At 40.2% G+C, this 133,887-nt stretch overlaps 6 protein-coding genes and 3 pseudogenes across 7 annotated transcripts in view; 7 read left to right on the top strand and 2 right to left on the bottom strand.

Annotated features, from left to right (window-relative positions):
* Window positions 1-1,409: 1,409 nt before the first annotated feature.
* On the bottom strand, window positions 1,410-5,537 carry LOC104452430 (endoglucanase 25). The gene is made up of 6 exons (XM_039304306.1): window positions 4,763-5,537; window positions 4,264-4,574; window positions 3,350-3,811; window positions 2,588-2,721; window positions 2,307-2,481; window positions 1,410-2,179 (listed from the first exon to the last, which is right to left on the bottom strand). Exons 1-6 carry the CDS (start codon window positions 5,148-5,150, stop codon window positions 1,778-1,780), a joined length of 1,872 nt encoding a protein of 623 aa, XP_039160240.1. The 5' UTR covers window positions 5,151-5,537; the 3' UTR covers window positions 1,410-1,777.
* Window positions 5,538-10,985: 5,448 nt separating this feature from the next.
* LOC104452431 lies at window positions 10,986-13,728 on the bottom strand. Of its 2 annotated transcripts, XM_039304155.1 has the most exons (5): window positions 13,205-13,728; window positions 12,939-13,123; window positions 11,713-12,484; window positions 11,555-11,646; window positions 10,986-11,448 (listed from the first exon to the last, which is right to left on the bottom strand). In XM_039304155.1, exons 2-5 carry the CDS (start codon window positions 13,106-13,108, stop codon window positions 11,310-11,312), a joined length of 1,173 nt encoding a protein of 390 aa, XP_039160089.1. In that variant the 5' UTR covers window positions 13,109-13,123; window positions 13,205-13,728; the 3' UTR covers window positions 10,986-11,309. The 2 variants fall into 2 exon arrangements, with proteins under 2 accessions (XP_039160089.1, XP_039160090.1); XM_039304156.1 differs by lacking the exon at window positions 13,205-13,728 and having other exon boundaries at window positions 12,939-13,198.
* Window positions 13,729-23,541: 9,813 nt separating this feature from the next.
* Window positions 23,542-29,204, top strand: LOC120289721 (annotated as a pseudogene).
* A 20,235-nt stretch (window positions 29,205-49,439) lies between these two features.
* On the top strand, window positions 49,440-55,640 carry LOC120285925 (probable leucine-rich repeat receptor-like protein kinase At5g49770). Its single transcript, XM_010066900.3, is given in 21 exon segments — window positions 49,440-49,548; window positions 49,645-49,716; window positions 50,135-50,209; window positions 50,306-50,377; window positions 50,526-50,687; window positions 50,783-50,857; window positions 51,109-51,180; window positions 51,277-51,348; window positions 51,438-51,506; window positions 51,707-51,735; window positions 51,738-51,780; window positions 51,973-52,044; window positions 52,197-52,334; window positions 52,467-52,828; window positions 52,831-52,950; window positions 53,057-53,221; window positions 53,317-53,413; window positions 53,415-53,451; window positions 54,069-54,288; window positions 54,404-54,639; window positions 55,030-55,640. Coding segments are annotated over 21 exon segments (2,757 nt in total). The 5' UTR covers window positions 49,440-49,447; the 3' UTR covers window positions 55,498-55,640.
* Window positions 55,641-73,403: 17,763 nt separating this feature from the next.
* Window positions 73,404-80,900, top strand: LOC104452438 (probable leucine-rich repeat receptor-like protein kinase At5g49770). Its single transcript, XM_018877831.2, has 19 exons — window positions 73,404-73,785; window positions 74,688-74,808; window positions 74,905-74,976; window positions 75,355-75,429; window positions 75,525-75,596; window positions 75,843-76,004; window positions 76,097-76,171; window positions 76,307-76,378; window positions 76,468-76,539; window positions 76,633-76,701; window positions 76,905-76,979; window positions 77,186-77,257; window positions 77,412-77,549; window positions 77,666-78,150; window positions 78,261-78,425; window positions 78,521-78,657; window positions 79,279-79,498; window positions 79,615-79,850; window positions 80,248-80,900. Exons 1-19 carry the CDS (start codon window positions 73,704-73,706, stop codon window positions 80,722-80,724), a joined length of 2,877 nt encoding a protein of 958 aa, XP_018733376.2. The 5' UTR covers window positions 73,404-73,703; the 3' UTR covers window positions 80,725-80,900.
* A 2,317-nt stretch (window positions 80,901-83,217) lies between these two features.
* Window positions 83,218-91,768, top strand: LOC120289651 (annotated as a pseudogene).
* A 2,198-nt stretch (window positions 91,769-93,966) lies between these two features.
* Window positions 93,967-101,200, top strand: LOC120289650 (annotated as a pseudogene).
* Window positions 101,201-103,183: 1,983 nt separating this feature from the next.
* On the top strand, window positions 103,184-126,889 carry LOC104454730 (probable leucine-rich repeat receptor-like protein kinase At5g49770). The gene is made up of 5 exons (XM_039305046.1): window positions 103,184-103,333; window positions 124,764-124,997; window positions 125,101-125,116; window positions 125,206-125,336; window positions 126,413-126,889. Exons 1-5 carry the CDS (start codon window positions 103,184-103,186, stop codon window positions 126,887-126,889), a joined length of 1,008 nt encoding a protein of 335 aa, XP_039160980.1.
* Window positions 126,890-129,453: 2,564 nt separating this feature from the next.
* Window positions 129,454-133,887, top strand: part of LOC104452436 (probable leucine-rich repeat receptor-like protein kinase At5g49770) — an 8,090-nt gene continuing 3,656 nt past the window's right edge. The window contains 12 exon segments of the mRNA XM_039304931.1: window positions 129,454-129,575; window positions 130,390-130,510; window positions 130,608-130,679; window positions 131,057-131,131; window positions 131,227-131,298; window positions 132,320-132,481; window positions 132,572-132,646; window positions 132,901-132,972; window positions 133,069-133,140; window positions 133,233-133,301; window positions 133,506-133,580; window positions 133,779-133,850. Coding sequence (XP_039160865.1) covers window positions 129,494-129,575; window positions 130,390-130,510; window positions 130,608-130,679; window positions 131,057-131,131; window positions 131,227-131,298; window positions 132,320-132,481; window positions 132,572-132,646; window positions 132,901-132,972; window positions 133,069-133,140; window positions 133,233-133,301; window positions 133,506-133,580; window positions 133,779-133,850 — 1,019 coding nt within the window. The 5' untranslated portion in view covers window positions 129,454-129,493.

Here is a 133,887-nt window from a genome sequence, read left to right as displayed (position 1 = left end):
TGTTGTATGTTGTATCTACTGAATTGTATTTGCTAAATTGATTTAGTGATATCATGTAGAATGGCATGAAACCTTCGTATACGAAGTTACATAATTAAAAATTGGGATCCACTTATTTTACGAAAAAATGAATAATTTCAAAATTATTTTCCTAAAATCAATAACTTATATCGTTTGATATAATTAGTTAATGGAAAATATTTTATTTATATTGAACATTTTTATGAATAATGAAAATATTTTTCGTTCATTTATTTTTATTTTTTGTAAATGATACAAATTGTCGATTTTTGAATTATGTTTTTCTAAATTATTTTGTTGTCCGTGAAATAAACTCCCACGCCCGAAAAGGCGGAGACAAAAATCTAATAACGAGAGTTATAGTAAAAATAGAATAGGACCGACAAAAAAAAAAAAAATGAGAGTGGTTACTCATATCATGCCTTTGGAAAATGGAAAATGGCATTTAAAAAAGGTGGATGGTTACTCGAAAAATGAGCATTATGTAAGGGCGATTTTGAAAAGTAAAGTGTGAGACAAATTTATACTTTTGGCTAAAATATATAGACATAAATAGATAAGGCGAATTAGTCATATAAATGGTCCCTAAATTTTTAATATACAATGTTGTCCCTAAATTTATAGTTTGTTCAACGTGGTCAAATTTTAGGCTAATATACAAAATCATTCACGAACTTTTAGTTGAATTTTAGTTTAATATATAATGTCAATCCTTGAATTTTTAATTTGTTATATATGGTCTTTAACTTTTTGTAAACATTCAAGTCAATAAAAATTGTTGATTTGGCTTCCAATCTAATAATTTAAATAATGGATAAAAACAAATTTCATCCACAAACGATTAAATTAGGATATACTAATCAAAGCCGTCAAATAACAGGAATGGTCATTTTTTTTTTTTTCAGATTGGGTTAAATATCTTATAAGAATAATCCACATATAATGTTATTTTATTCATTGTTCAGTCATACGGAATTAGAAGCCAAAGCAGCAAATTTCATTAGCTTAAATTAGTGAAAGGATAATATCAAACATATTCACATAGTTCAAGAACTAAATTGAATATGTATTAAAAATATAGTAAGCACACTGAATCTATAAAAAATTTATGAGCTAAATTCAAGAGAACATATTGTACAAATTAAAAATTTACGAACAACCTTGCACGTTAGATCAAAGATCAAAGGTAAAAGACCATTGTGTCATCTCCCTTATCATATACTTTACACCCTCCTTTTGTAATTTCTCATTTCTTTCCTGTGTAATATGAACCTTTTCAAGTAAGGTAAGCTATTTCAATAAATCCGAACTGAGAAAACTGTGATCACTTCATCAGCGCATAGTCAAATTCACCTTATAAAACAGAATAGTTGAAAGAAAGGAAGAAAGAAAGGAAGAAAGCACACGATCCTATTTGACTGTTTTATCATATGTTGCGCAAGTCACCAAAGTTTCAAAGAATACATGATTGATGTCTTCATACACTATATACCACCGTATTTCACAAAGATTGAAAGAACAAAAAGAGAGTCATCGCCGAGGTTCAACTGTTTTTCCAGAGTAATTTTTTTTTTTTTTATGCCAATGCAAATGTCAAGAAGGTCCCCTCTTCCCTTTCCCTTCGCTTCCCAGCTCTGGATTGTGTCACACGCAATCCCTGCCTCATCCTGCATCACCTTCCTCTTCCCCCAAGTGGTAACTTATGAAAAATCTACACCAACTCAGCTGCTGCAATAAAAACCCACACCAGCCAAACTCATGGTTTCCATGGAGCTGGAGGTGGCGGCGGAGTGGGAAACATGGGAGGAACCGCAGAGAATATCGTGTTCTTGTCGATCTTAGCGGTCCCGTCGCCTGATAAGGCCACGAGCGCAGCAACCAGTCCTGCATTCCCTGCGAGAGTGGGTTCTGTGTAGTTGTAGTTAGTACGGACGTCATGGAAGCCGTCATGCTTATCGGGACCTGCAACCATTGCTCCCACCAACGTGTTCGGGTTTGGCTTCGATGTGTCCCTCCATTTCCATCCTCCTTTGCAGTTGTACTTGACCTTATTCTTTGGGATGGAGGCACCCCTGTGATGCACATGTTTCGGGTAATGATTGCCAAAGCCGACGATGTAGCTCATTTTCCGAGGATTTTTCCCAAGGATGTAATCGATCTACAGATCCCATAAGAGAATCACAGGTGGAGTTATCATCCATTGTTTTTCAGCATCTTAGCTAAAAAAAAAAAAGAGGCAATACCAAAATGTTTTTAGAAAAATTGAGAGGCGTGAAATGACATACCTGCCTCTTGGCAAAATCACGCAAGACATCAGTAGAATAGAAAGTGGGTCCGCAGTACCATCCAGGAGTATCCGCAGCATCAAGGTAGTCACTGAATACAGTGGCCAGGAAGGCTGCATTGACAACATATTGAAGAGGCTGGGGTCTTCCATGGTTTAACTGGATCAAGCCACCTGTAAGCAAGGCAAAAACGGAACATGAGACTGAGCTGCCAACTAGTTTCATCACTACATGCATTTGTTGTCCCCTCCACCCCATGCCATGTCTGAAGAGACATTACCTTTGTTCTATTGAAGCTTGTGAAGACAGGCAGGTACGAGCACATGATTATGCTGGTCTGATTGTGAAATGTCCTGAGCATTTCCTCGTATGGATACCCAGGGCTGAGGAACAGCCTCAGACGGCTTAGGAGCACCTACAAGTTTGCGACAGGTATATCAAGGTCATTGCATTGTTCAGAGTTTATGCTTCAAAATGACAAACTTAATACCTACTAAACCCATCTCTCTCAACAAAAGACAAATCAATAGAGCATCTGCTGCTGGATGCATATGGACCAAACAAATCCAGTCACATCTCATGCATTAGAGTTAAGGGTTGGGTACAATGAAGACAGATGAATCGGTTTCTGAAGCTACCACAGCATCCAGGCAAGGTAAAAACTCAAAAGAGTTTCACAGAGAGATGGATCAACAGTTTTCACTTTGAGTGCATGGAGTGCTCTCATTTTTTTTCTCATTCCTTCCTACAAGATATGAATTCAAATACAAATATCTTTGCGTCGTAATGGAGAAGTTGCCTTATTTAACTCCTCGTGAACAAGAACAGTTGGCATTTAAGGATAATTGAAAGTCTCAACGGCCAAACTTGCTACAGATACTTTTAGATCTGAAAGAGTGGCAAATTATACACCTTTTGGATTTTCAAACATGAACATAGTATGTCAGCCTTTAACATATCAACAACTGAATGATAAGTAGCATGTTAAGCATATATCTCAATAACAACGGGGGGGAAAGACCTCTAGGAGACACTAAACTTACCTGAGCACCAGCAAGCTTGTTGTCCCAGCTAAGTACACCATAATCTGGTCCACCCCAGAAAGCACCAGCATGCTTTGCGAGACCAGGAGTGGTAGCAAGTTGCAAATAAGAGTTATTGCCAGTTGCATAGTACAACCAAGCACTGCCCCAGACAAACTCATCCCAATAACTAGTGGAGTTATAGAAAGTTGCAGCTTCTGCTGAACCAGCACTGTATCTCCCTCGCTGTTGCCTCGAAAAATGGAAGAGCGTTTTGGCACCGTGAACTAGCTTCTGAGAGTAGGCCTTGTTGTCTTTGAAAACAATGGATGCAGCAGCTAAAGCAGCGGCCATCTCGGCAGCAAGATCTGAGCAGCTGTGACAGTCAAAGACAGGCCGTTTATAATCAATGTCTTCGGGACGCATCCAGCAGTAATGATCATTTTCGGCAGTGCTTCCTCCAGAAGTATCCCCAGAACCGACCTGATGAAAAAAGGGGAAAACAGGTGCAAATCGATCAAATGGGGCAATCAATTAAAATAGAATTTGATGAAAATGCAATAGGGATCTCTACGAGAAGCATTTCAATCTGAAGAAATCAGACAGGATATCTCGGAAAATGCACACCCAGGGGAGTCCAGAAGTCTCTCCCCAAACACTCAGGCTAGAAAGTTAATGAAAGCTGCACATCCTAAGCATCTTGATCTGACATCATGTTCTTACACAGCCTCTTGGCATCAGTGAACTAGGTGACTAACAATTCAGATCAATGCTTGCCCGATCTAGTACATCACACCTAACTCTACTCAAGTGCATATATAAGCAAATTAGAGGCGACATTTTTCTTCCTTTTTAGCTAGGCAATCAGAAGTGACCCAGAAATGGTAATTCTCCGCAAGCGATGTCATACCACATCACTCTATCCACTTCAGTACCTGAGAGGCGACACGATCGATGGTGTCGGCGGAGGAATTGAAGGTCTTGAGGAAGTAATCGGTGCCCCACTTGATGATCTCCTTGACGTGGGCGAGCTCCCCGGCGGCCTCGTACTTGGCGCTGTACTCGATGACGCTCCAGCTGAGCATGGTCATGGCGAAAGACTTCGGGAAGTTGAACTTGATGGCGTCCCCGGCGTCGTAGTACCCTCCCACCAGATCCTTCAGCGTCCAGGACGTATCGGACTTGCCGTCTTGAAGGCCGGAGTTGCCCCTCCACGACACATTGTTATGCTTGGGGAGCTTCCCAGCTGCAAACGTTAAAAAAAAAAAAAAAAAAAAACCGAAATTTTTGCTTAAAATAGCAAGTAGACAGTCTCTACACCATCCAAGATCACTCATTTAATCCACAACACAACAAATTAGGAAAAACCCAGATGGGAAATGTACGAATCCTGAAGTGGGATGGCCAGATCTGCGAGGGTGGGAAGAGGCTTACAGCGCTGGGCGTTGAAGAACATGAGAGACTTGTGGAGGGCGAGGGTGTAGTTGTCGGGGGGACCGTGCTTGCCGTGGTGGCGGGGGACGGTCTTGACGATGAGGGTGATGAGGCCGGCGAGGAGGCCGCAGACGAGGATGGAGCCGACGGTCCAGACGAAGATCTTGCGGCTGACGATGATGCAGCCCAGGTCGACGTACTTCTTCTTCTTCTTCTGCTCCCCCTGGCCGAGGAGCCAGCTCTGCTGGGTCTCGTCGAGCGGGCGGGAGTTGGAGAGGGCGGCGCGGTCGTAGTCGTTGAGGTTGCGGCTGCGCTCGTCCTCGGTGGCGGAGTCGGCGGCGTTGATCTCCAGGGGTCCCCCCCAGGGGTCCCGTCCGTACATGCTCATCCTCGCTCGGACGCGAACTGGGTCACTCCCCTTTTCCCTCACTCGACCACTCCACCACAGTGGATGCAGAACGAAAGAGAGAGCAACTGCTGGGTCTGCTTCAGCTCCCAGCAATAGTAATATCAAGAAAATCAAGAACAGGGAAAGTGAGGAGGAGGAAGAGGAAGAAGAAGAAAGAAGAAGAAGAAGAAGAAGAAGCAGCACCGACAGTGGGTGAGAGAGAGAGAGGGAGATAGATCTGCGTCAAAGATTGGTCAGGGAGGAAAGCATAGAAAAATGGAGGGGTGGGGTGGGTGGCGTTTCTCCCTCACCAATAATGGAGTTTGGAGGTGGCTGCTCTGTGTTTCTTGATGGAGGAAGAAGATGCTGATGCTGATGCTGATGGTGATGATGGATGGTTGGATGGAATGGATGGATCGTTTGGAAGATGCTTTGCTTCGCCGAGTCAAGAAGATGATTGATGATCATGTGGAGGTTACCAGAGTTTTTAATCACATATAGTTTTTTTATTGTTAAGATGAAGGAATTAGAATAGTATTATATCATGGATGGTTGGACTGATGTTTGGAGCGTCGGGTGGATGACAGTGCCCAGTCCACTAACCGACAGCGACCCTCTGTCCGCAATGTCCTCCACTTTTCCACACCGATTTACCAAGTCTCCCTCCAACTCGACGCGTAATAATCCACGCCGTAAGAGCAACGTTTCACTAGCCGTTTGAGCAAACAAGATCAGGTTGTACTCAGTAGGGGTGATCGGTTCCCGGTTTGGTCTGGTTCCACCTTGGGAACCGGACCAAGGAGCACCGATTCAAAATTGCCCGAACAGTGGGCCAGGACCAGTTTGGTCACAGGGCCAGAACCGGACCCCACCATGGTTGCTCGGTTCGGTCCAAAAAAATCAACTATACTTTTCGCACTAAAGAATAAAGAGCCGACCGCGCTTGACTCGATCAATTCACCGATTCTAAGGGCGATTTAACAAAACTAGTCACACGTGTTCCACGTGCAAAATATTCAAACTTGACTTGTGTGATTCGTGGGATCTCTTGAAGTCTTAGTCCCTGTCGAAACTATCAAGGAGATTTTTTCTATAAATAAAAGAGTAATAAAAAATTTTAATGGTCTCTTGGCCATAAGAGAGTTCTTTACCTCAAATTGCAATTTTGGTTGCAATAAGTTATCATGTTTATATGTTTTATTAATTATGTATATAAATTATATATAAAAAGTTTGGTTCGGTCCAGGTTAGTCAGGTTCGGTCCAGTTCACCTTGAAACCGGAACCTGGACGGCCGCCACCGGTTCCAAGATTAGGAACAACCGGCCGACCGTGGGAAAAGAACCGCCCAAAACCGACCGGTTCGGTTCGGTCCCGGCCGGTTCCTTGCCGGGCTGTTCCTGTTGCACACCTCTAGTACTCAGCATTTATCTATCGATATTGCACATGGGATGTAAGCTCGTGAATCGTAGATGCCATTTCTGATGAACTGGTAATAACGGGAAAGAACAACCGCCACTCGACATCTTAGGTATATATCACATGATACGATACCTTGGTTATGGACACTTGAACAATGTCTAAAACCCACGTGGTTTGGCCATTGTTTTCAATTCAAGATTTTTTAGGGAGGGGGGGCAAAAGAAACAAGCAGCACAGCAAGCTGTGAGCTGTAAAGCGTCCCCACCGCACATCCCCTTTTTCCCCCGCCCCACCAGCTTGAGGGAGACGCCTCCGTCCCGTCCGTCACGTGGTACGACGTCGCCTTCGTTTAACAGAAAAGGGCCCTTTGCCGACACTCCAAGATTTCCCCACGACTCACCCTCCTTCCTCCTTCCTCCTTCCTCCTCCAGCCGATTTTTTAAGCTTTGCGTTTTTGCGCAGGCTTTGTTTTAACACTTCCTCCGTCCTCCACCGACACTCGCTCCGTTATTTTGATTAGTTTTTTTATGGACGGCGGGTGGCCCACGTCATTACTATGGCTGCATTGACGATGGTTCAGTCCTCACATGGTTTTTCTTCGAGGCATCTTTTCTTCTCGGTAGCTCCCGCACAATCTTATATGAGATGATTATCATAAAGTGCATGATTACAAAAAACGATCCTTAACCTATTATATAACTATTGCATCCACGCCAATTCAATTTTAAACTTTTAATTTATCTAATTTGATCATAAACATTTTAACAATTCATTTTGGTCGTTTTAATTAATTATGGCCGAAAATCACTAACTTATATACTCGTCGTCATATAGCATGGCTGATATAAGCAATTTTTAACAATTTTATTGAATTTCTTTCTTTTTTTTTCAATTTGTATTTTATTTTCTTACTTTCTTTTTTATTATGAGCTGATGACCCTCGCCTAGATTTGGCTAGATATGTAAGGTATGTTCTCAATTCTCAAAACTTGGAATAAATTTTTGTATTTTTCTTATTCTATGTCTTCATGGAATCTTGCAATATTTCATTATATCCAATTTATCTATAATTGAGACTTTTATTTTTTAATGTATCATATCTTTCGTGTATGTAAATATGAGTTGTGATCAATGAATTGTACAACAAATAATTGTTATTAAAGATAATGATTCATTATCATAATTTAATTAAAATATATGCATAACTTAAGTAGACCTTGGAACCTGTGGACGCATAGGCTCTAGATGAAGCCTAAGTGATCCTAAAATTGCTCACCCTTAGATTTGGCAAGGACCGACATTTTAATTATAATACTTATGACTAAAATGACCAAATTGAAAGGATTAAAAATTTTGTTCACAAAATATTTTTCAGAGTTTAGTTGAAGTGTGAAAATGAATTGGAAAACATTTTGCATCATTTGATATGAAAAATCTGATTTAATTTTCTTAAATAGATATACACTTTTCCAATGCCGGTAACTTGCACATAAGCAACCAGAGTATCTAGTATGGGTACTAGAGTCTTGGGTCCAATCTCAATGGACCCGAACTCAAGCACTAGGATTAGGGTATAGGCACAGCCTTGTGCACTTGGGCATGGCCTTTGTGGCTCTAGACACAACCTTTGTTACCCTAGTGTTGGGGATCCAAGCTTGGGTACTAGGATCCCGTGCTTGCCCTTTGTTGACTCGAGCTTGGCTAATGAGGCATGGGCACAAGCATTGGGGTTAAAGGTCCTACCTCGATGGACCCAAGAGTGAGCACTAGGGATCCGAGCATGGGCACTAACATCCGAGTCTAATAAAAAGTAGGTCTTGGATGCCAATGACCAATGTTGGGGTTTTTATATGCAAATGTAAAGTTTTGGGTGATATTTAGTCATATTTTAGAAAAGAAATTCCGATTTTTTAAAGGAAATTATTTTTATAAAAATATTTTCCATTGACTCATTTTCTTATGCAAATCAAGTATTCAAAATGAGGAAAATATTTTTCACAAAACAAACGGAGCTTAATACTATCGACATTTATATAACATGTTTAGGCCTTTTTTGGGGGGGAAAGGGAGTGGGTTGGGAATTTGATTGAGAGGCTACAGGGCCAAGTTTTGGTACTACTATTTTCATCGAATTAGGTAAGGCGTTAACTCAGACAGATTCCGCTGGTCCATCGGCAGCAACCCATTACATCATCTTTGAAATTTCCACCACCCTACAACTTGTCAAAACCATGTCCTAATACATTATAACGATAAATTTCATGCATCCTTTTATGGGTGATTATCTCCTTTCTTAAGCTAAAGATCAACATGAGCATCTTTATGCCCAGATCTCCGGACAAGTGCTGTTTAGCTCGCTTTTGGAAAATGATCTTTCAATCGCTCCAGCTTCCACACATTTGTTGCTCTTATGATTTCGTTGGAAACTTCACACGAACCCGTCATGTAAAGTCTTATTAGTACGAACGAACAACGGTATTTTATCAAGAGATCGCAACTCGGGATTGAGTCATGTGCGATATACAAGGTAGGTTTCAAATTCCAAAAATAGCAAATTGTAGATACAACTTGGAACAAGTCTTTATGTTTTCTTGTTCTATATCTTCATGCAATCCTGTAGTATTCTATGACATCTGATGATGTATATGTAATATGAAACCATTAATCTGAGTTTCTATTTCCGGCATATCCTGACTAAGACATTTACTTTGTTAATGTTTAATTAATGGATTGTAACAACATATAATGGTCATTAAATGCGATAATTCACCACAATTGTTCAATTAAAAATACATGTAGAACTTGGTAAACCCTGAAACCTATAACATGGTAGGTTTTAGAGTATGTAAGGTAGATTTTAGGTTGCCAAATAAAATTTGAATTGACCTTGGATTCATTTACACTAGATAATAGCGAGGGTTAGAGTTATAATCAAAAGGTTGAGATTAAATCGAAAGGTTTAAACCTTCATTTGTTTTACGAAAAGTGTAACAATATGATTTTTTTTCCAATAAGTCATTTTTCTAAGACAATGAAATATTTGTTGGTGTTCAGTTGAAATCTGAAATGAATTAAAAAATATTTTCCGTCGATTGGTGTGGAAAATCTGATTTGATTTTCTTAAATAGATATACATTATTTAGGCACTAGTAACTTATCATGGGCAACCAAAGAATTAGATACAACCACCAAAGTCCTAGTTCTAGCATTGATGGACCTTGACCTAGGTACTAGGGATTGGGGCATTGGCAATTGGGCCCTAGGCATGACCTTTGTGGACCTGGACATGGCCGTTGTTAACCTGGACCTTGTTGGAGATTTGAGCTCGGCTACCGAGATCTCGCACTCAGCCTTTGTTGACTTAGGCTTGAGTAATGGGGCATCAGGCACACGCACCGAAGCTTGGGGCCCGGCCTTAGATACAAGCACTAGGGATCCAAGCATGGGTACCAAGATCTTGAGCATGAGGAAGACTTGATATTGGATGTTGGGAATCAACATTGGAATTTCTATACCTCAAGGTAGATTTTAGATTCAAACATTGATATTTAGTCATATTTTAGAGAATAATTTCTGATTTTTTAAAGAGGAATCATTTTTCTAATTATAAGTTTTTCGTTGATTAGGAAAACATCTTATATTGACTAATATTCTTAAGTGAATCGAATACGGAAAAATGAGGAAATCTTTATTCTTAAAAATATTTTCTCCAAAATAAACAGAGCCTAAAATTAAATTGACATTCATATAAAATGTTTAGGACTTTTCCTTTGTACTTTTCCCATTAAGGATAAAAATAGAAATTCCATTGAGAGGCTATTGGGCCAAGTCTTGGTTCGGCCCATCCTATTTACATCGAATTAGGTAATGTGTTAACTCCAGACAGATTCCGCTGGTCCATCGGCAGCAACCGATTACATGATTTATGAAATTTCCATCAAGAGGTCTCGTCTCGGGATCGAGTCATTTGTGGTTGCTGTAGTACTCGTGGAGCAACCGTGGAAAGGAACCGACTTCCCCAGAACTGGAAGGGCTGCAAAAGCATTACAAATGAAGACTCGGTATGCTCCTCATAGCACCTGAACTATCTTACTTCTTTTTCTTCATTCCGAATGAGAATTATCATCGGGGACACCAAAAGGAGGGATCCAGTGGCGCGAACAAGCAATTTGTGCTAGCCCAAATGACTGCAGATATCTCTGTCTTCGACAGATAATTTAGATGCGCAGGAGTATCACTTGCACCTACTGAGATGAACTGTGTATCCTACGGTTGCACGAGATATGCATAAACAGGCAATTACAAACAGATACAAAGAGACTTGAATTGCATGCTGAAAAGTATCTCGACAAGAGAAAAAAGAAGACAAGAACGAAGAGGAGATAATTTCAATGCCGGTAAAGAAGCCATGGGATAAGCAAAGAGAGATGGCCAATTCATTGAAGCTAAGAATGTGTCAATTCTGTCAGTACCTTTCAACATCTAGACAAGACAGTCCAATCTCCATACATTCGAAGAAACTGATCAGCAGGCTATCATGCCCGACATTTTTCTTGATACGTTAAGAACATGAATTTGCTAGCAAAAGTAGACCATGTCGGACTAAAAATGCTAGACATGAAGGATATAAATACATATTCTAAGCTAAGAAGCATGAGAAGAACTACCGGTCACGCTCCTAGAGATGAAGAACAGCTCGCTCAGTCCCATTAATGGAACAAAGATAGGGAGCGCATGTTTATGAGGATCGCTTCGTCCTCTTTTTTCCGCGACTTCCCTTCTCTTTCATATTGGTGGCAGTAATCAGCTTGTAGTTTGACAAAGGCATTGCACTTAAGTTCCCAAATCTTTCCCCATAAAAGTTCCATAATTCCGCCCTGCTCATCACCAAATAGATACAATCACGTTTCGTCAATGTGGAAGGTGGGAATAACAAAGAAGGAAAGGGCGCATAATAGAATTCCATAGCCTCTCATGGCTTACCAGTATGCAAGGAACTGAAATGGAGCATACCGTCCATAGATATCCTCCACATCACTTTGAGCAGTTTGAATGGTAGAATTTTTTCCATGGACCTACAGTTCCAAATCTCCATTTAGATCATAAGCAAATAATACTAAAGGTGAAGCCACAGAGCATACCTGCTTCAAATGCCTGATTGTTTCAGAATCAGTTGGAATGGCATGGTAGAATCCCATGCACATCAGCACATTGGCACATGTAAAAGGACCGAAACCATCTATTTGCCTCAGCCTCTCTGTTAGATCTGCATAACTGGACAAGCACTGCGTATCACAAATCTCTTCCAGTTGACTCAGGTTTATTCTGCCTTCAACAATACCCTGAGAAAGCTTTACAATCCGACCAGCTCTATAACCAAGATTACAACGTTTCGCTAGAAAGCCTTCATCTAGGCTTGCTAGTTCTCTCGGGCTAGGAAAGTTTCCCACCACATCCCACCAGCATTCTTCTTCATGAGCGATTTGCACAATAGGCTCTTGACATGCACCTCGCTCGCGAGCTTCCTCAGAAGTCTCACAAGTTTCATCAGAAGCCAGACGAGATTGGCGGTCACAATGCAAGCTACAGCCATCTGAAGAAGATAAGCCTGAGGTCAATTGGCCATTCTCATGGATGCCAATACCTAGTGTGACGGTCTCCATCCTTGTGCTTGTAGCTACTTCTGCTTCAGGCGTAACATCTGTAAACTTGGTCATTAAATTAGTTCGAGTCTTGCATCCTCCCCGTTTTCTCTTCGCCTCCTTTGGAGCAGGTGTTGTCGGAGCCAGATGTGAAGCCACGCCTTTGTTGATGTTGCGAATACCATCCTTATCTTCCATGCAAGATGAGTTACGCTGCAGCTCAAGCTGCAGCTCGCAAAGTGCTTGAGCCATGCTCAAAGTCCTCGACCACCTAATCAAAAAGCTGATCAGTCACCCTACCAATTGAATCGAAATGCAAACGAGTGGAATTTGCGCAGCCTGATCAGTCAAAGCACGAGTAAGGCATCAAGCCCTATTGACATTAAAAAAAGAGTACTCTTTTCATGGATCATTTCGCCTTAGGAAATACAGGTTGGACCCCGCTCAATGAAGAGTTTCAACCAAGCATTCGTTTCTCTTCTTTTCTTTTATCTCTATTCAAAACCGAGAGAGCCCGACATTCTAATCAATTTGAGCAGTCCTGGTTCATACTGTCTGCAAATGGTTGCGTGCATCAAGTCTGGATTTTGAAGAGACGGGAGCGAAGATGGCCACTCCAAAAATGGAGGGCACAGTGCAGATTTTCCAGAAAACAGAAACTCAAAAGAGCTAACAACGGGTAAGGGGCGAAAGGCGAGAAGGAAGAGGAGAAGAAGAAGACGAACTGGCAGTTGCAGAGGAGGATGCACTTGACCATGTCCTCGAACAGCATGGGGGACCTGAAGACCCTCCCCCCGAACTCCCTCACGCAATCCGGGACGTCTTCCCCCACCGCGCCGCACACCCTCTCGAACTCCCTCGCGTTCCGCTCGTCCTCCTCCGACAGCCGCAGCATCCGCCTCACCTGCCTCTGTTGTTCACAACACCAAAAAAAACAAGATCAGCCCCATCAAAGGGAAAGGCGCGGGGATGGGGTGAATGACGGACGGACCAGGAGGGAGCGGTGCTGGGAGGGGAGAGGGCGGAGACGCCGCGGACGAGGAGGCGGAGGGAGGCGGAGCGGGGAGGGGTGGGAGATGCGGACGGCGACGGGGACGGGGCGGCGTCGTCGGCGTCGTCGTCGGAGGGCAGGCGGAGGGGGCGGGAGAGGGAGAGGGAGAGGGGTCCCAGCGGTTGGGGGACATCATGAACAGCCCGTGGCTGCACACCGCCTTCTCCAGCCGGAACGTCGCCGCCGCCGCCTCCCCCAGCCCCACCACCACCTCCACCGCCGCCTCCATCGCCATCTCCGTTTCTCTTTCGCTTCCTGTTCCGCTTCCCACTTTGTCAGAGCTCGATCTGGTGGGCGTTGGGGCCGACCCCAACGGTAGAGTGGAGATAAAAAGTAGGGACTTCGAACTGCCCAAAAGTAATGCACGCTCGACTTTCTGTCTCGGCCTTGGTGACATCCATGGCGGCCTTGTGCAATCTCTCTCCCTAAAGCCACTAAAGAAAATGTGACCAGATCAAAGGGGAGAAAGAAGCCCAAAAAAAAGAAGAAAAAAAAAAACCAGTTTATATGCCTATTGAGGAAGAAATATTGGATCCTTGGTTTCAAAAACTTGTGTCTGTTCCGATTTTAGATTAAGAATTGACCTCTTTCAGAACCGACCACCCTTGATTTCTCTATGGTATGATTGTGAAAATGTCCTTGTCCCTTTCTTAAGATTTAGTGGTAAAAATTAAATCCTCAAATTGAGTCCGTGTCTTACAAACATTATTTTTGTATACTTATAAACAACATATTTCAAGTTTAAACTCGTTACGATCTCTTGTTTTTATCGCTCGAATTATATGTTTTCACACTTCAAACTTTAATTAAAATCCATTCTATATGTGAATGAGAGTTGGAGGATATTAAAAAATTTAAATTACACATTCATGTGAGGACTTCAACTTTTAGGATAATCAGGTTATAACTTTGTGGCACCGTTGATTATTGATATTGTTTGTTTCTTCGATCTGTCACAGTAGACCTATCATAATAGGTTTAGAATTGTTATATAATTTATTCATATTTAGTAAATGGATAAAAAATGGTTTTATAATGATAATACCCAAAATAATATGTGTATTATATAAGTTTACAGCTTACTTAGATTAAACATACCTCTACAACTCTTTCTTCATTTTCTCATATCCTCACTCAATCTCGTACTTGCTTACTTCATATTCTCATCACAAATTGCGTATGAGTTTTTCTAAATTTTGCTAAATATTAAAATATTTTAGCAATATGGACCAAGTTAGATTTATGTTAACAGTTGTATGAAAATGAATAAAAAAAATGGGAAAAAGTCACGAAAGACTCTAAACTTTGCCCAAAGTGACACATTTACCTTTAATTTTTTTTTTTTGTGACGTGAAAAACCTTAACACATTTATCCTAAACTTTTTTTGCAATACAAAAACCCGAACTTTTGTTACGTGACACATTTACCCCAAAATTATAAGGCATTTTGGTCTTTTCATTTTTAATTTTTTTTTTTTTTTTTCTTCTCTCTTCCCTTCGCCGGCCTCGCGAGGGCCGTCCTCACTCGACGTTGGTGAGGGTGGCCCTCGCCTGCGTTTGGTGAGGGAGGCCCTTGTCCGACGCCGGCAAGGCCGCCCTCGCCCGATGCCGGCGAGGGCGACCCTCGCCGGACGCCAGCTTCCCTCCACCATGGCGGTGGAGGGAAGAAGAAGAAAAAAAGAAAAGGAAAAAACAGAATAAAAAGACAAAAATGCCCTTGATGGGAGGTAAATGTGTCACGGTTTGAAAAGTTTGGGGTTTTTATGTTCTGAAAAAAGTTTGGAGTAAATGTGTCACTTTGGTAAAGTTAAAGATTTTTTCGTGGCTTTTTTTCCAAAAAATTGGTTAAATATGTCATTTCGAGTTGGACCATTTCTAGCCTGATCTATGCGTTTGACGGGTCCACCTCATGGCACGGGCCGGAACGTGGGTAGTGCACCGAGTTCCGGCGCACGGAAGTCGTGGGCCATTTTGGGCTTACACCTCACCTATCGCTCGATGGGTCGGTTTCGGATTCTCCGTTTTTCCATCGCCTGCGCGTGTTGCGGTGCTTGGGATTTCCTGGAGTCTCTGTATGATTTGCTGCACGTTGCATCCGAACTCGGCGTATTTGTCCTGACATTGCATTCCTGTCGAAAGATGTATTGGCTTCTCGGAATGGAGAGGGGCGGCGTGTCGAATTATGGGGGTCGACCCGGGAACCCCCTTGGCTTCGCCATGCTCGAATTGGGGTGATTTGGAAAGAAGAGAAATGATTCAGTCAATCACTAGGGAAAAAGGAAAGAAGAGAAAAGGATGGGTTAAGTAACATGTTGTGTTTGGTAGGTGTGATCGAGACAGAGAATTGGAAGGGAATCTCTCGTGCATTCGAATCATCCCGTTTTCGGAGGGAATTCCAAACTTACAAATAATGAACTTCAGAGAGGTTTGGAGGGATTCGGATGGAAACATTTATTCCTTTCTTTTCTCTTCACTAAAATTAACCCGACAGAATGCCTTCCTCTAAATAGCGGTGCAGAGGAAATTTCCCAAAAATAAGGGCTGCCAATGAGATATTTCACTGAAGTTTCTACAAATTATCCAATTAGATCATCCATTATATTTACTGAATGTTCCGCACAAGCTAATGATAAACGCGATGGATTAGATCTCACTGGGAAGTGTTTGCAGTTATTTGAACATTTGGTCTTCCTTAGCTAGCTAAATTTTTTGACAGGGCTGATGTTTAAGTGGATGGGATGCTTCTTCACTTCCTCCTTGGTTAAGACTTCCAGTGCACGGTTAATATGGACTGTACTTCTTTCTGCCTATAGGTCAGGGCTTAAGGAATTATAGTGAGTCTGTTGAATTTTTTATTTATCTGTATGCTTAATACAGATCAACCCTGCAGTGATGAGTTCCTGCCAAAACTTAATCACTATGCCCTTTCTAGACTGCTGTAGGCTCTACTATGCTGACTTATGGTTACATTGCGCATGTTTTGTGATCCAAAAGCATTTTGTATTATGAAATAAAATCAGCCTCCTAGATGTTTGTTCAGTAAATTATTTGCGAACCAAGAAATGAGCGATGCAGACTCATTTTCTGCCCCTCTTTATATGGTTCACTGGTTATATTTTAGCCAAAGAAGAAAGATGCATGTTTGCTCGTGAGTCTTTATGAATATTTTTGTCCTAATTTATCATCTACGAACTGGCTAATTTTGTTGTGGAATTCTTTTTGCTTTGCATCTCTTTCTTGTTTGTTTATTGACTGGTCCATGGTTTGGTTATTTTTTCTTGAAAGGTATTGGTTGCATATTATAGATGTCGACCCATCATCTGCAACCTCTGGTGGCTGGTTAGAAGATACTTCATTGGTGGAAAAATATCAAATTTCAGATGAAGCTTATGATAAACGCGATGGTGTGTTCTTACCATGAAGTTGACCCATCCATCCGTTGAAGTATATTTAACATAAAGATCATTTAGTCATTTTGCATTTACTTTACCCGTGTCATACTTTTAATTATGGAACAAGAAAAATATAAGTAAGCAACTTCTTATGTTCAAAAGTCATCAGAACAGGTTGGTGCAACTCCATAATGAAGAGATGTACTTGTTTTGGAATTGCCTGAACTTTTATTGCTATATGAAAATGGATATTTCTCATGGCCTGTACTGTCCTGCCAGATAGAACGGATGATAAGATTAACAGTAATATATAATGAAGCTGATCATGACTGATGTTGGAGGATTTAATCCTAGTGTTGCTCGTTTGGGGACATATTAATCCTACCATGCGTACCTTATTGCGCACATTTGTGTTTTCTGATTTTACTGCTTTATCTTGTCTCGAATGGATTTGAACATGTATTTCGTCTTTTCCAGGAACTTTCAGAAAATTTAAGGAAAAAATCTCATCCCAAAATTTATCAGCTTTTGAGCCGAAGGTAATGTCTTGAGTTTGACTAGCTGAAAGGTACTACCACTAGTGGAGTCATATGGCTTTAAAGTCATGTTTCTGTAGAGCATTCTGTCCCCTCTTCAAATGTACTTTGTATGCCAGTCATCGGAGGTGTTTTTTTTTTTCCTGTTTTCCTATCATTCCTATTCAATTAGCGATCCCATGTCCTTATTAAAAAAAATTTCTGGATGAAGCATTTGAAATTGTCTTACCATTGTTATCTACAGATAACATACAACTACGTGGAAGATTTATGCACGAATTTCAAGGTCAGTAGGTTGGTCAGTTTTTCCTCTGGTGATAAACGATCTCTTACGTGATGCAATTCATTTTTTTGAAACAATCTGGCTATGGGTAGGGGAAGCATTCTGGATGGAAAGGAGGTTGAGGGTGAATAAAAAATAAATGACAGAGCAGTTACCACTTCGAGTGCTCTGACAATAGTTTATCAAAAGTCATCCTTGCATCTCTGAAGAGATCAATGTATCTGGGTTCCTTTGTGAAGGATTCTGTCTTCATACTAAAAATTGCATACAATATTTATCATCTGCTTTGGTTGGGGTGATTCCGTATCCAAGAGAATGAAAACTAGGCGAAGTTTTTGGCTTTCTTATTAATTTCAAGAGTTGCTAACCACTTTTCTTTTTGTGAGCATGTTTGATGTGGAATTAATTTAATCTGATTGATAGCTTTAGGAGTTTTTGAGTTTAAGATCTGTATTTCACCTGTTACGTGAAAGAGGAAGTTGAACGCATACATTTGTGCTGAAGTTTTTTGATCTGAGGTACAGAGGCATTTCTTGGCTTGTTCTATTTTTCTTCCTTCTGTTGTTTCTTGCTATCCTTTTGTCATATTTTGTGCTGTTTCTATGCCTTGCTAATAGGATAGACATGATTTGTGGTTTCTGTATTCTTCGATTGTTAAGGGGGGAGATAGGTGTGAAGTTGAGCCGGGGGCTAAAAAAGGAGTCCTGAAATTTGTGGGTAAAGCAGAATCTCTTGCACCTGGTTTCTGGGTTGGAGTTTAATGTGATGAACCATTGGGAAAGCATGATGGCATGTATGTCCCTCTTTACAAATCTTTCTTTTGGAGTTAACTTCAGTTGCTTGATATACTCAATTCATCACTGTTAATGATCCATTGTCAGCTTGTATCTCCGGATTAATTTTAGTGTTCATTGGTGCAAAGAAAGAGTTATTATAGTAATGACAAGGCTAAGAAAGATAAAACTGTGCTTGGATTGATTGATAGATGAAATGATCAGCGAATATTAGTGGAAAAACCTATTTATTTTGAAGCTTGTTCTATTATTCCATAATCTCCATCCCAAGTTGAAAATGCACGATATACTTCTTTCCTTGTCCTCTGCTTTCCACCAAAAAAAGCCTTCGTGAAGAGCAATGCCTAGCTCAATTACCAGGCCATGCACATATGGCCTGTTGCTTGCTTCTGAATAATGGTTGGAAGCTGCAATAAGCTGCACAAACTTGTTAAAAACATGAGGAAGGAAAAAGGCTCAAAGGTATAATTCACCTTGAGGTGTGTTAACTCCTCTTTTTTTAGATCTCTAAAACTCTGTTCTCAGGACACGATGATTGTTAGGCTGAAAGGCATTTAACAATTCATTACTGTGAAGATTCTCAATAAATAACATGATATTCAACTCTTTTTGTGAATGTCTGCGATCATCTGCTTCTGCTAACACGAGTGAGTTCTTTTCCCCATGGCGGGCCCTGCACAGTTATGTACTTACTGGACCTTTTGTAGCAGGTAAAAGGGACACAGTACTTCAGGTGTCCTCCACTGCATGGTGCGGTGGTCAGACCAGACAAATTAAAGGTAAGGTGACAACTTTAGTTTGATGTTTATCTTAGCTAATACTTGAAACATAGTCCTGCTGCTACCACTAGATGTTTGAATTATAAGCCAATTGTTGAACTGGAAAAATCGTTAAAAGTGAGGTAATCATTTTGTGCACATCTCTCTTGAAACATATTTGTTGAATTCAAATGTATTGTTGATGCTTTGACACATGTATCTGAAGTGTGAGATGCAACAACTTCCAAGTGTCGAATTTTCTTCATTTAGCTTTGATAGAAATGCCTGTGAAAATTCCTAAGGGAAGTGTCCTTGTTAACCAGAGTTGGGTTCTGTTGCCTTAGCATGTTGAAACTACCACTGTCCTTAACTTGAATTATCTCATCATCATGTGGTTTCCAGGTTGAGGACTACCCTGAACGAGATATTTGTGAGGCAGACGAGATATAAGCAATGCAACGGGTTTTTCTGTTTCAACATAGTACTTGGCAGTTTGCATTTTGCAAGTTTTCTTTCAGTTTTGCTGGCGCTGATTCTTTGACTTAGTTTCTCTGTCTGGACTTAAGTACACGACTATATAAAATACCCTAACCATGTATACAGAGTGAACTTAGAGTAGCTTTGTTATTCGCAATTACTCTTTTGTATCCATTGCTTAAGCAATCGTGCTCGCATGTTGCGGTCCGTGGAGTATCTGCAAACATGGGGCGAACGTTATATGCTGATCTGCGCAGTACAATTTCGAAAGAAGAGAGAAAGTTGTGATTTATCACTAAGGTGATCAATTTAAAAATAGGATCCATTAGGCATTTTAAATAGTTGCATGAATGACAAGCCAGCAGTGTAAAACTTAGTTCTTGATGTGATGCACTTTGAAAGATGCCAGATTCGTAGCTTGAATTAGATTCATACTGATTTTAGTGTGATTTGATATAAGTATCATGTCTCTGGAAACATGGACTGAAGACTGTAGGTTCCGGACTTAATACTGTAGGTGTTCACCGCCGATGGGAGGGAGAGAGGGTGGAGATGCTGTGGGTGAGGAGACGGAGGTGGAGGGAGGTGGTGTGACGAGAGGGTGAGCAATGCCAGCCGTCACATGGAAATGGCAGGGGAGACGGAGGGCACAAGAGAGGGAGGGGAGTCTTCCAATGGTTGGGACACATCATGAATAGTCCGTGGCGGCACGCTGCATTCTCCAACCTTAATTTTCGGTCTTATTAGTGACGTATCCCTACTACAGCCAAGTGAGACAGAACTGTTGGTAGCTACAAGAATATTCCTAGTGAGTTGACTTTCGATGCGTCTATCGTTAATCAAGCTCAACTCAAACTACGAAAAACACGTTGCCCTCCAGGACAACCCCAATGGAGCCGACAGTGGTTTGGACTCACTTGGTGGTCTTGGTTGTTGTGGGAAACAGGTCTTGGGGCACACCTTTCGACTTCTCCTCTTCACTAACTTTGGGTTTTATTCTTGGATCTGTGTTGCTGATTTTAATGACTAGGCATTGTAACCCAAGAGTGGGGCCAGCAATGTGAAAGCTTCCAGATACATTGACAAATTTAACGATATGGCTTTTTGATACAGAGCCGACTGACCTTGCCTACAGGGGAAGGCTGGAGGACAAATAGGGAGGGAGTAGAAAGAGGTGTTATTTTGTTCGATTTCATCTATGGTCATCTCTAGCTTATTGCACGAGGCGATAAATTTTTTATAATGACACGGGTGGAAAATGAGCTATTCATAGCCGACTGACCTTGCCTACGCATGCGAAGTTGTATGCGTTGTGTTTGAGAAATTTCGAAAACTAAATACTTGATTAGGCTCATGAGCTGCTCGTCTCGAGTTTTCTTTGAACTTGGACTCAGAATAGTTAGTCAAGATCAACTCGGACTAAGCAAAAGGATGTTTTTAAGTAGATTATACGTCGGGCCGAAAAATTTGTGAGAAAGCTCGACTTGATTGCACATTAGGACAACCGATGGAACCCGAAAATGGCGGCGTCAATCAGTCAAAAGGTGATCAAAGAGGAAATTCGGCGCTCTTGGTCGTCAGGGTAAAGCACACGTATCGGGATACGACGCCAGACTTCTTGGCCTTCGTCTTCTTTTGAATTCCCGAATCAAGGGCACGGAACGTGGGGGCGTTCAAACCTCAATAACCGCCATTCCCACATGGAAACGGAATCTGGGAATGTGGGGCGGTCAAAATTCCCCTCCACTGGGGTTAGGAGGGGTTTATGGGTTTCCCAAGTGGGCCCAATAGGGGCCTGCCCTTAGCTCCTCAAAAGAGGAGCTTCATGGACAAAAAAGAATTTATCTATCTTAATTACACCTTAAATTTACCAAGTTCGATTGCAACTAAGTAATTCATTAACTTTTCACTGATTAAATTACCGACTGGTAATGGATTACCAATTCTTACGTCCCTATGCTTTGCATGTCTTCGAATGTTTTTCCGGAAACGACCAGATGGTCGTTCACTCTGCTATTACGTCACTAACGTCTGCATGTACTGCGTAGGGTATTTCCCTCGTTTAACTTGACGTTCCCTACAATTTCTCCTTCGCCTTCAACCCATGTTTCGGTTCTCATAATTCTCTGTTCTTGATTATTTGGACTTTGCCACCTGGTATTGACTGAGTAAACTCTTCCCCTTCAGGAGAAATCAAGCACTTAGAGAAAAGAAATGCATGTCTTAGAGAAAAGAAATGCATGTGAATATGGTTCTGGCGTGCTGATGATTACATTGCACGTCAATTGGAACAACGAGACTGCAATAAAAAAGTATTCACGGACAATTGCTTTTTCTTTTCCCTGATAAGAAAAGGGAAAAGAAAAAACAGAAACTGAGTTGACTAGGAAAGAAAGATATGCTATAAGTTGGCAACCCGCCTTTACATTTTGCCATCATATCAACCGAGTTGAAGTATCTCTTGATGAAGAATTCGATGTGATGCAACTGCTGAAGCTGAAAGAACAACTTTGAGTTCTCCACGTTTCGAGATTCCGGGTCATGGGTGGGCCAGTTCTGGCGATTCTGCTACTTGCTCTCCTTGGAGATTCCACTGGAGATGCAGCTACAAATCCTTATGATCGTAAGCTTGGTTCAACCACTTTCGTGACTTTTATTTCCCAGAATGTATTATGTCATATAGGTGAATTTGCGATGATGCAGTTCTGGACTTTCTGCATATTGTCGAGCCCTTGCTTACTTAGACGAACTAAGGTTCCCACAGTCAGAGGATGTCACAACATCTGCAGGAATCAGAGTTGACCATTTGTCCACAACCAAATATAAGAACCCCAGCGCACTCAACTCTCTTGAGATATCGATGTTTTCCTGTGTTCCTATCAACGATGCTAACGTCATTTTGAAGTGATCTAAATCTGGTTTCACCCCCTTTTGCCTGCCTCTTTCATCCAAGGAGGCTTTATTACCTGCCATTTTGCCTGAGAAAGTTTCAGAAGAAAAGCGAGGGCTGACATTTCGCAATGCGTCGAATGAGTAAATCTAACTGTTTGTAGTTTCTAGAGCGGGTTCACAACAATTAATATTAAGCATGTTCTGGACTTGGAAGTCATTATCTTACATTCAGGTCATTCTGCACAGATTTTGTTTTGGTACAAAGATCATGCTACTTTCGTTAGATAAGAGAGTCGGTTACAAAGATTTTACAGGGTGTTAGTTTCTCTGGAACAAAGATCATGCTGTTGGTTGGCTATTCAAGCAACCAAAGTTCTAGACATCTCTAGAGCAGCTACTGTCGGATAATTTATCTACCTTTTCCATTTTCCTGCTTGCGCACTCCGGGAGGACAGAGGAACGATGACTTTGAAGCAACTTGCTTCAGAAACTTATGCAATCCTCAGATTTACACAGAAGATGTTGGATAATTGCTATTCAATATACACACAACGCATATCTATTTATTAAATTCTTATTTTTCAATTGGGTGTATTCCAATGCAGTCAGTGCGCTTACGGGGCTAATGACTGATTGGCAAAATGCACCACCCAACTGGGTGGGGACTGATCCTTGTGGCGATAATTGGGTTGGGATTCGCTGCAATAATTCTCGCGTTACTTCCATGTAAGGTTTTGAGCATCCTTTTTGACTTTATGTTTGAGAATCTGGCTTTAAGAATTCTATCTCTACAAATAATTGGAATCTTAATTTCAGAATTCTGTCGAGCGCGGTTTGACAGGTTCGCTCTCGGGAGACATTGGACAATTATCTGAATTACAGATTCTGTAAGTTCACCGTCTCTTTCACTTCCCGGTTAATGTTCAGAGCAAGGACTAAATTACCATTTATGTAGTCTTTTTCTCCCAAAAGATAATTTAGATATATATTACAAAAATTTCTATCTAAAAAGTGGATGTAGTAACCATAATTGGAGGCAACTATTGGGAAAAAGGGCTCCAGTTTTTATTTTGCTGGTGTCATGTATGTAGTCCTCTTATGTTGATTTTTGTGTTTTCTTCTCTCCCATGTGTCCTAAATTGCATATGGAGCTGTCAATGTTGTGCAAGTAGCGTGATTCATGTCTACGATTTGGTCTATTATCTGTTTAAGCTGCTTGAAAAGGCCTTCAATTGTTGCTGACTTTTGAGCCTTTTCATGAAGAGACCTATCTTATAACAAGGGCCTGACTGGATCTCTTCCTGAACAAATTGGAAACTTGATTAAGCTCACACGCTTGTAAGCTATATATCATCAGCATTTCTAGTGTATTTTGTGTCCCACGTCTTTCAGAGTCACAAATGACCAACCTACCTTTTCATCTCAAATTGCAAGGATTCTGGTTGGTTGCGGGTTTTTTGGCCAAATACCAGATTCCATCGGATATCTCCAGAACCTGGTGTATTTGTAAGTCCTCTACCCCATACACTTGATTTGGACCTTACATGTGCATGATCGGTTTCGGACAAGCTAGAACATGTTCGCTCAATTCTGTCATACATTATTCTTCTGGTCATCACAAGTATCTGAACTCTTCCTTCCAATATATTGCAGAGCTCTAAATTCAAATAGATTCAGTGGGCCGATTCCTGCTATCATTGGTAACCTTTCTACACTTTACTGGTTGGATCTAGCCGACAATCAGCTAACTGGATCTATTCCCATATCGAATGGAAGCAATCCTGGCCTTGATATGCTACTTCGCGCAATTCACTTGTACGTGCATGTCTTCTAGCTTATCATATAGCTGTATCTGTGAACTGATTTGCCTTTGTTGTGTTATCTGACTAATATTCTGCCTTCATGCACAGTCATTTTGGACAGAACCAACTCTCTGGCACAATTCCTCCCCAACTATTCAGTTCCAGGATGCATCTCGTACATGTGTAAGTTCTGAGAATCCACTAGGGTGCTGCATTTAGTCTATTCATTGTTTCCTCGAGGCTTCTCAAGCCTTATCTAAAGAAAGTTTGATCTTCTCTCCCCCCCCAACTGCACGGCTTTGTTGTCCTCTTAACTTCTTTAATGGAGCAGGCTTTTCGACAACAATCATCTCACAGGTAGCATCCCTTCCACTCTTGGACTGGTGCGGAGTTTGGAAGTTGTGTAAGTATTTATGGTTCTACACAATTGTCGTGAGGATTACTTCCCTTGTGCTTATTGCACTTCAGGTCAATGTTTGACCTATTTCAATGGTCAGTCGTTTTGATAGGAACGCTCTAGATGGTGCAGTCCCTGGAAATCTCAACAATCTTACATCTGTTCAAGAACTGTAAGCAATACATAATTCTGGTCGTTTTCACTGTTATCTAGTGCATATCACTATCATCAATCTCCTAAATTTACTGGTCTACTCTTTAGTCTTCTTTCCAACAATAGGCTAACTGGTCCGTTGCCCAACCTTGCTGGCATGAACGCCCTCTACTACCTGTAAGTAATAATTGTCGTATATTATCTAATGGCACACTGTGTAATCGCTGATTATGTATGAGCTCTATGAGGGAAACAGAGCACACGGTGAAATGTAAAAGATAATCTTAGACTCTTTTCTTAATTTTGAATCCGCCATTGCTTATTGTCCCACTACAACTGTATAAAACATGGACTTCAACTGACAGAGGTGGATTTGCAGGGACTTAAGCAATAATAGTTTTGATTCGACAGATTTCCCTTCATGGATTCCAACGTTACAGTCTTTGACAACATTGTACGTTTCCCAATCTGTGTCCGTTGCATCCATCAATTCCCTTCAACTGTCCCCTGCCCCTGGAAATGAAACATGACATTTAATTGTTTTCTGGATGTGGGTTTCGGACTAGCCATCTCTGTTCCCTTTTTTCTTAAGATAAAATAGAAGAGTTTTAAGTAAATAACAGGGTTATTCCTTTTATGAATTTCAGAATGCTGGAACGCACGCAAGTTCGAGGAGTGCTACCTGTTATCCTTTTCAGCATTTTCAGTTTGCAAAGTGTGTAAGTATTATCTCGATCTCAATATTTACCTCAATGTAATGGATTTATACTTCTTCAAATCTCAACCTGCTTCATTCCATCGACTTCCTGGTTCGTTTCAACTTGGACATTAGGGATGATGGTTGAACGTGTGAGTTTTCCTGTGATGTTAGGGTCTTAAGAAACAACCAGCTGAATGGAACCTTGGATATAGGCACCAGCCATGACAATCAATTGCAACTCATCGATCTCCAGACCAATTTTATCGATAACTTCAAGCAGAGTACTGGAGGTTACAGTGTTGAGGTGATGTAAGTCATATAAAACTCTTTGGCCCTTTCACTCACTTTGTCACAAGATGAATCGAGAATGCTTTTTGTTTTCACAGTTTTTTTGCTAATGTTGTGCCCGTATATTGTATTTCTGCAGACTTGTCGGTAACCCGGTTTGTCAAGAAACAGGAGCAGCTGGGCAAAGTTACTGTACCATTCCACAATCCAACTCCTCATACTCGACACCGTATGACAAATGCATCCCAGCCGTTTGCAATTCAAATCAGACTTCCAGCCCCAACTGTAAATGCAGCTATCCTTACACAGGAACTTTAGTCTTCACAGCTCCTTCTTTCTCAGGTTTAGGAAACTCGACTTATTTCGAAAACCTCGCAAGCTCCATGATGATCTTTTTTCAGTCCTATCAACTTCCTGTAGCTTCCGTCTCACTGAGTGATCCGCGCAAGGATTCATCTGATTACCTTAAACTGAATCTTGCGGTCTTCCCATCTGAGGGGGTTAGTTTCAATCGGACTAGCATAAACAGTATTGGCTTTGTGCTCAGTAATCAGACGTACAGGCCTCCAAAATTATATGGGCCTTCCTATTTCATCGCTGATCAGTACATGTACTTTGCTGGTAATATCTCCAATTAACAGAGACAAACATTCTGTTGCCTTCTCTGTCTAGATTATCTTTATTTCTATCATACTAACAACAATCTCTCTCCCTCTTTCTCACTTGCAGAAGTACAAGTACCAACTACATCAAAAAATTTGTCAAACATCAGTGTCATCATTGGTGCAGCAGCCGGTGGTTTTGTTCTCTTCTTGCTATTGCTATTGGCTCTTGTAGGGCTTTATGCTTTTCATCAAAAGAAAAGGGCAGAAAAGGCTGCAGAGCAAAGCAACCCTTTTGGTATGGGCAGATTCACTGCATTCTTGCCACTTAGCTTGTCTCTGATTCTGGAAGTAAGTCTCAGTCAATGTTCGTTGTTATTCATGGAAATGCAGTAAACTGGGACCCGAATAAGAGCAGCGGCGAATTTCCCCAACTCAAAGGAGCGAGATGGTTTTCTCTAGAAGAGCTTAAGAAATACACCAACAAATTCGCAGAAGCCAATGAAATTGGATCCGGTGGCTATGGAAAGGTTTCCTCTTTTGGCTCTCGGTTCTGCTAAGAGAAACCTCAGTTAGCATTCTCTTGCTCCTGTACTCTTTATAATAAACCCAGAGACTTTCGTTGCAGTCCTCACGTTAACAAGAAAGAACTTTTTATAAGTTCCATTTATTCACCACCTTGTTTGAAGCGTAGGTTCACTGTATGACAGTTACTGAGTTTGAAATCTCCTGGTAGAATTTTACATGAACAAATAAGGGCTTCATAGACTTGACCAAACCAGATGTGAGTTTGCTCATACAGAGAAAATGTAAAGCTGAGAGATGGGAAGTCGTACATGTTGCTGCACATTAGTTTCTACTTAGTTTTATTCGCTTTCAAAGAGAATCTTATATGCTCACATGGCTTTAAATTTTTCAACTGCTTTTCTTATCTGAATGTTTCCATTTAAGTTGATCCCCTGATTCCATTATATTCCTGAACAGTAGATGATTCTAAAATTTTGTCTTGCTTTAATTTCCTTCTTATTTCTCTTTAATCTAAGAACTGTATTGATACTGCACCAGCATTGTGAAATTTTTTTATTTGACTTCAAAATCATCAGCTGCCCTGGAAACTGGCGGAGTTATAAATTTTGTTGTTGCTGTGGCAGGTCTACAGGGTACTTTTCCCACTGGAACTCTAGTTGCCATAAAACGAGCACAGCAGGGATCTATGCAGGGTTGGGTCGAGTTCAAAAATGAGATTGAGCTTCTATCAAGAGTCCATCACAAGAATCTTGTCAGTCTTGTCGGTTTTTGTTCTGAGCACGGTGAACAATTGCTAGTGTACGAGTTCCTTCCAAATGGTACCATCAAAGAGAGTCTCTCAGGTATCTCCTCTCAAGATTCTTATGTTGAGAAAGCATTCATGCGGAATTTAGATTTTTTAAGAAAAAATTCCTCCCTCATATTATATGTGTTCACAACTACAAGTTTCGACTTGCAGGAAAGTCAGGAATCAGGTTGGGTTGGGCAAGGAGACTCAAAGTAGCCATTGATGCAGCCCGAGGTCTGGCTTATCATCATGAGCTTGCTAATCCTCCGATCATACATAGGGACATAAAATCAACCAACATCCTATTGGATGATCACTTGAATGCGAAAGTTGCCGATTTTGGTCTCTCCAAGCCCGTGACAGAAGGTGAAAGGGGTTATGTCACCACTCAAGTCAAAGGAACAATGGTAAGTAATGAGCTTTAGTCTAACGGTAGATGGTCAAACTTTTCTCAGCAACACACAAACTTTGAATGAGTTTTTGGATTCCTAAGACGGCCCATGTTCTCGAGAACCAAAAACGAGGACAATAATTGTCCTGAGAAGAAGTGCGCTTTACAGGCTTTGATCAAGAGTCTTCTCTAGACAAAACAATTTATGATAATCGTTCTTTTCAGTTTCGATGATAATCATGATTATTTCTGCAGTCATATGAGAGAGGATGCTAGTTTGTCTCAGAACAAGAGACAATCAGTTCACCTGAGTTGATGAAAAAAGGGTGATAGAGTTGAAGGCATTATTGTTAGTCTAGCTTTTCTGGATGAGTTTTACAAACCAATCATGCTATATTCTTGTGAAGGGCTACTTGGATCCTGAATACTACATGACGCAATAGCTAACTGAGAAGAGCGATGTGTATAGCTTTGGAGTAGTGATGCTGGAACTCCTTACAGCCAGAAGGCCGATAGAGCGGGGCAGATATATTGTGAGAGAAGTGAGTGTGGCCTTGGATAAGGACAAAGATTTGTACAATCTGCAGGGGATTCTCGACCCTGCCATCGGTTTGGGCACGTCTTTGAAGGGACTCGAGAGGTTTGTGGAGTTAGCAATGAGATGTGTGGAAGAATCAGGAGCAGACAGGCCAACCATGGGAGAGGTGGTGAAGGAAATCGAGAACATCATGGTTTTCGCGGGTTTGAATCCAAAGGCCAAATCTCCGAAGGCCGAATCAGCGACCACTTCAGCCAGTTATGAGGAGGCGAGTAAGGAGTATGCCACACATCTCTACAGCAACGAGGACTTCACAGAGGATAGTGGGGGCTTCCCACCTTCAAGGATCGAACCCCAGTAGGCAAATTACAGTCACGATCAGCTTTAGTGTACATTAAGAAAATCAAACTAGCATATGTATTCACGACCAACTCTTTCCAGATGTTCAGGTCTAGTGACGTTTGTATTCTGTTGAGAATTTAATCATGTAAAATTACCGGCCTCTATGTGTGAGTAGAATTCTGAAGGAAGTGATCATTCATCTTCCACTTGTACAACCAGTTGGTCTTCTCGCGGAGAAGACAGTGTATGGACTCGTTTTATGAGTGATTGGGAGGATATGAGGGCCACCACGAACACCTTGTAACTTCCTGGACTGCCGGTTCTGGCTTGCCTGCTTCTTCGCATAGTCTTCATGGCTCCCCATGTCTCGTGAATCTTGCCTGTGAGCGAGGGCTGCTTCTGCTTCTGACGAGACAGGAAGAAGAGAGTTGGGTCAGGAGGAGCCAAGAAAGAGAGGGGTTGCAAGGGGACAACGACCACGACATTGGCTACTGTTAGTTGAGATTCAGATGCCATCACCCCTGCATGGTGGTGCTTCTCGGCCAGTTGGTGTAGAGGGAGGAGAAGGGTAAAAAGGAAAAGAAGAAAAACGGGAAAAGAAGAAGAAGGATCAGAATTCAGGCCGTTCAAAATGCAAGTAGAGGAAGGAAGAAAAACGCATAACTGTGCTGCTGCGTTAACGTTTGAACCAGATAATAAGATGAGTATGTCAGAAATAAAAGAAGTTGGTTATTTACAGAAAATCAAATAAATGTTAGTAATGAACTCAAAGAGTTAATAACGCTAAAGTGACCAGTCATAGAATTGTATAAAATGATTAATAAGTAAGGCAAATAAAAATAGTAATTTAAAATGAAAATAAATATTAGGGTGTGTTTGGTAACGATTCTATTCCTGAAGTAGATTCTGATCAGAAATGATTTTTTTTTATTCTGTTTCCAGGAACTGATTCTAAGCATTTTAAGCCGTTTGGTAACTGTCCAAAATTTCTGATTCTGGAATAGAATTGCGTTTGGTACCGTATTCATTGATTATGTTCCAAATTAATTTCTTTTAATTTTTAAATAATTTTTATACTTTTTTTCTTTTCTTTTTTCTTTTTTCTCCTATTCTTCTTCTTCAAGCCGTCGCCGGTTTGGGGGCGGCCGACGAGGCCGACAACCTCACCGGAGCGTTGCGGCCCGGCCAGCCGGCCTTGCTGTGGCCGGGTGAGCCTCATCGGGGCCGAGCGAGGCCCATTTGGCCACCGGTGGGGCTGGGCATTGGGAGGCTTGCCCAGCCCTGGCGGGGCCGAGCCTCGCTGGTGGCCACGTGGGCCTCACTGGGGCTGGGCGAGCCTCATCGATGGCCATGCGGGCCTCGCCGGGGCTGGGCGGGCCTCGCCAGTGGCCACGCTTGCCTCCGGCGAGCTCGCTGGACCTCGCCCTGGCTTGGTGAGCCTCCGGCGAGCTTGTCGACTAGTTGCCAGTGACCGGCGGACGGTGGCGGACGGTGGTGGATGGGGGCGGATGGTGGCGCGCAATTGAAGAAGAAGAAGAAAAGAGAAGAATAGTTAAGTTTGATTTTTTTTTTTTCTGATTTTGGAACAAGAATCATATATATATACTTATTCTTGATTCTACTCCCAATCTGTTATTGGGAACAAAATTTTTATCAAACGCAATTCTGTTCCCAAATTGATTTCGGAAACAAAGAATTAGAATTTGGCCCTGTTTGGATGGTTACCAAACAAGGCCTTAGTAAGTAGTAAGTAAATGTGATAACTTAATCGGGGAAAAGGCAGTAAGTTATATTAAAAAAATGGTCTTTTTATATAATGGTTCGTAAACATGAGGTGTTGCCAATATAGGTAAATAAATGTGGTTAACAATGGAAGAAACATTTTTGTTGTCGGATCTAAGAACAGTTTGTAATTGAATAGCACAATAATCCAAATAAATATTAGTGAATAATCAAATAAGTGTTGGTAATGTAAAGCTAGTTGGAATCAGAGAAAATTCAATCACTCAAATTGATAATTTTTAAAATGAGTTGGTAAAAAAGTTTGTTAGTAGAGCAAATAAAAGTGATAACTAGATAGAAAATGTCAGTAAATATAAGAGCAACAAATAAATACTAATAAGCAACTCTATTGATAATCGTAAGCTAGTTAACAATTTAAGAAAAGTAAGTCAAGTTAACAATTTAAGAAAAGTAAGTCACACAAATAAAGATCGATAAATTATTTATAGTTGACAAATTTAAGCTGTTTTGTAGAAAGGTATATAAAAATTGGTAAAGGATGAGAGAAGCTCTTTTTTTTAGGGGGTCAAAGTAGGGAGGTTGGTATTTAAAAAAAGAAAACGCCAATTAAATATTAGTAATTAACTCCTACAGGAGCCGGTAAAACATTGTTCGTTAGTATGTGAAAAGTTGATAATTACTTCAATTTGGATTTGTGATTATAAAAAGAGTTGGTAGTGAGATTAAAAAATGTGGTAATTCATAGAGAAGTTGATAAATAAAGAGAACAAATGAATGTTAGTAATATGCAAGTGAAATGAGAGTTGGTAACAAAAAATTGTCGGTAAGAAACTCTTTTTAACAAGTCTTTTGATTCTTACTAAATCTTAAAGAAGTCCACCGGCACGAAATAGAATCTATTTTTTTTAATGGAACAGTAGAATCGCCTATAGTTTGAAAAAGCCCGCAAGCAACCAAATCAATCTCATCAATAAACACAAATCCGAGCTGCAATTACATCGAATTCACCTATCGATACCCTGACTCTTTCATTCACTATGTTCTTATTGACTTCATAATCATTCATTGTGAATTTCTATTCGTCGCATTGCATTGAACGTTATTATGCTTGGAGATGAGGACATCTCCAAAGTCACCTCTTAAATAAATTTTTTGCTCCTTCAACTTCACCAAACGAAGACATCATTATATTTTGTTATGACTTGATTGTAGTTGGTGGGAGTAAAATGGGAACTTGATCTTCCTCCTCCCCCATCCAGTCTTTTTGCATCCCCATCTTTGCATGTCTCAAGCAACTTATTGATGCAGCCCGCATTGAAGACCAACTCTCTCGACTAAGAAGATCGGCCCGCATTCAAGCTCGACGAAACCGAGAAGCCGTATCGATATCTTGAGTCCATTCCGGAAGCTTGAAAGATACCTTGGGAGCTTACATGACGCTTTTACTAGCTTATAGTTTCCATGCTCTTTACTATTTCTCCTATTTTCAATGCTCTGTTTTTATTTTTCCTAGTTTCAACGCTCTGTCTTTATTTCTTTGACGATATAAGCCATCCAATCCCTTGTTCAAGATAGACGACTTTTGATAAATGAAAAACTTTGCTTGAAGCAAGTATCGTGAACCTTGTAGAGTTTATCTCATTGAAAACTTAGAAGAGTTTTCACTCCATCCTTGAAGAGTCGGAGCTTTTCGCAACCTGCATCCTTGAAGAGCTGCAGTCATCGATCTAGAAGAATCAGTGCCCCCTCAACTTCCTTGGAGGCCTAGAAGTGCAACCAATGAAGTTTCTATATTTTCCTATTCTGTTCGTTATTTCCAACCCAAATTTGACCATCCTACAATGCTTATTTCAGAAAACCCAAAACAGAGAAATTGTAGATCCAGAAGCCTTTGTTCATTTGGCTTTGGAATCAAGTCGATCCGATCTGTATCGACAAAGATACACTGTTCTCCTGGGCTCGTGCAGTGCTGAAATTTCTGTTCGTCCCATTTCTTGTGTGCAAGTCACTCTCCCGATCCTACTACTTGAGAAAGCCTACCTAGGCTTGCATCACTTATGCATCCAGTTTTTTATTCTAGTCCACTTCGGTTGAATGATTCTTCGAAAACAACTGGTCGTTGACTCTGCTACCATTGTCATGGACGCCGCCAGTGTCTGCACGTACAGGTCACTTCATCCGGCATCTTGTCGTTTTCTACCTTTTCTCCATCATCTTCAACCCATTTTTCGGTGCTCATCTTCTTTCTTCTTGATTATTAGGACTTTTGTGACTTGGTATTGACTGAGTAAACTCCCCCCCATTAAAATAAATGCAGCAATTGGAGAAAAGAAATGCAGACGAATATGGTTCCGGCGTGCTGATGTTAACATTTCTCGTCAATTGAATCAATGAGACTACAATTCATAGTGACACTACAATTCATAGTTGTCACGAACAAGACTTTTTCTTTTTCCTGATAAAAAAAGAATAGATTGCTAGGAAAGAAAGATTTGCTGGGAGTTGGCTGCCAGCCTTTTCATTTTGCCATCATGTCAACCGAGTTGAAGTGTCTCTTGAGGAAGAATCAATGTGATGCAACTGCCGAAGCTGAAAGAACAGTTCTCCAAGTTTCGAGATTCTAAGTCATGGGTGTGCGAGTTCTAGCGATTTCGCTGGTTTTTCTCCTTGGAGGTTCCAATGGAGATGCAGCTACAAATCCTTATGATTGTAAGCTTAATTCAACCAAATTCTTGACATTTATTTCCCAAAATGTGTTATTCATATTGTTGAATTTGCGAATTCCACAACCCTGCTCGCCTGGACTTTTTGCATGTTTCCTAGCCATTGCCACTTAGATCAGCTAAGCTTCCTCCTAGTCAGAGGATGCCACAACATTTACGGGAATCAGAGTAGACCATTAGTCCACAACCAATTATAAGAACCCTGGTGCACTGAACTTTTTCAAGATATTGATGCTTCCTATATTCCTATCAACAATGCTAAGGTCATTTTTTGGCTGATCTAAGTCTGTTTTCTCCCCCTTTTGCCCGCCTCTTTGATCAATGGTGGTTTATTGCCTGCCATTTTGCCTGAGAACGTTTCAGAAAATAAGTAGCTGGAGATTTCAAATTTCACAGTGCATCGAAGGAGTTAATCTAATTGTTTGTAGTCTTTAGAGTTGGTCAAAATAGTGAAATTTGTTACAGATCTATTGGTGGTATGATTTTTGTTTAGGCATGTTCTGGCCTTGAAGTCATTATTTTACATACAGGTCATTCTCATAGATTTGGTTTTGGTACAACGATCATGCTACTTTCGTTTGATAAGGGAATCAGTTACAAAGATTTTTTAGGGTCTTAGCCCCTCTGGTACAAAGATTCTTGGTTGCAATTCAAGCAACCAAAGTTCTGGACATTATTAGAGAAGCTACTATTGCTTTTGCGATTCACAGATTCAAACAGAACTGTTGGATTATTGCTATTCAATACACACACAAGACATGTATATATCATTTTCTCATTGTTCAATTGGTCATATTCAAATGCAGTCGGTGCAATTACGGGGCTAATGAGTGATTAGCAAGATACACCACCCAATTGGGTGGGGACTGATCCTTGTGGCAATGATTGGGATAAGATTGGCTGCACCGTTTCTTGCATTACTTCCATGTAAGTTTTTGAGCATCCTTTTGGACTTTATATTTGAGAGTCTGCATTTCATAATTATGTGTGCAGTTAATTGGACTCTCTTAATTTCAGAACATTGTGGAGTATTGGTTTGACAGGTTCGCTTCCAGGAGACATTGGGCAATTATATTAATTACAGGTTCTGTAAATTCACTATCTCTTTCCCTTCCGAGATTATGTTCAATGCAAGGACTTAATTACCACATTTGTTTCCCATGTCTTTTTCTGGCGAAAGATAATATAGGACACAAATTTCTATAAAATTGGATGTATTGACCATAACTGGAGGCAATTATTGAGAAGAAGGGCTTAATTTTTTATTTTGCTGTTGTCATGTATGTAGTCCTCCCATCTAGATTCTTATACTTTCTTCTCTCCCATGCATCCTGTAATGCATGTGAAGCTATCAATGATGTGCAAGTAGTGGGATTCATGTCTAGAATTTGGTCTTTTTTATTTGTTTTAGTTGCTTGAAATGGTCTTTTGTAAGTTGTTATTGAGTATAATAAGCCTTTTGTGTAGAGACCTATCTTATAACTATTAGGGAAATCCCTTATGATGTTTTGAAGATGATAAAATAAATCAAAGGCTACTAACGTGTTTAATTGTTAAATAATAGACTATGTAGATGATAAATGTGTAAGTGATATTATCAAGCTTTATATTTGGAAGAACCAGAAGACGACTCTATGCTGAAGCTAACTTATCCAGACCTTAAGGCTAAATATGTTCGAAGCAGAATATATTCAGACTTACATCCAAACTAGAAAGTCTACTTCAGACGAAAGACACTCAGACTTCAGACAGAATATTCTCAAACTTTACATATAGAACGAGACACAAGTCCAGAAAGTGACAAGGTCCAGAATGAGACACAAGTTCAAAACGTAGCAGATTCAGAACGAAGCATATTCAGAACGAGATAACTTGACTGAACGTAACACAAGCTCCAAACATATAACAGCTAGTGATTTGGTTTAGATTCTACATCAAGATAGATTTGATTGACTCAATCTAATTGATTGGCAATTGGATATTGAAGACAATAACTTCCTATACGAAGAAGCTTTACTTATGGAAACCAAGATTCTGTTTGTATGGGCGATCATAATCAATTTGGGATTCCACTTCTATTACTCAACGGCTACTAAATCTTCTAAATACAGATCTGTCCAATGGGTAGATTGAAAGACGATTCTCTAGATACTGTCCAACGGTTAGTTTGGAAGTTGAGGAGTATTTAAGGAGAGCAAGGATCGAAGAGCAAGTAAGAGACAGAGTGTAGAATTTATAATTCCAAAGTTCGAGCGAACTTTGATCATACACTTATCTTTGGTGAGCTTAAATGTTTGTGATGAGTACATAGCAGATCTGAAACATCAGTAGAAAATAAAGACAAGACATGATACTACAATGGACTGGGGTCTTTGACATAATTATAATGGACAGACGTTCGTGATTATAGGGGTCCCCTCATTAGTCCCGAGAGGATTATGCGGGATCGTTTGTGTCTATCATTCAATGGATCCAACACAATCAACAAATAACTTGTAAATACGAGCTTTTGGAAGATGTGGCTGAGGTTTGTAAGTTGTAGTACCTACTCGGCTGGAGCACTAGAGATGGTGCCATTATTATGTACAAAGGTCCATGGACGATGGAGAAACACAATGGCGTGTGTTTCATGTGTTGCTTACGTAGTTCTCGGTTCTTACGGGAAGAAGAGTTTCCGGTAGATAGGAGAATAAAACCATTTAAGCACAGTTAACAGATTTTTGTCATTCTCATTTTCATTATTGTAACTGAGTGCAATCATCTTGGTTAATTTGACAAGGAATTTTTTGGTGGGAAACTCAATAGCTATTAAATACTTATTGATTAAGTACCATAACAACTATTGATTTTTTTTTTCAAGGAAATATTCTTCCTTCCAGATTAATGGATATAAAATGGATACCTGGGGCTTAATCCAAAAGAATAAATGATTAATCCTCCATGCAATCTAAAGAGAGTTGTGTGGCATTGCCACATAAGGCTGTCGAGATTTTCAATGACACTATCATTCTGGATTTGCTCAATGATCTCCTAGGGGTGTTCTAGACTTGGCCATTCTCGCATTCTTTCGATTTTATACTTCTCGATGGGGAAAAGAATGCCTTAGAGTGTATATGTTGATATTTGTTGGTGCCTTTGGCTTGGGGAGAAAATTAGCAAGTGCATTTTTTTTTTTTTTTTTACTTGTAATGTGTTTGGTTTCGAAAGAATAATTCGAGAACCATTTAGTCCATCGAAGTAGCTGGGAATGAGGAATCTGCTTATGCTTGAATTTGGTCATATAGGAAAAGATACCATATGCAATTCTACTAGGAATTGATGACCAATAAGATGGAACTCAAACTTTTATATTCCATTATTTACTGTCAATATCTCCTTGAAAGTAGAATGATAACGCGTTTTAGCTTGGGAAAGTTTTCTATTTTTGTAAGCACAAATGTATCGCTTACCATTAATTTCTTCAAACAGTATGGCTGCCTAGTATTCATCACAAGCATCGATTTGTAGAATTCTTTTCCCAATAGTTGCAACAAGGGAAGAGTCTACATGATCTCCTTTAGTTCTGCAACTGCTCTGGTTTGAGCCTTTCCCCAAGGTGGATGATTTTCTTCAACATCAACTATGATAGGATTAGTAGGTTTGCAATGTTTGGAATAAAATCCCTAAGATAATTAATTATTTCAAGAAATTGCTAAACTTTCTTTGTCGTGAAATCATTTTCTAGGAATTTCAATAATTCTTTAACAATGTGTGGCCTTGGATAATATGTATATTTGTTAAGGTGCATTCCAAGGACATTTATTTCAGTCTGAGCAATGATCACCTTTCTTTGGGAGACCATGATTCTATATTTCTTTACAATTTCTACAAGCTACTCGAGGAGTCAGTAGTGATATTCTTCATATGGACTGTAAAGTAATATGTCATTAATGCAAACCATTACACTAGGCAAAATTGACTGAAAGATAGATACATGGTCTTTTGAAATAAGGAGGGGTGACTTTGAGACCAAAAGGAAAAACCTTCCATTGAAAATACTAATTTGGGATACATAGTTCTATCTTGGGTCTGTCTTCAGGATAAATGCCCAATTGCTAAAATCCAGCTTTGAGGTCAAATTTGGCATATACGTGAGCTTTGGTTAATCCAGCAAAAAGGGAATTTCGAGAGGGTATGGGAATTTATCATCTTGGAGGAAGAGATTGAGGGGTTGATTGTTTATAACCAATCGTATCTTTTCTCTGTTATGCTCGGCTTGTTTGTTGACATAAAAGGTTTCGCAAGTCCATTAGGAATATGAAATTTCAATAATGCATTATTTTAATAGTTTTGAGCATTCTTTCTGAGCAAAAACAACATGTTTTGGATTCATTCTCGTATGACTAGCCTTGGTAAAATGTATATCCTCATTTTTTTTAAAGAGAGGCAAACAAAGAATTCTGGATTTTTCACAAAGGATGGGAGCATTTTTGAGAGAAATTAGAATGAGATTCTGAATAAGATTCTAACAGTTTTTGCATGATTGGATCTAACAAACTCATTTAGATAGAAAATAGCTTTTGGATATTGATAAATTCAGAAAATTGGTCTTTATACTTAAGCCATTTTCTAGAAATGATTTGTAGTTCAGAAATTTGGTTCATAATGTTCCAACCAATGATCAAATCTTTGTTGGGAAGGCTAAATTCAAAAATTTTTGTGGATTTTGAACATTGACGAAAAACTGGATGGTCACAGGTGTAGTACGCACATTTATAGAAAAAGTATCTCATGAGACGGAGTTAAAGTATCGAGACACGTAAAGTCCAATATTTTTTTAGGAAGAACTTTGATAATCTATAATTGAAGCACTAGCACCAATGTTTATAATAGCAATGATTGAAATTGTTTTGGCAAATTATGAAGTGAAAATTTTTATGGGGAAATGGAGACAATGAACTTGACTAGAATATTTACTGGAGTCTGAGTCTACCAGGGTTAGAGATAGATGAAAAAGATCTTTAGAGTCTAAATCAGAATCGATTTCACTAGAGGTTTGATAATAAGGAATGATATAAAAAAAATTGTTTAGATGGATCTTCATCAAAAGAAAATAGTGATTCAACATCATCATCCTTAAGAGAGACTAGTTTCGAATTAGATGGTTCGACATTTTTTTAAATATTACTTGAGAACAATTTTTGGCGAAAATGACCTTTTTTGTTGCAGATAAAGTAGTGAGTCGATTTTTTGCATTCAGAATGGTCCTTTGTCTTCGCAAAAATCTCCACTTTTCTTTCTTCAAAATCGTTTATATCCATGCTTGGATCTTCCCACTTTGTATCTCTTGAAAAGCTTCTTTTGTCCTAAGTATTTTTCATAAGAGTTATCGCAATATTTTTTAGAACATTTGATCTGAAGATGTTGGCGGGAACAAGCACCATCAAGTTCTTGATTGTCCTTGATGCAACTTTTCATCATTTGATGTTTGAGACATAAATCATCGAGGCAAAAATGAATTTCTTGCTGTATTTCTCCAAATATAATGTCCACAATTCTCCTTTGCTTATGAGAAAGGACCTCTCAACTTGTTGGGTGAGCTCGCTTAAAATAGAGGCTAGGAAGACTTGCTTCAAGTTTGCATCAGCCCTAAGGCCATAGACGAGCGTGAACATTTCTCGGTAATGTCGGTCGAGATGTCTCTTCTGAAGAGAACAACTTCTTTTGAAATATTCTCTTTTCTTAAGCTTAAGCGGGTCAAGGGTTTACCTATAAAAAAATGGTAGACAATCCCAATGACTTGGGTAGAGTTTGCCATGAGTAGGAAGTGCATTTGGTCGGCATATGAAGTTGATTGCTACATGTTTGAGATTGCCAATATTAAAAAAAAACCAATCCTTACCTAACAAATTCCAAACCTTGAAACAAATTCAAGAAGGATCTCATATTTACTTTCAATAGTAAGAGTTTGAGTATTAGGAATGGAATTCTTCAAATCTTTTTGGTCATTTGGAATAAGGAATATCATCAATGGTATAAAGTTGTTTAGAAGAGGAAGCATGAATTTAAACTGTAAACTCTGGTTTAGAAGAATTTGATTCCATTTCCTATTCGTGGATTAGTCATAAATATTGAAGGTGTGGTGGTATAATGGGAAAGGATTCAACAACATGAATCGAAAAAGAGGAAGATGATGAAAGAAATACTGAGTTTGAATTTGATGTCATGCCAATTGGAAGGATAGAATTTGGGGGAATCCAAGAGTGATCTTTCAAGTCAGCAGGATTAGGTTGCTCACCTTTAGTTACTCAGTCTCTTAGGAAAGATTCCAATGGGTTAAACACCATCATCTGGTTCAGATCCTCCTTTGTAGCATTGGAGGATTTTTCAAGAATCTTTTCTTTTACTTTTTCCTTTCTTAACCTTTTGATTTCCTGATGCGATTTCACATTTCAACCATATCGCTTCTATCTCGTTTGGTAGAAGTTTCTGCAAGGGTAGCAAAAGCTGGAGTGTTTTGTGGAGGTGGAAGGGAGTACTCAATTCTTGGCAAAGTAGGGAATGGACTGGCGGGCTTGAATTTTCCTTCTTCAAGGAGATGGATTTGCCTCTTGAGCTTTTCTATTTCCGCCTTTGGACTTTTTGAGATAATGATATCCCAAATGATGTCTTGAGTTTAAGGCATGAAGCATTTTCTAGAAATCTGAAAGCATTTTTTTGGTGGATTCATCATATCTTTTAAGATCTCGTTGCACATCAATAATTCTGGAGTTAATTGTCTTGAAGGCATTATTGTGCATAAAAGAGTTTTTGATTGCCAATTCAAAGCAGCTTCAACAATACGAGTTTTTTTTTGCCTTTCATGTTCATCCATGGTAGTCGCTGCCGCCGTCGCTGGTTGCTACCGACCGCTCCTCATCGTCTGCTGTTGCTCAAGAGGAAGAAATTTTATGTCGTTTTAAAATGAATTTTTATTTCAAAAATATAAATTTTGTGTTAATTTTATTCAGAAACTCATCCAAGAATATAAATAGAAAAATTTATTCCTCTTCCGTAAAGCAATTTTTGCCCAGAATAGTTACCATTTGCATTCTTAAGGAGAGGGTAGATGGAAGTCTTGCTAATTTGTTCAATTTCTATCTGAGGTCATCTCCAACTTCTTGCACGAGGCGTTAATTTTTATAATGATAGAAGTGGAAAATGAGCTATTCACAGTTGATTGGCCAAGAGAGACATGTAGGAGAAGTCGTGCGCCTTGTGTTATGTAAATAAAGAACACTAAATCCTTGATTAGGCTTGCGAGCTGCTCGAATCAAGTGTTGGTCATACTGGGATTTGAATAATTAGTCAAGATCAACTCGAACTAAGCAAAAGAACGTTTTTGAATAGATAACACGTCGGGCCAAAAAATTCGTGAGAAAGCTCGACTTGACTGCGGTTTGGGACAACCGATTTATTTAAAACTGACATGAAATTTATTCAAACCGACATAAACTACGACCTTGGTCTTGATAAAATGAGATATCTCACCCCCAAACAATTTATAAAACTGAGACAGCCGGCTAATCCGGTCGGGGCGTGCGATCCAAAGCTGCGTGCGGCGAGGCGAAGGGAACCGTCGGACCGCGAGATCTGAGGGGGGACAATGCGGGACCGTGACGTTCTGGACGACAAGCAGGCATGATCACAAATGCCCAACGGCCGGCCGGTTTTTCCAGGCCCCGTGGGGGAACCATTTTTATCGAGAGGGTTCCCTCCCTCTATCCTGTCTCCTTCCAGGATGTCAAAAGTCTTGCTTAGGACCAGTGAGACCCCCTTTCTCTATATTTTATTTTTCTTTCCTTTCTCAACCTTCCAGAAAACTTTAGACACAAGATAAAATAAGAAAACTTCAAGAAAACTTGAAGTGCTTGCATTCGAATTTTTTTATTTATTTATTACATGCACCAAAGTTATGTTTTCGTTTCATGCTGAATAAAGTGATTTTTGTTCCAAGCTTTTTTTTTTTTTTTAATTCGCAATAATGATAATTAGGTTACAAACCACTATGAATGGCGCGTAGTTATATATCGTTGATTAGTGTAATTGAAATCACAAACATGAGATGATTACGCTTGTAATGAGCTGTTCGCGAGAAATTCGATCATTTAATGGAGTAGGAGCCAACAATGGACTGATGTAGAAGCAATGACAAAGAGAGATGAGAAAATATATATTTAGTGATCAAAGAGCAAAAATGGGTGTATTGACTAACGATACAACACGTATTGGATCGACATGGGAAAGCTAGAACACTCTCTTGATGGGCGCTTAATATAAGACTTAGCTACTCCGAAAAAGTCGCTTGCTCGCAACATGGTATAATTAGTATATTCAAACTTGATTTTCTTGAAAATTTGCTCTTTTAAAAAAAAAAAAAAATCTAATTTGCAACTATTGGATATACCTTTCTTTGCCATCAAGTGCAAATAATAATAAATTTATGAAATATATCACCACACTTACTTTGGCTCACATCAAATTTATGAGATATTTCATAAATTGTGTGAAATTTTATAATGACAGAAAGAAAAAAAGAGAGTAAAAAGACCGAGCACACGCTGGTAGACTGTGAACGAGGACTTTTGGATCATCCACAACCAAGCATGAGGAATCTTGGTGCCAAACCAATGAAGTGGAATTGTCAATGAGAATCGCGTGAATGTCTTGAGTTTACTTACCTAAAGCTCTCCAGATTCATTTATCAATTCCAGAATGGGTTGATCCTCATAGGACCGGGTAGCGTCGGTTCACAATTTGTGGAATTGGGAACCAGCCCAACCAGTACAGAAAAATATATTTTAATTTTAGAATTTAATTTCTGCTCAAAATGATTATTATTTGTGTTCTTAAGGAGAGCGTAGATAGAGGTCTTGCTAATTTGTTGAATTTCCATCTATGGTAATCTCAAACTTCTTGCACGAGGCGGTAAATTTTATAATGGCACGAAGTGGAAAACGGGTTAGTCATAGTCGATTGGCCAAGAGAAAGACACATATGTGAGTGCGCCTTGTATCGAAAACTAAATACTTGATTAGGCTCACGAGCTGCTCGAATCGAGCGTTGGTCAAACTCTGGATTTGCATAGTTGGTCAAGGTCAGCTCGAACTAAGCGAAAGAATGTTTTTGAGTAGATTACACGTTGGGCCGAAAAATTTGGGAGAAGGCTCGACATGATTGCCCTTTAGGACAACCAAAGAAACCCAATAAAGGGGGCGTCAATTAAGTCAAAAATGATCAAAGAGGAAAATTCGGTGATCTTGGTGGTCGGGTTGACACACCCGGATGGGATACGACTCTTCTCTGAACCTGACATCTAGAAGTTACTATTTCTTGGCCTTTGTTTTCTTTTGAATTCCCGAATTTTCTAATCTTTCACTTGAAAATTATTTACCTATCAAGGCAACGGAATGTGGAGGCGTTAAAACCTCAATACCCGCCGTTCAAACTTCCCTTCCTTTGGGTTTAGGAGGGGTTTTATAGGTTTCTCAGGTAGGCCTAGCAGGCTCCGCAGGTCCTTGGATCGATCGCCCATTTAAAAGTTGGGCACTGCCGGGTCGTTTTCCTTAATTGTCAAGCCCGACGATGTTGACCACGAAAGGGCCATCCACAAATCGCCCCTCCGATGTGCGATCGTTTATGCGCTTTGGACCAGCTTTGAGCATTGGGCATTTCGCAAATGCCCGTTCACTGTTCATCGATTAGAGCCCGTTTGGTTCGGCTTTTGGGGAATGCATTTGCAGAAATGCAAATACCTTTGGGTGAAAGGGGTTTTCCGAAATGTAAATGTCGTTTGGTAAAATTTACATTGAGAAACAACTTTGGCCAAAATACCGTTTGGTAAAATTTACATTTGTAATTAACTTTTATTAAATTAAAAAGTAAAAATATGTTTATATTTTTTTTTTTTTTTTTGAAGTCCGGCCACCGGACCGTCGAATCCGGCGGCCGAATCGCTCGAATAAAAATATAAAAATATAAACATAAAATATATTTATTAAATATAAAAATATATAAATAGATATGTTTATATAAATATATATTTATATAAAACAATCGGAGAAAAAAAGTAGATATGTTTATATTTATAAATAAATAAATATATTTATTTATTAAACATAAAATATATGTTTATATTTTTATATAAAATATAAAATATATATTTTTAAATAAAAATATAAACATATTTATTTTTATTCGGTGGTCGATCGGCTTCTCCACCGGAGAGATGAACAATCTTGGAAGTTGCATTCCGAAGATGCAACTTTCCAAATGACCTCAAGAGCTGCATTAGGCTAAAGGCCTTTAGAGCCACTTGGAGATGCAATTGCATCTCGCCAAAGTCGCGCAAAAACCAAACCAAACACCTTTGCATTTGGCCAAGGGACTTTAGAGCCCAAATGAGCATTCCAAATGCTGAACCAAACAGGCCCTTACTGTTCATCTTCTTCCTCCTCCTTCTTTGTTTGTCGACTCATCGTTCTTCGTCTTCCCCGCCGGTCGAGAGTTCGGCTTTCCGGCAGCCGCCATCGCTGCATGGGGGTCCCGTGTCCCCGATGACCATCGCCCGGGGTGGCGGGACTCGCGACCTAGATCTGGCCATCGGCGAGGCCCGTGGTGTCGCCTAAGGTCGCGCGTCGCACGCCGCGCGACCTCGGGCGGCGTCACTGGGTTCGCGCGACCCGAGGCGACGCTTGCCTGGTCGCGCGGACCTAGATCTGGTTGTTGGCGAGGCCCGAGCGGCGCCGCCCGAGGTCGCGCGACCTTAGGCAGCCTGGCCGACGGCCAGATCTAGGTTCCCTAGACCTTGGCTAGCCTCGCCGGTGGCCAGATCTGGTCGCCGGTGGTTGGCCCGCCGTTGATCGGAGTTTCGATGGATTTTTTTAAAAAAAAATAATAAAAGCCCTTTGAAATGTTGGGTTTACCAAACGGTATTTACACCAAAGTCACTTTCCAATACCCAATTTGCCAAACGTCCAAGCATTCCCGAAAACTCCTTTATCCCAAAGATATTTGCATTTGGCCAAAGGCATTCCCCCAAAGCTGAACCAAACGGGCCATTTCTCTATGATTTGGAATCGCAAAAGAAAAGCATATCTTCGACGTCCCTTTTGTGTTATTTGCAGAGTTCCCTAGAGAATTTAGGGCGTCATACATCCCCCTAATTGTATCCCCTTAGATCCTTCATTATTGTATCTCTTTGCGGTCTGACGAGAAAAGTACCAAAAAAGTCTCAAACCTATGACATTTATATTAATTCAGTCATAAATATTTCAATTTGGCTAATTTAGTCCTAAACTTTTTCACATTTGTACCAATTTAGTTTATTCGGCCAAATTTAACTGGCCAATGTTAATGTGGACCTCGGCTGGGCGACGAATGACGAACTATAATGTGATAATTTTTAATAATTTTTTATTTTTTCAAATTTTTTTATTAATTTTTTTTTTTTTTTCATTTTCTTTTTTTCTCTTCTTCCTCTTGGCCTCCTTCTTCGGCCGTGGCCGGCAAGCTTCTGTGGCTCACCGGCCATTGCAAGGAATCCAAGGAGGAAGAAGAGAAAAAGAAAAAGAAAAAAAAAGAAAGGAAAAAAAAAAAAAAAAAAAAAAAAAATTAAAAAAATTAAAAAAAATTGTCACGTCGGCAAAGATTGGTCGGATGGCTAGCATCCATATCAACACCGACTAGCTAAAATTGATTAGATGAACTAAATTTGTACAAATGTGAAAATGTTTATGATTAAATCGGTTCAATTGAATTTGTCCAAAAAAAAAAAAAAATTGGTTCAATTAAAAGATTTAAAACCAAATTGATACTAATGCCATAAATTTAGAACTTTTTTAGTATTTTTCCGCCGTCCGACCCACTTCTAATTATCTTATTGAGTGAAGGATAATTTAATTTCAGTCATACCATTGAACAATCGCAAGTCAAAGTAAATTCAGATATGGTACTCAATGTCTATCCCCTAGCTCCGCCGTTGGATTCTCCTTCCTTTAGCTTCTCGACCTCAAGGAAGGCGAGCGCGGGTGACGATGATTTGGTCGTCCTCGTCATTGAGACGAGCTGCGACGACACCACGGCCGCTGTCGTGAGCTGTCTCTTGACATTTGATGGTTCGAGAGGGTAGTTTTGTGGCGATTGTTGGTTTTCTGATTGGGTGATTTTTGCATTCAGGTGAGAGGCGATGGGAAAATTCTAAGTCAAAGTCGTGTCGTCCCAGGTACGTGGCTTCCTTTCGATAATTTTGATGTCCGTGGCTTCCGCTATGTGTTGAGTAGCTGAGGATGCATGTGGAAATTCCTCATTTTGGTGTTTTCTCTGTAATATATATCGTTATTCTCATAGTAAATTAATAACCGTCGCTGAATCATTTCTCTATCGTCTAATGCCGGTGGGAACCCATCAATCCGGATGTGGCTTGCAATTCGGCCATTGGCTATTGGCTCGAATCGGCGGTCAATCGAGCAGGGCACAATGACTTTGACAAAACGAATCGCTAGTGACCTACTTAATCATGCCTTTAATTTATTAAGTTTTTTTTTTTTTTTGGTCTTATTCTATTCTTACCGTAATTCTCACTCTTAGAGTGTCGAAACCCACACTTGAGTTTAAATTGTCCCAGTGGAATCCTATCTAAAAATGTGAGGATTCGAACTTCCCATATCCTCATTTCTTCTCATGTGGAAATGGTGGCCATTGGAGCAAACCCTCATAGTTAATTTTCTAAGTTCAATTGCAACTAAATGATTTATTAACTTTTCACTGATTAAATTATCAACTAAGTAATGGGTCACCAATTCTTACGTCCCTATCTTTGAATATGTCTCAAGCAACGAGCGTATCCATATTTTAATTCTGGCCTAATTCAATCGAATGTCTTTCCGAAAATGACCAGATGGTCGTTGACTCAACTATTACGTCACTAACGTCTGTGCGTAGTGCGTAGGGCACTTTCCCTCGTCAACTGGACGTTTCCTACAATTTCTCCTTCGTCTTCAACCGGCAGAAGTACACCACAAGTGCCATAACTTGACGCCACACTTAAGTCGTATAACTTCAAAATCCAGTGCACTTAAGTGCCGCCACTTTTTTTTTCGAGTGGGACACTTAAGTGCCACCTCCGGCGACCCTGCCGGAATCCTACGTGGCAATATTTTATTATTATTTTTTGCCTACGTGGCTCGCCGGAGCTCCAAATCAAAGATAAAAATTAAAAAAAATTTAAAAAAATTAAAAGTTTTAATTTTAAAAAATTTTAAAACTTTTTTAAAAAAGAAAATTTTAAAAATTTTAATTTTAAAAATTAAAAAATTTTAAAAAATAAGAAAATTTTAAAAATTTTAATTTTAAAAAATTAAAAAATTTTAAAAAATAAGAAAATTTTAAAAATTTTAATTTTAAAAAATTAAAATTTTTAAAAAATAAGAAAATTTTAAAAAATTAAAAAATTTTAAAAAATAAGAAAATTTTAAAAATTTTAATTTTAAAAATTTTAAAAAAATTTTAAAAAAGAAAATTTTAAAAATTTTAATTTTAAAAAATTAAAAAAATTTAAAAAAAAAAAGAAAATTTTAAAAATTTTAATTTGAAAAATTTAAAAAATTTAAAAAAATTTTAAAACTTTTTTTAAAAAAATTAAAAAAATTTAAGAAAATAATAAAATTTAAAAAATTTTAATTTTAAAAATTTTAAAAATTTAAAAAAATTTTAAAATTTTTTTAAAAAATTAAAAAAATTTAAGAAAATAATAAAATTTAAAAATTTTAATTTTAAAAAATTTAAAAAATTTAAAAAATAATAATAAGAAAATTAAAAAAATTAAAAAATTAAAAAAAAGGGGTGGGGGAGGCGGCGGCGGCGGAGGTGGCGGCGGTGAGGGAGCCGGCGGTGGCGGCAATGGAGCCGCCCCGTTCGGCCTCCCACTCCCACTTTTTATAATTTTTTTAATTTTAATTTTTTAAAAAATTTTAAAAATTTTTAAAAAATTTTAAAATTTTCTTAAATTAAAAAAATTAAAATTTTCTTAATTTAAAAAAATTAAATTTTCTTAATTTTTTAAAATTTTTTAAAATTTTTAAATTTTTTAAAATTTTTTAAAATTTTTAAAATTTTCTTAATTTTTAAATTTTTTAAATTTTTCTTATTTTTTAAAATTTTAAAAATTTTAACATTTTAAAAATTTTTCTTAATTTTTTAAATTTTCTTAATTTTTAAATTTTTCTTAATTTTTAAAATTTTTCTTAATTTTTTAAATTTTTCTTAATTTTTAAAATTTTTTAAAATTTTTCTTATTTTTAAAATTTTTTGAATATTTTAAATCTAATTTAATTAATTTATATACTATTATTTACACGTAGACGCGAAACGGCGTCGTTTTTGCATTTTCTCCGCCACGTCGCGTGCAAAACGACGCCGTTTGGGACCGAGCTCGTCGGAAAGTCGCCACGTCAGCCATTTGGCCGGATTTTTGCCGGAGTGGCACTTAAGTGTCCCATTTACTCCGATGATGGCACTTATGTGTACCATTTTAAAGTTATGGCGACTTAAGTGTCGTCTTGAGTTATGGCAAGACTCCAAAAGTGTCCCGCACTCTCTTCTCAACCCATGTTTCGGTGCTCATATTCTCTGTTCTTGATCATTTGGACTTTGCCACTTGGTATTGACTGAGTAAACTCTTCCCCTTCAAAAGTAATCAAGCACATGGAGAAAAGAAATGCGGATGAATATGGTTCTGGTGTGCTGATGATTACATTGCACGTCATTTGGATCAACGAGATTACAATAAAAAAATATTCAGGGACAATTACTTTTTCTTTTCCCTGATAAGAAAAGGGAAAAAAAAACAGAAATGATTGCTAAGGAAAGAAAGATATGCTATAAGTTGGCAACCCGCCTTTCCATTTTGCCATCTTGTCAGCCGAGTTGAAGTGTCTCTTGATGAAGAATTTGACGTGATGCAACTGCTGAAGCTGAAAGAACAACTTCGCATTCATCAAGTCTCGAGATTCCAAGCCATGGGTGTGCGAGTTCTGGCAATTCTGCTAGTTGTTCTCCTTGGAGATTCCACTGGAGATGCAGCTACAAATCCTTATGATTGTAAGCTTGGTTCAACCACTTTCGTGACGTTTATTTCCTGGAATGAATTATTTCATACAGGTGAATTTGCGAATTACACAGCCCCGCTTGCCTGGACTTTCTGCATATTGTCGTGCCCTTGCCCACTTAGACGAACTAAGGTTCCCACAGTCAGGAGGATGTCACGATATTTACAGGAATCAGAGTTGAGCATTTGTCCACAACCAATTGTAAAAACCCCGGTGCACTCAACTTTCTTGAGACAACGATGTTTTCCTGTATTCCTATCGACGATGCTAATGTCATTTTTGAGATGATCTAAATCTGGTTTCACCCCTTTTGCCAGCCTCTCTCTTCCAAGGAGGCTTTATTTACCAGCCATTTTGCCTGAGAAAGTTTCAGAAGAAAATTGAGGGCTGAAATTTTGCAATGTGTCAAATGAGTAAATCTAATCTGACTGTCAGAAGTTTCTAGAGCAGGTTCACAATAATTATTATTAAACTTATATTGGTGTTCTTATAATTTTTCTTTAAGCATGTTCTGGACTTGGAAGTCATTATCTTACGTTCAGGTCATTCTACACGTATTTTGTTTTGGTACAAAGTTCATGCTACTCTCGTTAGATAAGTGAGTCAGTTACAAAGATTTTACAGGGTGTTAGTTTCTCTGGAACAAAGATCATACTGTTGTTTGGCTATTAAAGCAACCAAAGTTCTGCACATCTCTAGAGCAGCTACTGTCGGATAATTTATCTACCTTTTCCTTTTTCCTGCTTGCGCACTCTTGAGGATAGAGGAACCATGACTTTGTGGCAACTTGCTTCAGAAACTACTGCAGTCCTCAGACTCACACAGAAGATGTTGGATAATTGCTATTCAATACTCACACAACACATCTATTTATTAAATTCTTATTTTTCGATTGGATGTATTCCAATGTAGTCAGCGCGATTATGGGGCTAATGACTGATTGGCAAATTGCACCGCCCAACTGGGTGGGGAATGATCCTTGTGGCAATAATTGGGTTGGGATTGTCTGCAATAATTCTCGCGTTACTTCCATGTAAGGTTTTGAGCTTGCTTTTTGACTTTATGTTTGAGAATCTGCCTTTAAGAATTCTATCTATCTCTGCAAATAATCGGACTCTCTTATTTTCAGAATTCTGTCGAGCGCGGGTTTGACAGGTCCGCTTTCGGGAGACATTGGACAATTATCTGAATTACAGTTTCTGTAAGTTCACTGTCCCTTTCCCTTCCCAGTTTATGTTCAGAGCAAGGACTAAATTACCACTTATGTAGTCTTTTTCTCCCAAAAGATAATTTGGATATATATTACAAAAGTTTTATCTAGAAGTTGGACGTAGAAACCATAATTGGAGGCAACTATTGGGAAAAAGGGCTCCATTTTTATTTTATTTTTTGGCTGGTGTCATGTATGTAGTCCTCTTATCTTGATTTTTGTGTTTTCTTCTCTCCCCTGTGTCCTAAATTGCAAAATGGAGCTGTCAATGTTGTGCAAGTAGCGTGATTCATGTCTACGATTTGGTCTATTTATCTGTTTAAGCTGCTTGAAAAGGCCTTTAATTTGTTGCTGACTTTCGATCAAAAAGAAAAATTGGTTGCTGACTATAATAAACCTTTTCATGAAGAGACCTATCTAACAACAAGGGTCTGACTGGATCTCTTCCTGAACAAATTGGAAACTTGATGAAGCTCACACACTTGTAAGCTATATACCATCAGCATTTCTAGTGTATTTTGTGTCCCACGTCTTTCAGAGTCACAAATGACCAACCTGCCTTTTCATCTCAAAATGCAAGAATCCTGGTTGGTTGTGGATTTTCCGGCCAAATACCAGATTCCGTTGGATCTCTACAGAACCTGGTGCATTTGTAAGTCCTCTACCCCATACACTTGATTTGGACCTTACAAGTACAAGATTGGTTTTGGACAAGCTAGAACATGTTTTGCTCAATTCAGTCATACATTATTCTTCTTGTCATCGCAAGTATCTGAACTCATCCTTCCAATCCATTGCAGATCTCTAAATTCAAATAGATTCACTGGGCTGATTCCTGCCATCATCGGTAACCTTTCTAGGCTATACTGGTTGGATCTAGCAGACAATCAGCTAACTGGATCTATTCCTGTATCGAATGGAAGCAATTCTGGCCTTGATATGCTACTTCAAGCAAAGTACTTGTACGCGCATGTCTTCTAACTTATCATATAGCTGTATCTGTGAGCTGATTCATCTTTGCTGTGTTATCTGACTAATATTCTGCCTTCATGCACAGTCATTTTGGACAGAACCAGCTCTCTGGCACAATTCCTTCCCAACTATTCAGTTCCGGCATGCGGCTCATACACGTGTAAGTTCTGAGAATCCACTAGGGCGCTGCATCTGGTCTATTCATTGTTTCCTTGAGGCTTCTCAAGCCTTATCTAAAGAAAGTTAGATCTTCTCTCTCTCTCTCTCTCCCCCCACTGCATGGCTTTGTTGTCCTCTTTTGATACTTAAAGCATCTTTCTAGGAGAGAGGCAGTGGAAAGTGGAGAAGGCAATTGCCTTCTTATCCTTTATTCTAAGATAGAAATCCTCATTAACTTCTTTAACGGGGCAGGCTTTTCGACAACAATAATCTCAATGGTAGCATCCCTTCTACTCTTGGACTGGTGCGGAGTTTGGAAGTTGTGTAAGTATTTATGGTTCTACACAATCGTCATGAGGATTACTTCCCTTGTGCTCATTGTACTTCCTGTCAATGTTTAATTTATTTCAATGGTTACAGACGCTTTGATAGGAACTCTTTAGCTGGTGCAGTGCCTGCAAATCTCAACAATCTTACATCTGTTCAAGAACTGTAAGCAATACATAATTATGGTCGTTTTCACTGTTATCTAGTGCATATCACTGTAATTGATCTCCTAAATTTACTGGTCTACTCTTTAGTCTTCTTTCCAACAATAGGCTAACTGGTCCGTTGCCCAACCTTGCTGGCATGAACGCCCTCAACTACCTGTAAGTAGTAATTGTCTTACATTTATCTAATGGCACACAGTGTACTTGCTGATCATTTATGAGTTCTAAGAGGGAAACAGAGCACATGGTGAGATGTAAAAGATAATCTTAAACTCTTTTTTCTTAATTTTGAATTTGCCTTATCGTCCTGCTACAACTATGTAAAACATGGACTTCAACTGATGGAGGTGGATTTGCAGGGACTTAAGCAATAATAGTTTTGATGCAACAGATTTCCTTCATGGATTCCGACATTACAGTCTTTGACAACATTGTACGTCTCCCAATCTCTGTCCATTGCATCCATCAATTCCCTTCAACTGCTCCCTGCCCCTGGAAATGAAACATGACATTTCATTATTTTCTGGATGTGGGTTTCAGACTAGCCATCTCTGTTCCCTTTTTCTTCAGATAAAATAGAAGATCTCTAAGTAAATAACAGGGTTATACCTTTTATGAATTTCAGAATGCTGGAATGCACGCAAGTTCAGGGAGTGCTACCCGTTATCCTTTTCAGCATTTTCAGTTTGCAAAGTGTGTAAGTATTATCTCAATCTCCATATTTACCTCAATGTAATGAATGTATACTTTTTCAAAACTCGACCAGCTTCATACAATTGACTTCCTGGTGCGTTTCAACTTGGACATTAGGGATGATGGTTGAATGTGTGAGTTTTCCTGTGATGTCAGGGTCTTAAAAAACAACCAGCTGAATGGAACCTTGGATATAGGCTCCAGTCAGGGCAATCAATTGCAACGCATTGATCTGCAGAACAATAATATTGATAACTTCAAGCAGAGTACTGGAAATCACAGTGTGGAGGTGATGTAAGTCATATAAAACTCTATGGTCCTTTCACTCACTTTGTCACAAGATGAATTGAGAATGCTTTTCTTTACAGGTTTTATTTTTATTTTTTCCCCCGCTAATGTTGTGCTCATACAATTGTATTTCTGCAGACTTGTCAGTAATCCGGTTTGTCAAGAAACGGGAGCAGCTGGGAAAAGTTACTGTACCATTCCACAATCCAACACCTCCTCATACTCGACACAGCCTAATAAATGCATCCCAGCCGTTTGCAATTCAAATCAGACTTCCAGCCCCAACTGCAGATGCGGCTATCCTTACACAGGAACTTTAGTCTTCACAGCTCCTTCTTTCTCAGGTTTAGGAAGCTCGACTTATTTCGAAAACCTCACAGGCATTATCACGATGTCTTTTCAGTCCTATCAACTTCCAGTAGATTCTGTCTCACTGAGTGATCCACGCAAGGATTCATATAATTACCTTAAACTGAATCTTGCGGTCTTCCCATCCGAGGGGTTAGTTTCAATTGGACTAGCATAAACATTATTGGCTTTGTGCTCAGTAATCAGTCATATTGGCCACCAAAATTATTCGGGCCTTTGAATTTCATCGCTGATCAGTACACGAACTTTGCTGGTAATATCTCAAATTAACAGAGACACATTCTGTTGCCTTGTCTATCTAGATTATCTTTATTTCTATCATACTAACAACAATCTCTCTTCCTCTTTCTCACTCGCAGATGTACAAGTACCAACTACATCCAAAAATTTGTTAAACATCAGTGTCATCGTTGGTGCAGCAGCTGGTGGTTTTGTTCTCCTCTTGCTATTGGCTTTTGTAGGGGTTTATGCTTTTTGTCAAAAGAAAAGAGCAGAAAAGGCTACAGAGCAAAGCAACCCTTTTGGTATGGGCAGATTCACTGCATACTTGCCACTTAGCTTGTCTCTGATTCTGGAAGTAAGTTTCAGTCAATGTTTGTTGTTATTTATGGAAATGCAGTAAACTGGGACCCGAATAAGAGCAGCGGCGAATTTCCCCAACTCAAAGGAGCGAGATGGTTTTCTCTAGAAGAGCTTACGAAATACACCAACAAATTCAGAAGCCAATCAAATTGGATCTGGCGGCTATGGAAAGGTTTCCTCTCTTGGCTCAGTTCTGCTAAGAGAAACCTCAATTAGCATACTCTTGCTCCTGTACTCTTTATAATATACCTCGAGACTTTTGTTGCAGTCCTCACGTTAGCAAGAATAACCTTTTGTATAAGTTCCTTTTATTCGCCACCTTTTTTGAAGCATAGGTCCACTGTATGACAGTTACTGAGTTTGAAATCTCCTGCTAGAATTTTACATGAACAAATAAGGGCTTCTTAGACTTGACAAAACCAGACGTGAGTTTGCTCATACAGAGAAAAAGCAAAGCTGAGAGATGGGAAGTCGTACATGTTGCTGCACATTAGTTTCTACTTACTTTTCTTCTCTTTCAAAGAGACTTATATGTTCACGTTGCTTTAAATTCCTCAACTGCTTTTCTTATTTGAATGTTTCCATTTAAGTTGATCCCTGATTCCATTATATTTCTGAACAGTAGATGGTTCTAAAATTTTTTTTGCTTTAATTTCCTTCTTATGTCTCTTTAATCTGAGAACTGTATCAACACTGCACCAGCATTGTTAAATTTTTTCTATTTGACTTGAAAATCATCAGCTGTCCTGGAAACTGCCTGAGTTATAAATTTTGTTGTTGCTGTGGCAGGTCTACAGGGGTACTCTTCCCACTGGAACTCTAGTCGCCATAAAACGAGCACAGCAGGGATCTATGCAGGGTGGGGTCGAGTTCAAAAATGAGATTGAGCTTCTGTCAAGAGTTCATCACAAGAATCTTGTCAGCCTTGTCGGTTTTTGTTCTGAGCAAGGTGAACAATTGCTAGTGTACGAGTTCCTTCCAAATGGTACCCTCGAAGAGGGTCTCTCAGGTATCTCCTCTCAAGTTTCTTATGTTGAGAAAGCATTCATGCGGAATTTAGGTTTTTAAGAAAAAATTCCTAGCTCATATCATCCGCGTTCACAACTACAAGTTTCGACTTGCAGGAAAGTCAGGAATCAGGTTGGATTGGGCAAGGAGACTCAAAGTAGCCATTGATGCAGCCCGAGGTCTGGCTTATCTTCATGAGTTTGCTAATCCTCCGATCATACATAGAGACATAAAATCAACCAACATCCTATTGGATGATCACTTGAATGCGAGAGTTGCTGATTTTGGTCTCTCCAAGCCCGTGACAGAAGGTGAAAGGGGTCATGTCACCACTCAAGTCAAAGGAACAATGGTCAGTAATGAGCTTTAGTCTAACGGTAGATAGTCAAACTTTTCTCGGCAACACAAACTTTGAATGAGTTTTTTGATTCCTAAAACGGCCCATGTTCTTGAGAACCAAAAACTAGGACAGTAATTGTCTAGTGGAGTAAGTGCGCTTTACAGGCTTTTATCAAGAGGCTTCTTTAGACAAAACAATTTATGATAATCGTTCTTTTCAGTTTGGATGATAATCATGACTATTTCTGCAGTCACATGAGAGAGGATGCTAGTTTGTCTCAAAACAAGAGACAATCAGTTTACCTAAGTTGATGAAAAAGGGTGATAAGAGTTGAAGGCATTATTGTTAGTCTAGCTTTTTGTGCTGAGTTTTACAAACCGATCATGCTATATTCCTGTGAAGGGCTACTTGGATCCCGAATACTACATGACCCAACAACTGACCGAGAAGAGTGATGTGTATAGCTTTGGAGTAGTGATGCTGGAACTCCTTACAGCCAGAAGGCCAATAGAGCGGGGCACATATATTGTGAGAGAAGTGAGGGTGGTCATGGATAAGGACAAAGATTTGTACAATCTGCAGGGGATTCTCGACCCGGCCATTGGCTTGGGCACGTCTTTGAAGGGTCTCGAGAGGTTTGTGGAGTTAGCAATGAGATGTGTGGAAGAATCAGGAGCAGACAGGCCAACCATGGGAGAGGTGGTGAAGGAAATTGAGAACATCATAGTTTTCGCGGGTTTGAATCCAAAGGCCGAATCCGCGACCACTTCAGCCAGTTATGAGGAGGCGAGTAAGGGGTATTCCACAGATCCCTACAGCAACGAGGACTTCACAGAGGATAGTGGGGGCTTCCCACCTTCGAGAATCTAACCCCAGTAGGCAAATTATAGTCATGATCAGCTTCAGTGTACATTAAGAAAATCAAACTAGCATATGTATTCATGACTAACTCTTTCCAGATTTTCAGTTTCTAGTGATGTTTGTATACAGTTGAGAATTCAATCATGTAAAATTGCCGGCCTCTATGTGTGAGTAGAATTCTGAACGAAGTGATCATTCATCATCCACTTGTGCAACCGGTTGGTCTTCTCGCGGAGAAGACAGTGTATGGACTCGTTTTTTGAGTGATTGGGAGGACATGAGGGCCACCACGAACTCCTTGTACTTCCTGGACTGCCGGTTCTGGCTTGCCTGCTTCTTTGCATAGTCTTCATCGCTCGCCATGTCTCGTGAATCTTGCCTATGAGCGAAGGCTGCTTCTGCTTCTGACGAGACGGGAAGAAGAGAGTTGTGTCAGTAGAAGCCAAGAAAGGGGGGGTTGCAAGGGGACAACGACCACGACATTGGCTACTGTTACTTTAGATGCCATCACCCCTGCATGGTGGTGCTTCTTGGCCAGTGGGTGTAGAGGGAGAAGGGTAAACGCAAAAGAAGAGAAACGGAAAAAAGAAGAAGAAGGATGGATCAGAATTCAGGCCGTTCAAACTGCAAGTAGAGGAAGAAAGAAAAACGCATAAATGTACTGCTGTGTTAACCTTTGAACCAAATAATAAGATGACTATGGCAGAAATAAGAGAAGTTGGTTATTTAAAGAAAATCAAGTAAATGTTAGTAATAAACTCAGAGAGTAATAACGCTATATTAATAAGTCATAGAATTGTATAAAATGATTAATAAGTAAGGCAAATAAAAATGTTAATTTAAAACAAAAATAATATTAGTAAGTGGTAAGTAAATGTGGTGACTAAATCGAATAAAAGGTAGTAAGTTACATTAAAAAAATGGTTTTTCTATATAATGGTCAGTAAACATGAGCTGTCACTAATATAGGTAAATAAATGTGGTTAACAATGGCGAAGCATTTTTGTTGTTAGATCTAAGAACAAAGGGTAACTAGGGTGCGTTTGGTAACGTTTCGTTTAAAAATTGTTTATGGGAACAGAAATAGAAAAAAATGTTTCTGTTAGGGAACAATTTTTGAACAAAATAACGCGTTTGGTAAATCTGTTCCGAAATATAAAAGGAATAGAAATACGTTTGGTAAATTTGTATAATTTTTTTATTTCTTTTAATTTTTTAATATTTTTATTTTATTTTTCTATTTTCTTTCTTATTTTTTATTTTTTTCTTTTTTATTTTTCCTTTTTTCTTCCTTTGGCCGGTCGCCGGCCTCGGCCATGGCCGGCGACCGGCCGACGAGGGCCGGCGGCCTCGCCCTCGCCGGATCTGGGTGAGCTCGAGCTCGCCCGGCCTAGGCGTGAGGTCGGCCTCGCCACGCCGAGCCGACGGTGACCCGAGCCACAACGTCGTCTCCCTCCACCGCATTGGCGACCGCGCTCGACGCCTCCTCGCCGCCACTGTTCCGCCATTCATTGGAGCAGCCACCGCGTCCCCGCACGCCGCGACGCCGGACCGCGCCCGACGGCGTCGGCGACCTCTACGTCCCCGGATCCGTCGCCTGCCGCTCCGTGTTCTCCCCTCGCGACACCAGACCTGCACTCGAAGCCTCCGCCGACGACCTAGCGACGCCGGAGCCCCAAAGACCGCCCTCCACCTCACCCCGATCGACGCATCCGCAAGTCTCGAGCCTCCGTTCGCCACCGCCGCATCGGATCTCACCGAGCCGTGACCCACGACTTCGAGATCCGCTCAATCGCCGACCCCCGCGCCCACGACTCGACCGGCCATCTCGCCACTCCGCTCCTCGACGTCCGCCGCTCGAGACCCCACGGCCGAGCCTTGCACCGCAGCCGACGTCCGCCGCTCGAGACGCTCGGCCTCGCCGGGGGTCGGCGACGCTCCGGCGAGGTCGCCGGCCCTCGACGGCCGGTCCGGCCATGGCTGAGGCCGGCGACCGGCCAAAGAAAAAAAGAAAGAAAAAGAAGAAGAAAAACAAAAAAAAGAGAGAAGTGTTTCTAAAATGTGTTCCAGAAACAAGAAACAACTTTTTTTTGTTTCTTGTTTTTACGTTCCGGATGTGTTTAAAAACAAAAAAACAATTTTGGAACAAAAACACACCCAAACGTGTTTATGTTCCTTTTTTTGTTCCCGGAACAAAAAAACAGAAAAGTTGTTTAAAAATAAAAAAAGAAACGAAAACAAACGGGCCCTTAATAGCAAAATAATCCAAATAAATATTGGTGAATATCTCAAATAAGTCTTGGTAATGTAAAGCTAGTTGGAATCCGAGAAAATTCAATCACTCAACTTGATAATTTTCCAAATGAGTTGGTAAAAAAGTTTGTTAGTAGAGCAAATAAAAGTGATAAATTGATAGAAAAAGTCAGTAAGTGTAATAGCAACAAATAAATACTAACAAGCAACTCTATTGATAACCATAAGCTAGTTAACAATTTAAGCCAAGTAACTCACACAAATAAAGATTGATAAATTATTTATAGTTGGCAAATTTAAGTAGTTTGGTAGAAAGGTATATAAAAATTGGTAAAGGATGAGAGAAGCTTTTTTTTTTTTTTTTTTTTTGGGTCAAAGAGTAGGGAAGTTGATATTTAAAAAAAGAAAACACCAATTAAATATTAGTAATTAACTCATACATGAGTTGGCAATGCATTATTAGTCTTTTTTTTTGTAAAGGTAAGTATATATTGAAGCTTGAACCATTATACAACGAGACTAGCACCAAAAACTTGTACTCAAAAGCTAGGAACTAGTGAGTGGAAGGGCGCCAATGAAAAAAGCCAAATGGCAAAAAAGAACAAAGGCTAATAGCCAAATAATGCATTATTAGTTGGTATGTGAAAAGTTGATAATTACTTTAACTAAGATTTGTGATTTAAAAAAGAGTTGGTAGTGAGATAAATAAAGGTGGTAATTCATAGAAAAGTTGATAAATAAAGAGAACAAATAAATGTTAGTAATATGAAATTCAAATGAGAGTTGGGTGCGTTTGGTAACCATTTCCGAGGAACAATTTTTGATAAAAAAATGATATATTTTTTTATTCTGTTATTGGAAACAATTTCTAGGCAAAAGAATGCGTTTGGTAACTTCTCTAAATTTCTATTCTCGGGATAGAAATATGTTTGGTGGGTTTGGTGAGCTCGCCGGAAGTCAGCCTAGCCACGACAAGCCTTGGCTTAGCGCGGCTGGGGAGGTTGAGCCTTGCCGTGGCTGCGCAAGGCTCGGCCTTCTTGGTTGGGTGAGGTCGAGCCTCGTTGTGCCTCGCCCAGCCACGGCAAGGCTCGGGTTGATGCTCGGGCTGACAAGTCTTGCCGTGGCTTGACGTCTCTGGTGGTCAACGACGCTCTGACAAGGTCACTGGCCCTTGTCTGGCCGGTTGTTGGCGTCGGCCATGGCTAAGGCCGGTGACCAACCAAAAGGAAGAAGAAGAAGAAGAAGAAGAAAAGAGAAGAGAGAGAAAATTTGATTCTATAAATTATTCCCGGAACAAGAAGCTACTTTTTTTCTATTTTTTGTTTATGTTCCAAATTATTCCTAGGAACAAAAATTTTACCAAACATGTTTCTATTATTTTTCATTCCTTGGAATAAAAAAATAGAAATTTTTGAAACGGGGAACGTACTTTTTTTTAACAAATAGGCCCTTGGTAACAAAAAATTAGGGCCAACTCTTCAAACTTTAGGTCTAGTCTCAAATCTAGCATGAACTTTCTTTTTTTCTCCTTCAAAATGCCAAACTTTAGGTCTAGTTTCACATCTACCCCAAACTTTTTTTAAATCTTAGAAAGACTCCAAACTTTAGGTTTAGTCCCAAATTTATCTTGAACTTTTCTTTTTTCCTAGAAAATCCCCAAACTATATGTCCAATCCCAAATGTACCCCAATATTTTTTGTCGAAAATCATCAATTCTTACTCTAGTTCTAAATTTTCCCCTATTAGTACTCTATCCAAAAGTCACGGTTGGTGGTCCCTAATTTTTTTTATATCCTAGAACGGTTTTATTTTGAAGATAATTTTCTATGATGCATTGTTGATGTATATTTATTATTGATGTGGAAATGTCACGTTAAGTGGGATTGGACGATGGGGTAGATTTGAGAATAGATTAAAAGTTGGTGATTTTTGAGTGCAAACGGAGGGTAAAATCCCAAAATTGGTACATCCGTCAATTGTCACGTGTCATATAACTAACAGATGGTAAATTTATCATAAATATACTAATTTGGGATTTTTGATGGCCAAAAATTCATTTGGGATAAATTTGTCACAAGTGTATCGATTTAGGTTTTTCATGGTCAAAAAATTAGTTTGGATTATGGTAAATTTGTGACATATGTGTCAGTTTGGGGCTTTTCATGGTATTAATCTTCTTTTTAGACAACAAAATTCATGGTAGATTTGGGACTAGATCATAAGTTTGGCTTTTTTTTAGATAAAAAAAGTTTGGGGTAGATTTAGGACTAGATCTAAAGTTTGTTTGTTTTTTTTTTTTTTTTGAATTGACCCCAAAAATTGTTGGTAACAAACTCTTTTACCAAGTTTTTTTATACTTAAATCCAAGGGTAAGTACACTAGAAGTGCCAAAATTTGTGTACGGCACTCATTTTGGTGCCAAAAGTTTTATTTTGGATCATTTAAGTGCTAAAATGTTTTGAAAACGATCATTTTAGTGTTAGCACCAATCTTGTTAGTCGAAAATCCAATATGGCTCTCCAGAGAGTATAGTTAACATTTAAACAATAAAATGATGCCGTGTGGCGTCTTTCCCCCAAGTAAGAACCTTAAATTCCCTAATTAAAAGAGAATTGAAAGTTTAAAACCCTAAATCCCCAATCTGAGGGTGTACTTCGATTTTCTCCCAAAATTATTAGCTCATTCTTGCAAATGGAAGGCAGAAGCTTCAGCAGCGGCTTGCATTCGTGCCAAAAAAGCGAATTTGATAGTGAGTGTTACTATCAATGTGGGTTACCAAGTCTGATAAGAACATCTAGGACTTGGTTGAAGCCTAGGAGAAGATTCCATGAGTGCGGTAGATATAGAGAAGGCTCAAAGTGCAAATATTTCAAATGGGTAAATGCGAAATTATCCGATCGAGCGATAGAGGTGATTTTGGAGTTATTTGAAGGTCGACATCAACCTCCACCTACATTAATGGACAAGTTGGAGAATGTCGATTCAATGTAAGCTCAAATGACGAGTTTAACATCTCTGGTTGACCATTTGAAGAAGGAGGTTTCAAAGTTGAAAATTTAAAGAAACTTTTAGGGATATATTTAGTAGAAATCCTAAAACTTGTCAGGAAAGTACAATTGAATTCTAAAACTTGTTGAAGTGCAATAAACTCTTAAAATTTTCAAGTTGGTTTTAATTGAGTCCCTCTGTTAACACCATTAATTTATACTAACGAAAATGTTGACGTAGCTTATTTTAATCATTTCTCTCTCCTACATGGCAACTAGGGCAAAGAAAATTGTCCTAGTTAGCAAAATGACGTAGTTTTGGATATTGTTTACTTATCCAAAATGATGGTGTCTCTTCTCTCCTATTTTCACGTTCCAAAATATTTTCCTTCCGTTGAACCCTTCCCCTTGCGTTTTTCTTCAATCCTTTCTTCCCCGTCTAGAATTAATCATTCATTTGTATGAACTCTAAGCCCTAAATCCATATGCAGATCACAATCTAACGCCTCATGAGTTGGAGTTCTTTGTCAAACGTGAGTACATGTGACACTCGTCCTGCAAAAGCCTCAATGGTGGATTGAGCGGTGTCGATGATGGAGACGGCCACTATGACCGAGCAACTCTCCTCCTCACTCGTTTGAGCTAGGTTTGTATCTTCGCTGTTGATTTCACCGTAACTCGTTGATTAAGAGATTCTAGGTTTTTAGTTTTCGAAATCTAAGCCTTAAATGTGATTTGTGTGCCGACTTTTCCTAAAATTTCATTTAGAAATTCTTGATTCGGAAGGGGTTGGTGAAGAAGACGAGCAATTTTGCAAGAAATGAGCATAACCCCAAAATTTATGTTAATTGTTGTCTGTCTTGCTTTATTTATTTTTTATTTTTGCTCTGTCGGGTTTGTTTTTGGCGTCAAATTTTCTTGGTTCTCTTCACTTCTCTACCCAAATTTTGGACAAAAATCTTTCAAGGGCCTTTCCTTATGGTTGAAATAATCTGGAGATAGGAAAAAGTTTTTATTTGCAAATATTGTGGTTTTTAGAACTTTTCATTCTTCATGAGAAGAAATCTGATGTGTCATGACCCGAACCTCGAGCACATGCACATTTCTCGGTGGTCGATAAAAATTTGCAACATCTCAGGAATTGGTGCCGACCCATTTATTTTATCGCACATACGGAAACATAATAATAAACTTTAGACAACACAAAAATGAGATAAAAACTGTAATATCCCGGGCTCCACTATGTAATATTGTCCACTTTGGGTCACCCGCCCTGGTGCGGACGAACCGCCATTCCAGCTACGGTCTTTTCCCTAACGGCTTTAAAACGCGTTACACAGATTAAAGAGACCCAAGCCTTATAAGCTAATCGAGACCTCCCTCCCTAGGCGATGTGGGACAAGAGAGGAGGTCACACTCTCCACCTTTTAATAGAACAATGTCCTCGCTGTGGCCCCACGGGCGTCAGAACAGCATTCGAGTTGTGGTCCCACACGCGGTCGGGAGTCGGTTCTGATACCACTTGTAACATCTTGGGCTCCTGTGGCCTCACACACGGTCGGGAGTCGGCTCTGATACCACTTGTAACATCCCGGGCCCCACTGTGTAATATTGTCCGCTTTGGGTCATCCGCTCTTGCGCGGACGAACCACCATTTCAACCACGGTCTTTTCCCTCACGGCTTTAAAACGCATTACATAGATTAGAGGGACCCAAGCCTTATAAGCTAACCAAGACCTCTCTCCCTAGGCGATGTGGGACAAGAGAGGAGGCTATCACAAAAACGTAGGATAATATTTTCACCAAACACACTTATACAATAGTATTTATATACAGAAAAGTCTAACACAACATGGGTCCATTTCAAAAAGAAGAGCTTCTAGACTATCTACACTTCGAGCTCCTTGTCCAGGGGATCAAGTCCCTCCCTATGATCCTATCAGACTTTTCGATAATCCTAGGGTGAACTGTCACCCATTGTCTAGATCAGATGGAAGACCCGTCGACATTTGGCAGGGACTAAAGAAAAATCTAGATTTCACTTCTTGTGAACCCCTGCACCTTGCTTGACGATCTTCTATCTAGGGACCTGAAAAATTAGCTCACAATGGGGTGAGACGACGTCTTAGCGAGTCCACTCCCTAAATCTCGATTAGGAGAAAAATACACTCACGGGCATTCTAATAAGATTTTTCCCAAAACTCCCCTAGCGCCAGTATTCTCCTACACATCAGTACCTTTCCATTCACACATAATTGTATTGAAATCACATAACACTGGGACATCTCAATATGTATATATGTGTATGCGTACATGTCACCACAATCACACGAGCCCCAATTACCAGACCAAATTGTTATGGTATGTCCCATACCGCACCACACAATTCCGTATTCTAATTAGGTCTCTCAATTTCAATCATTCATATATCCTAATTAATTACGACTCACTAGTCACGGTCGACTCAACAGTCAGCGGTCTTCTGGCATAATTGGGTATCGTCTTGCACCATCAAGCATGGCAACGTCTACATTTAGACGGCATTCCGCTTAGGAGCATTGGCCCAGCATCCACTGCGATTGGCATCCGTTGACTTGGAGCATTCTCAAAGGAGCATCGTTCAGCCTTTAAGGCTCATGACAGGTTTCTTATATCATTCATGCATTCACACAATTTTGGCCCAAGATATCGTGTTTTGCATTTAAATGCCTCATTTAAAATAGTGATCTTGACCTATTTTCTTCATATTACAAATACATTTTAAAATAATCGTGTATGAATACATGGTCAAATCAAATCAAAAAATTTGATATCATCTCTTTTAAAGTCCCACTATTAATATAGTATCTAAAACAATTTTCAGTGCCAAAACCCGACACCCGGTATTTTTCTAATTAAATTAAAATTAAATTTCAGCCTATAAAAGACAAATACAACGATGTTCAACTTTACATGATATTTTTTCCTCGTTTGTTCAACAGTGGACTCAGTTGTTGTTGTTGTTGTCCTGCCTATACCTGTGCCTGTCCCTGTACTTGGGCCTACAACGAGGCCTTCTTTTGGCCCTTCAATAGACCTTACAACAGTGCATTATATCAAGACTATGGCCAACTAAAACAAATAATTAGACTATTACTCATTTTCATGATAGAAACAAATGTAGAAAACTTCTCAAATTAATTACAGGTGAAGCTAGTGCATGGTCAACCATCAAAATCTATTGAATATGAATTGAAAAATTATTGAGGCAAATAGGATACTTACCTTACAGCAAGGCTTTTTGTTTGCCCCCTGCCCAACTAAGCTCTTCAGTAGGCCCTATTCCTTGCCCTAAATCAACCCCTGCATCTTGCTATTGATGTTACTTTTTTAGCTCACAAATTTTCTTACAGTGTCATTCCTTGTGGCAATAGAATTGTTTCATCTTTACCCCAGTTCTACTCATCCTTTGAGTTGATGTCTTTTCTTGCTGTATTCTTTGTCTCATGTATGGTTTTCCCATTTACTTCTTCAATGGCAAAGGTGGAGGGCTTTCACAATTTATCGGCTCGCAAAATTTGGTACTTCTGATAGGCAACATCATGAATTGGTATGAAGCAAGATATGAGTTTTTTTTTTTTTTTGGTATCAATCATCTAGGTAATCCTTTGGTTTTTGTTGCTTTATTTGAATGGCACAAATGTCATGGGCACATGGAATTCCATTTAGTTACCAAGCTCAACATAAACACTTTCTTCTATCTAGGTTGACAACATACTTATAATAATTTTCAATGATCTCATATCCATTATCTTAATTCCAAAATTGATGACAAAACCTACTAGCAGCAACGTTTGCATCCACTCTCTTCACAATCCTATGACCATAGTCTCTAGGCCACTTTGTTCATCTCATTGCCTATGCAGTCTAGTATGTTGATGATTAGTTTGTACCTAACCTCTAAATCCTGCCATTGAAAGTTTCACTAACGTTGTCATCAATGATATCGTATTTGAACTCTTCGTTGAAAAAGACCCGACACCAATACTTCGCTTTTATCTAGAAGAGTGCATCAAAACCTTCATTTGTCAGCTGCAACAACTCATGTTTGGCTAATTTGAAATTAGTTATGTTGGTACTCTTCACTATTTGCCAAAACTGCTTCTACAACTTATCTCATTGAAATTCTTTGACTAGTTTTCGTATATGTGCCACGTACATATTCTATACTTAGCACATGGCATAAACTCAGCCAATGTAGGAACGAGTTCCTATAAGAATTCTAACCAACAAATACAAATCAGAAAAAATGTACAAGTAATTAATATTAAAAGGGAATTAATTGACAATGGTATTACCTTATGTTAATCAATCATGAATACCCATCCTCTCCCATTGGTTATCTTAAGGTCAGCTATTAAATTTTGAAGAACCAGGATCAAATATCCTTATTCTCTATCTTCACTACTGCCCAAGCTATCGAAACCATTTAATTGTTGGTATCTCTCCCCACAGCAATTAACAACTCCCATTGCATAAACTCTTCAGAAAGCATCCATCTAATCATGTAACTCTTTTATAACCAATCAAGAAACCCTATTTGCATCCATCAAAACAAATGTAAAATCTATCAAATTTAAGCTCAAAATCAATCATCGTCCTTTCCACAATCTCTACAAATATGCTACTAGATAGGTTTTGAAGTATGTATTCACCAACATAATCCCATCCCGGCGCATATTCTTCCTTGTACCAACCCATCAATATTTTCATTACCCTCCGCTTAGCTCTTTAGTATTAATTCCTTGACACATTAACCCTAATTGCCCATTCACTAACAGCTGAAACTAAGGACTCAAGATCTCGAGCATTGCTTTAATAATTTTAAAAAAGTGCTTCAATAACCAAACATTTGTGACCCTTCAATAGTCAAATATAATTGGAAAAGTATGCTCTACCTGGAAGAACCTAATTTGGAATGACTCATTTTTATTCAGCACGCCATAGAACTTTCATGGACAATTGAGTTGTAAGTCCTTAGCTCTCACAAATTCCGTTGTATTTCTAATGAATTCAACGCTTCTCTGTTTAGCAATGGAGCTTTTGACAACTGTGATATCCTGAAATTCGACCCCAATTCAGATATATGAAATGGTCATTTCGTTGACGCACCCGTAGTCATTTTACTTGGGACTGATTACCAATGAGTTGACTAATCTATTAGATGAAGCCGTTAGGGGATATAAACACGACATACTAGAGAATTCGATTGGAAATCGATTGCTCGCCCGTAATAATATGCAAGGGTCAATACGACACCTGTTATAATCAAATGGTGATAAGATATAGGTCGATTCGACGTAAACACGTAATTGAATTGTGGGTGATTCCACATGATTTCGAAATTCGCGTCGAACGGCACTAACCCGATTTTCTATCAATTTTATAATCGGGACACGTGATTGAAATCTTGCGATTTTACGATAACGAGAGTTGCCTACGAGTCGGAGATGCACAAACATGGATCGAAAATTATCAACCACAGGTCGAACGTGCTAATATCCCTAAAAGCTACCCGATAGGTTAGGTCGTACCAAAATCATGTTCGGTCGATTTTAACCATGAAATTGAATTTGGTTTCGGGAATCGGACGTTCGAGCATGTCACGATTCATTTTTAAGGCGTCGTCTCATTTTCGGAGAATTTTCATCGAGCTCGAATTTTATGAAAAATTCGGTTTTCGAAAAAAAAAGAAAATAAAAGAAGAAATTCGGATGGGCTCATTAAGTGGTTATTTGGCTGCCAAGATGATTTAATTTGTGAGATTTGAAGCCTGATTTGTGATTGGAGGAATGCTTCATTTGTTGGAATGAAGACTTTAGGGGCAATGGTCATGAGTGTTTGGATATTTTGTAAGGGTGGTAATTGGGTGAAGCCTTGACTTGATATCTCTCTCCCTCCCTCTCTTTCTCTCTTGCGTGGGAAATTCCTCCTTCTGCAGCCAACCAACCCTTTGCCCCCTCCGTTCTCTCTCTCTCTCTCTCTCTCTCTCTCGCATGTCCCTTTCTTCCCCACACTTCCTCACTTTTTCCTTTATCGTCAGCTCCCTCCATTCTCTTCTCTTCTTCCCTTCTTCTCACGTCAGCCTGCATCCCCTTTTCCCTGCTGCCGATCACACAGCTCCTCACGTCCAAGTCATCCCGCCTCATCAGCACATGCCTGACTCTTCCATCTTGAGCCCATTCACCGTTCCAGCCCACCAAAATTTCTAGCACCATCTAGCAACAACACACCAGCGAACCCCACCACCGGTAGAACCGACCAGCCTTGGCTGAAGCCTTGTAAGACTATTTTCCCCCACCGTTTGAGCTCTGTTGGAGACAAAGTAGCCTCGGGTCTTCACCACCATCATGCCACTGTTACCGTGAACCTGTCGCCGTCAAATTCTGGTGAGTTAACTCCATAATCCTTGATTATATTTTTAATTGTGCTTAGGAGTTAGATTAGTGCTAATTAGCTTAGTTAAATTAGTATTAAGTGAGATTAGCCTTAAGATAGATTAATGTTAGTTTAGTTTGGTTAGATTAACCTTAAGATGGATTAGTGTTGATCTAGTTGGTTGGATTAGTTCTAATGAGGGTGATTTAGCTTGGTTTAGTAGATTTCTCCCGAATCAGTTTGCTAGATGCTAGATGCTCGTTGTTTGCCATTTTTGTGGGGAAATATATGCTACGATTTTGAGGTTACTTCCTCTTAATAAATGTTCTAGACATCTTCAACTATGACATATATTTTATTCAATATTTTATGGATTTAAAAGAATGAGATTTTAGCTTCATAATTTGCAAAATAGAATCTTGGATTGTTCTGGAAACGATGACCTTTTGGTGTTCAAATGATTTTTATCAACTCTTAGGGTTCGATTTTTGAAAGAGTTTCACAAAAATTTTCATCACATCTTATAGTTTAATATAGTCAAATTTCAAATCAAACGGACAAATTTTGGACCTCGAACCAAACTGATTTCGGAAAACATAATTTCTGGAAACAGACACAATTTTTGTAACGGTTTGAGCGATTTACTGCTCTTAATCTAGATGGATTTGAGTCAAGGTATCTCCATGAAAAATATTCATTTAAGTGTCCTTTAAAACATATTCAAATTTGAGTATTTTCTGAGTATTTTTATTATATTTATGGAATTAAACTTGGAGACGCACGAGTGGCCTGGTTTCTGCCGGTTATGGCCAGTTGTGATTTCGTGGTTGTTCTTGATGTTGTGCTTGCTGGATAATGTATATTTAGTGATGTGGTTGACTTTTGGCATGCTGAAGACTTATGCGTGATAATATGTGAATGGTTGTGCTATGGTGAGTGTTTATTGGTAATGCAAAAGATGACCTTATAGGCTTTTAAAAAGAAAAACAATTAGGTGTCAAGTTGGACACCAAATCTTATTTACCGATGTGCGGACCCTTAGAGTGCCTTAACTTTGCACAAAAGGACACTTAAATGCTATAACTTACGAAAGGTACACTTAAGTGCCAAAATCGGAGTAAAATGGATTACTTGAGTGCCAAAGTCCGGCCAAAACGTCGATGTGGCATTTTTCCGATGAACTAAGCTCAAAACGACGCCATTTTGCACGCCGACGTGGTCAAATAATGCAAAAACAGCGTCGTTTTGGGCTGACGTGGTAAACAAATTAAAAAAATTAATTAAATTAAAATTAAATTTAGTTAAAATATTTATAATTTATAATTTTAAAATTAAATTTAGTTAAAATATTTATAATTTATAATTTTAAAATTAAATTTAGTTAAAATATTAAAAAATAATATTTTTAAATTAAATTTAGTTGAAATATTAAAAAAATTAATAATTTAAAAATTAAAAAAAATTTAAAAAAAAAGGAAAGGGGGGAGGCGGTGAGGATCGCCTAGCCCTCGGCCGCCGCCACCGCCGGAAGGGCCGGCGACGGCGGGGGAGGGTTGGCCGAGGTTCTTGGGCCTTGGCCGGGGCCCACGTGACCACGACCCGACCCGACGAGGGCTCGTGAGCCCTCACCTAGATCTGGTGAGGGTCGGCGGCCCTCGCCGGGCAGGGCCAAGGGCCGCCGACCCTCGCCGGATTTGGGTGAGGGCTGCAACCCTCGCCCGATGGGCCAAGAGCTACGATCTCTCGCCGCCGGTTGGCTAGGTCGCCACCCCACAGCCGGGCTCGCGACCCCGCCGACCCTCCCTACCATCACCGGCCCTTTCCGGCGACGGTGGCGGCGGCCGAGGGCTAATCCTTGAGTCGCCTCCCCCCTTTCCTTTTTTTTTTTTTTAAATTTTTTAAATAATTTTTAAATAATTTTTTAATATTTCAACTAAATTTAATTTTAAAAAATATTATTTTTTAAAATATTTTAACTATATTTAATTTTAAAATCATTATTTTTGAATATTTTAACTAAATTTAATTAAATTAAATTTTATTTATTTTTTTACCACGTTAGACCAAAACGACGCAATTTTTTCATTATTTGGCCATGTCGCGTGCAAAACGACATCGTTTTGGCGCGCTTTCGCGGAAAAATGCCACATCGGCGTTTTGGTCGGATTTTGGCTGAAGTGGCACTCAAGTGATCCGTTTTTCTTCAAATGTGGCACTTAAGTGTACATTTTGTAAGTTATGGCACTTAAATGTCCCTTTGGGCAAAGTTATAGTACTTAAAGCGTTCTTTTGCCCTTATTTACCCAATAAAATAATGAGGTTTTAAATTAGGTGCGTGCAAAGTTTGACGGATTAATTTTGAGTACGTGAGCACCTATGAATTTATTTCTAAAAGTTTTGAACAAAAAAAAGGGGTTACTAAAGATTGTTTCCTAAAAGGAGTGGTTGGAAAAGAAAATAGCAAATAAATGAGGTGTTGGGTTTGGAAGCCAAATTTTATGTGCTCAATAAAACGATGAGGTTTTATACTAGATGCGTGCAAAGTTTGGCGGGTTAATTTCAAGTACGTGACCCCGTACAAATTTATTTTGGAAGGTTTTGAACAAAAGAAAAAGGTTGTTGCAAGTTTTATTATTTGAAAAGGGATTTTGGTTTTTTTGACTAAATGATGGAAGATAAGAAATTAGTTTGATTGATGACGTGCATGTATGGTCACTAAGTGGAACCCGTCACCCAACGGGAGTTTGGGAGCGATGCCCGATTTTATCGGATGCTCAGCGGGGGTTCGGAAGTTGGTTGCGGTGGAGGTCGGACTGATGCTCTTGTGTGGAATGTCGTCTAGGCGGGGGTTCTAGACAATGCTGTGCTCGATGGGGCAAGATGACGCCCAGTTATGTCGGATGACCGTCGATTGTTGAGTTGGGCATGGCCAATGGATCGTAATAACTGGAACACATGTAAATGGTTATGATAGTTGCACTTGATCATGAGACAAAATTGTATGGTACGGTATGGGATGTGTTATAACGATTTGACCTTATAATTGTGACCCATGTGATTAAAATGATGTGTTCTAGTTATTAAACCATGCTTGCTGCACTGATAATGGTATATATGTTGAGCTAACATGCAAGTATGCGCCGAGGCAAGGTAAGTTCTGTATGGTGTGTGCTTAGGACTGCCTTCGAGGCGAATTTGCATCCTAATCAAGGTTTATGTTGTTGACTTGCTGAGATTTATTTCACCCTGTCATTGTTGACATTTTTCAGGGCCGTAGTGTGGAGATCTGCCGAGTGCAGATATGGTGGGTGCAAGATGCGACACCTCTTTGGTTGGCCATGTCGTTAGTGAAGTAAGTTGACCCTAATCTCTGAGGATTTTGAGAGGGTCGATAGGAAGTGGCTGTAGAAAGGCTTGTACCACTAAACTTCTTAGGGATAACAGTGAATAAATGGAAATGTTGTTTTCGGCGTTGGTCGCCGCGTTTACTATCCCATGTTTGTTTGTCGGGCGAGTGTTTATTTAATTCGCTTCCGCATGTGCTTAATTGAAAGGGAAAAAAAAAGGTTAGCGACGCGTCCTAGGACGTTGCATTTTTAATCGACCACTGAGGGATGTACACATGCTCGGGGTATGGGGCATGACAACAACAACTTCTTTTAATTGTTTGGTATCGTTAAATTTCACGCTTACAAACAAAATATGTTTATCAATAGTCAGATCGTAGCAAGAATACTTACTTTTTCTTTTACACTCAGGTTCTTCATCATCATTACCAAGCTCATTCGCTAAACCAGCAGTTTCATCAACACAACTTTCTTCATTTTCACTTCTATTACCTTCAGCTGGAGTTCCATCCTTATTTACTAGCTCGGGCCTTTCTCTTAAAGTTGCAAATTTTTTTTTCTAAGAAATTCCCTTTGCTTTTGTATTAGCCGTGCGACTCCATCATCATCTTCATCACTTGGGAAATTTACTATTGCCAATTATTCATATTCTGATTCACTAAATAGAGCAACTTCCCATTATAATCCAATGAAATCTTCATTGCCCACATTTTCCAAAATTTTAGAACATCTCCTTTTTTGCTCATTTTTGTCAATATGACTTGTCTCTCTCTCCTCCCTCACTTGCCTCTCATTTTGCCTTCCATCTAACCTAAATTCATCTTTGACTTGATTACTTGCTTAAGTAGGATCCGTCACTTCTCCTCTTTCAATGGTTTGCTCATTCTCACCATCCTCATCATCATTATAATACTCAACGTATACCCTAACTTTGTTGCCATGAAGATAGTGATAAATGAAATCCTTAATACCATGATCGTCATTAAAAAAATCTCAAATTATCCTTCAATTCCTTCTCAAGAACACAATAATGTAGTTTTTACACTTTGCATTGTAAAAATACCAAAACCCTCACAAAATCAATATATGATAGTTTCCCAACATTGACATAGATTATATCTTCATTTCCACTATTCTCAGTCCTTGATGCCAATAGCAAACTCCCACCATAACAAACAATGACACTTGCATGATTCTCACCCATGTTGATGATGTACCTAAGGAAGAAAAAAAAGTCATTAGTTTTTGGGACCACATAGCAGAATCAACAATTCACATGCAGGTCTTTGTTGTTTTGTCGAAAGAAACAAATACAATCAATTTAGTCAATTCGATCCCTTTACAGAAACAAAGGAAGCTGAATTGAATAAATAAAATGAGGTCTCCACCACCCATTTTTCAATTTAATCCCATTCAATCTCTCACAAAAGCACTTTAACAAGTTAAACAAAGTGAGGTCCCATCACCATTTCCCTCCAAGCCAAGCCCTCATTTTCCCCTCCACGCCATATTTTTCTATTTGGTCCCCATAAAAGAAAGCAAATCATGTTAGTAAACAAAAATGACGTCCCTACCACTATCCCCACCACTTTTACTTTGAGCTGAGCCCTCAATTTGTCATCTGTGCCCTAATTTGCCCGTCGGAACCCTAAATTTTCCACCCAATTGACTCGTGGAGAAAACATGACAAACCTGAGTGAGTGAGAGTTGGGGACACAACCACCAAATGACGGCAAACAATGGCAGCGGAGCGACGGTGGCTGAGCAACGGTGGATGAGCGAGTGACAATGGGCGAGTGAGCTACGGCCAGCATCGGGCAAGAATCGCAGTTTGTATGCACCATCGAAAAACCCTATTTCACTCCCCCTTTAGCGACGTTGTTTTGGCCAAATGAGCTATGCGGCGTCTTTTTTGTAAGAGAGTCCATGTATATTGACAAAACAACGTTGTTTCTTAGGGAGAAAAGAAAACGAGTCGTTTATGCCATTCCACATGGACAACCTCCTTAAATTTTTTTCCATGTTACTTTTTATTATTATTATTATTATTATTATTATTATTATTATTATTATTATAATAAAAGCCACATCACCAATTTGGCTAGAATCTCTCGTCAAATGGTAGAAAAGTGATTTTTTTTTCGATTTGGCGACACTTAAGTGATCTGGCGGAAAATTTTGACCAAATGAGCGCCATACATAACTCTTGACACTTCTAAACAGTGTCTTATCCCCTTAAATGCACTAGCACGAAATAGAATCCATTTTTTAAATGCAACAGTAGAATCGTCTAGGGTTTGAAAAAGCCCACAAGCAACCAAATCAATCTCATCAATAAACATGGATCCGAGTTTCACCTATCTATACCCTGACTCTTTCATTTAATATGCTCGTATTGACTTCATAATTATCCATTTTGAAGTTCAGCTCGCCACATTGCATTGAACATTATTATGCTTAGGGATGGGACTGCTCTAAAGTCTCCACTGAAAATTTTTTTTGCACCTTCAACTTCACCAAACGAAGATATCATTTTATTTTGTTATGACTTGATTGTACTTGGTGGGAACAAAACTTAGCAACTTGGTCTTCTTCCTTCCCCATCCAAACTTTACTACATCCCTATCTTTGCATCTCTCAAGCGACGTATGCATCCAGTTTTTCTTTCTGGCCCACTTCAGTTGAATGATTCTCCGAAAACGACCAGATGGTCGTTGATTGTGCTACTTTTGTTGTCATGGACGCCCCCAGTGTCTGCGCGTACAGGTTACTTCATTCGTCAACTCGTCGTTTTCTACCTTTTCTCCTTCATCTCCACCCCATGTTTCGGTGCTTATCTTCTCTCTTCGTGATTATATGGACTTTAGTGACATGGTCTTGACTGAGTAAACTCTCCCCCCCACCCCACAATAAATGCAGCACTTGGAGAAAAGAAATGCAGACGAATATGGTTCTGATGTGCTGATGTTTACATTTCTCGTCAATTGGATCAATGGGACTACAATTCATAGTTGTCATGGACAACACTTTTTCTTTTCCCTGACAAAAAAAGAATAGATTGCTAGGAAAGAAGATTTGGTGGGAGTTGGCAGCCAGCCTTTTCGTTTTCCCATCATGTCAACCGAGTCGAAGTGCCTCTTGATGAAGAATTCAATGTGATGCAGCCGCCGAAGCTGAAAGAACAGTTCTCCAAGTTTCAAGATTCTGAGTCATGGGTGTGCAAGTTCTGCCGATTCTGCTGGTTTTTCTCCTTGCAGATTCCATTGGAGATGCAGCTACAAATCCCTATGATTGTAAGCTTTTTTTTTTTTTTTTTTTGGTCGAATTATGATTTTAAGCTTAATTCAACCAAATTCTCGACATTTATTTCCTAAAATGTATTATTCATATTGTTGAATTTAAGAATTCCACAACCCCGCTCGCCTGGACCTTTTGCATGTTTCTGAGCCATTGCCACTTAGATCAACTAAGGTTCCTCCTAGTCAGAGGACGTCACAACATTTACAGGAATCAGAGTAGACCATTTGTCCACAACCAATTATAAGAACCCTGGTACATTGAGATATCGATGCTTGCTATATTCCCATTGACAATGCTAATGTCATTTTTGGGCTGATCTAAGTTTGTTTTCTCCCCCTTTTTCCTGGCTCTTTGATCAATGGTGGCTTTATCACCTGCCATTTTGCCTGAGAAAGTTACAGAAAAAATAAGTAACTGGAGATCTCAAATTTTGCAACGCATCGACCGAGTAAATCTAACTGTTTGTAGTCTTTAGAGTTGGTCAAAATAATGAAATTTCTTACACATCTATTGGTGGTATGATTTTTCTTTGAGCGTGTTCTGGCCTTGAAAATCATTATCTTACATACAGGTCATTCTCATGGATTTGGTTTTAGTATAACTATCTTGCTACTTTCATTTGATAAGGGAATCGGTTACAAAGTTTTTACAATGTCTTAGCCACTCTGGTACAAAGATCCTGCTGTTGGTTGCAATTCAAGCAACCAAGTTCTGCACATTATTAGAGAAGCTACTGTCGGAATATAGATGAACAAAAACTTTTTAAGCAACGTGCTCCAGAGACTTTTGGGATCCTCAGATTCGCACAGTACTGTTGGACTATTACTATTCAATACACACACGACATATGCATTTATTATTTTCTCATTGTTCAATTGGTTTTATATGAATGCAGTCGGCGCTATTAAGGGGCTTATGAGTGATTGGCAAAATACACCACCTAACTGGGTGGGAACTGATCCTTGTGGCGGTGATTGGGATGGGATTGTCTGCACCAATCCTCGCATTACATCCATGTAAGTTCTTGAGCATCCTTTTGGACTTCATATTTGAGAATCTGCATTTCATAATTATATCCATATGTGAAGTTAATTGAACTCTCTTAATTTCAGAACATTGTCGAGCATGGGTTTGACAGGTTTGCTTCCAGGAGACATTGGACAATTATCTGAATTACAGATTCTGTAAATTTCCTATCTCTTTCACTTCCCAGATTATGTTCAATGCAAGGACTTAATTACCGCATTTGTTTCCCATGTCATTTTCTACCTAAAGATAATATAGGACACGCATTTTTAGAATTGGACGTATTGACCATAACTGGAGGCAATTATTGAGAAGAAGGGCTAAAGTTTTTATTCTGCTGTTGTCATGTATGACATGTAGTCCTCCCATCTACATTCTCGTACTTTCTTCTCTCCCATGCATCCTATAATGCTCGTAGCTGTCAATGATTTGCAAGTAGTGGGATTCATGTCTAGAATTTGAACTCTTCATCTGTTTTAGCTGCCTGAAATGGTCTTCTGTAAGTTGTTACTGAGTCTGATAAGCCTTTCGTGTAGGGACCTATCTTACAACAGGGGTCTGACTGGATCTCTTCCTACACAAATTGGAAACTTGATGAAGCTCACGAACTTGTAAGCGATATACATCAGCATTTCTTGTATATCCTGTGTCCCCTGACTTCCATAGTCAAAAATGACCAACCTGCTTTTTCATCTCAAAATGCAAGAATCCTGGTGGGTTGTGGATTTTCTGGTCGAATACCAGATTCCATTGGATCTCTACAGAACCTTGTGTTTCTGTAAGTTCTCTCCCCCATATACTTGATTGGGACCTGACACGTACATGACCAGTTTTTGGACAAGCTAGAACATGTTTTGCTCACCTCAGTTCAACAATGAATTGTTTAAACCTCCTGTTGGGGGTCTTTCTTGAATGCACTATAAAATATTGTTGTCAGCTCATCCTTTACATATTAATCTGTCAGCCACATATTATTCCCCTGATCTTCACAAGTATCTGAATTCGTCCTCCCAATATTTTGCAGATCTTTAAATTCAAATGGATTCAGTGGGCAGATACCCCCTACCATTGGTAACCTTTCTAGGCTCTACTGGTTGGATCTAGCTGACAATCAGCTAACTGGATCTATTCCAGTATCAAAGGGAAGCAAGTTTGGCCTTGATATGCTACTTCACACGAAGCACTTGTATGTGCATGTCTACCAGTTTATTATCTTGCTGTATCTGTGAACTTTCATTTTTGTTGTATTATCTGACTAATATTCTGCTTCATGCACAGTCATTTTGGACAGAACCAACTCTCTGGCACGATTCCTTCCCAATTATTCAGTTCTGGGATGCATCTCATTCATGTGTAAGTTCTGATAATCCACTAAGGCACAGCAGCTGGTCTATTCATTGTTTCCCAGAGCCTTCTCAAGCCTTATCTAAAGAAAGTTAGATCCTCTCTCTCTCTCTATCTCTCTCATAAACTTCTTCAACTTCACAGGATTTTTGATAACAATCGGCTCACAGGTAGCATCCCTCCCACTCTTGGACTAGTGCAAAGTTTGGAAGTTGTGTGAGTATTTATGGTTCTATGCAATCCTTGTGAGGATTACTTGTGCTTTGCACTTCCCATCAATATTTAACCTATTTCAATGGTTACAGACGCTTTGATAGGAACTCTTTAGACGGTGCAGTGCCTGCAAATCTCAACAATCTTACTTCTGTTCAGGAACTGTAAGCAAAACATAATTCTCGTCCGGTCATTTCACTATTTTCTAGTGCATATCACTATAGTCAATCTCCTAATTTTACTGGTCTACTTTTTAGTCTTATTTCCAACAATAGGCTAACTGGTCCATTGCCCAACCTTGCTGGCATGAATGCTCTCAACTACCTGTAAGTACTAATTGTCTTACAATTAACTAATCTCACATGGTGTCATTGCTGATCATTTATGAGTTCTGTGAGGGAGAAGAGAACATGGTGAAATGTAAAAGATAATCTTAGACTCCTTTTCTTAATTTTGAATTCGCCATTACTTATTGTCCCACTGTGACTACGTAAAATATGGACTTTGACTGACGAAGGTGGATTTGCAGGGACATGAGCAATAATACTTTTGACACGACAGATTTCCCTACATGGATTCCAACATTACAGTCTTTGACGACATTGTATGTTTCCCAATCTGTCTTTTGCCTCCACCAATTCACTTCAAACCCAACCCCCAACCCCAACACCCACAAACGCCTTGAAATGGAACATGACATTTCAATATTTTCTGCTTGTGGGTTTCAGACTAGCCATCACTTTCACCTTTGTTAAAGATAAAATAGAAGATCTCTTCATAAATAATAGTCATACCTTTTATCAATTTCAGAATATTGGAACGCACACAAGTTCGAGGAGGGCCACCGGTCATCCTTTTCAGCATTTTCAGTTTGCAGAGAGTGTAAGTATCATCTCCATTTCAATATCTACCTCAATGTAATGGACGTATACTTATTCAAAACTCAGACCTGCTTCATTCAATTGACTTCCTCGTAAGTTTCAACTTGGGCATTAGAAATGATGGGCCGAACATGTGAATTTTCCTGCGACGTCAGGGTCTTAAGACACAACCAGCTGAATGGAACCTTGGATATAGGCACCAACCGTGGCAATCAATTGCAACTAATTGATCTCCAGACCAATTTTATTGATAACTTCAAGCAGAGGGCTGGAGGTTACAGTATCGAGGTGATGTAAGTCATATAAAACTCTTTGGCCCTTTCACTCACTTTATCACAATATGAATCGAGAATGCTTTTTTACACAGTTTTATTGCTAATGTTGTGCCCCTATAATTGTATTTCTGCAGACTTGTCGATAACCCAATTTGTCTAGAAACAGGAGCAGCTGGGCAAAGTTACTGTACCATTCCACAAACCAACACCTCCTCATACTCGACACCACCTAATAGTTGCATCCCACCCGTTTGCAATTCAAATCAGACATCCAGCCCCAACTGTATATGCAGCTATCCTTACACAGGAACTTTAGTCTTCAGAGCTCCTTCTTTCTCAGGTTTAGGAAACTTGACTTATTTCGACAGCCTCGCAAGCTCTATGATGATCTCTTTTCAGTTCTATCAACTTCCAGTAGATTCCATCTCACTGAGTGATCCACGCAAGGATTCATATGATTACCTTCTATTGAATCTCGCGGTCTTCCCATCTGAGGGGGTTAGTTTCAATCGGATGAGCATATACAGTATTGGCTTTGTGCTCAGTAATCAGACTTACAAGCCTCCACATTTATTTGGGCCTTTCTATTTCATCGCCGATCAGTACACAAACTTTGCGGGTAATATCTCCAATTATTTAACAGAGACATGCATTCCATTGCCTTGTCTATCTAGACTATCTTTATTTCTTCATCATACTAACAACAATCTCTCTCCCTCTTTCTCACAGAAGTACAAGTACCAACTACATTAAAAAAATCATCAAACATTGGAGTCATCGTTGGTGCAGCAGCTGGTGGTTTTGCTCTCCTCTTGCTATTGGCTCTTGTGGGGGTTTATGCTTTTCGTCAAAAGAAAAGAGCAGAAAAGGCTGCAGAGCAAAGCAACCCTTTTGGTATGGACAGATTCCCTGCATACTTGCCACTTAGCTTGTCTCTGATTCTGGAAGTAACTGTCAGTCAATATTTGTTGTTATTTATGAAAATGCAGTAAACTGGGACCCAAAAAAGAGCACCAGCGAAATCCTCCAACTCAGAGGAGCTAGATGGTTCTCTCTAGAAGAGCTTAAGAAACACACCAACAACTTCTCAGAAGCCAATGAAATTGGATCTGGTGGTTATGGAAAGGTTTCCTCTCTTGGCTCTCAGTTCTGTTCAGAGAAACCTCAATGAGCATACTCTTGCTCCTATACTCTTTATGATATAGCCAGAGCCTTTGGTTTCGGTCCTGATGTTAACAAGAAAAACCTTCTGTATAAGTTCCATTTATTTGCCAACTTGTTTAAAGGGTAGGCTCACTGTATGACAATTACTGAGTTTAAAATCTCCCGCTAGAATTTCACATGAACAAATAAGGCCTTCTTAGACTTGACAAAAGCAGATGTGAGTTTGCTCATACAGGGAAAAAGTAAAGCTGGGAGTTGGGCAAAGTCGTAGGAGTTGCTACACATTAGTCTCTACTTAGTTTTCTTCTCTTTCCAAGAGAATCTTATATTTTCACATGGCTTTAAATTTTTCAACCGTTTTTCTTATCATAACATTTCCATTTAAGTTGATCCCTGATTGCGTTATATTCCTGAACAGTAAATGATCCTAAAATTTTGTCTACCCTTAATTTCTTGTTTATGTCTCTTAATTCTGAGAACTGTATTGATACTGTGCCAGCATTGTGAAATTTTTTCTGTCTTCAAAATCATCAGGCTGTCCTGAAAACTGGCCAAGTTACAAATTATGTTGTTGCCGTGGCAGGTCTACAGGGGTACTCTGCCCACTGGAACTCTCGTTGCCATAAAACGGGCACAGCAAGGATCTATGCAGGGTGGGATCGAGTTCAAAAATGAGATTGAGCTTCTATTAAGAGTCCATCATAAGAATCTTGTCAGCCTTGTCGGATTTTGTTTTGAGCAAGGTGAACAATTGCTGGTGTACGAGTTCCTTCCAAATGGTACCCTCAAAGAGAGTCTCTCAGGTATCTCCTCTCAAGTTTCTTATGTTGAGAAAGCATTCATGCTGATTTTAGGTTTTTTAAGGAACAATTCCTCGCTCATATCATCTGTGTTCACAATTACAAGTTTCGACTTGCAGGAAAGTCGGGGATTAGATTGGACTGGGCAAGAAGACTCAAAGTAGCCATTGGTGCAGCCCGAGGTCTGGCTTATCTTCATGAGCTTGCTAATCCTCCGATCATACATAGGGACATAAAATCAACCAACATCCTATTGGATGATCATTTGAATGCAAGAGTTGCTGATTTTGGTCTCTCCAAGCTCTTGAGAGAAGGTGAAAGGGGTCATGTCACCACTCAAGTCAAAGGAACAATGGTCAGTAATGAGCTTTAGTCTAACGTTAGATAGTCAAATTTTTCTCGGCAACACACAAACTTTGAATGAGTTTTGATTCCTAAAATCTTTTGCGGAAATTTTGCATTAGTTCCCCGATTCCCAGGACAATCCATATTCTTGAGAACCTGGTAATTGTCTGGAGAAGAATTGCACTTTACAGTTTTTGGTAACAATATAAGATAATTCTTCTTTTCAGTTTGGATAATTATCATGATTATTTGTGCAGATTCATATGAGAGAAGATGCTAGTTTGTCTCATAACAAAAGACAATTAATTAAGCTAAGTCGATGGAAAAAGGCTTTAGTGTTGGTCATTATTGTTCGTGTAGCTTTCATGATGTGTTTTACAAACCGATCATGCTATATTCTTGTGAAGGGCTACTTGGATCCTGAATACTACATGACACAGCAGCTGACCGAGAAGAGCGATGTCTATAGCTTCGGAGTATTGATGCTGGAACTCCTTACAGCCCGAACGCCAATAGAGCAGGGCAGATATATTGTGAGAGAAGTGAGGGTGCTCATGAATAAGGACAAAGATTTGTACAATCTGCAGGGGATTCTCGACCCAGCCATCGGATTGGGCACGTCTTTGAAGGGTCTTGAGAGGTTTGTGGAGTTAGGAATGAGATGTGTGGAAGAATCAGGAGCAGACAGGCCAACCATGGGAGAGGTGGTGAAGGAAATCGAGAACATCATGGTTTTCGCGGGTTTGAATCCAAAGGCCGAATCGGCGACCACTTCAGCCAGTTATGAGGAGGCGAGTAAGGGGTATGCTGCACATCCCTACGGCAATGAAGACTTCTCAGAGTATAGCGGGGGCTTCCCACCTTCAAGGATCGAACCCCAGTAGGCAAATTACAGTCATGATCAGCTTCAGTGTACATTAAGAAAATCAAACTAGCATATGTAGTCATGACCAACTCTTTCCAGATGTTCAGGTCTTGTGATGTTTGTATCATATTGAGAATTTAATCATGTAAAATTGCTGGCCTCTATGTGTAAGTAGAATTCTGAAGGAAGTAATCATTCGTCTTCCACCTGTACAACCAGCGGAGAAGACAGTGTATGGACTCGTTTTATGAGTGATTGGGAGGATATGAGGGCCACCACGAACACCTTGTAACTTCCTGGACTGCCGGTTCTGGCTTGCCTGCTTCTTCGCATGGTCTTCATGGCTCGCCATGTCTCATGAATCTTGCCTATGAGCGAAGGCTGCCTGTGCTTCTGATGAGACGAGAAGTAGAGAGTTGGGTCAGGAGGAGCCAAGAAAGAGTATCAGAAATAAAGACAAAATAATATTTGGAGTCCCAAAACTTGGTACCGAAAAATATATAAGTGTCAAAAGTATGAAAGTAACACTTAAATATCACATGTTTTGAAAAATTAGACGCTCGAGTGTCAAGTGTATGCCCTTTGGAAATCTTAGGTCGCAATTTTTATTAATATTAATTATCCATGGCTCGCCGAAGAGCTAACTCAACAAAAAAAAAAAAATACCAAAACAACATTGCTTTGGTGCGGATTTGAATTTTAATATAAATATTAATTTAATTAAATTAAAAGCCAAAAGCAAAAAAAAAAAAAAAAAAACCGTTGTAGAGTGGTAGGGATTGAGCCCTTACTACCGCTGCCTCTCCGTCGTCACTAGGAAGGACCAGCCACCCTTGCCGAATCTAAGGGACGCTGGTCGGTTGAGGTCGCCAACCCCTAGTAAGGGCTCAGCAACCTCGGCCAACCCTTCCCCCACCGTCACTAGGGTTGTTTTTGCACTTATCTAGCAATGTTAGCGTGCAAAATGACATCATTTTACACTTCCCTCGTCGAACAATCGTCATGTCAATATTTTGACTGGATTTTCTCACTATTGACACTTAATAAATCAATTTTGCTCCGATTTTAATATTTAAATATCATGATCTTAACTTTTAGCACTTAAATGTTATCCCGTGCTAAGTTTTGGCACTCTAAGGTCGGTGTGTTTTTAAATAAGTGTTGGTAATGCAAAGCTAGGTGGAATCAAAGAATTCGATCACTCAGCTCTGTAATTTTCAAAATGAGTTGGTAAAAAAGTTTGTTAGAGCAAACAAAAGTGATAACTCGATAGAACGAGTTGGTGAATATAATAGGAACAAACAAATACTAATAAGCAGTCTATTGATCATTGTAAGCTAGTTAACTATTTAAGAAAAGTAAATCATACAAATAAAGATTGATAAATTATTTATAGTTGGCAAATTTAAGTTGTCTAGTAGAAAGGTATATAAAAATTGGCAAAGGACGAGAGAAGCTTTTTTCTTTTTCTTTTTTTTTTTGGGGGTCAAAGAGTGGGGAAATTGGTATTTGAAAAGAAAACACCAATTAATTATTTGTGATTATAAAAAGAGTTGGTAGTGAGATAAATAAAGATGGTAATTCGTAGAAAAGTTGATAAATAAAGAGAACAAATAAATGTTAGTAATATGCAATTGAAACGAGAATTAACAACAAAAACTTGTTGGCAACAAACTCTTTTTACCAAGTATTTTGATACTTACCAAATCTCGAGGAAATCCACGAAATAGAATCTTATTTTTTCATCAGAATAGTAGAATCGTCTAGGGTTCGAAAAAAGTCTGCAAACAACTAAATTAATCTTATCAATAAACACGAATCTGAGCTGCAATGACATCTAATTCACCTATCTATACCCTGACTCTTTCATTCAATATGTTCTTATTGACTTCATAATTATCCATTGTGAAGTTCTGCTCGCCACTGTGCGCTGAACATTATCATGCTTGGAGATGAGGACTGCTCTAAAGTCTCCCCTTAGTCTCCCCTTAAATAAATTTTTGCTCCTTCAACTTCCCCAAACGAAGACATCTTTTCTATTTTGTTATGACTTGATTGTACTTGGTCTTCCTCCTTCCCCATCCAAACTTTACTACATCCCTATCTTTGCATGTCTCAGCTTCCAGTTTTTTTCTGGCCCAATTCAGTTGAATGATTCTTCGAAAACGACCAGATGGTCGTTGACTGTGCTCCTTTTGTCATGGACGCGACCAGTGTAATCGTGTACAGTTACTTCATTCATCAACTTGTCGTTTTCTACCTTTTCTCCTTCATCTTCAACCCATGCTTCGGTGCTCATCTTCTCTCTTCTTGAGTATTTGGACTTTGTGACTTGGTAGTGACTGAGTAAACGTCCCCCCAATAAAACAAATGCAGCAGTTGGAGAAAAGAAATGCGGACGAATATGGTTCTGACGTGCTGATGTTTACGTTTCTCGTCAATTGGATCAACGAGACTACAATTCATAGTTGTCACGGACTTATTATTTTCCCTGATAAAAAAAAACAAAAGACTACTAGGAAAGAGAGATATGCTGGGAGTTGGCAGCCAGCCATTTCATTTTGCCATCATGTCAACCGAGTTGAAGTGTCCCTTGATGAAGAATTCAATGTGATGCAACTGCCGAAGCTGAAAGAAGAGCGTTGAGCTCTCCAAGTTTCGAGATTCTGAGTCATGGGTGTGCGAGTTCTGGTGATTCTGCTAGTTTTTCTCCTTGGAGAGTCCATTGGAGATGCAGCTACAAATCCTTATGATTGTAAGCTTAATTCAACCACTTTCTTGACATTTATTTCCGAAAATGTTTTATTCATATAGTTGAATTTGCGAATTCCACAAATGCTCTCGCCATAACTTTTTGCATGTTTCTGAGCCACTGCTGCTTAGATGAACTAAGGTTCCTCCTAGTCAGAGGACGTCACAACATTTACAGGAATCAGTTTGTCCACAACCAATTTTAAGGACCCTATTGCACCGAACTTTTTTGAGATATGGATGTTTCCTATATTTTTATCAACAATGCTAAAGTCAATTTTGGACAGACCTAATCTGTTTTCTCCCCATTTTCCTGCCTCTTTGATTAATGATGGCTTTATCGCCTGCCATTTTGCCTAAAAAGTTTCAGTAAATCTAACTGATTGTAGTCTTTAGAGTTGGTCAAAATAATGAAATTTGTTCATATCTATTGGTGGTATGATTTTTCTTAAGCATGTTCTGGCCTTGGAAGCCATTATCTTACATACAGATCATTCTCACGGATTTGGTTTTGGTATAACGATCATGCTACCTTTGTTTGATAAGGGAATGAGTTACAAATATTTTACAGGGTCATAGTTCCTCTGGTACAAAGATCCTGCTGTTGGTTGGCTATTCAAGCAAACAAAGTTCTGGACATTATTAGAGAAGCTACTGTTGGAATATAAATGAACGATCACTTTTCTAGCAACATGCTCCTGAGACTTTTATGTTCCTCAAATTCACACAGAACTGTTGGATTATTGCTGTTCAATACACACACAAGACATATGCATTTATTATTTTCTCATTGTTCAATTGGTCATATTTGAATGCAGTCAGCGCAATTGAGGGGCTTATGAGTTATTGGCAACATACACCACCCAACTGGGTGGGGACTGATCCTTGTGGCAATGGTTGGGATGGGATTGGCTGCACCAATTCTCGCATTACTTCCATGTATGTTTTTGAGCATCCTTTTGGATTTCATATTTGAAAATCTGCATTTCATAATTATATCTAAATTTGCAGTTAATTGGACTCTCTTAATTTCAGAACATTGTCGAGCATGGGTTTGACAGGTTCGCTTCCAGGAGACATTGTACAATTATCTGAATTACGGATTCTGTAAATTCCCTATCTCTTTTACTTCCCAGATTATGTTCAATGCAAGGACTTAATTACCACATTTGTTTCCCATGTCTTTTTCTACTGAAAGATAATATAGGACACAAATTTCTGTAAAATTGGATGTATTGACCATAATGGAGGCACTTATTGAGAAGAAGGGCTTAAGTTTTTATTTTTCTGTTGTCATGTATGACATGTGGTCCTCCCATCTAGATTCTTGTACTTTCTTCTCTCCCATGCATCCTATAATGCATGTGAAGCTGTCAATGATGTGCAAGTAGTGGGATTCATGTCTACAATTTGGTCTTCTTTATCTGTTTTAGCTGCCTGAAATGGTCTTCTGTAAGTTGTTACTGAGTATGATAAGCCTTTCATGTAGGGACCTATCTTACAACAGGGGTCTGACTGGATCTCTTCCTGCACAAATTGGAAACTTGATGAAGCTCACGAACTTGTAAGCTATATACATCAGCATTTCTAGTATATCCTGTGTCCCCTGACTTTCAAAGTCGAAAATGACCAACCTGCCTTTTCATCTCAAAATGCAAGAATCCTGGTGGGTTGTGGATTTTCTGGTCAAATACCAGATTCCATTGGATCTCTGCAGAACCTGGTGTTTCTGTAAGTTCTTTCCTCCATATACTTGGTTGCGACCTGATATGTACATGACCAGTTTTTGGACAAGCTAGAACATGTTTTGCTCAACCTGATTCAGCAATGAATTGTTTAAACCTCCTGTTGGAGGCCTTTCTTGAATGTACTATAAATATTGTTCTCAGCTCATATTTTGTAGAGTGTGCAGCTCTGCTCTAATGCCATTTATAGGGTATGCAACCCTTGTAGGATATGCGGAAGCGTTGTGGGGGTAACACAGGAGAATTGTAATAAACAACTGAAGATACGTGTTATACTAAACCGTGATACAAGTATAACATTCAAAATGTTCTTCTCTCACAACTATCCCAATTTACCTTCTCTCACCACACTCTAAACTTTCAAAGCAAATTAGCTGATATAAGCAGACACTCAGCTATTCTATCTTTCCTCTCGCTCACGGAGGAACGACTCGCTTGTGCAGAGCTACTCTTTCTCTCAGGCTGCGTTGCCTCTTTTCTCTCTTGGAGCTCACCCTTTTTCCATCTGGTGACTTGTCCTCAAATGCTTCTCCTCTAAGCCTTATATATAGGCTGAAGCTTCACTGCGACAAGTCCAGTGGCTGACTTCATACATAATGGACTTCCATTTATTTCTTGGGCGAGTTGGCAAGTTGCAGGTGCCAAATTGTCACCAGCTAGTCTTCCTTTTCCAACTTCATGCAGTGAAGAAAACCTTATCCAATCAATCTCCTTAGCAAGTTAAACTTTACTTGCTTCTTTTGACTTTGTGACCAAAACTTGTCTCTCGTTTTGTTTCATGTGTGACTGAAACAAGAAGACTCTCAAGAGTTCTTCACTTGGGTTCTTAATCACCGACTTTTAATATCCAGCATTCGCACTGGAATAGGTCGGCACATCAGAGGCAAAGTCCAACTAGAAATTATCTCATTTTAATATTAGGTGTTGACTCCAACATGCTTTATATGTTAATCTGACAGTCACATATTATTCTCCTGATCTTCACAAGTATCTGAATTCGTCCTTCCACTACATTGCAGATCTCTAAATTCAAATGAATTCAGTGGGCTGATTCCCCTACCATTGGTAACCTTTCTAGGCTCTACTGGCTGGATCTAGCTGACAATCAGCTAACTGGATCTATTCCAGTGTCAAATGGAAGCAATCCTGGCCTTGATATGCTACTTCACACGAAGCACTTGTATGTGCATGTCTTCCAGTTTATTATCTCGCTGAATCTGTGAACTTTCATCTTTGTTGTGTTATCTGACTAATATTCTGCTTCATGCAGTCATTTTGGGCAGAACCAACTCTCTGGCACAATTCCTTCCCAATTATTCAGTTCTGAGATGAGTCTTATCCATGTGTGAGTTCTGATAATCCACTAGGTCACTGTATCTGGTCAATCCATTGTTTCCTTGAGGCTTCTCAAGCCTTATCTAATGAAAGATCATATCCTCTCTCTCTCTCTCTCTCTCTCTCTGTGTCTCCCCTCACTGCACTGTTGTTATCCTCTCTTGATACTCAAAGCATCTCTCTAGGAGAGAGGCAGTGAAAAGCAGAGAAGGCAATGGCCTGCTAATGCCTTTTTTAAGATAGGAATCCTCATAAACTTCTTTAACTGTGCAGGCTTTTTGACAACAATCAGCTCGCAGGTAGCATCCCTTCCACTCTTGGACTGGTGCAGAGTTTGGAAGTTGTGTGAGTATTTATGGTTCTACACAATCCTAATGAGAATTACTTCCCTTCTGATTGCACTTCGAGTCAATGTTTAACCTATTTCAATGGTCACAGACGCTTTGATACGAACTTTTTAAGTAGTGCAGTCCCTGGAAATCTCAACAATCTTACATCTGTTCAAGAACTGTAAGCAAAACATAATTTATGGTCATGTCATTTTACTGTTTTCTAGTGGATATCACCATAATCATCTTCTAAATTTACTGGTCTACTTTGTAGTCTTCTTTCCAACAACAGGCTAACTGGTCCGTTTCCCAACCTTACTGGCATGAACGCCCTCAACTACCTGTAAGTAATAATTGTCTTACAATTAGCTAGTCGCACATGGTGTAATTGCTGATCATTATGTTTTCTCTGAGGGAAACAGAGCACAACGTGAAATGTAAAAGATAATCTTAAACTCTTTTTCTTAATTTTGAATTTGCCCATTGCTTATTGTCCCACTGTGACTATGGTGGATTTGCAGGGACTTGAGCAATAATAGTTTTGATGCGACAGATTTCCCTACATGGATTCCAACATTACAGTCTTTGACAACATTGTACGTTTCCTAATCTGTCTTTCGTCTCCATCAACTCACTTCAACCCCCTCCCCTTTCGGAATGGAACATGACATTTCATTGTTTTCTGGTGGTGGGTTTCGGACTAGCCATCTCTTTCCCCTTTTCCAAAGATAAAATAGGAGATTTCTGAGTAAATAATAGGTTTACACCTTCTATCAATTTTAGAATGCTGGAACACACGCAAGTTCGAGCCATACCCGTCATCCTCTTCAGCATTTTCAGTTTGCAAAGTGTGTAAGTGTCATCTCGATCTCAATACTGACATCAATGTAATGGATGTATACTTCTTCAAAACTCGACCTGCTTCATTCAATTGACTTCCTGGTGCATTTGAACTTGGACATTAGGGATGATGGCTGAACGTGTGAGTTTTCTTGTGATGTCAGGGTCTTAAAAAACAACAATTTGAATGGAACCTTGGATATAGGCACCAGCCATAGCAATCAATTGCAACTCATTGATTTGCAGATCAATCTTATTGATAGCTTCAAGCAGAGTACTGGAGTTTACAGTGTCGCAGTGATGTAAGTCATATAAAGCTCTCAGGCCCTTTCACTCACCGTGTCACAAGATGAATCGAGAATGCTTTTTTACACAGTTTTATTGCTAATGTTGTGCCTGTATAATTGTGTTTCTGCAGACTTGTTGATAACCCGATTTGTCAAGAAACAGGAGCAATTGGGCAAAGTTACTGTACCATTCCACAAACCAACACCACCTTATACTCAACACCGCCTAATAGTTGCATCCCACCCCTTTGCAATTCAAATCAGACATCCAGCCCCAACTGTAAATGCAGCTATCCTTACACAGGAACTTTAGCCTTCAGAGCTCCTTCTTTCTCAGGTTTAGGAAACTCGACTTATTTCGAGAACCTTGCAAGCTCTATGATAAACTCTTTTCACTCCTATCAACTTCCAGTAGATTCCATCTCGCTGAGTGATCCACGTAAGGATTCATATAATTACCTTAGACTGAATCTGGCGGTCTTCCCCATCCGAGGGTTCATTTCAATCGGACTGGCATAAACAGTGTTGGCTTTGTGCTCAGTAATCAGACTTACCAGCCTTCAGCATTATTTGGGCCTTTCTATTTCATCGGCGATCAGTACATGAACTTTGATGGTAATATCTCCAACTATTTAACAGAGACACACATTCTGCTGCCTTTTCTATCTAGATTATCTTTATATCTTCATCATACCAACAACAATCTCTCTCCCTCTGTCTCACTGGAGTACAGTACCGACTCCATCCACAAAATCGTCAAACATCGGAGTTATCGTTGGTGCAGCAGCTGGTGGTTTTGTTCTCCTCTCGCTATTGGCTCTTGCGGGTGTTTATGCTTTTCGTCAAAAGAAAAGAGCAGAAAAGGCTACAGAGCAAAGCAACCCCTTTGGTATGGGCGGATTCACTGCCGTTGGTATTTGCGGAAGCGTGTTTGATGTGTGTGCAAGGGAGTATTTTGTATGTGAATTATCAACAGAGCAAAAGAACTATGAACAAAGTGGGCAAGGGCAAAGTGATAATAAGAATGTGTAAAAGAGGCGGCAGCAAAGAAGTACAGGGGAACAAAAAGAAGTATTTTATTATTTCGTTTTAGTGCAAAGGGAAGGGGAAGGAGCTTGCTTACCGACTTATGGCCCACCATCTTTGACTTCTAGTAGATTCTTTACAATTTTTTTTCTTGAACAACCAACTCTTCTAGGAAAAATCTCTGCCATTTGTGGAGATAATTTTATGGACTCTTCTAGGATGTTTCTTGACTTCTCTAGCTCAATTCTATTTTGAAGTTTGAAGTTTATAGAAATTGGATCAATAATTTAACAACTGCAGACTTGCCACTTAGCTTGTCTCTGATTCCGGAAGTAAGTCTCAGTCAGTAGTTGCTATTTGTGGAAATGCAGTAAACTGGGACCCAAATGAGAGTGGCGGCGGCATCCCCCAACTCCAAGGAGCAAGATGGTTTTTTCTCTTGAAGAGCTAAAGAAATACACCAACAACTTCTCAGAAGCCAACGAAATTGGATCTGGCGGCTATGGAAAGGTTTACTCTCTTGGCTCTCAGTTCTGTTAAGAGGAACCTCAATTAGCATACCCTTGCTCCTATACTCTTTATAATGTCCCCAAAGCCTTTCACAGTCTTCATGTTAACAAGAAAAATCTTCTGTATAAGTTCCATTTATTCGCCATCTTGTTGGAAGCATAGGCACACTCAATAACGTATGACAATTACTGAGTTTGACATCTCCCGCTAGAATTTCACATGAACAGATAAGGGCTTCTTAGACTTGACAAAACCGGATGTGAGTTTGCTCATACAGAGAAAAAGTTAAGCTGAGAGATGGGCAAAGTCATGTATTGCTACACATTTGTTTGTACTTAGTTTTCTTCTCTTTCCAAGAGAATCATATATTTTCACACAGCTTTAAATTTTCCAACCGCTTGTCTTATCTAGATGTTTCCATTTAAGTTTATCCTTGATTGAATTAAATTCCTAAACAGTAAATGTATCTAAAACTTTTTCTTGCCTTAATTTCCTGGTTGTCTCTTTAATCTGAAAAATGTATTGGTACGGTGCCAGCGTTGTGAAATTTTTTTTTTTTATTTGTCTTCAAAATCATCAGCTGTCCTGAAAACTGCCCAAATTATAAATTTTGTTGTTGCTGTGGCAGGTCTACAAGGGTACTCTTCCCACTGGAAATCTTGTCGCCATAAAACGAGCACAGCAGGGATCTATGCAGGGTGGAGTCGAGTTCAAAAATGAGATTGAGCTTCTATCGAGAGTCCATCACAAGAATCTTGTCAGCCTTGTCGGTTTTTGTCTTGAGCAAGGAGAAAAATTGCTAGTGTACGAGTTCCTTCCAAATGGTACCCTCAAGAGAGTCTCTCAGGTATCTCCTCTCAAGTTTCTTATGTTGAGAAGGCATTCGTGTGGATTTTAGGTTTTTTAAGAAACAATTACTCGCCCATATCATTTGTGTTCACAATTACAAGTTTCAACTAGCAGGAAAGTCGGGGATCAGGTTGGATTGGGCAAGAAGACTCAAAGTAGCCATTGGTGCAGCCCGAGGTCTGGCTTATCTTCATGAGCTTGCTAATCCTCCGATCATACATAGGGACATAAAATCAACCAACATCCTATTGGATGATCACTTGAATGCGAAGGTTGCTGATTTTGGTCTCTCCAAGCCCATGGGAGATGGTGAAAGGGGTCATGTCACCACTCAAGTAAAAGGAACAATGGTCAGTAATGAGCTTTAGTCTAACGTTAGATATTCAAACTTTTCTTGGCAGTACAGAAATTTCGCATGTGTTCCCTGATTCCTAAAACAATCCATGTTAGCGAGAACCCAGTGATTGTCTGGAGAAGAAGTGCACTTTTCAGGTTTCGGTCAGGAGTCTCTTTTGGAAAACAATATAAGATGATTGTTCTTTTCAGTATGGATGATTATCATGATAATTTCTGCAGTCATATGAGAGACAATTAATTTACCAAAGCCATTGAGAAAAGGGTCATAGAGCTTAAGGTATTAGTGTTCGTGTAGCTTTCTTGATGAGTTTTACAAACCAATCATGCTATATTCTTCTGTAGGGCTACTTGGATCCTGAATACTACATGACGCAGCAGCTGACTGAGAAGAGCGATGTCTATGGCTTCGGAGTATTGATGCTGGAACTCCTTACAGCCAGAAGGCCAATAGAGCGGGGCAGATATATTGTGAGAGAAGTGAGGATGCTCATGAATAAGGACAAAGATTTGTACAATCTGCAGGGGATTCTCGACCCTGCCATTGGTTTGGGCACGTCTTTGAAGGGTCTCGAGAGGTTTGTGGAGTTAGCAATTAGATGTGTGGAAGAATCAGGAGCAGACAGGCCAACCATGGGAGAGGTGGTGAAGGAAATCGAGAACATCATGGTTTTCGCGGGTTTGAATCCAAAGGCCGAATCGGCGACCACTTCAGCCAGTTATGAGGAGGCGAGTAAGGGGTATGCTGCACATCCCTACGGCAATGAAGACTTCTCACAGTATAGTGGGGGCTTCCCACCTTCGAGGATCGAACCCCAGTAGGCAAATTACAGTCATGATCAGCTTCAGTGTACATTAAGAAAATCAAACTAGCATATGTAGTCATGACCAACTCTTTCCAGATGTTCAGGTCTTGTGATGTTTGTATCATATTGAGAATTTAATCATGTAAAATTGCTGGCCTCTATGTGTAAGTAGAATTCTGAAGGAAGTAATCATTCGTCTTCCACCTGTACAACCAGCGGAGAAGACAGTGTATGGACTCGTTTTTTGAGTGATTGGGAGGATATGAGGGCCACCACGAACACCTTGTAACTTCCTGGACTGCCGGTTCTGGCTTGCCTGCTTCTTCGCATAGTCTTCACCGCTCGCCATGTCTCGTGAATCTTGCCAATGAGCGAAGGCTGCTTGTGCTTCTGAAGTAGAGGAAGGAAGAAAAACGCATAAATGTTCTGCTGTGTTAACCTTTGAACCAAATAATAAGATGACTAGATGAGTATGTCAGAAATAAAAGAAGTTGGTTATTTAAAGAAAATCCAATAAATGTTAGTAATGAACTCAGAGAGTTAATAACGCTAGATTAACTAGTCATAGAATTGTATAAAATGATTAATGAGTCAGGTAAATAAAAATGGTAATTTAAAACGAAAATAAATATTAATAAGTACTAAATAAATGTGGTAACTTAATCGGAGAAAAGATAGTAAGTTATATTAAAAAAATGGTTTTCTATATAATGGTTAGTAAACGTGAGGTGTCGCTAATATAGGTAAATAAATGTGGTTAACAATGCAAGATGCATTTGTGTTGTTAGATCTAAGAGCAGATGGTAAATTAATAGCAAAATAATCCAAATAAATATTGGTAAATAACTCAAATAAGTGTTGGTAATGTAAAGCTAGTTGGAATTAGAGAAAATTCAATCACTCAACTTGATAATTTTCAAAATGAATTGGTAAAAAAGTTTGTTAGTAGAGCAAATAAAAGTGATAACTCGATAGAAAAAGTTGGTGAATATAATAGCAACAAATAAATACTAATAAGCAACTCTATTGATAACCGTTAGCTAGTTAACTATCTAAGAAAAGTAAGTCACACAAATAAAGATTGATAAATCATTTACAGTTGGCAAATTTAAGCTGTTTGGTAGAAAGGCACATAAAAATTGGTGAAGGATGAGAGAAGCTTTTTTTTTCTTTTTGTGGATCAAAGAGTAGGCAAGTTGGTATTTAAAAAAGAAAAGACCAATTAAATATTAGTAATTAACTCATGCAGGAGCTGGTAATGCATTATTAGTTGGTACGTGAAAAGTTGACAATTACTTTAATTGAGATTTGTGATTATAAAAAGAGTTGGTAGTGAGATAAATAAAGGTGGTAATTCATAGAAAAGTTGATAAATAATTAGAACAAATAAATGTTAGTAATATGCAATTCAAATGAGAATTGGTAACAAAAAAATTGTCAGTAACAAACTCTTTTTATCAAGTCTTTTGATACTTATCAAATCTCGAGGAAATCCACTAGCACGAAATAGAATTTGTTTCTTTCAACAGAATAGTAGAATCGTCTAGGGCTCAAAAAAGCCCGCAAGTAACCAAATTTAATCTTATCAATAAACATGAATCCGAGCTGCAATTACATCTAAATCAACTATCTATACCCTGACTCTTTCATTCAATATGTTCTCATTGACTTCATATTGACTTCATAATTATTTATTGTGAAGCTCTGCTCACCACATTGCATTGAACATTGTTATGCTTGGAGATGAGGACTGCTCTAAAGTCTCCACTTAAATAAATTTATTGCTCCTTAAACTTCACCAAACGAAGACATCGTTTTATTTTATTATGACTTGATTGTACTTGGTGGGAGCAAAACTTAGCAACTTGGTCTCCCTCCTTCCCCGTCCAAACTGTACTACAAACCTATCTTTGCATGTCTCAAGCAAATGTTTTTTCTGGCCCAATTCAGTTGAATGATTCTTCGAAAACGACCAGACGGTCGTTGACTCTGCTACTAATGTCATGGACGCCACCAGTGTCTGCGCGTACAGGTTACTTCATTCGTAAACTTGTCGTTTTCTACCTTTCTCCATCATCTTCGACCCATTTTTCGGTGCTCATCTTCTCTCTTCTTAATCATTCGGACTTTGTGACATGGCATTGACTGAGTAAACTCCCCCCATTAAAATAAATGCAGCAATTGGAGAAAAGAAATGCAGACGAATAGGGTTCTGGCGAGCTGATGTTTACATTTCTCGTCAATTGGATCAACGAGACTCCAATTCATAGTTGTCACGGCCAAGACTTTTCTTTTTCCCTGATTAAAAAAAAAGAAAAAAAAAGAAAAGAAAAGATTGCCAGGAAAGAAAGATATGCTGGGAGTTCGCAGCCAGCCATTCATTTTTGCCATCATGTCAACCGAGTTGAAGTGTCCCTTGAGGAAGAATTTCGCAGCCAGCCATTCATTTTGCCATCATGTCAACCGAGTTGAAGTGTCCCTTGAGGAAGAATTCAATGTGATGCAACTGCCGAAGCTGAAAGAAGAGCATTGAGTTCTCCAAGTTTTGAGATTCTAAGTCATGGATGTGCGAGTTCTGGCAATTCTGCTAGTTTTTCTCCTTGGAGATTCCACTGGAGATGCAGCTACAAATCCTTATGATTGTAAGCTTAATTTCTTGACATTTATTTCCCAAAATGTGTTATTCATATAGTTGAATTTGCGAATTCCACAAATCCTCTCGCCTGGACTTTTTGCATGTTTCTGAGCCATTGCCGCTTAGAAGAACTAAGGTTCCTCCTAGTCAGAGGATGTCACCACATTTACAGGAATCAGTTTGTCCACAACCAATCATAAGAGCCCTATTGCACTGAACTTTTTGAGATATCGTTGTTCCTATATTCCTATCAACAATGCTAAAATCAATTTTGGGCAGATCTAAGTCTGTTTTCTCCCCTTTTGCCTGCCTCTTTGATTAATGGTGGCTTTATCTTCTGCTATTTTGCCTTAAAAATTTCAGAAAATAAGTAGCTGGAGATAAATTTTGCAATGCATCGACCAAGTAAATCTAACTGATTGTTGTCTTTAGAGTTGGTCAAAATAATGAAATTTGTTATACATCTATTGCTGGTATGATTTTTGTTTAAGCATGTTCTGGCCTTGGAAGTCATTATCTTACTTACAGGTCATTCTCACAAATTTGGTTTTGGTACAACGACCATGCTAGTTTCGTTTGATAAGGGAATCAGTTACGAATATTTTACAGGGTCTTAGCCCCTCTGGTACAAAGATCCTGCTGTTGGTTGGCTATTCAAGCAACCAAAGTTCTGGATTGTGATCCTTAGATCCACACAGAACTGTTGGATTACTGCTATTCAATACACACACAAGACATATGCATTTATTATTTTCTCATTGTTCAACTGGTCGTATTCAAACGCAGTCAGTGCAATTATGGGGCTTAAAAGTGATTGGCAAAATACACCACCCAACTGGGTGGGGACTGATCCTTGTGGCAATGGCTGGGATGGGATTCACTGCACCAATTCTCGCATTACTTCCATGTAATTTTTTAGCATCCTTTTGGACTTCATATTTGATAATCTGCATTTCATAATTATATCCATATGTGCAGTTAATTGGACTCTCTTAATTTCAGAATGTTGTCGAGCATGGGTTTGACAGGTTCGCTGGGAGACATTGGACAATTGTCTAAATTACAGATTCTGTAAATTCACTATCTCTTTCACTTCCCAGATTATCTTCAATGCAAGGACTTAATTACCACATTTGTTTCCCATGTCTTTTTCTACCGAGAGAACATATAGGACACAAATTTCTGTGAATTGGATGTATTGACCATAACTGAAGGCAATTATTGAGAAGACGGGCTTAAGTTTTTATTTTGCTGTTGTCATGTATGTAGTCCTCCCATCTAGATTCTTGTACTTTCCTCTCTCCCATGCATCCTATAATGCATGTGAAGCTGTCGATGATGTGCAGGTAGGGGGATTCATGTCTAGAATTTGGTCTTTTTTTATCTGTTTTAGCTGCCTGAAATGGTCCTCTGTAAGTTGTTACTGAGTATAATAAGCCTTTCGTGTAGGGACCTATCTTACAACAAGGGTCTGACTGGATCTCTTCCTGTACAAATAGGAAACTTGATGAAGCTCACGAACTTGTAAGCTTTATAAATCAGCATTTCTAGTATATTCTGTGTCCCCTGACTTTCAAAGTCGAAAATGACCAACCTGCCTTTTCATCTCAAAATGCAAGAATCCTGGTGGGTTGTGGATTTTCTGGTCAAATACCAGATTCCATTGGATCTCTACATGACCTGGTGTTTCTGTAAGTTCTCTCCCCCATATACTTGATTGGGACATGACACGTACATGACCAGTTTTTGGACAAGCTAGAACATGTTTTGCTTGACTTAATTCAACAATGAATTGTTTTAACCTCCTGTTGGAGTTCTTTCTTGAATGTACTATAAAATATTGTTGTCAGCTCATGCTTTACTTATTAATCTAACAGTCACATATTATTCTCCTGACCTTCGCAAGCGTCTGAATTCGTCCTTCCAATATATTGCAGATCTCTAAATTCAAATGAATTCAGTGGGCTGATTCCCCCTACCATTGGTAACCTTTCTAGGCTCTACTGGCTGGATCTAGCTGACAATCAGCTAACTGGATCTATTCCGGTATCAAATGGAAGCAATTTTGGCCTTGATATGCTACTTCACACGAAGCACTTGTATGAGCATGTCTTCCAGTTTATCTCGCTGTATCTGTGAACTTTCATTTTTGTTGTGCTATCTGACTAATATTATGCTTCATGACAGTCATTTTGGACAGAACCAACTCTCTGGCACGATTCCTTCCCAATTATTCAGTTCTGGGATGAATCTCATTCATGTGTAAGTTCTGATAACCCACTAGGGCACTGCAGCTGGTCTATTCATTGTTTCCTAAAGGCTTCTCAAGCCTTATATAAAGAAAGTTCGATCCTCTCTCTCTCTCTCTCTCTCTCTCTCTCTCTCTCTAACCTTCACATCTTTGTTATCCTCGCTTGATACTTGAAGCATCTCTCTTTAAGAGAGGCAGTGAAAAGCTGAGAATGCAATGGCCTGCTCATCCTTTATTTTAAGATAGGAATCCTTATAAACTTTTCAACTACGCAGGCTTTTTGACAGCAATCACCTCACAGGTAGCATCCCTTCCACACTTGGACTGGTGCAAAGTTTGGAAGTTGTGTAAGTATTTATGGTTCTACACAATCGTTGTGAGGATTAATTGTGCTCATTGCACTTCCAGTCAATGTTTAACCTATTTCAATGGTTACAGACGCTTTGATAGGAACTCTTTATATGGTGCAGTGCCTGCAAATCTCAGCAATCTTACATCCGTTCAAGAACTGTAAGCAAAACATAATTCTCGTTGTGTCACTTCACTATTTTCCGTGCATATCATTATAATCAATCTTTTAAATTTACTGGTCTACTCTTTAGTCTTCTTTCCAACAATAGGCTAACTGGTCCATTGCCCAACCTTGCTGACATGAACAATCTCAACTACTTGTAAGTAATAATTGTCTTACAATTAGCTAATTGCACATGGTGTAATTGCGGATCATTTATGAGTTCTCTGACGGAGCAGAGAACATGGTGAAATGTAAAAGATTATCTTTGACTCCTTTTCTTAATTTTGAATTCGCCATTGCTTATTGTCCCACCATGACTACGTAAAACATGGACTTTGACTGACAATGGTGGATTTGCAGGGACTTAAGCAATAATAGTTTTGACGCGACAGATTTCCCTACATGGATTCCAACATTACAGTCTTTGACAACATTGTACGTTTCCCAATCTCTGTCCGTTGCCTCCACCAATTCAACTCCCCCCCCACCTTGAAATGGAACGTGACATTTCATTGTTTTCTGGTTGTGGGTTTCGGACTAGTCCCTTTGCTAAAGAAAAAAAATAGAAGATCTCTACGTAAATAATAGGGTCATACCTTTTATCAATTTCAGAATATTGGAACGCACACAAGTTCGAGGAGAGTTACCGGTCATCCTTTTCAGCATTTTCAGTTTGCAAAAAGTGTAAGTATCATCTCAATCTCAATATTTACCTCAACGTAATGGACATATACTTATTCAAAACTCAGACCTGCTTCATTCAATTAACTTCCTGGTAAGTTCCAACTTGGGCATTAGAAATAATGGCTGAACATGTGAATTTCCTGTGACGTCAGGGTCTTAAGAAACAACCAGCTGAATGGAACCTTGGATATAGGCACCAGCCATGGCAATCAATTGCAACTCATTGATCTCCAGACCAATTTTATCGATAACTTCAAGCAGAGTACTGGAGTTTACAGTGTCAAGGTGATGTAAGTCATATAAAACTCTTTGGCCCTTTCACTCACTTTGTCACAAGATGAATTGAGAATGCTTTTTGTTTTTCACAGTTTTTTTGCTAATGTTGTGCCCATATATTGTATGTCTGCAGACTTGTCGATAACCTGGTTTGCGAAGAAACAGGAGCAGCTGGGCAAAGTTACTGTACCATTCCACAATCCAACACCTCCTCCTACTCGACACCACCTAATAATTGCATCCCACCCCTTTGCAATTCAAATCAGGCCTCCAGCCCCAACTGTAAATGTAGCTCTCCTTACACAGGAACTTTAGTCTTCAGATCTCCTTCTTTCTCAGTTTTAGGAAACTCGACTTATTTCGAAAGCCTCGCAAGCTCTATGAAGATCTCTTTTCAGTCCAATCAACTTCCAGTAGATTCTATCTCACTGAGTGATCCACGCAAGGATTCATTTGATTACCTTCAATTGAATATCGCGGTCTTCCCATCTGAGGGGGTTAGTTTCAATCGGATGAGCATATACGGTATTGGCTTTGTGCTCAGTAATCAGACTTACAAGCCTCCAAAATTATTTGGGCCTTTCTATTTCATCGCGGATCAGTACACAAATTTTGCGGGTAATATCTCCAATTATTTTACAGCGACACGCATTCCGTTGCCTTGTCTATCTAGATTGTCTTTATTTCTTCATCATACTAACGACCATCTTTCTCCCTCTTTCTCACAGAAGTACAAGTACCAAAAACATCCAAAAAATCGACAAACATCGGAGTCATCGTTGGTGCAGCAGCTGGTGGTTTTGTTCTCCTCATGCTATTGGCTCTTGTAGGGGTTTATGCTTTTCGTCAAAAGAAAAGAGCAGAAAAGGCTACAGAGCAAAGAAACCCTTTTGGTATGGGCAGATTCACTGCATACTTGCCACTTAGCTTGTCTCTGATTCTGGAAGTAACTCTCAGTCAATATTAGTTGTTATTTATGGAAATACAGTAAACTGGGACCCGAAAAAGAGCAGCGGCGAAGTCCCCCAACTCAGAGGAGCTAGATGTTTCTCTATAGAAGAGCTTAAGAAATACACCAACAACTTCTCAGAAGCCAATGAAATTGGATCTGGCGGTTATGGAAAGGTTTACTCTCTTGGCCCTCAGTTCTGTTCAGAGAAACCTAAATTAGCATACTCTTGCTCCTATAACCTTTATGACATACCCAGAGCCTTTCGTTGCATTCCTCATGATAACAAGAAAAACCTTCTGTATAAGTTCCATTTGTTCACCACCTTGTTTAAAGTGCAGGCTCACTGTATGACAGTTACTGAGTTTGAAATCTTCTGCTAGAATTTCACATGAACAGATAAGGCCTTCTTTGACTTGACAAAAGCAGATGTGAGTTTGTTCATACAGAAAAAAAGTAAAGCTGAGAGATGGGCAAAGTCGTACGAGTTGCTACACATTAGTTTCTACTTAGTTTTCTTCTCTTTCCAAGAGAGTCTTATATTTTCACATGGCTTTAAATTTTTCAACCGCTTTTATTATCTGAACGTTTCCATTTAAGTTGATCCTTGATTCCATTATATTCCTGAACAGTAGATGATTCTAAAATTTTGCCTAGCCTTAATTTCCTGTTTATGTCTCTTAATTCTGAGAACTGGATTGACACTGTGCCAGCATTGTGAAATTTTTGTTTGTCTTCAGAATCATCAGGCTGTCCTGAAAACTGGCCAACTTATAAATTTTGTTGTTGCTGTGGCAGGTCTACAGGGGTACTCTGCCCACTGGAACTCTAGTTGCCATAAAACGAGCACAGCAGGGATCTATGCAGGGTGGGTTCGAGTTCAAAACGAGATTGAGCTTCTATCAAGAGTCCATCATAAGAATCTTGTCACCCTTGTCGGATTTTGTTTTGAGCAAAGTGAACAATTGCTAGTGTACGAGTTCCTTCCAAATGGTACCCTCAAAGAGAGTCTCTCAGGTATCTCCTCTCAAGTTTCTTATGTTGAGAAAGCATTCATGTGGAATTTAGGTTTTTCAAGAAAAAAATCCTCGCTTATATCATCTGTGTTCACAACTGCAACTTTTGACTTGCAGGAAAGTCAGGAATAAGGTTGGATTGGGCAAGAAGACTCAAAGTATCCATTGGTGCAGCCCGAGGTCTGGCTTATCTTCATGAGCTTGCTAATCCTCCGATCATACATAGGGACATAAAATCAACCAACATCCTATTGGATGATCACTTGAATGCAAAAGTTGCTGATTTTGGTCTCTCCAAGCTCGTGGGAGAAGATGAAAGGGGTCATGTCACCACTCAAGTCAAAGGAACAATGGTCAGTAATTAGCTTTAGTCTAACGTCAGATAGTCAAACTTTTCTCAGCAACACACAGACTTTGAATGAGTTTTTTGATTCCTAAAAACTTTCGCGGAAATTTTACATTTGTTCCCTGATTCCTAGAACAATCCATGTTCTTGAGAACCTGGTAACTGTCTGGAGAAGAAGTGCACTTTAGAACAATCATGATTATTTCTGCAGTCATAAGAGAGAAAATGCTAGTTTGTCTCAGAACAAGAGACAATTAATTTAGCTATGTCGATGGAAATAGGGTTTAGTGTTGGTCATTGTTGTTTGTGTAATTTTCTTGATGAGTTTTACAAACCAATCATGCTATATTCTCTGTAGGGCTACTTGGATCCTGAATACTACATGACGCAGCAGCTGACTGAGAAGAGCGATGTCTATGGCTTCGGAGTATTGATGCTGGAACTCCTTACAGCCAGAAGGCCAATAGAGCGGGGCAGATATATTGTGAGAGAAGTGAGGGTGCTTATGAATAAGGACAAAGATTTGTACAATCTGCAGGGGATTCTCGACCCAGCCATTGGTCTGGGCACGTCTTTGAAGGGTCTCGAGAGGTTTGTGGAGTTAGCAATGAGATGTGTGGAAGAATCAGGAGCAGACAGGCCAACCATGGGAGAGGTGGTGAAGGAAATCGAGAACATCATGGTTTTCGAGGGTTTGAATCCAAAGGCCGAATCCGCAACCGCTTCAGCCAGTTATGAGGAGGCGAGTAAGGGGTATTCCACACATCCCTACAGCAACGAGGACTTCTTAGAGTATAGTGGGGGCTTCCCACCTTCAAGGATCGAACCCCAGTAGGCAAATTACAGTCATGATCAGCTTCAGTGTACATTAAAAAAAATCAATGACCAACTCTTTCCAGATGTTCAGATCTTGTGATGTTTGTATCCTATCGAGAATATCATGTAAAATTGCTGGCCTCTATTTGTAAGTAGAATTCTGAAGGAAGTGATCATTCATCTTCCACCTGTACAACCAGTTGATCTTCTCGCGGGGAAGACAGTGTATGGACTCGTTTTTTGAGTGATTGGGAGGATATGAGGGCCACCACGAACACCTAGTAACTTCCTGGACTGCCGGTTCTGGCTTGCCTGCTACTTCGCATAGTCTTCATCGCTCGCCATGTCTCGTGAATCTTGCCTATGAGCGTAGGCAGCTTCTGCTTCTGATGAGACAGAAAGAAGAGAGTTGGGTCATATTCACATATGCGATCTGCCATTTCGGGCGTTCTTCAATGGGTGCTGTGCTATCAGAAGAGGTTACCTTCCTCTGCCAACAGCAGCAACATGTTTCCGCCCTTCATTTCTATTCTTCCACCTACGCAAAAGGCTCCCAAATTTGGTAAGTTTCTTCAGGCGGGGGAGCTTTGCGTAGGACTCCACACGAGGCATGCCCATCCCTAGAGACGACTGAGGGGACGTAACGACCATGACCCGCAATGTAATGACGAAGACTCCATAGCCGATGGCTTGTTAAGTGCTCCTCTTTCAGATTTGAGAGAGAGAGAGTAGGGAAAAGAGGGCAACTCAATCAGCGGGCAAAGCTGTTCGGAAGGAGCATATCGACTTGAGGTGTTGGCGACGCGGAGCTACAACGGGTGGAGAAGCTTAGCCAGTGGGCGTAGAGGGAGGAGAAAATGCACATGTACTACTGCTGTGTTAAACCTTTTAATCAGATTGTTAGATAAATAAGTACGTTAGAAATAAGAGAAGTCGGTAATTGAAAGAAAATCAAACAACTGTTTATAACTAACTCAAATAAGAGTCAATAACGCTAAATTAACTGGATATATAATTGTATAAAATGATTAATAAGTAAGGCAAATAAAAATGGTAATTTTAACTGATATAACTCGTCGCGACCTCTTTTTTTCTCAACGTCCCCAGTTATGGCAAGCATCTACGGAAGCTAATGGTTCGACTATTTCTATTAGGCGTTGGGCTAATGGTTCGACTATGTCTATTAGGCGTTGCCCGAACTCTCCCAAGTCCACCAATTCACGACTTAATGATTACTCTCCCAAGTCCACCAATTCACAACTTAATAGTCTAAATTTTTAATCTATAAATTAATTTTAAAACGGAGTCGCCACTAATCAATTTGAGGTGAGTCGATTACAAATCAAGCGAAGTATCGAGAGATGTACTCACTCTTGCGCAACCAGTGAAATTAAAATCGATGACTTTATTATAGTTCTTTTAATACCTAATCTTATTTCAACCTTAAGATTTTTGGATTTTGAGGGGTTTTCTAACATGTGTTTTTTTCGATTTTTGGTCTTTTTCTAGAAGATATATATCATTTTTCTAGCTTTTTGACTTCTTTTTGGCTTTTTTAGGAAAATAAATATTTTTAATTTTTTGTTTATTAAAATATTATTTTATATTATAATAATATTTAAAAACAAACAAACAAACCGGGTCGGATCCCAGGTTGGGTCCGACCCGGGAATTTTTCCTTTTAAGCGTAAAAGCCCAAACCGATTTTGGCCCGATTCATAAAAAATTCCAGCCCAACATCTACCCCGCCACGCGTGCAGCCCGACCCGGGAAACCCTATCCGGACGTCAACCCGCCCGACCCGGTTATGACCCGGACTTGCAGCCCTCTTCCTTCTTCCTCTTTGCGGCGCCGAGGGAGGGTGGCTTGGGACGCCGCCCGACGGTGACTTAGTGACGGTGGCGATACGGCGGGTGACGGCAGCCGGCTCTCCGATGGGAATGACGCCGGGGATACAGCGCAGTGGCAGTAAATAGGAAGCTGGGATGGCGAATAGGGTTCGGAGGGGGTCGAGTTGATAGGGACGACGCGGGCGGAACCCATCGGTACCTACACGCGGCGAGCTGCATCGGTCGAGGGGGCAGCGTCGGGAGACAATGCCAAGGCGGACGGGATCGGACGGCGTCGGGGAACGACGCTGAGGCGGACGGCCTACAGCAATGGCGTCGGTGCAGGGGGACGGCAGCAGCGTCGGTGGCGGCTACTGGAGGGGGCGCGGACCAACGGTCTCGCAACGTCAGGGGGGGTGCAGCGGCTGCGGCAGCGGCGACGGCGAGCTTTCTCCCCGCCAGATCTGGCCTGCTCGTGTGGTTCGCGGCCTGTTCTTCTCGAGAAAATATTGGCTGCGGCTCTTACTCCAGCGTGGCTTCCTCCGAGTCCACTCACCGGGCGACACGTGTCGCCCGGCAGCCACGCTGGAGTCCGAGCTTTGGCCCTTTTATTTTCATAAATATTGGAGCCAGCTCTCGAAAGTTTCTCTCTCCTCCTGCAAGTATTGTCCTGTTTTAGTGTTCTGCAAGGAACCAAACAGACCTAGCCTGCACATTCCCTCTCATTGCATTTATTACGAAGGAAAGAGAAGCAAAGCTTTACGTTGCTCTCCAGGAAAGAGAATTACCATTTCCCATTTCTTTCACCCGACGGAGGTTTTGAATCTCAAAATCTCATGCTCGTCGCGCCGCTCGCTTCTCTCTCCGGCCTCTCCCTCCTTCGATCTTCCCCCGCCCAGCACTGCCCCTCCGTGGATCACGCTCATAGCCCGTTCGAGAACTCGAACCTCCGAAGTTGGTGTTTCGGAGGACGGCCTCCCCAACCGGCGACACAGTCGAGGGAGCTGAGAAGGAGGCCACGGTGGAGTAGTCGAGGGACTTGATGTCAACGCGGCGAAGCCTAAGCTCAGGGCTCTTGACACAGATGGTGAGGGCGAACCCGAGGAAGGCGGCGCGGAGGATGACGATCAGGGTGAGGGTGTAGACCAAGCACTTGCAGCTGATGCGCCTCTAATTGCGGCGAGGCAGTGGCTTGGCAAAGTGGGCGAGGCGGTTCTCCTGTCTTGCCTTGGCTGAGTAAGCTCGGCGTCGCTAGGCCAGGTTGACCTTGCGTCACCTAGGCAAGGGCGAGCCTCGCTGATGGCCTGATAAGGCTCGCCTAGCCACCGAGCCTTGTGGTGGCCTGGTGAGGCTTCGACAAGCTCATCGGCCCTCCCCTAGCCGATTGCCAGGGCTGCTGGGCCGACAACCGGCCACAAAGGACGAAGAAGGAAAAAAAAGAAAAAAAACGAAAAATATAATAAAAATATTAAAAATATTAAAAGAAACAAAAAAATTATATAATTTTACCAAATGTATTTCTATTTTGGGAATATAATTTTTTTGTAGTTATTAAGCATGTTCTTATACTTATAAATTATTCTCGAACAAAAAAAAAAAACCATTTTTAATAAAAAAAAATTGTTTTCCGGAATGTAAATCGTTATCAAAGCCATTACGGCATTTTTTAATTTATTTTTAAATTGCCAACTTTATTACCTCTAATAAAAGAAATTTCTCTTATATTTTAGAAAATTTTATTTGCCTTTCTTATCAACATCTTAAATTTGCCAACCATTATGTGAAATTACCAACCTTTAAGTAACTTAACACTTTCCTCCAATAAAGTTACCGACAACTTTTTTGTTATTAACTCTCATTTGAATTGCATTTACAAACATTTATTTGTTCTCTTTAATTATCAACTTTTCTATGAATTACTATCTTTATTTGTCTCACTACCAATTAGGGGTGATCGATGTCAAGGTGGATAGGTTCTAAAGCTGAAATGTAAAACCTAATATGTTATAATTGGTTCCTAGTTTTTGGACCAACCTACTTTATTTGCTTAGAACTGGTTTTAAAACCTACTCTATTTTTTCAGTTTGGTTTCAGGATCTACTCAAGAAACTGTTTTCTTTTCCCCTCTTTTTGGTTCATTTTTATAGCAAAATCATATGAGGTTAGAGCAACAAAACGATTCAAAGTAAAAAAAACAACAAAAATCTCTGTCCGCCAAAAACAACAATCCATGAGATGAACAGTAGTCACATATAGTTATAAATAATAAAAAGGTCGAACATGTAACATAAAACATAAATTATAAAATTCCATTCCCCCATTCATTCATACAAATTTAAGGGAAGAGAAAAGACTAGCAAGAAATTCTAAGGAAGGACAAAAAATGAAGTAATGTTGAGGTTAGAATTTAGGGAAAAAGTAACTAGAGTTTTGGCTTTTTAGCTTATTAAATGGCTCCTAAATTGGTTTCAAAACAAGGCAATCCGGTCCAAATCTTGAGTGGGTATTCACTTGGAATCTGTTTCCGGACAAGTTTTCAACCGGTTCGAAAAATTTGTAACCTGTTCTTAGACTAGTTCCAACGGGAATTGATTCTTGGACATGTGTTTTTGGGCAGTCTAATCTAGTTCCCGAGATAGCAACAATCCGGTTGCATACCCCTACTATCAACTCTTTTATAATCACAAATCTCAATTAAAGTGATTATCAACTTTTCACATACCAACTAACAATGCATTATCAACTCACGTTTGAGTTAGTTACTAATATTTAATTGGGATTTTCTTTTTTTTTTTTTTTAAATACCAACTTATCTAATCTTTGACCCCCCACCCCCCACCCCCCCCAAAAAAGGCTTTTCTCATCCTTTACCGATTTTTATTAACCTTTCTGCCCACAACTTAAATTTACCAACTATAAATAATTTCTCAAGCTTTATTTGTGTGACTTACTTTTCTTAAATTGTTAAATAGCTTAAGGTTATCAATAGAGTTGCTTATTAGTATTTATTTGTTGTTATTATATTCACCAACTTTTTCTATTGAGGTATCACTTTCATTTGCCGTACTAACCAACTTTTTCTACCAACTAATTTTGAAAATTATCAAGTCAATTAGAGTGATCGCCAAATTTTTTTCATATTCCAATTAGTTTCACATTATTAAGGCTTATTTGAGTTATTTACCAATGTTTATTTGGATTATTTTGCTATTAAATTACCAGCTGTCCTTAGATCTTTCAACAAAAATCTTCTTCCATTGTAACTACTTTCATGACCCATAATAGTAACACCTTGTGTTTACCCATTATATAGAATAGCCATTTTTTTTGCATAACGTACTATGTTATTGTTGACACCTAAATTTTGATTAGGTTTTTAATTAGGCCTTAATTTCTATATTTATGTATTTTTCATTTTTTGGATAATAAATAATAGATAATAATAAGAGAAAACAACAAAAGAAAAATACAAAAACAAGAAAAAAAAAGAAGCAGCCAAAGGAGGGTCGGGCCTACGGGCCTAGCCCCTCCTTCTCTCTCGTGGGCCCCATGGCCCGACCCGCGCGACCAGGCCCTTTTTCCCTTTCTTCTTCCTTCTTCCCCCTTCTTCTTCTTCCTTCCTCTTTCCTCCTCCGCCTCTGCGCAGACCATGCACAAGCAACGACGACACGCTTGAGGACAAATTCTACGATGAAGAGGGGAAGAGTAGACTCGACGGCAACAGGACACGCAATTTAGATCTGAATAGAGGCGCCGTGCGGAGAAGGTCAAATGTGGCAGGAGTAGCCGAAGACGACCGGGAGGAGAAGAACGAGAAAATATTGGCTGCGCTTCGACTCTAGCGTGGCTTCCTCCGAGTCCATTCACCGGGCGACACATGTCACTTGGCAGCCACGCCGGAGTCGAGCTTCGCCATTTTATTTTCGTAAACATTGGGGCCAACGATGATCCAATGACGCTTCGATGAGGTCGCCGGCCAAAAGGAAGAAGAAGGAAAGAAAAGAGAAGTAGAGAAGAAGAGAAAATAGAAGAAAATAGAAGAAAAAAGAAGAGAAAAGAAAAAGTTGTTTTCGGAAACAAGAAGATATTTTTTTCTACTTCTTATTTATGTTCCAAGTCTATTCCCGATAAAAAAAAATAGATTTTTTGTTTCCAAAATAAAATTTTTACCAAATAGGTTTTTATTCTTTTTTCATTCCTCGAAACAAAAGAACAAAATTTTTTGTTTTGAGGAATAGAAACAATTTTTACCAAATAGGCCCCAACTAACTCAATGATATCTTAGTTAAATAAAACTTGGTAATTGCTCTAAATAAGTTGATGATTTCTCAAAAAAGTTGGTAAATTTAATTAACTCATAAGTAAGAAAAATAAAAATTGGTAAATTAAACTATAACAAATAAAAGTTGCTAAGCAACTCAAACAAGATTTGTTATCCAAAACTGGTTGGTAACTGTCGCGACCTCTTTTTTCTCGGCGCCCGCAATCGGGTACGAGCACCTAAGGAGGCTAATGGCTCACCTGATTTTATTAAGCCCGGACTCTCCCAAGTCCACCAATTCACGACTTTAATAGTTTGAGTTTTTAACCTATAAATCAATTTTTAAAATGGAGTCACCACTAATCGATTTGGAGTGGGTCGATTAGAAACCCAAGCAAAGTATCGGGAGAAATACTCGCTCTGCGCAACCCGAGAGAAATTAGGATCGGGGACTTAATTACACTAGTTAATCACTAATGCCCTTTCGGTACCTAATCTTGTTTAAACCCTAAGGCTTTTTGGATGTTTGAGAGATTTTCCATGCATTTTTGGGAGGAAAAACATTTTTTTTGAGTCATTTTCTAATTTTTGGACACAAAAGGGATATTTTTTTTTTTTGGTTTTTTTAGTATTTTTTGGAAAAATACAAGTCTTTTTGGCTTTTTCTGAATTTTTGGCCTTTTTTGGAAAATATGAAATTTTTTGATTTTTTTTGATTTTTCGAAAAATAAAATATTTTTTAATATTTCTTGATATTTTTGGAAAATAAATTATTTTTTTATTTTTCCCGATTTTTAGAAAATAAAACATTTTTCAACAATTTTTAATATTTTTCGATTTTCTGGAAATTAAAACATTTTTTTATTATTATTTTTTTTATAAATAAATATTTTTTATATTTTTTAAATTAAAATAATATAAAAGCTGACCCGGCTCGGATCCGTGGGTTGGGTTCAACCGGGCCGGCCAACGCAGACGGCCCGACTCAGATTTTTCTCCCTTTTTTTCTTTTTCCAAGCCCATGAACTAACCCAGCCCATTTATGCACAAAACAGCCCACACAAGTTAGGCCTAGAGGACCCGAAGGGAGAAACCCTACCGGATGGGGTTTCGCCCGACCGGCCGGACCCGACGCGGACGGAAACCCTAGGGCGCGGGTCACGCGCCCGACTCGGGCCGACCCGATTTTAGCCGCGTCGCCACGATCCGGCGGCCGTGACGAGCGACGGAGGGGGAAAAGCAGTCGATCGGCGGCGGAGCGGCTTCGACGCGGCTACAGCAGAGATGGCCAACCCAGAAGCGAGGTGGCAGACGAGGGGAGGTCAGAGATGCTCACCGGCTTCGGGAATTTCAACCGAGGCTTGTTGGTAGGGGGCGGCACGGCGGTGGACGTCTTTTGCAGAGATCTGGTGCTGCAACGTCGGGGACAGCGACGGCCTGGTTCGAAGCGACACGGCACGGCGAATGGATAGATCTCACGTCCGCCGCCCCTCTCCTCCGTATGTGACCTTTCTCAAGTCCTCTTCTTCGTGGATCTTGAACTCTCTCCTCTCTTCCGGCCTCAACTGCTCGCAGATCCGGCGTGGCGAGCAGCAGCGACGGTGTGCGAACGGCGGCACGACCGGGGAAACTTCGATTTTTACTGGTTCTTCGAGCTTCGAAGGAGTGGTGCTCGTGGGGGAGACGGCAGCAGCCACTGACGTCGGGACCTCGCGGTTCGCGGCTGGTGCTCGGCTCACGGCGGCTTTCTCGACTCCTCTTCTCTCCAAGCGGCCCCCACCTTGGTTCTCTCTCACTCGGGCCGATCCGAGCCTCCACCGGCCGGATCGACCTTCTCGGACTCGCTAGCCGGCGGCCTCCCGAAGTCTCTCGGGAGGTCAGCCGAGCTCGCGACCCGAGTTCTCTCCCGCGCTCGCCCTTCAATCCTTCCCGATGTCTCTCAGTGAAGGATTTCCGAGCTCGCCCGTGCCGTTCTTCGACGAAGGTGGTGCCCTTTTATAGGCGAGGGAATCCGGTCGACGGAGCTTCGACCGCCGGTCCCCTTCGCGCGCCGGGCGGTTCTCCTTGGCTGAACCGGCGTCCCATCCAAGCTCATCCAGCGAAGCATGCTTGGCATTGATGGCGCTTCGCGATCTTATCTTCTCCGGCCGACGTCGGCCTACTCTCCTCAGCCGTAGGCCGTCCTTTGCGCGTGCGTCGTCTTCTGCGCGTGAACTACGAGAGGCGGAGAAAGAAGGAGCGAGGAAGAAGAAGAGGGAAGAAGAAGAAGGAAGAAGAAGGAGAAAAAAAAAGGGTGGGGCCAAGTCGTGCGAAGGGAGAGAGAAAGAAAAGGGGCTGGTTGCTTTGCTTTTTGCTTTTCTTGTTTTCTTATTGTTGTTTTGTTATTTGTTTATTATTTCGAAAAAGACAAAATAAATAAAAAATTAATTAATAAAATAAATAGACTAAAAATTGAGGTGTCAACAGCTGCCCCTCTTTGGAGGTGAGCTCGCAGAGGTTGCATTCAAAGACAGACTGATGCCTCAATTTTATCCATGCATGCGTAGCATATTATACTTTATTTGGGACCTATCATTCTATGTGGGAAAAAAAGAAGAGCAATATAACTTTACATATACTGAGACAGATAAGAAGATACCTGTAGTTACTTACCGGAAGTGAGTGAGATAGGGTGTAAACCCCGAGTTTTGGCAAGTATCAAGGCGTCATCTTACCTAGTGATATGAGGAGGTTGCTTTTCCAGGGTTCGAACCATTCTTCGGTCACCTGTTAAAACAATCAATGATTTGTCTAGGACCCGAACCTTTCTTCGGTCGCCTTGACGGGAGATTGGTCCTTCAGGACCCGAACCATTCTTCGGTCGCCTGTTGGAGTAATCAGTGGTTTGTCTCGGACCCGAATCATTCTTCGGTCGCCGTGACGGGAAGTTGCTTCTCTAGGACCCGAACCATTCTTCGATCGCCTGTTAAAACAATCCATGATTTGTCTAGGACCCGAACCTTTCTTCGGTCGCCTTGACGGGAGATGCACCGATCTTTCTCGGGGCATCTCATTTGTGGGTGCCCGATTTGAATCGAGGACACCGCCTTGGTACCCGACCTTTCTCGGGAGATGCGCCGATCTTTCTCAGGGCATCATATTTGTTGGGGGTGTCTGACTTCTGTCGAAGACACCAGTTGGTACCCGACCTTTCTCGGGAGATGCGCCGACCTTTCTCAGGGCATCGATTTGTGGAGCGTCTGACTTCTGTCGAAGACACCAGTTGGAACCCGACCTTTCTCGGGAGATGCGCCGACCTTTCTCGGGGCATCGATTTGTGGGGTGTCGACTTCCAAAGACACCCGCTTGGTACCCGACCTTTCTCGGGAGATGCGCCGACCTTTCTCGGGGCATCGATTTGTGGAGCGTCCGACTTCTATCGAAGACACCGGTTGGAACCCGACCTTTCTCGGAGATGCGCCGACCTTTCTCGGGCATCGATTTGTGGGTGTCGACTTCGTCGAAGACACCGGTTGGAATCCGACCTTTCTCGGGAGGATGCGCCGACCTTTCTCAGGGCATCGATTTGTGGGGTGTCTAATTTCTGTCGAAGACACCAGTTGGAACCCGACCTTTCTCGGGAGATGCGCTGACCTTTCTCAGGGCATCGATTTGTGGGGTGTCTGACTTCTGTCGAAGACACCAGTTGGAACCCGACCTTTCTCGGGAGGATGCGCCGACCTTTCTCAGGGCATCGATTTGGAAGATACCTAGACATTCACAGGCATATCAATGAGTACCTGGATATTCACAAATACTAACCTCAAGGATATTTGGGCCTTTGCCAAAGATCAAAAGGGGCATTTCGCTTATCATAGGCAATGGACGGGTACTTGGATGATCACAAGTGCGAACTCTTGGAGGATACCTGGACGTTTGCAAGTATCGAAGGGGTACCTATACGATCACAGGTACAAACTCTTTGGAGATATCAAGCATCGAAGGGGTATCTGGACGATCACAGGTACAAACTACTTGGGGATACCTGGATGATCACAAGTATCGAAGGGGTACCTGGACAATCACAGGTACAAACTATTTGGGGATACCTGGATGATCACAAGTATCGAAGGGGTACCTGGACGTTCACAGGTACAGACTATTTGGGGATGCTTGGATGATCACAAGTATCGAAGGGGTACCTGGACGGTCACAGGTACAAACTCTGAAGGGAGAATCAAGGCATACCTAAGATATTCGTGTGGAAATATCGAGGATGGGTCTTGCATATACGTGAAGGTCTCTCACCTCCTGGTAATTGAGAATATTGAGGACGTACTTGGGATATTCGTGAAGGTCTCTCATCTCCTAGTAATTGAGAATATTGAGGACGTACTTGGGATATTCGTGAAGGTCTCTCACCTCCTGGTAATTGAGAATATTGAGGACGTGCCTCGCATATTCATGAAGGTCTCTCACCTCCTGGGGAATATCGAGGGCGTACCTTGGATATTCGTGAAGGTCTCTCACCTCCTGGTAATTGGGAATGTTGAGGACGTGCCTCGCATATTCATGAAGGTCTCTCACCTCCTGGTAATGAGAACATCGAGGGCATGCCCCGCATATTCGTGAAGGTCTCTCACCTTCTGGTAATTGGGAATATCGAGGACGTGCCTCGCATATTCATGAAGGTCTCTCACCTTCTGGTAGAGGGGAATATCGAGGGCGTACCTGAGATATTCGTGAAGGTCTCTCACCTCCTGGTAACATAAACTTGAATGTAGCACGAGGCTTACCTGGATGGCCATAGGCACTTGAAAGGGGTGGAACACCTGGATAGCCACAGGTGTACAAAGTACTGGAATACTCGTATGAACACAAGTATTTAATGATATGATCTGGGACCGCTCAGTTGGTCCAAGTGTAAGAAAGCATACCTGGGTAGGCGTAGGCACACAAAGTAGTGGAATGCTTGAACAACTGCTATTATTTGGGGACAATTTGGGCAAGTTGAGTGTCTTGAAAAGGAAGTACCTAGACAACGGTGTGTACCTGACGATATGGGAATACCTAGACAGCAGTAGGTATTCCAAGAGATACTTGGTTAGCCACAAGTATCAATACTCTGGGGACAACTTGAACATGTCGAGTGTCAGGAAAAGGGAGTATCCGAACGGTGACCGATACTCAAAAGACAACAGGGATACCTAGACAGCAGTAGGTATTTAACAATAAAGGGATACTTGGTTAGTCACAAGTATCAATACCTTGAGGACAACTCGAATAGGTCGAGTGTCAGGAAAAATGAGTATCCGGACGGTGGCCGGTACTCAAAGACGATGGGATACTGAGACAATTGCAAGCACCCAAACTCAAGGGACGACTCGAATAGGTTGAGTGTCAAGAAGAGAGTACCTGGACAGTGATAGGTACCTTAAGACAAATGGGGATAGAGATATGCTTACTTGGCAATATCTCTGATCTCTAAGAGTGTATCTGTTATTTGCACAGTATGCACACATGATTGTATATGCTGTAAATTCATGAGGTCAAATGAGATTCATGCATGATAATTTTGTCAGTTCTGCATCTTTTGATTTCCACTGGGGAAGATTTTGAAAGACAACATTCATTTAGAATGTAGATGTCTTGAGCATGCCGATGAGGGACTTTCGATCCCGAAAGGACTTTCCGCTCACTCTCATGGAAAAGGCTATCCCGACCATTGATGTAGGATTCATAAGGACCACACTATCTCACTGTCATCATGTCAGCAGGGGTCCGAGTATTCTCGCAAACAGTACGACTTTACCAATGTGAGAGGTCTTTGTTGAAACTGTGATGAAGTCTTGGTCAGTGGCTCATCAGAGGGGACCATCAAGGTCGAAGCCTATGGACGAAAATGTTGCACGATCATCTCCGGGTTTACAAGTCAAGAACCCTGCGAAAAGAGATAGAGTAATCTTGCTCGTACTTCTTCGAGCGATGCTTATAGACATATGAAATCCTACGTTAATTGAAGTGCCCCTAATGTCTGAAGAGACTTTTACAATGGGATGCAAAGTAGGCTTGATTCATGTGTAAAAAGGTAGAGCTGGTGATTGCCTTGGCATTTGTCACCAGTCTTTCTTCTCACTATCAAATGGAGGTTCTACAACAACAACATTTTCTTGGCTGCATTTTTGACTGGAGGGCATTGGCCTTGCTTTTACCAGGCACACTGCTTTTTTCATGCCCTTATTTTTTATTCCCGTTCTTCAAATATGGGCATTGACCTTGCTCTTACTGAGTACACTTTTTTTATGCCCCCGCTTTTTCATTCTTGTCGTTAGAGGAACCGGCCTAGACAAGTTCAATCGAAGCACCGTTATTAGACTCTTGAGTCTTCATCTTCGATGGCTCTTCGGGCTATACCGCAAATGGCAGAATTTGTTTTGTCTTGATGTGAGGTAAAATTACGACTCACTTGGGTTGTACAATGAATACAAGTGCGTAAAGAAAGAATTGCTCTTCATGACTCTAGGGCATTTAAATTAACGCGAGTGTTCATATGCAATAAAGACACTCGAAGATTGATGCAAGTGCAAGCAAGAAAATTTCTATCCCCTTTCTCACTTTGTGATGCTGACTTGCTTTCGACTTGCCCCGGTGTGGGTGGTTCCTTGACAGGATATGAGAGAAATTTCATCAGTGAATGGGGCTCAATGGGGTGAGCGATGTAATGCCTCTCACTATTTTGGTTATCATACCATTCGCGAGAGAACTCTTTACCCTGCAGCCATGGAATCTTCTGCACTCATCTCACAAGTGTATAGATGGGGGACTGTGTGTAGGATATGGCTTGCCTTCCATCATTCTGACGCGCCTCATCCAGCATGCTCAATTAATCTTGTATTCTTCATTTAGCTGTCTATTCTAATAATCCTTAGTGGAATCAGTGACTTAGACAGACAAAATCATCATGCCGAATTCATCTGGAAACGACATGCAACATTTTGAATATGATGGAGTTTGAACTCTTCAAAATAAGTGAATGGTTTTGACTCGAAAAGACCTTGTTGACAACTTTAGGAGTTAACATAATGGTGCTTCCAAATATGTTAAATTTTGAACATCAAAAGGGTTATTCGCAAATGGGTGTCGATGATTGTCCCTATTGATTAGGGATATGACACATGAAGGATCGGCCGGGGTTGGGGATCTAATCGGGCATCTCTATTTTTGCCCCTGCATAAGAGAAGATGAAAATAGATCAATCAACAAGGCCAACATTAAAGGTGAATTGAGGCCTGAAGGATCTCTGCCATTTGCTTTGGCGATACTTGAGACGTCATTTTGCTTGGGAGAGTTTGTCATGCCTCTCATCGATTTGTTATCTCGTGTTTTTGACGGTCGTTAATCCCCGCAACAAACAAGACATGCTTTTCATTGATTCATTATCCTTGCTTTTGACAGTCAGGTGATCCTGCAACAAACAAGAGGGAATGTGTTAGTCATGAACTCTTTCAAGAGTCAAATAACTGGAATCGATACAACTTTACCCTTCACTCAGGTTTTTGCGAGATGATTGGGTGAACCCGAAGTGAGAGGGGGACATGAAGTCCTATGTCCCTTGCTTCATTAGGTCAATTATTCTCTGAATTAGCTCCTGGTTGACATGTCTTTTTACACGAAGCCAGGTGAATTTGATGTGGTTTCCACGTACTAGCTTGGCCAATATTGCTTTGCCTAACCATTGAGTTTGGTTCTTGAGTTGTGATGCTCCCCGTCAATAGGGGAATATGTCAAAAGTGAATTCAAAGAAGGGGGAGTATTGGAAACGATACCAAATTACTCTTCTTCGAAGTTTGTATTTGCTGACTCCTGATGATGTTTGAATATCGATGATAGCCTTTTCGTCTTGGCATAGTTTGACATTTCTTTCGATTGGCCTTCTTCACTTGTGACCATGTATGCATGATTGCTGGTCGTTGATTCATCTTCAACGCCTTCCTTCTGTGGAATTTCTCCTTCTGTCTTTAACTATAGCATCATTGGGCAAAAGTCATGTACCTCAAGCTTCTATGGAATCTGAGATGGTCAATCAAAACCTCCAATTCTCTGATGGCAATCACTTCTTGCAAGAGCATGTATCTGAATAGGAAGTCAAGTTTCCAGGTCCTTATTTTGAATAGGGGCTAGAGACCGCTTCAACCGTCCGGATTTCTTCCCTGTTGACGATAGCCGATTTAAAGAAAGAGAAGCAAATCCTTCTTTGTGCTTCTTGGCTCGTTGAAGCCGGAAGTCCTGTCAATGAACTCGGGACATCCTGCCTTGAGCTATCATGTTATGCATGCTTCAAGTTTGATAATATGTCTGTGCCTATTACATCCCATCTTTTGTATCCTGTAAATAGAAGAGAGAGATTGTCATTCTCAGTATTATGTTAAGGGAATAAGACTTACCATTTTTTTTTTAAAGCGAGATGTTCCTTTCTGTTTGCCCCTGCTTTCTTGGGAGGGTGTCATTGAATTCGGTGAGTTCACATAATGTGCTTGCTTTAAATGCCCCCGTCGCACTAAGTCAAAAGGGACGGGAATGATCTTCCGAGACATGAAGTGAGTGAGTTAGAAAGACAAACATGATTAAATTTATCATCTTGTTTTGACAAAAGCTTTTGGTGATGAAGTGGTTTTCATTTTCAAAATATTTTTTGGGGAGAAAAAGCATAAGGAAGCCCAGCCCTCAGTATTCTCCTTGGATGATGTTTTCTTTTCATGGTTGGATAGCATCACCGGGCAAGTTTGGAGTATCGCCTCATGCTCTTAAAACAAAATATTATAACTGCACAATAGAGTACTTGGAATGGAAAATACAACAGTAGCACACTAGACAAGATAAGAGACATGAAATTATAAAAACAAGTAAAACCCATGAAAACTCCCATGTAAAGGAGCGCTTTGATAGTGCTGGTCTTGAAGCTAAGCGTCTTTGAATTCCTCGCCTTCGAGACTCGAAGTATTCGCATGCGATGACTACCTCGTTGAAGTTACGGAAGTGTAACCCATGCAGCCAACAGCGCCGCTTGCAGACAAAACTTCTATGAACTGCTTCATTAACTCCTCTTCACCCGCTGAGGGTGGGTTTGTATCATGAAAGCCCTCCACCTCCTTGCGTATGCTCGGAAATCCTCCATTGCTCTTCTTCCAAGTGAACCAAGTTCTCACAAGGCGCCCGGTTCCGATCCGGCTTTGGTACTGATGCAAGAACGTGGAAGTCAACTCATTCCGAGTCCTTTAGAAGATAAATATTTGTTGTGATAAACCATTGCAATGCAGACCCCGTAAGAGTTTCTTGGAATGCCTAAGTTGTGAACGACATCGGGCCATAGTACCGACTCATTTCCGCATGGAGATACCGCAAGTGGGCCACGGGACAAGCCATGCCGTCATACTTGCGAAGATTGGGTATCCACATTTCTATGGGGCTCATGATCCTATGAGGGCAAGACGGGCTTGATGTATCTTGGTTAGCCACTTTTTTCCCCCTTTGCATATCTGTTGTAGTGGTGAATTTTTCTGTTTCAGGGAAGTTGGATTCTACTGAGATTATCCCATTACTTTCTTCTTGGTCAAGGTTTCCGAATGAGGACGAAGTATTGAAGCTATTCTCATGGCCAGAGGATGAGCTCAATACTTCATTAGGATCGTAGCGGATAAAGACGTATGATTCTTCTTCTGACGGGCCTTCATCCCCGGATGAGAGTAGGAAACAATTATACGATGAATCGTCAGTTTCATTGTTGAAATAACGCTGGAAGTCCTTAGGATTGTATTCTAGGGCCGGGAATTCTTCAAGGTTGTACTCCAGAGGATGGTAGCCTTCAAAGCTGTATTCTTGGGAACGCTCGAAGCTTTGGTGCGGTGGCTCGTCGCAGATGCTGAATTGATCTGCTTAGGCTTTCTTTTCTTGGCCCCCGGTCCGGACCTTTTGAGTAAGGCCCCCGTTTCGCCCTCGATTCTCATCAAGGGAGTGAAAGACACTAGAGCTTCACTTTGTCGATTCACTTCCCCAAGTTGATAGGGGTTGGTATTCTTTGGACCCTAGCTCTTGGAGTAAGCAGGGAGTCATCCATGCGTGCCCCGCCTCTTGAACAGGCTCTTTGTCTTTGATCTCGTACAAAGGCTCCTTGCCTTTCCTAGTGGGAAATTTTCCAATAACGGTGTTGTTCAGCTGCCCATTTATCATGCAAGGCTTCATTGACATGCTCTTCTCCTATCTCAGCGACTAACGGTTCCTTGTGCTCCACGATCATCGGCTCTTCGTAGGGCGGGTGATGTCAAGATTATACTCTTGGTGAAAAAGATGAATTAGTTCCCTCCCGGGTTTTAAGGGACTAATCTTCTGACAATGTACCATCGCAAGGGGGCCGTCAAGCTCGATTGGTACGATTGAATCATCCTTCGAACCAGGTAGGCCTGTAAGTAAGTCTCTGGACGGGGGGTATCAGCATACCTTTCGCATTCAGGTGCTTTGAGCTCTTCAGGAATCTCAATGCCGGCGTAATTAGACAGGTCCATCGGATTCTGCTCCTGCAACTGGCTTAACTTTTTCATGATCCTTTCAAACTGTCTATGGTACTGGCCATTTTCTGGCAAATTTGCAGGTGTTATGACGATGTTTGAGGCAACTATAAAGTTGGGCTCAGCTTGAGTGGATTTCATTTGTCTTGAGAGTTGTTGAAGGACAATGGACATCTGTCCTACGCCGTCTTCAATGTTAATAAGACGATTTTTACATCATTCTGATCGGGTCCTATTGCATGAGGCCATTTGCGGACGATTGATGGCCGGCAATTCATAATTACCTGTTCGTGTTGAAAACAATGAATGAGCATGACAGTAAACAAAGATTGACCCATGGCAATGGTCTAACTGCTTTCTTATTTATCAAAAGAGGATTTTATAGACCGCAGACTTCTGACATCTAGAACTTGCAATTGAAAAGACAGAATGAAATACTAGACATTAAACAAAAGTCCCTAAACAATGGGACAAAACCTTCACAATATTAACACTAAGGGGCACATGATTGCTAATTTATATGCGACGGGGAGCCTTGCTCTTGTGAGGACGCCTCGCTTCCTTAGGGCGGTTTCTCGAGGTGTGCATCCAGTCCATTCCCAAATCCCTCTCCATGAGCTCGCTTGCTCGTGTTGGTCGCTCTCCGCGCCGATCGAGTGAGGGACTAATGGCTTCCATCTTTTCGGGATGCGATGGTTATGGATGTAGGACATGGAGGCGTGGTGGGCTTTTTCTTCTCCCTCAAGCCCTTCAGGTACCACAATCCTTTTGCGATGACAGCTGTTCCAGGTTTCCTCAGCGATAGAAATTTCGAATGCATAGTCACGGCTTGTGTTGAAAAGAACTGGAGGGATCATCCTCTTGAAAGGCGGTGGGATCTCCTGAAGGGCTCCATATTGTCGTGCTACCCGATACGGGTAATAGGGAATGGCGCCGGTGAGGCCGAGCAATGGAATTGGGCGGGTGCGTATGTAAGCAAAGCGGGCCCTCTTTTCATGGAACCAACCAAAGACACCATTGGAATGCCTCGGAGCTGGGTCTCTTAGGAAGTTTACCCAATTTAAACAACTTTGATTGGGAATGTATGGTCCTAGAACCATAAATTTTTGTAATGGATTTTCAAAAGCATTTGTTTCGGACGTTCGCATGAAGTCTCGAAATTCGCTTAGGTGAGAAAAGAACCAGACTTGTAAAATTTCATGAGAGGCTCGCATGATTTTCTCCGAGTTGTCTTTAAAACGATTAAATGACAAGAATGTTTCAGTTAAAATCATGTTGACATAATTCCCCCCTCTTAAGATCTGATCAACTATCCATGCCATCTTGGGAGTTATGGCATTTCTTTGATGGGGAAGATGATGAGCCCGAAAAGGCCGGGAGGAAAATTTCACTTTTTCGGGTCATAGGCTGATTTTGGAAACATGCATTCATAAATTCCAATGGGCAGGTTTTATGGTTATCTTCAAGAATTTGTATCATAGTATGGACTTCAGTTCTTAAAAGCCGTGCTAACCCACGTATCGGGATGAGGCCCGTTGATGGTTTGACAAGCTTTTTCTCAAGAGGCATTCCAGTGATGATGCTTGTATTCTTCGGGGTTGGGGTTAGCTCAAACCTACCAAACATAAAAGTAACCGTCTTCGGGCACCAGAAATGTGCTATGGCTTGTATGACTTCAGGGCGAACAGTGATTTGGATCAACGATAGGAGATGACCGACTTTGGCCTTCACACGCTCTTGGGCAAACTGATCTAACTGACCCCACCATCTGAAGAGCTCCGCCTTGGGAGCAGGAATGAACTGGATATCGTCTTTCCCCATCGCATATAAACTGGGACTTGAAAAGTTTATCCTAAATTGCCATGGGCCAAGTAAAAGGAATGAGTAAAAGTAAAGAGATTACTTTTGCTTTTTAAAGAAAAATGGCAAGCACAAAGACACGCGCATGGGACGTGCGGCTCGATTTCTAACTCAGAAGGCTTGGTGAGATTAAAAGGATATCCGCCCGTCGCAGTCTCGCGTTAGCAGCATATCCTCCTAACCTCGGCTAAGAAATTCGGGGAAAAGAAAGGCAACCTCTACATCGCAGTCTCGCGTTCGAGGTCGTATCTTTCTTAACACCATCCTAGAAATCCTATGGCGGCCCAGGTCCGGCGGCCGGGTTGTGTGTGCCATGTGTAGTGTTTAAAACAGTAAAGCATGCATAGCAGTTTATAATCACAAAACATTTTATTTTGACAGAATGAAAAAAACTTTAAACTATTACCCCCGCACAAAAGGAAAAAACCCAAGTTAGCAAGGCATTTAAACAAAGATAAAATGGCCTAAGTCCTCAATTTTCCCCAGCGGAGTCGCCAAGCTGTCGCGACCTCTTTTTTCTCGCGCCCGCACCGGGTACGAGCACCTAAGGAGGCTAATGGCTCGGCTGATTTTATTAAGCCCGGACTCTCCCAAGTCCACCAATTCACGACTTTAATAGTTTGAGTTTTTAACCTATAAATCAATTTTTAAAATGGAGTCGCCACTAATCGATTTGGAGTGGGTCGATTAGAAACCCAAGCGAAGTATCGGGAGAAATACTCGCTCTGCGCAACTAGAGAAATTAGGATCGGGACTTGATTACACTAGTTAATCACTAATGCCCTTTCGGTACCTAATCTTGTTTAAACCTAAGGCTTTTTGGATGTTTGAGAGATTTTCCATGCATTTTGGGAGGAAAAACATTTTTTTTTTGAGTCATTTTCTAATTTTTGGACACAAAAGGGATTTTTTTTTGGGTTTTTAGTATTTTTTGGAAAAATACAAGTCTTTTTTGGCTTTTTCTGAATTTTTGGCCTTTTTTGGAAAATATGAAATTTTTTGATTTTTTTGATTTTTCGAAAAATAAAATATTTTTTAATATTTCTTGATATTTTTGGAAAATAAATTATTTTTTTTATTTTCTCGATTTTTAGAAAATAAAACATTTTTCAACAATTTTTAATATTTTTCGATTTTCTGGAAATTAAAACATTTTTTATTATTATTTTTTATAAATAAATATTTTTTATATTTTTTTAAATTAAAATAATATAAAAAAGCCGACCGGGTCGGATCCGCGGGTTGGGTCCGACCCGGGCCAGCCCGCAACGCAGACGGCCCGACTCAGATTTTTCTCCCTTTTTTTCTTTTTCCAAGCCCATGAACTAACCCAGGCCCATTTATGCACAAAAACAGCCCACACGGTTAGGCCTAGAGGACCCGAACAGGGAGAAACCCTACCCGGATGGGGGTTTCGCCCGACCCGGTTCGGACCCGACGCGGACGGAAACCCTAGGGCGCCGGGTCACGCGCCCGACCCGGCTGACCCGATTTTCGCAGCCGATGCTGCCTTCACGATCCGGCGGCCGTGACGAGCGACGGAGGGGGAAAAGCAGTCGATCGGCGGCGGAGCGGCTTCGACGTGGCTACAGTAGAGATGGCCAACCCGGAAGCGAGGTGGCAGACGAGCAGAGGTCAAAGATACTCACTGGCTTCGGGAATTCCAACCGAGGCTCGTTGGTAGGGGGCGGCACGGTGGTGGACGTCTTTTGCAGAGATCTGGTGCTGCAACGTCGGGGACAGCGACGGCCTGGTTCGAAGCGACACGGCACGGCGAATGGATAGATCTGCGTCCAATCAGCCCCCTCTCCTCCAGATGTGACCTTTCTCAAGTCCTCTTCTTCGTGGATCTTGAACTCTCTCCTCTCTTCCGGCCTCAACTGCTCGCAGATCTGGCGTGGCGAGCAGCAGCGACGGTGTGCGAACGGGACGACCGGGGAAACTTCGATTTTCTTTGGTTCTTCGAGCTTCGAAGGAGTGGTGCTCGTGGGGGAGACGGCAGCAGCCACTGACGTCGGGACCTCGCGGTTCGCGGCTGGTGCTCGGCTCACGGCGGCTTTCTCTGACTCCTCTTCTCTCCAGCAGCCCCCCCAGCCTTGGTTCTCTCTCACTCAGGCCAGATCCGAGCCTCCACCGGCCGGATCTGACCTTCTCGGACTCGCTAGCCGGCGGCCTCCCCCGAAGTCTCTCAGTGGGAGGTCAGCCGAGCTCGCGACCCGAGTTCTCTCCCGCGCTCGCCCTTCAATCCTTCCCGATGTCTCTCAGTGAAGGATTTCCGAGCTCGCCCGTGCCGTTCTTCGACGAAGGTGGTGCCCTTTTTATAGGCGAGGGAATCCGGTCGACGGAGCCGACCGCCGGTCCCCTTCGCGCCGGCGGTTCTCCTTGGCTGAACCGGCGTCCCATCCAAGCTCATCCAGCGAAGCATGCTTGGCATTGATGGCGCTTCGCGATCTTATCTTCTCCGGCCGACGTCGGCCTACTCTCTCAGCCGTAGGCCGTCCTTTGCGCGTCGTCGTCTTCTCGCGTGAACTACGAGGCGGAGAAAGAAGGAGCGAGGAAGAAGAAGAGGGAAGAAGAAGAAGGAAGAAGAAGGAGAAAAAAAGGGTGGGGCCAAGTCGTGCGAAGGGAGAGAGAAAGAAAAGGGGCTGGCTGCTTTGCTTTTTGCTTTTCTTGTTTTCTTATTGTTGTTTTGTTATTTGTTTATTATTTCGAAAAAGACAAAATAAATAAAAACTTAATTAATAAAATAAATAGACTAAAAATTGAGGTGTCAACAGAATCGATTGTAAAACAAACTGGTAATTTACAACAATCAAAAATATAAATAAATATGAGAGTTGTTAAATTTAAAATGTTCGTAAAAGAAAAGTTGATAAATGATAACAAAAGTTGATAAATTAAACAAATAGAAATTAATGTATATTGGTAATTAACTCAAATGAGAGTTAATAATCCAAAACTAAATTGGTAATTTAATTGAAAAATTGGTAAGTTGCTTAAATATATATTGGTAAATTCACATAAGAGTTGATAAATTTAAGATGTTGGTGAGAAAGACAAACAAAAGTTAGTAAAAATAAGAAAAATTGATACTTTTAAACTGTTAAAAAGTGTTAGCAATTTCATAATAGTTTTGTTAAGTTATCTATAAGTTACTAGTAAATCATGTTATATTATGATGGTCCGCCATGATGGAGTGTGTCCAAGGGCCACAGTTTGCCCTAATGGGATTTGTGTTCAAGAGGCACCTATTCGCCTATAGTGGGGTGCAATTGAGAGGCGCCATTTGCGAGTGGTTGTCTCTTAAAGGAAGTTAGAGTAACTTCCTCATTCTGCAATCATGAGATAGTCTCTCTCTCTCTCTCTCCGCCCCCCATTTAAGAGAACAACGTACAAAAAGACTTCCATTATTATTTTGAGAAGACAATCGACATTCATGCATACTTTCCTTGTGATTACATTCAGACTATCTTGAAGTTGTAGATTCATTCATTGCGTGTTGATCATTCAAAGTATATTTATGGGTAATCGCTTTTAATCAAATAGCAGAATTTCTCATTCATCCATAATAACAAAACATGCATCACCAATTTAGTTTAATGATCAAAATCTATTTCATATCAATGGTTTAATCCACTGTCAATATCTAAACTTAAAGCTCTAAAGGTGGCTTCCCCGAAATTACGTTATCGTATAGCACTTAGCCTTTGATCACATATAGCAATAATATAAGGCCCTAGAGGTAGCTCCCACGAAATTATGTTATCATGTAACACTAAGCCCTTTATTACACATGTCAGTAGTGCAAACCCTAGAAGTGACTCCCAAGTAACTCAAGTCACCATGTAGCACTTAGCCCTTGACTATAAGGCTCTAGAGATGACTCACACGAAATTTCATTGTTGTGTAGTAGTTAGCTCTTTGCCCATTCACATCACATTTGATTTCCTCAATACAACACAAATCATCTTTCAATAATCATCACACAATCACATAAATCAAATGTACCAAAACAGCATGCATAACTTTTCAAGAGAGATTTGTCGAATCATCTCACAAGTATCGAGCACTCTATCCATCTTTATACAACAAATGGATCATCACTTCCCCACACAAGTATATGTCAATTATTCTTACCTTAGTACATGAGTTTCACAAAACCAAAGAAGAAATTAGTACTACTGACTTGGAGATGCCACAAAATAAAATAACACACATTATTTGATCATTCGATCTCGCAATCTTATCAAATAAGCAAGAAACAACATTAAATTTGGTAACACGCTACCTCAACCATGAAACAACTATATTACGCCTAAACATTAACAAAATGATTCATATGTGCTAGTAAATCGCATATTCAAAACAATTATTCAAGATGTTCATAACGCAGCACTTGATTGTAAAACTTGGTTACACTATAACTTTCTCTATTAAACCCCGTTCCAAACATACTTATAATCAATAGAAATGCCTTCAAATATACTACAATAATCCCAACTTGATCATCCCAAAATCAAACTGAAATCTGACAAAATAAGGGCTTGAAGTTGCTGGATGCACACTATTTACTACGCGCGGAAAACTTCGAAATTTTGTTCTAGGCAAACCAGCTCAATTCAAGATCCATAAAATTCTATGACTTCACGACACCTTAAACTATTATTTCTATACGCCGCTTAACAACTCAAAAATCGGATTTCACCACTCAATTTTCTCAAGATTCCGAATTTGAGCCCTAAACCCAGAAAATACTTCAATTGGATGAACCAGGACTTCAACACTTACCGAGCATTGCATTACGGAGTCGAATTGGCTTGGCGAGGTGCTAAAGACCTGCACAAGAGAAACCCTTTTTTTTCCTTCTTTTTCTTCTCTCTTTCTTTCCCTTTTCTCTCTCTCTCTTTTCTCTCTTCCCAAGCTGGTCGGGCTTAAAGGGACGAGCGTTGCCCCTTTCACTTTTTTTTTCTTTTTTTTTTTAACAAAAGTGGGTCCCATCACTTATTTGAAAAGTCAAATATTACAGTAAATAAATCTAAAATTTTGTCTAGCCTTGATTTCCTGTTTTTTTTTTTTTTTGGTAAAAGGTAAGTAGTATATTGAGAACCTTAATTTCCTGTTTATGTCTCTTAATTCTGAGAACTGTATCGGTACTGCGCCAGAATTGTGTAATTTTTTGTTTGTCTTCAAAATCATCAGGCTGTCCTGAAAACTGGCCAAGCTATAAATTTTGTTGTTGCTGTGGCAGGTTTACAGGGGTACTCTGCCCTCTGGAACTCCAGTTGCCATAAAACGAGCACAGCAGGGATCTATGCAGGGTGGGGTCGAGTTCAAAAATGAGATTGAGCTTCTATCAAGAGTCCATCACAAGAATCTTGTCAGCCTTGTTGGTTTTTGTTCTGAGCACGGTGAACAATTGCTAGTGTACGAGTTCCTTCCAAATGGTACCATCAAAGAGAGTCTCTCAGGTTTCTCCTCTCAAGTCTCTTATGTTGAGAAAGCATTCATGCGGAATTTAGGTTTTTTAAGAAAAAAATTCCTCGCTCATATCATCTGTGTTCACAACTACAAGTTTCGACTTGCAGGAAAGTAAGGAATCAGGTTGGATTGGGCAAGAAGACTTAGAGTAGCCATTGGTGCAGCCCAAGGTCTGGCTTATCTTCATGAGCATGCTAATCCTCCGATCATAGATAGGGACATAAAATCAACCAATATCCTATTGGATGATCACTTGAATGCAAAAGTTGCTGATTTTGGTGTCTCCAAGCCCATGGGAGACGGTGAAAGGGGTCATGTTACCACTCAAGTCAAAGGAACAATGGTCAGTAATGAGCTTTATAGCCCATTTGGTTCGGCTTTTGGGGAATACATTTGCAGAAATGCAAATATCTTTAGGTGAAACCTAAAGGGGATTTTCCAAAATGCAAACATCGTTTGGTAAAATTTGTATTGAGAAACAATTTTTGCCAAAATACCGTTTGGTAAAATTTACATTTGTAATTAACTTTTATTAAATTAAAAATATATTTATATATATATTTTTTTTTTAAGTTCGGCCACCAGACCGCCGAATCTAGCTGCTGGACCGCCGGATCTGGCCCTCGAACGATCGCCGGGTCGAGCGACCCCAGTGTGACGACCGCCGGGGTCGGGCGACCCCAGGCGACCCAAGCGGCCGTTGCCTGGTCGCCTGAGGTTGTGCAACCCAGGCAATCGTCGCCTGTGTTCTCACAACCCTGAGGCGACGACCGCCTGAGATCGGGCGATGGTCGCCAAGGTTGGGCAACCCTTAGGTGGCGATCGCCGACGGGCGCAACCCCTTGGCCGGCGATTGTCGGTCTCCAATCGGCTTCTCCAGAGAAGATGAACAGTAACCCCAAACTTGCATTCCGAAAATACAACTTCCCAAAATGCCTCTAGACCTGCTTTGGGTTAAGAGCCATTTGGAAATGCAATTGCATCTTGCCAAAATCCCCCAAAAAATCGAACCAAACGCGTTTGCATTTGGCCAAGGACTTTAGAGTCCAAAAGCCCATTTGAAAGGTTGAACCAAACGGGCCTTAGTCTAACGTTAGATAGTCAAACTTTTCTCAGTAACACAGAAATTTTGCATGTGTTCCCTGATTCCTAAAACAATCCATGTTATTGAGAACCTAGTACTTGTCTGGAGAAGAAGTGCACTTTTCAGGTTTTGGTCAAGAGTTTTCTTTAGAGAAAACAATATAAGAAAATTGTTCTTGTCAGTTTGGATGATTACCATGATAATTTCTGCAGAATCATATGAGAGACAATTAATTGACCGAAGTTATTGAGAAAAGGGCTATAGTGTTGGTCATTATTGTTTGTGTAGTTTTCTTGATGAGTGTTACATACAGATTGTGCTTTATTGTTGTGAAGGGCTACTTGGATCCTGAATACTACATGACGGAACAGCTGACCGAGAAGAGTGATGTCTATAGCTTCAGAGTATTGATGCTGGAACTCCTTACAGCCAGGAGGCCAATAGAGCAGAGCAGATATATTGTGAGAGAAGTGAGGGTGCTCATGAATAAGGACAAAGATTTGTACAATCTGCAGGGGATTCTCGACCCAGCCATCGGATTGGGCACGTCTTTGAAGGGTCTTGAGAGGTTTGTGGAGTTAGCAATGAGATGTGTGGAAGAATCAGGAGCGGACAGGCCAACCATGGGAGAGGTGGTGAAGGAAATAGAGAACATCATGGTTTTCGCGGGTTTGAATCCAAAGGCCGAATCGGCGACCACTTCAGCCAGTTATGAGGAGGCGAGTAAGGGGTATGCTACACATCCCTACCACAATGAGGACTTCTCGAAGTATAGTGGGGGCTTCCCACCTTCGAGGATCGAACCCCAGTAGGCAAATTACAGTCATGATCAGCTTCAGTGTACTTTAAGAAAATTAAACTAGCATGTGTAGTCATGACCAACTCTTTCCAGATGTTCAGGTCTTGTGTGAGTGGAATTCTGAAGGAAGTGATCATTCCCATTCCACCTGCACAACCAGTTGGTCTTCTCGCGGAGAAGACAGTGTATGGACTCGTCTTTTGAGTGATTGGGAGGATATGAGGGCCACCACGGCACCTTGTAACTTCCTGGACTGCTGGTTCTGGCTTGCCTGCTTCTTCGCACGGTCTTCATGGCTCGCCACGTCTCATGAATCATGCCTATGAGCGAAGGCTGCCTGTGCTTCTGATGAGACGAGAAGTAGAGAGTTGGGTCAGGAGGAGCCAAGTAAGAGTATCAGAAATAAAGACGAGAATATTTAGAGTGCCAAAACTTGGTACAAAAAAATATATAAGTGTCAAAAGTATGGAAGTAACACTTAAATATCACATTTTTTTGAAAAAATGGACGCTCGAGTGTCAAGTGTATGCCCTTTAGAAATCTTAGGTTGCAATTTTTTATTAATATTAATTATCCATGGCTCGCCGAAGAGCTAACTCGAGCTAACTCAACAAAAAAACCAAAAGAAGAAAAAAAAAAAACCATTGTAGAATGGTAGGGATTGAGCCCTTGTTGTCGCCTCCTCCCCGTCATCGCTAGGAAGGACCGGCCACCCTTGCCGAATCTAAGGGACGCTGGTCGGTCGAGGTCGCCAACCCCTAGTAAGGGCCCGGCAACCTCGCCCAACCCTTCCCCACCGTCACTAGGGTTGTTTTTGCACTTATCTAGCAACGTTAGCGTGCAAAATGACATCATTTTACACTTCCCTCGTCGGACAATCGTCATGTCAACATTTTGACTGGATTTCTCCTTTGGCACTTAATTGATCAATTTTGCTCCGATTTTAATATTTAAATATCATGATCCTAACTTTTAGCACTTAAATGTTATCTCGTGCTAAGTTTTGGCACTCTAAGGTCGGTGTGTTTTTAAATAAGTGTTGGTAATGCAAAGTTAGGTGGAATCAGAGAATTCAATCACTCAGCTCTATAATTTTCAATATGAGCTGGTAAAAAAGTTTGTTAGAGCAAACAAAAGTGATAACTCGATAGAAAGAGTTGGTGAATATAATAGGAACAAACAAATACTAATAAGCAGTCTATTGATCATTGTAAGCTAGTTAACTATTTAAGAAAAGTAAATCATACAAATAAAGACTGATAATTATTTATAGTTGGCAAATTTAAGTTGTCTGGTAGAAAGGTATATAAAAATTGGCAAAGGATGAGAGAAGCTTTTTTTTTTTTTTTTTTTTTTGGGGGGGGTCAAAGAGTGGGGAAATTGGTATTTAAAAAGAAAACACCAATTGATTATTACTAATTAACTCTTACAGGAGTTGGTAATGCATTATTTGTTGGTACGCAAAAAGTTGATAATTACTTCAATTGAGATTTGCGATTATAAAAAGAGTTGGTAGTGAGATAAATAAAGGTGGTAATTCATAGAAAAGTTGATAAATAAAGAGAACAAATAAATGTTATTATTATGCAATTGAAACGATAATTAACAACAAAAACTTGTTGGCAACAAACTCTTTTACCAAGTATTTTGATACTTACCAAATCTCGAAGAAATCCACGAAATAGAATCTTATTTTTTTCATCATAATAGTAGAATCGTCTAGGGTTCGAAAAAGCCTGCAAACAACCAAATTAATCTTATCAATAAACACGAATCTGAGCCGCAATGACATCTAATTCACCAATCTATACCCTGACTCTTTCATTCAATATGTTCTTATTGACTTCATAATTATCCATTATGAAGTTCTGCTCGCCACGGTGCGCTGAACATTATCATGATGAGGACTGCTCTAAAGTCTCCCCTTAAATATATTTTTGCTCCTTCAACTTCACCAAACGAAAACATCGTTTCTATTTTGTTATGACTTGATTGTACTTGGTCTTCCTCCTTCCCCATCCAAACTTTACTACATCCCTATCTTTGCATGTCTCAGCATCCAGTTTTTTTTTTCTGGCCCAATTCAGTTGAATGATTCTTCGAAAACGACCAGATGGTCGTTGACTGTGCTCCTTTTGTCATGGACGCGACCAGTGTAAGCGTGTACAGTTACTTCATTCATCAACTTGTCGTTTTCTACCTTTTCTCCTTCATCTTCAACCCATGCTTCGGTGCTCATCTTCTCTCTTCTTGATTATTTGGACTTTGTGACTTGGTATTGACTGAGTAAACGCCCCCCCAATAAAACAAATGCAGCAGTTGGAGAAAAGAAATGCAGATGAATATGGTTCTGACGTGCTGATGTTTACGCTTCTCGTCAATTGGATCAACGAGACTACAATTCATAGTTGTCACGGACTTATTATATTCCCTGATAAAAAAGAAAAAAGAAAAGACTTCTAGGAAAGAGAGATATGCTGGGAGTTGGCAGCCAGCCATTTCATTTTGCCATCATGTCAACCGAGTTGAAGTGTCCCTTGATGAAGAATCCAATGCGATGCAACTGCCGAAGCTGAAAGAAGGGCGTTGAGTTCTCCAAGTTTCGAGATTCTGAGTCATGGGTGTGCGAGTTCTGGTGATTCTGCTAGTTTTTCTCCTTGGAGAGTCCATTGGAGATGCAGCTACAAATCCTTATGATTGTAAGCTTAATTCAACCACTTTCTTGACATTTATTTCCGAAAATGTTTTATTCATATAGTTGAATTTGCGAATTCCAAAAATGCTCTCGCCATAACTTTTTGCATGTTTCTGAGCCACTGCCGCTTAGATGAACTAAGGTTCCTCCTAGTCAGAGGACGTCACAACATTTACAGGAATCAGTTTGTCCACAACCAATCTTAAGGACCCTATTGCGCTGAACTTTTTTGAGATGTGGATGTTTCCTATATTTCTATCAACAATGCTAAAGTCAATTTTGGACAGACCTAATCTGTTTTCTCCCCATTTTCCTGCCTCTTTGATTAATGATGGCTTTATCGCCTGCCATTTTGCCTAAAAAAGTTTCAGTAAATCTAACTGATTGTAGTCTTTAGAGTTGGTCAAAAAATGAAATTTGTTACACATCTATTGGTGGTATGATTTTTCTTTAACCATGTTCTGGCCTTGGAAGCCATTATCTTACATACAGGTCATTCTCACGGATTTAGTTTTGGTATAACGATCATGCCACCTTCGTTTGATAAGGAATCAGTTACAAATATTTTACAGGGTCTTAGCCCCCTGGTACAAACATCCTGCTGTTGGTTGGCTATTCAAGCAAACAAAGTTCTGGACATTATTAGAGAAGCTACTGTTAGAATATAAACAAACGACCACTTTTCTAGCAACATGCTCCAGAAACTTTTGCGATCCTTAAATTCACAGAGAACTGTTGGATTATTGCTATTCAATACACAGACAAGACATATGCATTTATTATTTTCTCTTTGTTCAACTGGTCATATTCGAAAGCAGTCAGCGCAATTAAGGGGCTTATGAGTGATTGGCAAAATACACCACCCAACTGGGTGGGGATTGATCCTTGTGGCAATGGTTGGGATGGGATTGGCTGCAAAAATTCTCGCATTACTTCCATGTAAGTTTTTGAGCATCCTTTTTGGACTTCGTATTTGAGAATCTGCATTTCATAATTATATCCATATGCGCAGTTAATTGGACTCTCTTAATTTCAGAACATTGTCGAGCATGGGTTTGACAGGTTCGCTTCCAGGAGACATTGGACAATTATCTGAATTACAGATTCTGTAAATTCACTATCTCTTTCACTCCCCAGATTATGTTCAATGCAAGGACTTAATTACCACATTTGTTTCCCATGTCTTTTTCTACCGAAAGATAATAGAGGACACAAATTTCTGTAAAATTGGATGTATTGACCATAACTGGAGGCAATTATCGAGAAGAAGGGCTTAAGGTTTTATTTTGCTGTTGTCATGTATGTAGTCCTCCCATCTAGATTCTTGTACTTTCTTCTCTCCCATGCATCCTATAATGCATGTGAAGCTGTCAATGATGTGCAAGTAGTGGGATTCATGTCTAGAATTTGGTCTTTTTATCTGTTTTAGCTGCCTGAAATGGTCTTCTGTAAGTTGTTACTGAGTATAATAAGCCTTTCGTGTAGGGACCTATCTTACAACAAGGGTCTGACTGGATCTCTTCCTGTACAAATTGGAAACTTGGTGAAGCTCACGAACTTGTAAGTTATATACATCAGCATTTCTACTATATTCTGTGTCTCCTGACTTTCAAAGTCCAAAATGACCAATCTGCCTTTTCATCTCAAAATGCAAGACTCCTGGTTGGTTGCGGACTTTATGGTCCAATACCGGATTCCATTGGATCTCTGCAGAACCTGGTGTTTCTGTAAGTTCCCTCTCCCATATACTTGATTGCGACCTGACATGTGCATGACCGGTTTTTGGACAAGCTAGAACGTGTTTTGCTCAACTCAATTCAACAATGAATTGTTTAAACCTCCCGTTGGAGGTCTATCTTGAATGTACTATAAATATTGTTCTCAGCTCATGTTATGTAGAAAGCGCAGCTTTGGTCTAATGCCATTAACAGGGTATGCAACCCTTGTAGGATATGGGGAAGTGTTGTGGTGGTAACACAGGAGAATTGTCATAGACAACTGAAGACACTTGTTATACTAAACAGTGATACAAGTATTAACATTCAAAATGTTCTTCTCTCACAACTATTCCAATTTACCTTCTCTCACCACACTCTAAGCTTTCAAAGAAAACTAGCTGACATAAGCAGACACTCAGCTATTCTATCTTTCCTCTTGCTCACAGAGGAACGACTCGCTCGCACAGAGCTACTCTTTCTCTCAGGCTGCATCACCTCTTTTCTCTCTTGAAGCTCACCCTTTTTCCATCTGGTGACTTGTCCTCAAATGCTTCTCCTCTAAGCCTTATATATAGGCTGAAGCTTCACCGCGACAAGTCCAATACATAATGGACTTCCATTTACTTCTTCGGCAAGTCGGCAAGTTGCTGGCGCCAAATCGTCGCCAGCTAGTCTTCCTTTGCCGACTTCATGCAGTGAAGAAAACCTTATCCAATCAATCTCCTTAGCAAGTTAAAACTTTATTTGCTTCTTTTGACTTTTGACCAAAACTTGTCTCTCGTTTTGTTTCTTGTGCGATTGAAACAAGAAGACTCTCAAGAGTTCTTCACTTGGGGTTTTAATCACCGACTTTTAATATCCAGCATTCGCACTGGAATAGGTCAGCACATCAGAGGCAAAGTCCAAGTAGAACTTATCTCATTTTCATATTAGGTGTTGACTCCAACATGCTTTACATATTAATCTGACAGTCACGTATTATTCTCCAGATCTTCACAAGTATCTGAATTCGTCCTTCAATACATTGCAGATCTCTAAATTCAAATGGATTCAGTGGGCTGATTCCCCCTACAATCGGTAACCTTTCTAGGCTCTACTGGCTGGACCTAGCTGACAATCAGCTAACTGGATCTATTCCGGTATCCAATGGAAGCAATCCTGGCCTTGATATGCTACTTCACACGAAGCACTTGTATGTGCATGTCTTCCAATTTATTATCTCACTGAATCTGTGAACTTTCATTTTTGTTGTGTTATCTGACTAATATTTTGCTTCATGCAGTCATTTTGGGCAGAACCGACTCTCTGGCACAATTCCTTCCCAATTATTCAGTTCTGAGATGCATCTTATCCATGTGTGAGTTCTGATAATCCACTAGGCCGCTGCATCTGGTCAATCCATTGTTTCCTTGAGGCTTCTCAAGCCTTATCTAATGAAAGATCCTCTCTCTCTCGTCTCTCTCTCTGTCTCCCCTCACTGCACACCATTGTTATCCTCTCTTGATACTCAAAGCATCTCTCTAAGAGAGAGGCAGTGAAAAGCAGAGAAGGCAATGGCCTGCTAATGCTTTTTTAAGATAGGAATCCTCATAAATTTCTTTAACTGTGCAGGCTTTTTGACAACAATCAGCTCGGAGGTAGCATCCCTTCCACTCTTGGACTGGTGCAGAGTTTGGAAGTTGTGTGAGTATTTATGGTTCTACACAATCCTAATGAGGATTACTTCCCTTCTGCTCATTGCACTTCGGGTCTATGTTTAACCTATTTCAATGGTCACAGACGCTTTGATACAAACTTTCTAAGTAGTGCAGTCCCTGGAAATCTCAACAATCTTACATCTGTTCAAGAACTGTAAGCAAAACATAATTACGGTCGTGTCATTTTAGTGTTTTCTAGTGCATATCACTATAATCATCTCCTAAATTTACTGGTCTACTTTTTAGCCTTCTTTCCAACAACAGGCTAACTGGTCCGTTTCCCAACCTTGCTGGCATGAACGCCCTCAACTACCTGTAAGTAATAATTGTCTTACTATTAGCTAGTTGCACACGGTATAATTGCTGATCATTTATGAGTTCTCAGAGGGAAATAGAGCACGACGTGAAATGTAAAAGACAATCTTAAACTCTTTTTCTTAATTTTGAATTCGCCATTGCTTATTGTCCTGTTGTGACTACGTAAAACATGGACTTTGACTGACCAAGGTGGATTTGCAGGGACTTAAGCAATAATAGTTTTGATGCGACAGATTTCCCCGCATGGATTCCGACATTACAGTCTTTGACAACATTGTACGTTTCCCGATCTGTCTTTTGCCTCCATCAATTGACTTAAACAACACCCACCCCTCTTTTCTCCTCTGGAAATGGAACATGACATTTCATTGTTTTGTGGTTGTGGGTTTCGGACTTGCCATCTTTTTCCCCTTTCCAAAGATGAAATAGATTCCTCTAAGTAAATAATGGGTTTACACGTTTTATCAATTTTAGAACGCTGGAACACACGCAAGTTCAAGGAGTCCTACCTGTCATCCTTTTCAGCATTTTCAGTTTGCAAAGTGTGTAAGTATCATCTCGATCTCAATATTTACCTCAATGT

Source organism: Eucalyptus grandis, chromosome 11 (assembly GCF_016545825.1).
Source record: "Eucalyptus grandis isolate ANBG69807.140 chromosome 11, ASM1654582v1, whole genome shotgun sequence".
Lineage (NCBI taxonomy): Eukaryota > Viridiplantae > Streptophyta > Magnoliopsida > Myrtales > Myrtaceae > Eucalyptus > Eucalyptus grandis.
The sequence above is the reverse complement of the archived record's forward strand: the minus strand, read 5'-3'. Positions and strand labels throughout refer to the sequence as shown.

Coding starts and splice junctions, on each gene's coding strand:
- LOC104452430 (XM_039304306.1), bottom strand. CDS start 5,150: ATGAGCATGTACGGACGGGACCCCTGGGGGGGACCCCTGGAGATCAAC. Junction 2,482..2,587: donor ACAAGCTTCAATAGAACAAA/GGTAATGTCTCT, acceptor TGCCTTGCTTAC/AGGTGGCTTGATCCAGTTAA. Junction 2,180..2,306: donor GTGATTTTGCCAAGAGGCAG/GTATGTCATTTC, acceptor TGGGATCTGTAG/ATCGATTACATCCTTGGGAA.
- LOC104452431 (XM_039304155.1), bottom strand. CDS start 13,108: ATGCTGCGGCTGTCGGAGGAGGACGAGCGGAACGCGAGGGAGTTCGAG. Junction 11,647..11,712: donor CAATCAGGCATTTGAAGCAG/GTATGCTCTGTG, acceptor TTGGAACTGTAG/GTCCATGGAAAAAATTCTAC. Junction 11,449..11,554: donor TTTCAGTTCCTTGCATACTG/GTAAGCCATGAG, acceptor GGTGATGAGCAG/GGCGGAATTATGGAACTTTT.
- LOC104452438 (XM_018877831.2), top strand. CDS start 73,704: ATGGGTGTGCAAGTTCTGCCGATTCTGCTGGTTTTTCTCCTTGCAGAT. Junction 74,977..75,354: donor TTATCTGAATTACAGATTCT/GTAAATTTCCTA, acceptor CCTTTCGTGTAG/GGACCTATCTTACAACAGGG. Junction 78,658..79,278: donor GATCTGGTGGTTATGGAAAG/GTTTCCTCTCTT, acceptor TTGCCGTGGCAG/GTCTACAGGGGTACTCTGCC.
- LOC104454730 (XM_039305046.1), top strand. CDS start 103,184: ATGGCGTCGGTGCAGGGGGACGGCAGCAGCGTCGGTGGCGGCTACTGG. Junction 103,334..124,763: donor AGATCTGGCCTGCTCGTGTG/GTTCGCGGCCTG, acceptor TTGCTGTGGCAG/GTTTACAGGGGTACTCTGCC. Junction 125,337..126,412: donor CTCAAGTCAAAGGAACAATG/GTCAGTAATGAG, acceptor ATTGTTGTGAAG/GGCTACTTGGATCCTGAATA.